General features: G+C 41.9%; 2 protein-coding genes across 3 annotated transcripts; both read right to left on the minus strand.

Annotated features, from left to right (window-relative positions):
• Window positions 1-5,680: 5,680 nt before the first annotated feature.
• Window positions 5,681-49,825, minus strand: LOC149441582 (uncharacterized). Its single transcript, XM_089657149.1, has 7 exons — window positions 49,725-49,825; window positions 36,425-36,646; window positions 32,796-32,909; window positions 22,150-22,206; window positions 17,044-17,274; window positions 11,454-11,570; window positions 5,681-7,480 (listed from the first exon to the last, which is right to left on the minus strand). Exons 2-7 carry the CDS (start codon window positions 36,638-36,640, stop codon window positions 7,415-7,417), a joined length of 801 nt encoding a protein of 266 aa, XP_089513275.1. The 5' UTR covers window positions 36,641-36,646; window positions 49,725-49,825; the 3' UTR covers window positions 5,681-7,414.
• A 48,127-nt stretch (window positions 49,826-97,952) lies between these two features.
• On the minus strand, window positions 97,953-139,183 carry LOC149441583 (membrane-spanning 4-domains subfamily A member 15-like). 2 transcript variants are annotated; one of them, XM_089657144.1, is made up of 8 exons: window positions 139,102-139,183; window positions 137,434-137,497; window positions 119,514-119,716; window positions 115,555-115,665; window positions 112,476-112,532; window positions 109,329-109,454; window positions 101,062-101,184; window positions 97,953-98,514 (listed from the first exon to the last, which is right to left on the minus strand). In XM_089657144.1, exons 3-8 carry the CDS (start codon window positions 119,706-119,708, stop codon window positions 98,437-98,439), a joined length of 690 nt encoding a protein of 229 aa, XP_089513270.1. In that variant the 5' UTR covers window positions 119,709-119,716; window positions 137,434-137,497; window positions 139,102-139,183; the 3' UTR covers window positions 97,953-98,436. The 2 variants fall into 2 exon arrangements, with proteins under 2 accessions (XP_089513270.1, XP_089513269.1); XM_089657143.1 differs by having other exon boundaries at window positions 139,021-139,148.
• Window positions 139,184-144,179: the final 4,996 nt, after the last annotated feature.

The raw sequence follows: 144,179 nt of genomic DNA on the forward strand, positions 1-144,179 counted from the left end.
AGAAGAGGATGAGGATGAAGAAGAAGAAGAAGAAGAAGAAGAGGATGAGGAAGAAGAAGAGAATGAGGATGAAGAAGAAGAAGAGGAAGAGGATGAGGATGAAGAAGAAGAAGAGGATGAGGATGAAGAAGAAGAAGAGGATGAGGATGAAGAAGAGGAAGAAGATGAGGATGAAGAAGAAGAGGAAGAAGATGAGGATGAAGAAGAAGAAGAAGAGGATGAGGATGAAGAAGAAGAAGAAGAAGAAGAAGAAGAAGAAGAGGATGAGGAAGAAGAAGAAGAAGAGGATGAGGATGAAGAAGAAGAAGATGAGGATGATGAAGAAGAAGAAGAAGAGGATGAGGATGAGGATGAAGAAGAAGAAGAAGAGGATGAAGAAGAAGAAGAAGAGGAAGAGGATGAGGATGAAGAAGAAGAAGAAGAAGAAGAAGAAGAAGAAGAGGATGAAGAAGAAGAAGAAGAGGAAGAGGATGAGGATGAAGAAGAAGAGGAAGAGGATGAGGATGAAGAAGAAGATGAGGATGAGGATGATGATGAAGAAGAAGAGGATGAGGATGATGAAGAAGAAGAAGAAGAGGATGAGGATGAAGAAGAAGAGGAAGAAGATGAGAGAAGAAGAAGAAGAGGAGGAAGATGAGGATGAAGAAGAAGAAGAAGAAGAAGAGATGAGGATGATGAAGAAGAAGAAGAAGAAGAAGAAGAAGAGGATGAGGAAGAAGAAGAGGATGAGAATGATGAAGAAGAAGATGAGGATGATGAAGAAGAAGAAGAAGAGAATGAGGATGAAGAAGAAGAAGAGGATGAAGAAGAAGAAGAAGAAGAAGAAGAGGATGAGGATGAAGAAGAAGAAGAAGAAGAAGAAGAAGATGAGGAAGAAGAAGAGGATGAGGATGAAGAAGAAGAAGAAGAAGTAGAAGAAGTAGAGGAAGAGGGTGAGGATGAAGAAGAAGAAGAAGAGGAGAGGATGAAGAAGAAGAAGAAGAAGAAGAGGATGAGGATGAAGAAGAAGAGGAAGAGAAGATGATGAAGAAGAAGAAGAGGAAGAAGATGAGGATGAAGAAGAAGAAGAAGAAGAAGAAGAAGAAGAGGATGAGGATGAAGAAGAAGAAGAGGATGAGGAAGAAGAAGAGGATGAGGATGAAGAAGAAGAAGATGAGGATGATGAAGAAGTAGAAGAAGAAGAAGAAGAAGAAGATGAGGATGAGGATGAAGAAGAAGAGGATGAAGAAGAAGAAGAAGAAGAAGAAGAAGAGGAAGAGGATGAGGATGAAGAAGAAGAAGAGGAAGAGGATGAGGATGAAGAAGAAGAAGAAGAAGAGGATGAGGATGAAGAAGAAGAAGAAGAAGAAGAAGAAGATGAGGATGAAGAAGAAGAGGATGAGGATGAAGAAGAAGAAGAGGATGAGGATGAAGAAGAAGAAGAAGAAGAGATAGAAGATGAGGATGAAGAAGAAGAGGATGAGGATGATGATGAAGAAGAAGAGGATGAGGAAGAAGAAGAGGATGAGGATGAAGAAGAAGAAGAAGAAGAAGAGGATGAGGATGATGAAGAAGAAGAGGATGAGGATGAAGAAGAAGAAGAAGAAGAGGATGAGGATGAGGGTGAAGAAGAAGAAGAAGAGGATGAGGATGAAGAAGATGAGGATGAGGATGAGGAAGAAGAAGAAGAGGATGAGGAAGAAGAAGAAGAAGAGGAAGAAGAAGAAGAAGAGGATGAGGATGAAGAAGAAGAAGATGAGGATGAAGAAGAAGAAGAAGAAGAAGAGGATGAGGATGAAGAAGAAGAAGAAGAAGAAGAAGAAGAAAAAGAGGATGAGGATGAGGAAGGAAGAAGAGGATGAGGATGATGAAGAAGAAGAAGAAGAGGATGAAGAAGAGGATGAGGAAGAAGAAGAGGATGAGGATGAGGATGATGATGAAGAAGAAAAGGACGAGGATGAGGAAGAAGAAGAGGATGAGGATGAGGAAGAAGAGGATTAGGATGAGGATGATGAAGAAGAAGAGGATGAGGATGAAGAAGAAGAAGAAGATGAAGAAGAAGAAGATGAGGATGAATAAGAAGAAGAGGATGAGGATGAAGAAGAAGAAGAAGAGGAGGATGAGGATGAGGAAGAAGAAGAAGAAGAAGAGGATGAGGATGATGATGAAGAAGAAGATGAGGATGAAGAAGAAGAAGATGAGGATGATGAAGAAGAAGAAGAGGATGATGAAGAAGAAGAGGATGAGGATGATGAAGAAGAAGAAGAAGAAGAGGATGAGGAAGAAGAAGAAGAAGTTGAGGATGATGATGATGAAGAAGAAGAAGATGAGGATGAAGAAGAAGAAGAAGAAGAGGATGAGGATGAAGAAGAAGAAGAAGAGGATGAGGATGAGGAAGAAGAAAAAGAAGGAGAAGAGGATGAGGATGAAGAAGAAGAAGATGAGGATGATGAAGAAGAAGAAGAAGAAGAAGAAGAAGAAGAAGAGGATGAGGATGAAGAAGAAGAAGAAGAAGAAGAAGAAGAGGATGAGGATGAGGAAGAAGAAGAGGATGAGGATGAAGAAGAAGAGGATGAGGATGAATAAGAGGATGAGGATGAAGAAGAAGAAGAGGATGATGGTGAGGAAGAAGAAGAAGAAGAGGATGAGGATGATGATGAAGAAGAAGAAGAAGAAGAAGAGGAAGAAGAGGGGGATGAGGATGAAGAAGAAGAAGAAGAAGAGGATGAGGATGAAGAAGAAGAAGGAAGAAGATGAGGATGAAGAAGAAGAAGAAGAAGAAGAAGAAGAAGAAGAAGAGGATGAGGATGAGGAAGAAGAAGAGGATGAGGATGAAGAAGAAGAGAATGAGGATGAAGAAGAGGATGAGGAAGAAGAAGAAGAAGAAGAGGATGAGGATGAAGAAGAAGAAGAAGAGGATGAGGATGAAGAAGAAGAAGAAGAAGAAGAAGAGGATGAGGATGAGGATGAAGAAGAAGAAGAAGAAGTAGGATGAAAATAAGAAGAATTCCATTCCAGCAAAATGTGTATCTGCAGATAGCTCCGCTATTTCTGACAGTTCTCTGACAGTTCCTTCACATTTACAGCGGTTGAAACATTGTATCTATTTGTTTCCGAATAAAAACATCTGTATCCTAAATGGAAACAAATAGATACAATGTTTCAACCGCTGTAAATGTGAAGGAACTGTCAGAGAACTGTCAGAAATAGCGGAGCTCTCTGCAGGGACACTTTTTGCCGGCTGTAGAAGGGATGAAAATCGGCCGATCGGGGAAAATTCGATTCGTGCATCCGAAGTATGCTAATTTTCGGATTCGGCGCGAATCGAATTTTTCCTAATATTCGAAACGAATTCCACTTCGCCAAGTTCGATTCGCTCATCTCTAATTCGGATGTCTGGGGTGACTCGCTATATATGAAATTTATATGTATGAGGAACAAGTGACGTAAACTGAATTTCCAGCACCAGAAAACCAGTGCGGATCTATTCTTTTGCTCATGCACATGTGCATTCACACATTTCCAAGCAAAGGAGCAATGTTAGATGCACTGTTCCAGTTCGTCACGGGCATGCTCATATAACGTGAGCACTTGGCACCTGGTGGACTACTTAAACTGGTCTGTTACTATGAGCAGTTGCTGAATGGTCTTCAGCTTATTCCTGTGTTCCTGAGACCTGGTCCTCTACACCTGCCTACCTATGTATGACCCAGCTTGCCTTTGGACTTCGCTTCCTGCCTCCAGCTCTGTCCATCTGATTACTCTGACCTCGGCCTGTTTACTGGATTTGCTTGCTGATTCTGTACTGCTTCGCCTTGTTAATGCTGCCATTTGCTCCACCTGCCGATTTGGTGCTTTGCTGCCCAGTTGTTGCTGACCACTGCCTGTCTCCTGGTCCTGCTTTTAATGATATTAGAAAAATACTTGATTTTATTTAATGCATTATGAAGTGGTACCTTTAATCTCCCTAGTGGTCTGATTACGGCAGTATTTCTGTGCTTAAAGCGCTACATTTTTTTGCATGGAATTATGTAGTTTTTTTTTGGTAGGCCTGTAATTTTTAGGAATAACTCACTGAAATCTGTCCGAACAAGAGTCTAGTAAACATTCCGGGTAAGATAAAACTTGAAACACGAAATCATAAATTATAATTTAATAAATAATCATAAAAAATAATAATCTAATAATAATACATTTAATTCAATAATATAATCAAACCAAAAACACTGAAATTTGAAATATAGCGCCAAGTTTGCACATCACTGATCAAAGTCGCAAAATCGTTTTCAGTGTCTGATGACGAATTTCCCCCCCGAATCATTATCACTCAATTCTGCAAGTAGTTCTAATTTACTATTGCTGTTCTCTAGCTGGTCTAAAACCGCTTTTGACCTAAAGGGACGCTTTTTGGACGCCATGGACGTTTCTCAGTTTCCAGGCAGAAAGAACAGTAAAAATGCAGGCAGGGCACAGGACAAAGCACTCGGGACAAAATGTATATAAAATGCATTGATACAGTAATGTTTTACTATGTGATTTTAGTGTATTTATTGAATGTCACTTTTTGACATTTTTTAAATTTCCTGTCATACGTCCTGACGTCGCAGGGGACGGAACCCAGATGACAGATGCTGGCATCCGCCGGATTACATTGCCGGGGACACTGCAGGAGGGACACCGCGGGAGCACAGGACAAGGTAAAGAAGAACAGATCCCGGAGCAACGCTGCAGTGTATTCCCGAGTGTAGCTCGGGGTTATCGCTTGTGGTGCTGAAACTTTACCCCAAGCTACACTCGGGAATACCACCAGGGAGGATAAAGTCTTTTATTTTATTTTTGTTAGGGTTTTCTCATATCTGCTTTCAGGGCCACTTTTAATGCGAGACAAAAGGGCCCAGTCATTGTTGTGGGGTCCAATGCACCTGCCTCACAACTAGCCCACACTGCCTCACAACTAGTTTTCCCGGCCAGGGGCGGATTGATTATTCTGGCACTCAGGCCCTGGGTCAGTAGGTGGACTCATGTCCTTACCCCACCCCCTGTACCCCAATGACAGCATCATACTACCCCACACCCTGTCATCATCACCCCCCCATGTACCCCACTGCCAGCTTCCTAACATTGCACCCCCTGTTATCATAATCCCCCTTATACCCCACTGCCAGCTTCCTACCACCCCACCCCCTGTACCCCACTGTCAGAATTATACCACCCTACCCCCAACATCATCATCCCCCTGTACCCCACTGCCAACTTCCTACAACCCCACACACTATCATCATCCCTCTGTACCCCACTGCCAGCTTCCTTCCACCTTAACAACGATCATCATCCCCCCTGTACCCCACTGCCAGCTTCCTACCATCCCACCCACTGTTATCATCCTCATCTTCATCCCTCCTGGTACTCCAAAGCCAGCTTCCTACCACCACGCCCTCTGTTATCATCCTCAATTTATCCATCCTGTACACCACTGTCTGCTTCCTATCACCTCACCCTTTCTATATGTTTACATTATTAAAGTTTTTTTGGGCTACATCTTTGTGAATGTTTGTTTGTTATTGGAGATGTTAGGGTGAAGAGCAAAATTGTTTGGGGGGGGGGTCTTGAAGAAAAGACATTTTATTTAAAGTACAGTACTTTGCAAAAGTCTTAGAAAGGTGTGAAAGAATACTGTAAATTAAGAATGCTTAAAGCAATATAGAAGTGTTAATAGTTTATTTTTATCAATTAGCAAAACAGAATGTAAATGAACAGAAGAGGAATCCAAATCAAATCAATATTTGATGTGACCACTCTTTGCCTTCAGAACAGCATTAATTCTTCTAGGTAGACTTACACACAGTTTTTGAAAGAACTCGGCAGGTAAATTATTCCAAACATCTTGGAGAACTAAGCACAGGTCTTCTGTGGATGTAGGCTGCCTAATCTCTTTCTGTCTCTTTATGTAATCCCAGACCGACTCCATGATGTTGAGATCAGGGCTCCGTGGGGGCCAAACCATCATTTCCAGGTTCTTGTTTACACTGAAGATAGTTCTTAATGGCAATGGCTGTGTCTGTGGGGTCATTGTCCTGCTGAAGAATAAATGTGGGGCCAATCACACATCTACCTGCTGGTATGGCATGATGGATAGGTATCTGCATGTATTTCTCAGCATTGAGGACATCATTGTCCCTGACCAAATCTCCAACTCCATTTGTAGAGACGCATCCCCAAACCTGGAAGGAACGTCCACCATGCTTCACTGTTGCCTGCAGACACCCATTATCTCTGCAGTCCAGAGCACCTGCTGCCATTTTTCTATACCCCAGTTCCTATGTTTTCATGCATAGGACATGGAAACAGGGCTAAGTGATTCAACTATGCACAAAAACATAGAAACTGGGGTGCAGCAAAATGGCAGCAAAAGGGGAAAACAATGGGGGAGATTTACTAAGACTGTAGTGCTCAGAATTTGGTGCAGCTGTTCATGGTAGCCAATTATCTTCTAACTTCAGCTTGTTCAATTAAGCTTTGACAATAAAACCTGGCAACTGATTGGTTTCTATGCAGAGTTGTACCAGACGTTTCACTCTCCAGTTTTTGGTACATAACCCCCAGTCTGTCTGCATCCCGGACCAATCATCTGTCCCTAAGCACTGCTACTCGCTGGATGTCCAATTACATCTGAACACCCAGGGACAGCTGAGGCCACTGTCAGCCTATCATTGTTTCCTGTAAGTTATTAATGCCGCTATTCGCATCTGTTACTCTGGCCACAGGTCTCTTCTTTTTTTTTTTGTCATTTGAATTTGCACTATAACCCATATTTGCACCTTTTGAATGGGACCTAACAAGATAATGTCATCATATTAAACAGCAGAGTAGTTTTCTTCTACAACTGATCCACCTTCCCAAACTTTCTGTCACTATTAACCATTCAAGCACATGTGTGATCAATGATACGCCCTTGACAAAACTGGAATAAAAATTTCTCACAAAGGGATGGACACTGGCTATCAATCTTCTTTTTTTTCAATTCTATAATTGAAAAGTAATATAGACTTCTGCAACGCTGACACACAAAGTACAAACAATAAAATTAAAAAGTGATTGTACAATTACACCACCAACATGTTACTGATTATGTAGTTCCACTGGCAATCAGCAAGATCATTTATATTTACAGTTAAAATCCACACATTATTACCTACTTGGATATAATGGAAGGCATTTCGGCATCTTCACCTTGTCTAATTGTTATAGCTGGATCAGATTGGATGTGACCACACAAATCTTTTGTACAGTTTGGTAGAATGTACAACCTGGTTGTTACAGGTAAACGGTGCCAAGTAGAACACCAGGCACATTTTTTGTTTGTTCATTTTTGCTAGCATGGAGAATGATTACAGGTTTGATTTGAATTGAATGGTAGAGAGGGGAAATTCTCCACTTAAATAGCAATGTATTGGGTGGGATTTGGTGACAGAAGAGGGTCATCTTCATTTTCTTCAGCTTGCTGTCAGACACAAAAAAAAAAGGTTAAACATATATACTGTGTGTGTGTATTTCTAAATATATATATATATATATATATACATACACGTATATATACATACACACACTCACTAGCCACTTTATTAGGTACACCTTGCTAGGTTGGACCTGCTTTTGCCTTCAGAACTGCCTTAGTTCTTTGTGACATAGATTCAACTAGATGTTGGAAACATTCATCAGAGATTTTGGCCCATGCTGACATCATGCAGTTGCTGCAGATTTGTCGGCTGGATGTGAATCTCCCTTTCCACCAAATCCCAAAGATGCTCTATTGGATTAAGATCTGCTAACTGTGGAGGCCATTGGGCTACAGTGACCTCATTGTCATGTTCAAGAAACCAGTTTGAGATGATTTGAGCTTTGTGGCATGGTGCATTATCCTGCTGGAAGGAGCCATCAGAAGATAGGGACACTGTAGTCATAAAGGGATGGACATGGTCAGCAACAATACTCAGGTAGACCATGGCGTGTAAGCGATGGTCAGTTGATACTAAGGGGCCCAAGAACATATCCCCCACGCCATTACACCACCACCACCAGCTTGAACCATTGATACAAGGTAGAATGGATCCATGGTTTCATGTTTACACCAAATTCTGACCCCCACCATCTAGATGTCGTGGCTGAAATCAAGACTCATCAGACGAGGCAATGTTTTTTTCCAATCTTCTGTTGTCCAATTTTGGTGAGCCTGTGCGAATTGTAGCTTGCATTTCCTGTTCTTAGCCGACAGTAGTGACACCTGGTGTGATCTTCTGCAGCTGTAGCCCATGTGCTCCAAGGTTCGATGTACTGTGAGTTCAGAGATTCTGCATATCTTGGTTGTTACGAGTGGCTATTTGAGTTACTGTTGCCTTTCTATCATCTCAAACCAGTCTGCCCATTCTCCTCTGACATCAACAAGGCATTTTCATCCACACAACTGTATGTATGTGTGTGTATGTATATATACACACCAGCCATACCTTTATGACCACCCACCCAATATTGAGTAGGTCTCCCTTTGATAGCCAAAAAGCCCCTTTTGCCCCAAAACAGCCCTGACCCATCCCAACTAGACCTCTGAAGTCATGCTGTGATATCTGTTCTCCAGCTGTGGGCAGTCCTCATTGGTCCAGGCAATGGCAATAAAATGATGATGTCAGTGTCACTCTACACCATTATAAGATGAATATAGGGTGCCATGGATATGCCTTCTTGGGGGCAGGTCCATGATGCCCTACATTCACAGTAAGTCCTCAGAAGTGATGCTGGGCTATTTTAACATAATTTAACCCAGGAAACATCTTTTGGTAAAAATGAAGTGCTGCAGGGTCAGCTCATGATTGAAGGTGAGTATTTCAGCTTTCCAACAGTTTTTAAGCTGCTAGAGGACCTTTTTGTTACTCAAAATATTAGCCTGAAATTACCTTTATACTGTAATTAAACGGACTTTGCACCTCCATGACAAGGTTTGCTTATTTAAGGTACTACTTTGCAACTACCTCAAAAGATGAATGAAAGAGCAAAAAATGTATATAATATACTTTAAATTCTCCAGCTTTCTCATGTGGAACATAGGCAAGAGTGAAATTATCCTTCTTGCCACAGCTTAGAGACCTTGGTTAGTCCAAATCTTGTAAGAAGATGATCTTGAATTCCCAGGGAACTATTTAGCAGAAGGACAATTTCACACCCTGAACCAACCAAGTCCACAGTGGCAGAGTTACCAGGGTGGCAAAGGTCGCACTTGCCTCCAGGCCCTGGAGTTCCACCACCGTGGGGGAGCCTCAAGAATGGCTTCAGTGCACAAGTGAGTCATTTTGCTTGTGCACTGAAGCTGGTACCTGTCTGGGTCAGAGGCTCCCCCCCCCCCTCAACTATAGTTGAATTGCTGGTCAGAGGGAGATTTTTCGGGCACCACGGAGCTGCTGATCACCTCCTTCCCTCCTCCACTGCAACATGAACTGCTGCCTGGACAGCGGCTGGCGATTCTGAGCACTACAGAACTGCCGATCAATGTGCAGCATGAGGCGAGTGGCCATGGGTGAGCTGGGTACTGAAAATACACTGTTATGTGTGTTGGGAAGGGAGAGTACATGCTATGGGTTAAAGGTGTGCTTGGGGGGGGGGGGTGAGTTGGAAATGCAGAGGTGTGCAAGTTGAAACAGAGATATGTAACGGGGTGTGTGGGGGGGGAGGTGCAAAGATGTGTGGTGGAGTACTTAGGTGTGCTGGGGGGGGGGGGGAAGTGTGCTGGAGGGATACAAAGGATTCAGGGAGTTGCAGAGGTGTGTGTGGGGGGTACGGAGGTGTGGGAGGTGCAGAGGTGCATGGCTGAATACATAGATATGTTGGGGGGTGTTAAGGTGTGCTGGGGGGTGTAGAGTCATGTTGGGGGTTACGAAGACATGTTGGGGACATGGAGGTGCACTAGTGAATACAGAGGATGCTGTGAGTTGCAAAGGTGTGTGTGTGTATGTGTGTGTGTGTGTGTGGGGGGGGGGGTGCAGAGGTGTACTGGGGGTTAAAAAGACTTGCTGGATGTATGAAGTGGTGCATGGAGGCATATTGGGGAATAAAGAGGATAAGAGGATTCTAGGAGGGGGGATGCAGTGATGTGCTGGGGGGGTACAGAGGATTCTGGGAGGTACAGGGATGTGCAAGGGGGTACAGAGATGTGTGGGGGGTATGGAGGCATTCCGGGGGGGGTGTAGAGATGTGCAAAGGGGTATGGCATTAGGTGGCTCTTGTAGAACCATGCCCATTTTAAATGCCCCACCCCTAATTAAGATATATTCTCCACCTACAATGGCTAGCAAAACACAGCAAAAAAAGGTGTCGATGAACATTTTTTGGAAAGGTTTGCAGCTATGCAGGAAGGGAGCCTACTGCGGGACCATAATAAAAGGCTCTTGAATCAATGAGAAGGGCTCCAGATCCAGTGGCAAGGGCCCCAGGACTTATGGAATATGCCCAGGGATGAGGTCAGGGGGGCCCTAAATTGTTTCCTGCACCGGGGGCCCGGAAGTTCTAGTTAAGCCTCTGAATGTCCGGGTAGGGTGAGTATATTATCCCCCACAGGATTTTTGCACTTTTATGTAGGGTTTAAGGAACGGAAGGGGACCTTATTGAATAAGCACTTAGAGGTGGCATCAAAACACAGAAATACAGAAAGGAACATCAGAACAGAACTGGATGAAAGAGTCAAAGATCATTTTAATTACAAATATCTTGGACTCTTTTATGCAGTTTTGTTCTGGAATTCTATTCTGTAGTTCGATGGTTTGAGCTACTGTGAGGTGCCTAATGAGGGGCCTTGCTTTGTCAGAGCAACCTTGCTAGAGCTATTGAGCTTATTTGATGTTTTTCTTCATCTGTCTACACATGCAAGTTTGTAAGTTTGCAGCGTCTTTTTGGTTATGTTGTTTTAAAGTGGCATTGCTACTACTTTGATGAAAGGGACCCTCTATGGCCCTGAGGCCAAAACAATAAAAACCTGGCATATACCTTTTAATATCATTATAGTGGGGACAGAGAAAGAAGTGAAAATACATTTTGAAAAATACTCTCTTCTATTTAAAAATGTTTCTATGGTTCTGTGTGTTCCCATTGTAGAGATTTCCCAAATTTATTGTCCATGCTAGTACCAGTCATCTAGACTATAAGCGAAGACAAGTCTCTCCGCTGGGGCACATACAACAATAAAAACCTTTTCTCATAAGCCTTAAAACAAGTGTTGGCCTGACTTCTTGAAAAATTAGCGCCCCATTCTGCTAATCAATCAGAAGCAAATAGGATATTTCAATTGGTTGTTGTGATCAATCATATCTATTGTTTAAATTTCCAACCTTCATTAAGAAAATAGCAGCAGATGACACTTCTTCTTCCTCCAGTTTTTAAATCAAATGTTAAATAAAGTGTAAGATGTCATTAATTAAAAGGCTGTGACTTACTTCATATATGCAGGAGTAGGGAATCATCTGCAGGCTGTGGTACAGGGCTATAATGATGATGGAAAGGCCAGAGGCTATTATAATGGAGGACATAACCACCAAGCCAAAGAGCAAGTTCTGTGTATAAAAGAGGAAAACCATAATTAAATAAAAACTTTCTGCAATAGATTCCTAAGCTCTGTATGCAATTACATTTAGGTGTGTTGAGCTTGCAGCAAGCTAGCAATGTTCCTACAACTTGACAGTCTGGTCTTCTTCCTGGCTGTAAAGTTAGGCCCGGAATGAAAGAAGAAGAAGCCTAGATGCAGGGCTGACATGACTGGGTTAAAAGGGGTTTGGCATAGTAGGATGAGTTTGTGGATCAAATGAACAGGATTCATGAGTATTCAACAGATTGGTGGATAGAGCTGTAGTAGGTGGGGCTTCAGGGATTTGGGATGTAGGAGGCAGTCTTTATTCAGAAGAAAGCTTGGTTGGGACAACTTCCCACCCTCCCTCCCTTGTTATTTTGCTTGTGTTGGTTTTTTGAAAAGTCACAGGTGTTGTGTATTTTACGTCATGGCAGCTGGTGGGGTACAAGGTCCTTGGATGTGTTTTTATTATTGACAAAAAGGTACAGTTAAAGGGACCCATCTGGGATACAGCTCCCATTATGCTGGTTGGTGGTACTTGTGATTATTGGATTGTCTCTGAGTGTTTCTGCGGCTGGAGGCCTAATTCTGGTGTACACAGGTACTTGAAGAAATTGCCCACAAGGACTTTGGGGACCCCTTTAATACTGTACTGAATGTTAATATGTTGAGTTATTTATATTAGGTTAATAAAAGGCTGCTATGGCCAAAAAATTCCAATTGGTGTCATGTGTGTCTGTTTAGACCCTTGAAATTTCACCAAATTCTAAAAAATAATAAAAAAATAAATTGTTAAAAAAAATTTAATTAAAGGCACATGGTTTCTCTGGCCCATATAGTGTGAAGGAGCAGTTTGCTTGTGCAACTGGAGTCACCCGTTACTCCATAGGGATGCAGTGGCTGTATAAACACAGCCCAAGGTCCTAATTATAACAGGCGTGCAGGTGTGAGTGAGTGACCCGAAATGCACACTGTCTGTGTTTGGGCACATACACCTGTGGTGTGTGACCTGGGATGTATTTGTACAGCTGCTGTGTCCCCATAGTGAAACATAGGCTGCCTGCAAGAATGGCATCAATCATCTCTATGGTCTAAGTAACTGGAGGCTATGAGCCTTTCATCATTTTGATTTTTCCAGATATAAACAGCCCCATTTTAAAATTGGGAAGACAACTGATCACACCAATCTTGGTGTGATCAGATGCTTTAAGGGCAGGGGAGAGATTTAGAGTCTAATTATTATTATTATTATACAGAATTTATATAGTGCCAACAGTTTGCTCAGCGCTTTACAATATAACGGGAGACAATACCGCAACAATAGAGTTCAATATAGGAGGGATTTGAGGGCCCTGCTCCTTGGAGCTTACAATCTAGGATGGAGGGGCTAATGGTACAAAAGGTAGTAACTGTGGGGGATGGACTGGTTGGAAGAGTAGTAGATTCCAGTATTAACTGAGGGCAGGATAGGCTTCCGAAGGGAGAGGTTTTCAGAGATCGCCTAAAAGTGCCAGCAAACACAAATGTTCCTGCGCTTGGGGATGGACTCGATGCAGGCTACAACCACATTAAGAATGTCCTGGAACATGCACACCTTGCTGCCTTCAAATAGACCGGGGGAATCCAAATATACTGAATGAGGAAAGAACAAACAAAGGGCGCACAGGCCTAGTGCATTACCATAAAAAATGTTTAATAAAAAATAAAATAGGTGTTGTACTCACAAACAACAATATAGTCAAGGCACATCATAAGGGTGGGTCAAAAACATCATAAACAGCTGGGTCAACACCGCGCTGAGTAACAGTAAGCAATAGGGAGTGTAGACAGAAGAAAGCTTGGTTGGGTCCACACCCCCTATTGCGGACTGTTACTCAGCGCGGTGTTGACCCAGCTGTTCTTTATGGTGTGCTGTGACCATATTATTTATTATTTTTTTATTAAACATTTTTTATGGTAATGCACTAGGCCTGTGCGCCCTCTGTTTGTTCTTTCCTCATCGCCTAAAAGTGAGCAGAGTAGGTGATAATCTGATAAATTGGGGTAGAGAGTTCCAGAGGATGGGGGAAGCTCTGGAGAAGTCCTGGAGACGAGCATGGGAGGAGGAGACAAGGGAACTAGAGAGTAGGAGGTCTTGCGAGGAGCGGAGAGTACGGTTTGGGTGATATTTAGAGACAAGATCGGTGATGTAATTTGGGGCAGAGTTATAAATGGCTTTATACATTATTGTTAGTGTTTTAAATTTTATCCATTGGGCAACGGAAAGCCAATGGAGGGATTGGCAGAGAGTGGTGGCAGATACAGAACGGTTAGTAAGGTGGATGAGTCTGGCAGCAGCATTCATGATAGACTGAAGAGGGGATAGCCTGAGATTAGGTAGGCCAATGAGGAGGGAGTTACAATAGTCAAGGGGAGATATAACAACGGAGTGAATAAGTTGCTTAGTGGTTTCCGAGGTTAGAAACGGGCGTATCTTGGAGATGTTGCGGAGGTGAAGTCTACAAGATTTGGACAGTGATTGGATTTGGGGCTGAAAGGACAGATGCGAGTCTAGGATTACACCTAGTACCCTGGCATGAGGGGAGGAACTGATGATTGTGTTATTGATCTTGATGGAGAAGTCGGGGGAGGGGGCGCGGGCTGGGCGGAATACTAAGAGCTCAGTTTTGGAAAGATTGAGTTTGAGGAAGTGGAGTGACATCCATGCCGATATGTCACTTAGTAGGTTAGTAATGCGAAAGGAGACTGAAGGGGTGAGGAAAGGGGTAGAAAGATAGATGTGTGTGTCATCAGCATAGAGATGGTACTTAAAGCCATGGGAGTTTATCAAGTGACCAAGGGAGGAGGTGTAGATGGAGAAGAGAAGGGGTCCAAGGACAGAACCTTGAGGGACCCCTACAGAAAGAGGGAGTGAAGAGGAGGAGGCAGCGTTATAGGTAACACTGAAGGAGCGCTGTGATAGATAGGAGGAGAACCAGGAGAGAGCAGGGTCTCTGAGGCCAAGAGAGTGGAGTTTTTTGAGGAGGAGGGGATGGTCAACCGTATCAAAGTCAAGTAGTAAGAGTACGGAGTAGTAGCCATTGGTTTTAGCAGTTAGTAGTTCATTAGTGAGTTTTAGTAGGGCAGTTTCAGTGGAGTGTAGTGAGTGAAAGCCAGACTGTAAAGGGTCAAGAAGGTTGTTGTTGGTGAGGTGGGAGCTCAGGCGATTGTAGACTAAGCGTTCTAGGAGTTTAGAGGTAAATGGGAACAGGGAGATGGGTCTTAAGTTGTTCAGGTTGGTGGGGTCCAGGGAGGGCTTTTTAAGTATGGGAGTGATGTGTGCATGCTTTAGAGGGGAGGCGAAGGCACCAGTAGAGAGGGAAAGATTGAAGATGTGAGTGTGGGAGCATAGGATGGAAGAAGAGGGAGACCGTAGAGGTTGTGAGGGGACAAGATCCAGGGGGCAGTTAGTTAGACGGGCTTCTGAGAAAACCTTAGTGACCTCTTCGGTAGTAGCAAGGTCAAAAGAGGAAAGTGTTGAGGGAGGTTTAGTATAAGGCATGCTAAGTGGGATGAATGTCTGTGCAGTGGCGATGCCCCTACGAATTGCGTCAATCTTGTTTTTGAAATGATTTGCTATCTCGTGAGCAGTGAGTGAGGTACTGGGTGGAGGTGGAGAAAGTAGAGAGTTAAAAGTAGAGAAGAGACGACGAGGATTGGATGACAAGGTATTAATAAGAGTGACAAAGTCTATAATAGTCTAATAGACCCCAGATTTCTCAGAAAAGAGTTCCTGTCACTGCCTATTGCTATCACAGGTGATATTTACATTCGCTGTCATAACAATAAAATAAAAAAAAAGGACAGTGTAAAGATATAAAAACACAAAATACATATTTTTTTAAAAAATCACCCCGAACCCCTGTGCTCATGTGCAAAGGAAAATGCAAGCATTGGTCGCATGTCGGTATGCAAACAATCCAAAGTGGTAACCTGTAAAGGCTTTTAAAATGTTGCCTATAGATATAAAAAAAATTCAACACCCACCATTTTATTCTATAGTTTTTCTAGCAAATAACATTTTTTTCATAAATAAAAAGTGTCAGAAAAGGCTTGGTCTTCAAGTGGTTAGAAGAGTGGGTGATATCTGGCAAAAGCTTCTAATGCTGGCCCTGAAATGTCAGGATAGTAGAAGCACCCCCCAAATTACCCCTTTTTGGAAAGTAGACACTCCAAGATATTTGCTAAGGGCCATGATGAGTAATTTGCAGATCTCCTTTGTTGCCTCAAGTTTTTGGAAAATGAAGAAAGAAAATTAAAATGTATTTTTCTTCCCTTTTTTTGTTTTCCAAAACTCTGTGACAAAAATGGCATCTGCAAAATACTCACCATATCTCTTATCAAATTCCTAGCGGTGGCTACTTCCAAAAAAGGGGTCATTTGGGGTGGTGTTTGTACTATCCTGGCATTTCAGGGCCTCCGAAACGGTGATAGGTAATGAGGAAGTGACATGAGGAAATATGTCCTTTGAAAGCTTGAAGGTGGTCAATAAATTTTGAGGTCCTGTATGTGGATAGGCTGCCAAAAAGTCTCTCGCATGTGATATCCCCATACTTGGGAGAAGTAGCAGAATGTTTTTTGGGGGAAGTAATTCCACATATATCTATGGCATGTGTGAGCAATATATAATTTATGTGACAACTTTGTGTCGTCAAAATGTTTTTGTCATTTTCCAAAAATTTGTGGCAAAAAAGTAGAATCTTTCATGGACTCAACATGCCTCTCAGCAGATTCCTTGGGGTGTCAACTTTCCAAAAAAGGGGTCATTTGGGTCACCTCAAGAAATGTAATAGGCAGTCAGAAAGTAAAAGCTGCATAAATTCCAAAATACATACTGTACCATACCTTGTAGATGCTGTAACTTTCACACAAAACAATTAATACACATGTATTGGGATTTTTTTTTTTTTTACCAAAGACATGTAGTAAAATTTATGACTAAATTTGAGTTCATTGGATATTTTTTATAACAGAAATTAGAAAATACTGGGTTTTTTTCAAAAATGTATGTCTTTTTTTGTTTATATTACAAAAAATAAAAAACCTAGTGGTGATCAAATACCACCAAAAGAAAGCTCTATTTGTGGGAAAAAAGGACGTACATTTTGTTTGGTGTACAGCATTTCATGACCATGCAATTACCAGTTGAAATAGTGCAGTGCCCAATTGCAAATAATGGCCTGGTCAGGAAGGGGGGAAAACCTTCCGGGGCTGAAGTGGTTAACCTAACCCTCCCTATAAACCTAACACTAACCCTACCTGTAATTATAACCTAACTCTTCATATAAACCTAACCCTACCTGTAACATTGCCAATAACCCTCCATGTAAACCAAAGCTGTGAGTCTTTTGCCTGTTGATTACAACTCTGTCGTTAAAAATTAATTCCTATATATAACATAAGCAAACAGATGGTCACACCTGGTATTGCCGAAATCCACTTTTACAGTGCTCCAAATTCCAATCTGCTTCATTTCTGTTGTCGTTATTCACATAATCTATTCTGAGGTAAGGATAGCTTTGATGGACCTCATCATACATTGGGGCCATGTCATTCCTCCACCAAATGGAAGTTAAATCTCTATGTAGAAAGACCAAGCCAGCGCTAGTTACGAACAGGCAGCACAACAAGGAAAGGAAGACATCGATTTCCTATATAAAAGAAAAAAAATACTAAATGAGCATGTCTTTTCTTTGCTCCTGAAAGCTAAAGTCCAGGCTAAACATACACCATATTGCCAAAAGTATTGGGCCAGCCCTCCAAATCATTGGATTCAGGTGTTCCAATCGCCTCCATGGTCACAGGTGTATAAAATCAAGCACCTAGGCATTCAGACTGCTTCTACAAACATTTGTAAAAGAATGGGTAGCTCTCAGCAGCTCAGTGACTCCAAGCGTGGTACCATGATAGGTTGCCACCTGTGCAATAAATCCATCTGTGAAATTTCCTTGCTACTAAATATTCCACGGTATTATAACAAAGTGGAAGCAACTGGGAACAACAGCAACTCAGCCACCAAGTGGTAGGTCACGTAAAATGACAGAGCAGGGTCAGCGCATGCTGAAGAGCAGAGTTCTCATTAGTCGCCAACTGCCTGCAGAGTCAATAGCTAAATACCTCCAAAATTCATGTGGCCATCAGATTAGCACAACAGTGTGTTGAGAGCTTCATGGAATGGGTTTCCATTGCCGAGCAGCTGCATCCAAGCCTTACATCACCAAGTGCAGTGCAAATCGTCGGATGCAGTGGTGTAAAGCACGCCACCACTGGACTCTAGAGCAGTGGCAATGTGTTCTCTGGAGTGACCAATCACACTTCTCTGTCTGGCAGTCTGATGGAGGTGTCTGGGCTTGGCAGTTGCCAGGAGAACAGTACTTGCCTGATTGCATTGTGCCAAGTGTAAGGTTTGGTGGAGAGGGGATTGTGGTGTGGAGTTGTTTTTCAGGAGTAGGGCTTGGCCTCTTAGTTCCAATGAAGGGAAGTCTTAAGGCATCATCATACCAAGACATTTTGGATAATTTCATGCTTCCAACTTTGTGGGAACAGTTTGGGGATGGCCCCTTCCTGTTCCAACATGACTGCGCACCAGTGCACAAAGCAAGGTCCATAAAGACATGGATGATCGAGTTTGGTGTGGAGGAACTTGACTGGCTTGCACCACAACCCGATAAAACACCTTGGAGATGAATAGAGTGGAGACTGTGAGCCAGGCCTTCTCATCCGACATCAGTGCCTGACCTCATTCCACTCACTCACTCTGAAAGAATGGTCAAACCTTCCCATAGATATACTTCTAAACCTTATGGATGGCCTTCCCAGAAGAGTTGAAGCTGTTATAGCTGCAAAGGGTGGGCCAACTCAATATTGAACCCTACGGACTGGGATGCCATTAAAATTCATGTGTGTGTGTAAAGGCAGGCGTCCCAATACTTTTGGCAATAAAGTGTATATAGTTTAACCTCCTTAGTGGTATTCCCGAGTGTAGCTCGGGGTAAAATTTGAGTACCAAGAGCGGTAACCCCGAGCTACACTCGGGCTTACCATGCGGCGTTGCATAGGGAGTCCCTGCAGCACTTACCTTGTCCTTTGCTCCCACGATGTGTCCCATGCAGCGTCCCCGGCCATCTCCTCCGGCCGATGCCGGCATCCGGCTTCCGTGTTCCTGTCCCTGTGACGTCGGGACACACGGACGCCGGAACCGGCAGCAAATTTGAAATTTTTTAAAAATGTCATTTTTTAAAAAATGATTATTACATAGTAAAACATTGCTGTTTCAATGCATTTCACATTCATTTTGTCCCTACTGCTTTGTCCTGTGCCCTGCCTGCATTTTTACTGTTCTTTCTGCCTGGAAACTTAGAAAAGTCCATGGCGTCCAAAAAGCGTCCCTTTACGTCAAAAGCGGTTTTAGACCAGCTAGAGAACAGTGATAGTAAATCAGAACCACTTGCAGAAATGAGTGATAATAGTTTGTGGGGAAATTCATCAGACACTGAAAACGATTTTGCGACTTTGCCCAGCGATGTGCAAATTTGCTTCTGCATTTCAAATTTCAGTGTTTTTGGTTTGATTATATTATTGAATTAAATTTATTATTATATTATTATTTTTTATGATTATTTATTAAATTATAATTTATGATTACTGTGATAAAGTATTTTCCCCTTTCCTGTTTTCCTTTTTTGCATATTTTTTCACACCTTCATGGTTCAGATCATCAAACAACTTTTATTATTACACAAAAATTACCCGAGTAAATACAAAATGCAGTTTTAAATGACAATTTTATTTATTAAGGGAAAAAGCTGTCCAAGCCTGCCTGGCCCTATGTGAAATAAATCTAATAACTGGTTGTGCCACCTTTGGCGGCAACAACTGCCATCAAGAGTTTGTGATAACTGACAGTGAGTCTTTCACAACGCTGTGGAAGACTTTTGTCCCACTCTTCCTTGCAGAATTGTTTAAATTCAGAACATTGGAGGGTTTTCAATTATTAACAGCCTGTTTAAGGTCAAGCCACAGCATTTCAATCAGATTTAAGACCAGACTTTGACTAGCAAAGACTAACAAAAACTTTTTTTTTTTTCTGAGCCATTCAGAGGTGGACTTGATGGTGAGTTTTGGATCATTGTCCTGCAGCCTAATCCAAGTCCACTTGAGGTCATGAACTGATGGCCGGGCATTCCCCTACAGGATTTTCTGGTGGAGCACAGAATTCATGGTTCCATCAATTATGGCAAGTCACCCAGGTCCTGAAGCTGCAAAGCAGCCTCAGACCATCACTCTACCATCACAATGTTTGACTGTTGGCCTCATGTTCTTTTTATAATATGCTGTGTTAGTTTTACTTCAGATGTAATGGGATGCCACCTTCCAAAAACGTTTTGTCTCAGCAGTCCACAGAATATTTGCCCAAAAGGCTTGGGGACAATTAATTTTTTTTTTTTTTTTGGCCAAGGTGAGACAAGCTTTTGTGTTCATTTTGGTCAGCAGTGAGTTTTGCCTTGGAACTCTCCCATGGATACCATTTTTGCCCAGTGTATTTTTTATTGTTAAATTATGAACACTAGTGAGGCCTGCAGTTCTTTAGATGTTGTTCTGGGTTATTTTATGACCTCCTGGATAAGTTGTTGTTGTGCTCTTTTGGTAGGACGGCCACTCTTGGGAAGCTTCACCACTGTTCTAGGTTTTCTCCTTTTGTGGATAATGACTCTCACCATGGTTCACTGGAGTCCCAAAGCTGTAGAAATGGTTTTGTAACCCTTTCCAGACTGAAAAATGTAAATCACTTTGTTTCTCATCTGTTCTTGAATTTCTTTAGATCGTAGCATGTGTTGCTTTTTTAGATCTTTTAGAGTGTCACATAAAAGTCTGAACTGATGAGGTTGGCCTCTCTTGTATCTCCAGCCCAGGCCTCACTGAAGGTGGAACAGATGTGTTCCTCCTGTCCCGTGGCACCAAGTGCCTGTAGATGTTGATTGCACAACGTATGTCTGGAGGTGTAAACTTGGTATATCAGGCAGGGCATTCAGTCAGGAACAGGAGATGCAGGAATGACAAGCCAAGGGTAAGGGATCACTCCACCAGAACTGCAAGATCTGGGTGCGTGGCTTACCAGAACCTCTAACAAGTGTGATTCTGGATTATACCATGAAATCTGGAGCTGATATGATTGACAGCCAGGGCAAGCACTCAGAGTGTCTGTAGAGCCGAACTGGAGCCAGAAGCATAGTCAGGGGGGTAGCCAAGGTGGCAGGCAATGAGGCACCAAAACATCAGACAGGAACGTGGTCAGGAGTAAGCCAGGATCAGAAACTGATGAGGAGAAGCATAAACAGGATCCAAGTGCAGGTTAATGGAAAGTCGGGTCAGTAACTGATACACACAGGATACAAGTAGGACACAAGGAAACAGCTGAAGACCAGTCAGCACTGACATAGAGTAAGAACCTTCCTTAAACAGCCCGTCTAGCGCCAGAAACTTTGGGCACGCTCCCTCTGCCTACATTCTTGCGGTCATGCATGAGCCTATGCTCATTTTTATTAGCAATGCACCTTTGTTTATTTCTATGCATGATGCTGTGCGCATATCTATTCGCCAGTATCCGTATAGGAATTCCCTTATAGCCCATTTCAGTTTGTCAAACCACTTCAGTTTAGTGATTTCTTGATTCAATAGGTCTGGCAGTAATCAAGCCTGGGTATGGCAAGTGAAACTTAACTCGGCCTTCCAAAAAATATAGTCACAATTCATTCATGGTTTTGCAAGGGGATGGGGGCAATTACTTTTTCACATAGGGCCAGGCAGGTTTGGACAGCTTTTTTCCCTTAATAAATGAAATCCTCATTTAAAAAACACATTTTGTATTTACTCGGGTTATCTTTGTGTAATATTAAAATTTGTTTGATGATCCGAATCATTTAAGTGTGACGAGTATGAGGACACTGTTTAAAAAGAAAAAAAGGTGTGTTTTTTTCCTCACAATCCATACCTAGTATTTCAGGTCTGGTATGAATTTTAAGAGGAACCCAATGTAAAATAAAATGGCGTGAGGTCCCCCCTAACTTCCATACTTGACGCTTATCTGAGCATGCAGCCTGGCAAGCCAGAAAAAGGGAGGGGGGACGAGCATGTGATCCCTCCTGAACCATACCAGGCCACATGCCCTTAACATGGAGGAGTACCTTGCCCATGTTGATGAGGGCAAGGACCTGGATAAAGAAGGAAACATGGCTCTAATCCTAGCAGGCAAGGGTAGCTCCATAGCATGCTGCAAGAGGAAGGAGTCACCCTGACACAGGAAACCTGGGTAAACATTCATAGCACCATCTTAATCTGGAGCAAGGATTAAAAGATAATGAAGCTGCATACCTAGTAAGTGACAAAAAAAAACAAACAAAAAAAACAAAGGGTTTGATATCACTTTAAGATTACCATGTATAGGTGAGAAACCTAGGTGACCCAGTTCACAATCCTGCCAGTAAATATTTAAAATTAGCTGAAAAGACATGTAATAAACCACTTACCCACTTAGCCTTGGGGTTTTTATAGGCCACAATGTTCAAGATTCCAGATATAATAAACTGTTGGGAGACAAACATAACCAGTCAGTATACATGGGGAGTTTCCAAGACAGGTGGAGAGAGAGAAATAGATGGGACATCAGAAAGAGAGAGAAAAACACAAAAGACTTCATAGACCTTACTGGCAGTGGTCAACGGGAATTCTAATTGGACAGTTAAATAGAAGGTGGTCACGAAAGTCAGTATTAAGAAAGTAAACTAAATCAGATTATTAAGGCCAAAAAATTATGAAACAATCATTTTTTAGCATTTGCTCCTAGGCTGGACTTCTATTTTCTAAAAGTTAAAAAGAAAAAATAAAACAGGTTTGTAACAGAACCGACCCCACACTGCGTTTGGGTACTTCCGTTAGACTACCGCTTCCCTGTCCGAACACCGACAACAGACACCACAGCCGACCATACAAGACTAGTTTATTTGAACACAGATACAAGATATATACACTCAAGGGGACAATCCCCCCTCCCTGCATAATGACACAGGGCAGGGCAATCTACATTTAGTAACAAGAGACACACTAACAGACAGTTCCATCAGGAGGGAGAGCTGCTTTAGACACCCCTCACCAAGCCAATACACATAAACACATACATCACACAACTGATGTTACGTGGTTGCATCCCATTGTTCTAACAATCATCAACCCCCCGCCCCAATATTATGACAGATCACCCTGTACCCCTAAGAGGCACAGGGTGACTTACACATAATAGGGATATGGGGAGCTGAGACAGGGGTCTCCCCACCTCTCCAAATTGAGCTGGGTTCCATGGGCCCCCCACCCAAAGTGACTCCCGTCACAAGGTTCAACAACATATACATTTTAACCTTGTGTTAAACCCTTGAACCTAACATTGAACCATAATATGAATCTGTTTCTTGTACTGGAACCTTGAGGCTTGTATCTTTTAGGCACAGGAAGAGTTGGCCTTCAGTAGTCCAAGTGAGCATGAAAATGAGGATTAAGCTTACATTAAAGGGAGGCCCTGAGTAAAAGAAGAAAACACATGAACTAAGGGCTGTTATGGCAGGGGTTAATGGGGTTGGGAGCTGAGAGTCCTATTAGTTTGTTGGAAAATTTGATGGGGGGTCCTAAGTGATGTTTTAAGGTGGGAGTTGGTGGAGTCACAGGGGGTGGTCAGACTGGGTGTGGCAGGGGGGGCTTCATTCTGGAGGAAGATTAGCCAGGGAAAACTTCCCGCCCACCCGTTGTTTACTGGCTTGTAATGGTTATGGTTGTGATGGTTGGTGCTGACGGGCAGCCAACAGGGTGCAAGGTCCTCGTATGTTACTGTGGGCACAAAAAAGGTACTTTGTAGGGTCCCATCTGAGGTACGGCTTCCCGTTGTTCTGATGGTGGTATCTGCATTGGTTGTCTCCGAATCGGCGGTGTTGCGGCTGGAGGCCTATTTTTAGTAGGACACAGGTATTTTCTTTTCTTGATGCCTACTAGGACCTTGAAGCTCCAGTTATATTGTGTTTACATTATTTTCAAATGTTATTTATTGATTGTTGTAATAAAAGGCTGTTTTGGCCATTAACTCCAGCTTGTTGTCTGAGTGGTTACTTACTGGAAAAGGGGGGGAGGTAATGATCAGAGGGGACCAGGGACAAGCTATCTTTAGTCCCTGGTCAAGAGGATTCGTGTTGCAGGGATGGCTAGTGTGATGTTAAAGTTAGGATCATTGGTGGTGCTTATATAGTGGGGGTTAATGTTATGGTTGCATCGACAGCGAAGAGTAAAGTTAGAGTTTCAGGAGGATTAGCGTTAGGATTGTAGATACAGTATGTATAATGAAACAAATATCCTCGCTGATTTTAAAAGTGTAAGGCAGCTGACGCTAATAGGGAGTACACTAACCCTAAGTAAATGTGCATAAAAAATAAAAGTGTAGCGCCAATCATAAAATAGTGTCACTAATAAAACATAAAATAAAAAAAAGTAGCAAAAACCAAAATATGTTAAACCATAAAATAAAAAATTCAGTGAAAAAAACGTAATAATGTTTATCCACCACCATAAAGTGCTCTTGCTTGCAGCAAAATGATTCAGTATTGTAGGTATGTTTAGTGTCAAGGGCAGGGCTGTGGATAAGGGGCTACCACAGGTCCTCCTGTATGGGGCCCAGGCCAGCAGGGGGGCCCTGGGTGAATTGGATGTGGGCAGGGAAGGTAATTGGCACAGCGGAGGGAGGGGCAATTACTGGAACCGATCCCCTGTATGGCTCTCTCTGCAGCAGCTGAAAACTGGCTTCTTCTCCTCTCCCTCCTGCTGGATATTAGCTGCTGCAGAGAGACATACAGGGTATCGATTCCAGTAATCCCCCCCACCGCACCCTCCCTGTGCATCATACATTTCCCTCTACTGCCCAGGCCCCTCTTTGTACCCTCCTTACCCCACTGCAGTGCTGCAGGATTTCCTCATCTCCTTCCCACCTGCAGCTGCAAGCACACAATATGATCCTTCAGAATGGAGAGTGGGAGAATGGTTCGGGAAATACGTCACATTTACCAGCCCCTTCCTTTCATCAATGAATACAATTAGTGATCAGTACCGATCACTCGCTGTGTTCATTCATAACTGAAGCATAGTGTTTATTAGAGGGGGCCCTGTCAGGTTGGCTATATGGGCCCCCGTGGTTTCTAACAGCAGCCCTGGTCAATGGTGCAAGGAGTATTAGTGTTAGGAAGAAGGAAGCTTGAAGAAAGGGTTATTGTTAGGTTTATAGGTAGGGTTATTGTAAGCAGAGGGATAGTGGGGACAATTCACTAAGCAGTATCTCACCACACCTCAATATTTTTTTTTAAAAAGTCGGCATTCTCTAAAAACGCAACTAAAATACAGCATGAGTTATTTTACGAAGTCATGCGGTATTTTAGTAGTGAAAACATGTTCTGTTTCTTCTGTCAGTGGGATTCCCCCTGACAGCTGAATGTAAAAACATGAATTGCCGGCAATTAAAAACTTAGCAAAAAAAGGCATGGGGTCCCCACACCATTTTGTTTTTAATTTTGGGATGGGAGTTTCCCTCAAAATCCATACCAGACCCGAAGGGCTTGGCATGGATGGGGGGGTCCCCACTCTGTTTTTTTTTTGCAACATTTTTATTTGCTGGTAATTCTTTTTTATTTTTTAATTCAGCGCTGACAGCTGATGACTCATAGGTTGTTAAGGATGTGGCGGCTACCTGATCCTTTACAACCCATGGCAGTTACTGACAGATACCAGTACATACCCCATGCCTGGATGACTACTTAATTACAGCATGCATTTAATTAATTATTTCCTTTTGTGAATTGACTTAAGGTCTTTTCATGCAGGGTTTACCAAACGTTTTTGTTATTTTTGGTAAATACAGCACACTACAATCGTGAATTGACATTTTCAGTATCGCATGCAATATGTGGCCACGTGACCAGCATAACGCATGCCATAACCTTTAGTGAATTGTGCCCACAGTTACAGGAAGTATTAGTGTTTGGGTTAAATGGAAGGTTAATGTGAGGATTACAAGGAGTGCTTTTGTGAATGTTAGGGTTGAATTGAAGATTAGTGTTAGGGTTAACCACTTTCCCTCCAGAGGATTTACCCCTCTTCCTGACCAGGCCATTTTTTGCGATACGGTGCTGAAATATTTTAACTGACAATTGCGCAGTCATGCAACGCTGCACCAAAATGAAATTTACGTCCTTTTTTCCTCACAAATGGAGCTTTCTTTTGGTGGTACTTGATCACCTCTGCAGTATTTTTTTTTTTGCGCTATAAACAAAAAAATGCCAACTATTTAAAAAACAAAATAACAATGTTTTTGACTGTTTGCTATTAAACATGTTCAGAAAAAAAAAAAAAAAAACTAATTTCCTCATACATTTCGGACAAAATGTATTTTGCTCCATGTCTTTGCTAAAAAAAAATCCCAATACATGTCATTTAATTGGTTTACATGAAAGTTATAGCTTCTACAAATGGCAATATATACTGGAAGTTTTTTTTTTACTAGTAATGGCGGCGATCAGCGACTTTTAGCAGGACTGTGGCGGGCATTCTGACACTGGGGGGATCTGACTAACTGCCACTGACATCCCCAGTGACACCAATACAGTGATCAGTGTTTTTAATTATATTTAATTAATATATTGTGTAGGGTAAAGTCTACAAGCTTGGAAAAATCTGTATGTAAATGGAAAACTGACTGAAAGATCGTATTCAGAGTGGTTAATGATTCATACTCTGCATGGTCTAGGGGTGTCAGTGGTGTACCCCAAGGTTCAGTGTTGGGACAATTACTTTTTAATATATTTATAAATGATATAGGGTCTAAGATTATAAATCCCATTTCAGTCTTTGCAGATGACACCAAGCTGTGCAGTGGAATAATGTCCTTACAGGATGTCTCCAACTTACAAGCCGACCTCAATGCACTGTTTAACCACCTCCCGTCCGGCTGTTGTATATAAACGGCCGGATGGTGGCAGTGCAGGGGCAGGTGGCTGTTTATAAACGGCCTCCCCGCTCAATGCTTGTGCATGCTCTCTGGGAGCGCCCAGCACCGCGATCCGGTGCCCGCTGTGTCCAGAGTACACAGCGGAACACCGATCGTTGTATGGGGCCTCTGTGCGAGGTCCCAATCATGTGATCACTGATTGGCCAATCAGTGATCACATGAAGAGTAGTTAGCAAGATGTCACTTCCTGGCATCATTGCTTACCACGTGTGAAATCTGTGAATGATCACAGAGGTCACATGGTACAAGGCTATTCACAAGAGCCTTGTACCATGTGATAAGCTGTGACCAATCACAGCTCACACAGTATTTCTCAATGGCTGCAAGAATGCAGCCAGAGAGAAGGAGAAATGATTGCCTTTACAGCCTTTCTAGGTGTAATAGCAATCAGTGTAAAAAAAAAAAAAATCTTCATAACCCCCCACAAGTAGTACAGAGTCACCATGGTGACACTGTACTGCTAGGGTGACAGTATGTAAAAAAAAACATAAATAATAATAAAAAAAATAAAATAAAAATGTAAAAAAAAAATTGTTAAATTATAATTTTTTGGTTATAAACTAATATGGGTTATTTTTTTTTACTAAAAATATAACTGAATACGTTTTGGCCAAGATTTCTGAAGAAAGATTATTTATTTGCAATATTTTATAAGAAAAACACTTAGGCTATTTCTGACAGTTCTGGGACACTCACTCCATACAGCGGTTGAAACATTGTATCTATTTGTTTCCATAAATGGATCCATTTATGGAAACAAATAGATACAATGTTTCAACCGCTGTATGGAGTGAATGTCCCAGAACTGTCAGAAATAGCGGAGCTCTGCAGATACACTTAGAGGAGCTCTGCAGATACACTTTTTGCCGGCTTGGAATTATTCTTATTTTCATCCTTCTTCTTCTTCTTCATCCTCATCCTCTTCTTCTTCTTCTGAGGATGAGGATGAGGATGAAGAAGAAGAAGAAGTAGGATGAAAATAAGAATAATTCCAAGCCGGCAAAAAGTGTATCTGCAGAGCTCCTCTAAGTGTATCTGCAGAGCTCCTCTAAGTGTATCTGCAGAATAGAGGAGCTCTGCAGATACACTTTTTGCCGGCTTGGAATTATTCTTATTTTCATCCTACTTCTTCTTCTTCTTCTTCATCCTCATCCTCATCCTCTTCTTCTTCTTCTGAGGATGAGGATGAGGATGAAGAAGAAGAAGAAGTAGGATGAAAATAAGATTAATTCCAAGCCGGCAAAAAGTGTATCTGCAGAGCTCCTCTAAGTGTATCTGCAGAGCTCCTCTAAGTGTATCTGCAGAATAGAGGAGCTCTGCAGATACACTTTTTGCCGGCTTGGAATTATTCTTATTTTCATCCTACTTCTTCTTCTTCTTCATCATCCTCATCCTCTTCTTCTTCTTCTTCTGAGGATGAGGATGAAGAAGAAGAAGAAGAAGAAGAAGTAGGATGAAAATAAGATTAATTCCAAGCCGGCAAAAAGTGTATCTGCAGAGCTCCTCTAAGTGTATCTGCAGAGCTCCTCTAAGTGTATCTGCAGAATAGAGGAGCTCTGCAGATACACTTTTTGCCGGCTTGGAATTATTCTTATTTTCATCCTACTTCTTCTTCTTCTTCTTCATCCTCATCCTCTTCTTCTTCTTCTGAGGATGAGGATGAGGATGAAGAAGAAGAAGAAGTAGGATGAAAATAAGATTAATTCCAAGCCGGCAAAAAGTGTATCTGCAGAGCTCCTCTAAGTGTATCTGCAGAGCTCCTCTAAGTGTATCTGCAGAATAGAGGAGCTCTGCAGATACACTTTTTGCCGGCTTGGAATTATTCTTATTTTCATCCTACTTCTTCTTCTTCTTCATCCTCATCCTCATCCTCTTCTTCTTCTTCTTCTGAGGATGAGGATGAAGAAGAAGAAGAAGAAGAAGAAGAAGTAGGATGAAAATAAGATTAATTCCAAGCCGGCAAAAAGTGTATCTGCAGAGCTCCTCTAAGTGTATCTGCAGAGCTCCTCTAAGTGTATCTGCAGAATAGAGGAGCTCTGCAGATACACTTTTTGCCGGCTTGGAATTATTCTTATTTTCATCCTACTTCTTCTTCTTCTTCTTCATCCTCATCCTCATCCTCTTCTTCTTCTTCTGAGGATGAGGATGAAGAAGAAGAAGAAGAAGAAGAAGTAGGATGAAAATAAGAATTCCAAACCGGCAAAAAGTGTATGTGCAGAGTTCCTCTATTTCTGACAGTTCTCTGACAGCTTCTTCACATGTACAGCAGTTGAAACATCTGTATCCTAAATGGAAACTAATAGATACAATGTTTCAACCGCTGTACATGTGAAGGAACTGTCAGAGAAATGTCAGAAATAGCGGAGCTCTCTGCAGGGACACTTTTGCCGGCTGATCGGGAAAAATCCGATTCGCGCACCCGAAGTAGGCAAATATTCGGAATCGAATTTTTCCTGAAATTCGTATCGAATTCCGGTTCGCCTGGTTCGATTCGCTCATCTCTAGTGGAGAAGGATCTGGGGGATCTGGGAGATCACAAGCTTAATAATGGCATGCAATGCCAAGCTGCAGATTCTAAAGTGAGCAAAATCCTCTCTTGTATTAAAAGAGGTTTAGACTCCAGAGAGAGAGATATCATATTACCCCAGTACAAATAATTAGTAAGACCTCATCTGGAATATGCAGTTCAGTTTTGGGCACCAATTCATAAAAAGAACATTGGGGAACTGGAGAAAGTACAGAGAAGGACAACCAAACTGATAAGAGGCATGGAGGAGCTCAGCTATGAGGAAAGATTAGAGGAACTGAATGTATTCTCTCTTGAGAAGAGGAGATTAAGGGGGGATATGATCAACATTAGAGATGAGCGAATTATTCAAAAATTTGATTCGGCTGATTCGCCGAATTTGCGGAATAAATTTGATTCAATGCGAATTTATTCGCTGCGAATTTAACTTATTAAAAGGGTTTCTAGGCTTCAGAGAGCCTTTATATTAGTGCAGAACACTGTACCTTTAATTTAAATGCCCTTGGAGTCTGCTGGGGAAGAGAAATAATACTGTCAGTCAGTATGACATGCAGATGAGTGCCGTCGATCTTAGAATCACCGCACACTTCACTCATTTGGGCAGTCACGGGGCACGATGAAGAAGATGAAGAAGAAGATGAAGAAGAAGAAGATGAAGAAGAAGAAGAAGATGAAGAAGAAGAAGAAGATGAAGAAGATGAAGAAGAAGAAGAAGATGAAGAAGAAGAAGAAGATGAAGAAGAAGATGATGAAGAAGATGATGATGAAGAAGAAGATGATGAAGAAGAAGAAGAAGATGATGAAGAAGAAGAAGAAGAAGATGAAGAAGAAGATGATGAAAAAGATGATGATGAAGAAGAAGATGATGAAGAAGAAGAAGAAGAAGAAGAAGAAGAAAAAGAAGAAGATGAGGATGAAGAAGAAGAAGAAGAAGAAGAAGATGAGGATGAAGAAGAAAAGAAGAAGAAGAGAATGAGGATGAAGAAGAGGATGAGGATGAAGAAGAAGAAGAGGAAGAGGATGAGGATGAAGAAGAAGATGAAGAAGAAGAAGATGATGAAGAAGAAGAAGATGAAGAAGATGAAGAAGAAGACGAAGATGATGAGGAAGAAGAAGAAAAGGATGAGGATGAAGAAGAAGAAGAAGATGAGGATGAAGAAGAAGAAGAAGATGAGGATGAAGAAGAAGTAGAAGAAGAAGATGAAGAAGAAGAAGAAGAAGACGAAGAAGAAGAAGAAGAAGAAGAAGAAGAAGAAGAAGATGAAGAAGAAGAAGAAGAAGAAGAAGAAGAAGAAGAAGAAGAGGATGAGGAAGAAGAAGATGAAGAAGAAGAAGAAGAAGAAGAAGAAGAGGATGAGGAAGAAGAAGAAGAGGATGAGGAAGAAGAAGAAGATGAGGATGAAGAAGAAGATGAAGAAGAAGATGATGAAGAAGATGATGATGAAGAAGATGATGAAGAAGAAGATGATGAAGAAGAAGATGATGAAAAAGAAGAAGATGAAGAAGAAGAAGATGAAGAAGAAGAAGAAGAAGAAGAAGAAGAAGAAGAAGATGAAGAAGAAGATGATGAAGAAGAAGAAGAAGATGAAGAAGAAGATGAAGAAGAAGAAGAAGATGAAGAAGAAGAAGAAGAAAAAGAAGAAGAAGAAGAAGATGAGGATGAAGAAGAAGAAGAAGATGAGGATGATGAAGAAGAAGTAGAAGAAGAAGAAGAAGAGAATGAGGATGAAGAAGAGGATGAGGATGAAGAAGAAGAAGAAGAAGAGGAAGAGGATGATGATGAAGAAGAAGAAGAAGAGGATGAGGATGAAGAAGAAGAAGAAGAAGAGGATGAGGATGAAGAAGAAGAAGAAGAAGAAGTAGGATGAAAATAAGAAGAATTCCAGTACAGCAAAAAGTGTATCTGCAGAGAGCTCTGCTATTTCTGACAGTTCTCTGACAGTTCCTTCACATTTACAGCGGTTGAAACATTGTATCTATTTGTTTCTGAATAAAAACATCTGTATCCTAAATGGAAACAAATAGATACAATGTTTCAACCGCTGTAAATGTGAAGGAACTGTCAGAGAACTGTCAGAAATAGCGGAGCTCTCTGCAGGGACACTTTTTGCCGGCTGTAGAAGGGATGAAAATCGGCCGATCAGGAAAAATTAGATTCGTGCATCCGAAGTTTGCAAATTTTTGGATTCGGTGCGAATCGAATTTTTCCTAATATTCGAAACAAATTCCACTTCGCCAAGTTCGATTCGCTCATCTCTAATCAACATGTATAATACATAAGGGGGGATATGATCTCCATGTATAATACATAAGGGGGGTATGATCTCCATGTATAATACATAAGGGTGGATATGATCTCAATGTATAATACATAAGGGGGGATATGATCTCCATGTATAATACATAAGATGGGATATGATCTCCATGTATAATACATAAGGAGGGGATATGGTCACCATGTATAATACATAAGGGGGGATATGATCCCCATGTATAATACATAAGGGGGGATATAATCTCCATGTATAATACATAAGGGGATATGATCTCTATGTATAAATACATCAGTGGTTCATATAGTGAACTCGGTGTAGAGTTATTCACCCTGAGGTCATCACAGAGGACAAGGGGACACTCTTTACATCTGGAGGAAAAGAAATTTAATCTCCAAAAACGGAAAGGTTTCTTCCCAGTAAGAGCTGTGAAAATGTGGAATAGACTCCCTCAAGAGTTTGTTCTGGCCAGCTCAGTGGATTGCTTTAAAAAAGTCCTGGATTGTTTCTTGGATACACAGAATATAACTGGATACTAACATTTATAGATAAAGTTGATCCAGGGAATATCCAATTGCCTCTCGGGGGATCAGGAAGGAATTTTTTCCCCTACAGGAGCAAATTGAATCATGTTTTGCTGGTTTTTTTGCCTTCCTCTGAATCAACTGTGTGTATAGGATTATAACTTTTTTTTTTTTTAATGGTTGAACTGGATGGACTTTTGTCTTTTTCAGCCAGACTATTTATGTAACTATGTAATATTACACGGTGTGTTGGTATCAGGGTTCCATGGAGGGTTATTAGTTTTCTTGTGCAAAGTGTTTGAGTTTCTGTAGACACAATACAAAGGCCGAAAGACATATGAGTTAAAAAAATAAAACCCGGCCTTCAACTAGAAAAGTTAGATTGCTAACAACAAACAACCCATGTGATCACAGCTTAATAGGAAAGCGATCATTCTTGTTTGACTTAGATGGTCATTCAGTTATTAATTTTAATACAGAATCAAACAAAACCTGCCCAAGAATGAGGTGGTATGAGCATTAGCAACTGAAGTACTGTAAGTGGGCGGTTAGCCACAAGCAAATAAGTGTCAAAATATTAAGTGAGTAAGGTGGTAACCTGTACCGCCTTCAGATAATCAAAGGAGAGGATTATTATTAGCTAGTATTAAAAGAAGAGCTAGTTCAGGGGTTACAGGGGGGATTACTGTGTCTATTTATTATCAATATATATAGTGTTGCACTCGCATTTAACTGTTTTTCTTCTGTACATGATACTTACCGGAAATCCTACCCAAAAATGTACCCCAAAATCATAGATGTCCAGGCTTGGGTGGACAAAGGCAATCACGACACCCAGCATCACATTGAAACAACCCAAACAGATAAAACAAACCTACGGCAAAGAATGAAAATATAGTTAGTTTAATAGTCATATTGATCTTAAACAATTGTAAAATGTTACAAGTTTGCAGGAAATTGCAGGATGTAACCCGTGAGTCTCTGGTGAGTCATTTTTACATATGTGTACTTCTGTTGTATAAATATGTAGGCAAACCTGCCAGGGATACTCCGCTCACCTCTTCTGAGAGATCCTCCCTTTGCCTCTTCTCCTTCCTCTATCTATAATCTACTTCAATGTTTCCTACAATCTACCACATGTCTTCTCATGTCTTTTTGTATACCGAAGCCTCTGCACATCCCCTACTTGACCTTCCTTCTGGCAGGCCTTAACCCTGCTGTTGTCTACTCTTCTAGTTCTTCTTGTCTAGGGAATCCCAAGGGAATCCTTTCCGATATCCTACAGACAGACTTCAGGATCTTTATGTCACTTGATAGCCGCGTTTATAGTCATTATAGTAGTTCACTCTATGGCATGGGCTCTTATTGTCTAACCCAGCCTTTCTCAACCTTTTCAACGCAGAGGAACCCTTGACGTGACTTTCCAGTCTCAGGGAACCCCTGCTAAAAATGGCTTTATCTACAATTCATGATATATTAGTGTGATAGTCAGAGGTAAGAATGCTCCTTACATTTGTGGTCATTGGGAAGAATAACCCCCTTACAGATAGCTAAAATGATCAATGGTGTCAGTGGGAACTTACCTGAGAAGCAAAAAGTTCTCATTGCTCAAGGAATCCCTGGCAACCTCTGAAGGAACCCTGGTTGAGAAATCCTGGTCTAACCAGTTGAAGTGATATTGTCTCTGCCATGGTCCTCTTTTTACATTTCACTTTTGATATGGTTGCTCCCAATCTCATTTCTTTTATGATTGGTTGTACTCTATTATATATGATACTTTGTCTTGAATGTGACATGTTTTCTGTCTCCTTGATTTGCTTTTTTTCTCAAAGTATTTGAACAAGAGAGGCAAACATATTACGGTCTATAGTTTTCATTGTTTTTGGACCAGATCAACTCACCTCACAATTAGCGTGAGGCCATAATCTCACCACAAGTCCCATGTTTTATGAACTTTATTAGTGAAGTTTCGTCTTCCGTACATAACCTTCTCAAATGATATGATCTGATTGATTAATATTTTCCACGCTAGGGTGGTAGGATTAATTCATTTGAAAGCAATGGCTTTATGTACCATGAACAATGCTTCCCTAAAAATAAATATTTTTGTATAACATGGCCAACATTCTCTGTCATGTATACCAAATAGGCAGATTTCAGATGTACAGGGAAGATGTTGTTGAAGTAAATTAGCAATAAAGGTAAGTTTCTGTTTTCAAAAGTCAGTAATGATTGAACAATGCTGGAGGAGATTTGCCCAGTATGATATGTAGTAAATAGGAATATAAAATATAAAGTAATACTTCAGGACCCTGCAATTTTTAAATGCCTATTAATGGGAATGTACAGTAGATAAAGGTATATCCTAGTTTTTTAAACCAAATCTCCAGAGTTGTAAGGCTCTATATAAAAAGTTATGTGACAATATGTAGCTATCTTGTAAATGTGTAAAGTGGATCGTGATGTCACGGCCCCGCATCTCCACTTCTGTCAATCAGAGAATGTCCTGCATTCATTAAAATAACACAAAGCTTGTTGTAAAAGTAAGTGTGGCAAAGCAAGCGACCCCCTGTAGTCACTATGCAGAAAGGAAACCGCTTGGCACAGAACCCAAAACACTGATCCATGTAGTAGCGATAATTACTACAGTGATTTCAAGCAACAGTAGTCAGTCATGTATGAGATATCCATACTTACATTGGTCCAAGCTGGACCAATGTAACTAGGCAAAAATATCATAGACTTCAGCTAGTTAGACTTCAGCTTTTAAATAGATAGAAACCAGATATATAAAAATTGAACAAACATGGCATTCTGGGCCGGACTGACAACTCATGGGGCCCCCGGGCAATAGTGGATCATGGGGCCCCTGTGTCCTTGCCCACACCCAAACAAGCCTATGAAAAAGCTAATGAAAGGTACCAGGGGCATCTCATGGGGCCCCCTATTGACCCCGGGCCCTCGGGCAGTGCCCGAGTGCTCGAATGGTCAGTCTGCCCCTGATGGCATTACCTACATATACAGGTAGATATCTCGTATATGTATGTAATATACATACGCTATATTGCCAAAAGTATTGGGACGCCAGCCTTTCCACAAACATGAACTTTAATGGCCTCCTAGTCTTAGTAGTATTGAGTTGCACCACCCTTTGCAGCTATAACATCTTCAACTCTTCTGGGAAGGCTGTCCACAAGGTTTAGGAGTGTGTCTATGGGAAGGTTTGACCATTCTTCCAGAAGCGCATTTGTGAGGTCAGGAACTGATGTTGGACGAAAAGGCCTGGCTCACTGTCTCTGCTCTAACTCATCCCAAGGGTGTTCTGTGGGGTTGAGGTCAGGACTCTGTGCAGGTCAGTCAAGTTCCTCCACCCCAAACTCGCTCTTCCATGTCTTTATGGACCTTTCTTTGTGCACTGGTGCGCAGTCATGTTGGAACAGGAAGGGGCCGTCTCCAAACTGTTCCCACAAAGTTGGGAGTATGACATTTCCAAAATGTCTTGGTATGCTGACGCCTTAAGAGTTCCCTTCACTGGAACTAAGGGGCTAAACCCAACCCCTAAAAAGCAACCCAAACCCTTAACCCCCCCTCCACCAAACTTTACACTTGGCACAAAGCAGTCAGACAAGTATTGTTCTCCTGGGAGCTGCCAAACCCAGACACATCCATTGGATTGCCAGACAGGGGAGCATGATTCATTATTCCAGTGAAAAGTCTTGTGACCTCTATCAGTGTCCAGCAAAGCACTGGTTAAAGCTTGTAGGAGGAGTTTTGCTCTAGGAGGATGCAGAACCCCTGACCTCTGGACAGTGCTGATTGCCCTGTGCTGATCACATACATTCTCCCAAGACAAAAAACAAATTTCTAGCAATACACACCAAACTGCAGCTTGCCCCAAGGCTCTGTTCTATCAACAGATGGATTTGGGACAGTAGAAGGGGAGGATAAGAGAAGACAGGATCAAACAGCCTTTTTACACAATGCGGAGGATTAACCCCTTAAGTTCCACAGTGAGTATAACAAGCATGCTTTACTGCACATACAGACTGATTTTATTGTTGTGGGTTCAGTAACACTTTTTCCTGCGTGGAGGCAGGGTTTTCTTCCACTTGTGTAAATGGAAGGTTGCGTGTCTCCACTCCTCAGCAGCTGTAAGTTAAATTTTTTTTCTTTTTTTTGTTCTCTCTACTGATGAACTTTCAGAACTAACTATCTCTTTTTAACCAACCTACTACACTATAAGGCCTCTTCTACCTCCCTCTTTTCTTTGCCAATGGACACCCCCTGGAGGTGCCCCAGAGACTGCTGGCCAGGCCTTTGGGATTGAACCTTTCAGATCTCTGTGTGACTACCACAATCTAAACCTTATATCTAATAAAAAGCTCTCACCCCAACTACCAGAGGTTCTTTGGCATAGGTCTCATTTGTTGGTGTGTCGTGTCGTCCAACTTTCTTCATCTTTCTCACTCTGACAGTCTTGATGTTGTCCAGCAGGCCATCCAACAGGTTAAGGATGACATTTATCATGGTCCTCTCTTCAGGTCCTTCAGGAGCCTCATAGGAGACCTTCCCACCTTCAGTCTTCACCGTGTTGGCCGCCACCATCTTGTGCTGAGAAAAGTTAGTACAAAGCATGGCTAAATTATGTTGAAAATTTTAAATTTGCAGTCATTCTTAATTTTCTATATTTCCTTGCGACTTCTGCACATGTGCGAAGAGCACTACACTTTGTGACTGGTCCCACAGTCTTCTAGGACCTGTGAAGTGTTCCAGAAGGCTGCGGGGGAAGAGGGGGTCTGAACTTCTGGCTCAGATCGCCGTGGCACATCTGACTGGAAGTGGGGGTGGGTATCTGTCAAAACCAGGTACCTCCTCCCTCCGAAATAATTGCCAAATGTAAAGTGGAAGGGGGGGTTATAAACAAGCAGAACTATATTTTTTGGTAATTCCCAAATGAATACCTCTTTCTTTAGCAGAGGGCATGGCATGGCTGGAGGATTCGTTGTCATCTGAAATGGGTGGGGGGGGGAGAGCGCTACACCCTCATAGAAATATACTGTACGTACAGTGAGACTTAATATTAAAAAATATTGTGCTGCACCAGATATTACGTAACCTCTTCCCGTTCGCCCATTGTACATAGATGGCGGACAGGAAGCTTTACTTATGTGGGCTAACATACCTGTACTGAATGTCACACAGACACAGCAGTAATGTGACCAATCACAGCACTCACATAATAAACAATGGAAAGTGAAAGTAAAGATCGCTTCTCTCTGCTCTCTGTGTGAGAGAAGAGAGAAGCGATCCTGAAGCCTGTGAATGTACAGCAGCCTGTCAGGCTGCTTATACACTCACAGACTGTTGTTCCAGCCACTCCAGTGTCCAGCCAACCCGTCACCTGTCCCAGTGTGCATAAAAACTTCCCCATACACCATACCAATGTCCTGAACACCTCCATATCCCAAACGCCCATATCACTGCCATACCAGCATCCTGATCACTACCATATGCCATACCAGTGCCCTGATCACCTCCATATCTCAAACCAACGCCCATATCACTGCCATACCAGTGCCCTGATGACCACCATACCCCATACAAGTGCCCTGATCACCACCATACCCCATACAAGTGCCCTGATCACCACCATACCTCATACAAGTGCCCTGATCACCACCATACCCCATACAAGTGCCCTGATCACCACCATACCCCATACAAGTACCCTGATTACTGCCATACGCCATACCAGTGCCCTGATCACTGCCATATGCCATACCACTGCCCTGATCACCGCCATATGCCATACCAGTGCCCTAATCACCGCCATACCCCATACCAGCATCTTGATCACCCCATATGCCCAATACCAGCATTCTGATCATCACCATACCCCATACCAGTGCCCTGACCGCCTCCATATACCATACCAGAATCCTGATCACTGCCATACCTAATATCATGTACGTGATCCGACGCAGCGGGGCTGCTCTGATGCAGTAAATCTGCAGTAGGTGGTCCGCAAGTAAAGTATTACTAAACCCTGGACCCTGCCTTCACTATATCTGGTCTCCCACAGTACACAGAAAATGGAAATGCAATTATTTTAGTAAATATAAACTGCTAAATACCTTTTCTCATCAGCTGTATATAACAGTCTTGTGACTTGTATCAGTTTTCAGCTGAGCACTGGTTAAAGCTTGTAGGTGGAGTTTTGTTTCTGCTCTAGGAGGATGCAAAACCCCTGATCTCTGTCTGGGCAGCGCTATTGGCCCTGTGCTGATCCCAAGAAGAAAAAAAACCTCTCTAGCAATACACACTAAAATGAGCATGTACAGAGTGTCTCCACACAATATGTCTTATCAGGAAATAAGAGGGGGGCCCTGGAAGAAGGGGAGGATCAGAGAAGACAGGACCAAACAGCCTTTTTACACAATGCAGAGGATTAACCCCTTAGGTTCCACAGTGAGTATAACAAGCATACTTTACTGCATATAAAGACTGATTGTACTGTTGTGGGTTTAGTAACACTTTAAGGTATACAGCATGAGTTGATATGTCCACTCACAGGTGGGGAAGCTAAACATTCAGATTACAGTGAAACATGGTAATAATATTTGTATAGGTAATAGCAACAGGTCGCCAAACTGGTTCATGAGGATTATGCTCTGTAAGAACATGCCTAGGTATTGATAAACAGAGGGGAAAACTCTAAAAGATGAGGATTTTTTCACATTAAAGCAGTGTGTTTTTTTTTCCCCTATATTTCCTTGCGACTTCACAGCCGGCTTCATACTGCACATGTGCGAAGCGCGCTCTACTTTGTGAATGGTCCCACAGTCGTCTAGGACCTGTGAATTATCGCAGAAGGCTGCGGGGGAAGGAGGGGGTCCGAACTTTCGGCTCAGACCACCATCTGTCCGGACGTGGGAGTGGGTACCTGTCAAAACCAGGTACCTCCTCCCCCCAAAAAGATCTCAGAACAATACACAGAGCTGTGTAATGCCCACTACACACGATAATAAAATAGTACGAAACATTTTGCGGAACCACTGCTCGAATGATTTTCTCTTCGTTGATGAGCAGGATGTTTTAACTGATAACGATATTGTGAACGAAAAAATCCGGTTGAACAACAGTGAAAAATGTTGTTTCACATATGAACGACCGATTTTCTATGCGGTGGTATGACGGTCGTACGAAAAAAATCTATCAAGCGCTATCACGCATGAGCAGAAACAGAAGATGACCCGGATGTTTATGTCCAAGGAATCCTCGTAAACACAAACGAAAAATCCAAATGGTAAAAGTAGATCGGCCTAATGAGATAATGAAAGCAGAATTCTGCATATTATATTTTATGTATCACTATTTATGTACATAGGTAATGTAATAAACGATATTATACTCATTGCTGGTAATTGTTGTGTATATCGCTCGTTCTGGCTGGAAGGGCGCGGCTACAAGGTCACACGCACACTGCATCACTTGCACTTGTACGGAAGATGTCAACATTACGTATTGGCCGACGAACAGTTTTTTTAGATTGGTTAATGCGGGCTACGATTTCGATCAGCAAACGAACGCCTCTTGGTCATCGGATGACCGATCGGTCGATTTTATAATCGTGTATTCCCACCTTAAGTCTCAAGCTGAACAAGCTCTCATGAGCAAAATTAATGATTTTGCTGTCCGAGACATTTAGCTGAGTCTCCAATTCACTCGTTGAGTTGCTTTAGCCAAATTTGCGTGAAAATAAAAATCCTTTTTTTTGAACTTCCGGATCCGGCGCCGCATGTGAGGACGGCGAGACCCGCGGCTCCGGCTCTTCCTTTCTATAAAGCCGGCATACCACAGCAGGGGACACTTTAAAGCGGCACAAAAGTGCCCCCCGATCCCCCCCTCACTTACCAGGCATGGATCGCTTCCTGCTCCCGGTCCCAAACGGCCCTGGATCGGCAGGGGAGACAGAGAGATGCAGCTCTCCCCCTTCTGCAGCCAAGATGGCTGCCGATCACAGCAGCAGCAGCAGCAACAGCATGGACACAGGACAAGGTATGGCAGAATCACACACACAAGCCATTACCACACTGAGGCAAGCTGACACCTGTAGTCCCACGGACCAATATGACAAAATAGCACAAGCTGTTGCTTCACTACTGTTACCCACTATTACTAATGCAGTGGACAGAGCAGTGGCACAGGGCATAGAACAGCTTAGGCGTGACATGGGTGAAAGCGCTAAACGCATAACTGAGGTGGAACAGCGCCTATCAGACCTAGAGGATGACCTTCAAGCCATTCAGGCAAAAAACGCACACTCCTCACGTACCCAGATATCTATCTTGGAAAAAATTGATGACCTGGAAAACCGGTCACGTAGGAACAATTTACGTGTCATAGGCCTTCCAGAATCATTTAATCTAGGCACCCTAACGGATATATGTTCCACGCGTATTCCCGCTGCATTGGGCATACCCACGCCATGCCAAGTCGAAAGGGCACATCGCCTAGGGGCTCCCTCAAATGACCGACGCACTCCACGCTCCATAATAGTTAAATATCTTAACTATGCAGACCGCGTGGCTATCCTCAACTCGTTCCGCAACTCCCGCTCACTTCAGCTGGAAGGTCACAAACTACTTCTATTTGCGGACTATTCACAGGAAGTCTCTCGAAAGCGCAAGTCCTTTCAGCAGATCTGCGCAAACTTACATCAAAAAGGGATTAAGTTCACCCTAGCGTACCCAGCCATTTTACGTTTCACTTCGCCCACGGGAGAATCTAAATCCTTCACCCACCCGGAAGAGGCCATACAATATATCCAGACCAACATGACGAACATCCGAGACCCTTCATCTCCACACTCTTCAATCCGAGACCCAGGCCCAAGAGATCAGCGCAGCCCACGCAAAGATCCACCAAAACGGCAGCGAATTAACACTTCTTCGGCCAAAACAAAACTACCCTGACAAGTCTGGTCCTCCTTAGGGCTACGATGATGCCCGTCTGGGCTCCAATTTCAAATTCTAAGACACACTTACTAACCTGTGAATTTTATTCCACATGTCTAGTTACACCTCTAGTTGGGGTACTATCTGTCTTCTTTTGAGTATTTTTTACGCTGAAGTGGGGTACCTGTTATTGTTATTGTTATTGTATTCCTTAATTTTTACTGTTATGGCTCTGACCTTGATTACCTGGGGGGTCGCCGGGATCGATGACCATGTGCCCCAGGTACGTGTCTCTGTCTTGGCCTCCCTTCAAACAAGCTTTGACCAACGCAACATTGCCGATCTCGGGGAATTGACATGTTCTCCTCCATGCCAAAAAATTACCTTCCCATTAGGGGACTCTTTCTTGATTACTACATGCTTTAAGAGGCTAGCTCCCCGGCTGCAGGTTCTCCTCAGCTCAGCTCCGGTTACGCTGGTCAAAGATTAGTGGCAACATGCGGAAAAAAGTGAAGTTCAGTTTGCTACTAAGGTTTTCAGAATTTTATGTTTGTTCAAACGGCCCATGTTGGGCTTTGCCTTGGTTCATTCTCCAATCTATCTCTTTCTTTTTTCTTTCTTTTTTTTCTCCCTTTCTTCCCGGAGAACCCCTATATCGCATGACCCATTCACTCCCACAGCCCACTAAGGAAGAGAGCTTCGATCATACTAAACGTTCAACACTCTCAGCGGATGTAACCCCTGCGTGTATCATCCAATTATCCCCAACACTATGATACGCTTAATCTCCTGGAATGTCAAAGGCCTGAGATCACCCCACAAGCGCATGGCTGTTTTACGCCATCTACAGCGGCTGAAAACAGACATAGCGCTACTCCAAGAAACACATCTGTCCCAAAATGATTTTATACGTATGAAAAAGCTATGGGTAGGCCAGGTATTGGGCTCCCCCTCACCCCACCACAAAGCAGGAGTGCTAATACTCATTCACAAACGACTCTCCCCTGACATCCTCTCTATGGAAGCAGATGCAGTCGGGCGCTTTGTTTCAGCTCATATCAAGTTGGGCGATTCCTCTCTGACTCTTACCAATATTTATGCTCCAAACTCTCCCTCCAAATTATTCTTCCAAGACATTGCACACAAATTATCGAAGTATATGCATCTTCCACTTATAATAGGGGGTGATTTCAACTCTTGCATGGACCTACAAGAAGATAAATCAAGACCGACAGACCACACCAGACAATTCTCCCCCACCCCTACTCAAGCGCACACAGTGCTTAGCAACTTTGCTGACGCTCTCCAACTTATTGACGTCTGGCGCTTGGCACATCCTGACGGTAGAGACTTCACCTTCTTCTCCCCGGTCCATAAATCTTTATCCAGGATCGATTACTTTTTCACTAATCCCAACATGTTACGTCATATTTCTGACACAACTATTCATGACATAGCTGTCTCCGATCATGCTCCCATCTCTTTAACTATTCAACATCAAACACCTAGTTCTCAGGCCCGATCATGGCGATTTCCCGCATACCTTGCTAATAATCAGGATCTGCTTCGGGTGTTGCGTGACACCTGGAAAGAGTTCTGTGACACAAACGCGGCCCACATGTCTAATCCAAATCTGTTCTGGGATACGGGCAAGGCAGTGCTACGTGGTAGAATCATTGCATTCGCCTCGACATATAAGAAAAATCTCATCCATAAATACACCACAGCTAGCCAACGTTTACGTCAGGCTCAAAGGAATCTGGCGGATCTTAACTCGCGCCAAAACAGACAGGATTGGACCGAGGCCAAACACCAATTTGACACCTGGGCAGAGGCCCAGGAATCTATACACAAATCCTATCTAGATCTTCAATATCACAGATTCGGAAACAAATCAGGCAAACTTCTAGCACGTCTATGTAGGAAACCCTTTGTTCCCACCCATTTTACCGCTTTAAAAGACCCCCAGGGCACTCAAAAGACTTCCTCAGAGGAAATAATTTCCATATTGGAGAAGTTTTTTGCAAATCTCTATGATACAGATCCCATCGACGCCGAACGAGCCACTGCCTTTTTAGAGAAAATTAATCTCCCACAAATTGACCCCTCCTCACTATACTCCCTGAATGCTCCTATAACTCAATTAGATATCAGTCGCACTATCCAATCTCTAGCAAATGGAAAAGCCCCCGGACCTGATGGTTATACCGCAGAGTTCTATAAACTTATGACCGACACTCTCTCACCTACTCTGCAGACGGTGTTCCAATCGATTCAAGAGGGAGGCGAATACCTGCCATCTGGTTTACAGGCATATATTAAGCTTATAGCTAAAAAAGACAAAGACCCTACTAATCCAGGCTCTTACCGCCCAATTTCTCTTTTGAACCTCGATGCCAAATTGCTCTCTAAAATTATTGCAAACAGACTGGCTTTAATCCTACCTTCATTAATTCACCCCGCCCAAGCAGGTTTCGTCCAGGGTCGTTCAGCCGCTTCAAATATACGCAAGGTTTTAGCAGTCCTCAATCATGCCAAACATAATCCTCTACAGGACACAGCGATTATATCCTTAGACGCCGAAAAGGCGTTTGACAACGTTAATTTTACTTGGCTGTTTCTTACGCTACAGAGATTTGGTTTTACAGGCCCTTTCTTCCATGTGATTCAGGCGATGTACTCAGCGCCGACAGCCCAGATATTTGCAGCAGGCCACATTTCTAATCCCATAAAACTCCATAAGGGAACTCGACAGGGATGCCCTCTTTCCCCGCTTCTCTTTAATCTCGCCCTGGAACCACTAGCCCGATATTTACTATTCCACTCAGATCTCCATGGGATCCCGATAGGCCAACAAGAATTACGACTCTCGTTATTTGCAGACGACATATTAATTTTTACCTCCAATCCTTCTGCTGATTTGCCATATATCCGAGATACCTTTACCGAATTCCGACATTATTCAGGATTACGCATAAATTTTTCCAAAAGTGAAGTCCTGCCGCTGTTCCATGCCCGCCCCCCGCAGTGGACCCTGAACGCACAGTTCACCTTGGCTCACAGCTACATCACATACCTAGGCATAAAAATAGGAAAGCTAGCCTCTTCGCTTTACACGCTTAACCTCACGCCAATGATCAACAAAATTACAAGAGAATTAGAGATGTGGAGACAGCTACCTCTATCTCTTCTGGGACGGTCACACCTTTTCAAGATGGCGAGTTTCCCAAAAATCCTATACCCCATGCAGACTATTCCCCTTCTCCTCAGACATAGTGATTGTATGCAACTAAACCAGGCAATTTCCAAATTTCTTTGGAGAGGCAAACGCCCTCGTATTGCATTACATAAACTGTACCTTCCAAGGGGTGAGGGCGGGTCCGGACTCCCCAATATTCGCGTATACAATCTATCTTGCCTACTACGTGTATGTCTAGACTGGCTTACTCAAACATCTAAATACTCCAATTTCCAACTCGAATCCGAGATGGTTCACCCATTTAGTCTCACGGCCCTCTTGCATTCCAATGTAAATACTCTCCCGCCCCATCTAAAACACAATCCTCTGGTCCGTGACACTCTAATTACATGGAGGGAAGTTAGACGCAAAATGGGAGTATCTCCGTGGATCTCGCGCTTCCTACCTATTCATAACAACCCCTCTTTTCCCCTTTCCCACCAATATGCAGCTTATGGCACCTGGGTAGCTCATGACCTTACTCTGGTACAGCAATTATTTGATACTTCAAACGGCTCACCGCAACCTTTGGATCACATTCAACAAAGATTCCAATTACCCTCTCATCATTTCTTCTATGTATTACAAGTACGGAACTATGTGAACTCTGTAGCGCCGGTTAAGTCCACCAGATTCTCTGTTACCATATTAGACGACCTGGCTCAACACCGAAAATATAAAATATCCAACATCTATAAACCACTTAATCGTCTGTACACGAAACCACTGGAAACCTCAAACGCAATCCACTCCTGGACTAGAGACTTTGACAAGGCATTTACAGCAGATCAAATACTCTCCGGCTATAACACCACCTGTGCCTTCAATATTAATGAATTTTGGCGCGAACAACAGTTCAAGATCATGCACCGAGCCCACATGCCCTGTCTCTACCTGAAAGACAATCCTGAAGTGTCTAAATGCCCGCTTTGCAACAGTCCTAAACCCTCCTTACAACACAGATTCTGGCTCTGTCCCTCCATATCCGTCTTTTGGACACAAGTAATCACTTTCATATCGTTTGTCACCACCATCCAATTGACAAGGGATCCCTTAATCCTTCTCTTCGGTAACATGGACAATCTAATTACAGGTCCTCGACCCTCTCAACTACAGGAGCTGAAAGGATACAAACCATGGATATCAACCTGTCTCTTGACAGCAAGAAGGGCCATCTTAAAAAAATGGGTCTCCAACGTCCCTCCAACGTTATCGGACCTAAAACAAGACCTCAACTTTCTCTTACGTATGGACAAACTTCATTTAATCTCCTCACGTCCAAAACATGGAGTGGACCTATATCTCCGAAAATGGAGCTCTTACGTGACTGCTACACTCCCTTTGAAAGAGCAAAGGTTTTTCCTTCAGGATGACAACTTATCGGTGCCTTGACATGTAACCTTGCCTACTCACAATCTCTCCATCTTTATTATCTGTTTGTATAACATTGGTTAGGTGGATCTGTGCATGTATGCCTGCTGTATCTGCTTTCTGCTTCTATGGCTGCCGTTTGGGATTGTCAGTGATCTGGGCTACAGCAAAAGCTAGACCACATGACTCGTCCTGCTACTAATCATAACATAGACATCTACATTCGAATCACCCTTTATACTCTATTACATGGGAAAAGAGGATCTCCCCTCATTTGTCTCTCACCTTTCTCCCCCTAGGACAAAGCGAGAACTAAGGTTACATCTTTAATCTGTAATCTACCTAATCAATAATGTCATTCCTCATGTCACAAACCAGATCTAGATCACACTGCTCTACCTAAGCTCATCTTCTTCCCCTATCGCATCTCTCAGCAAACATAGAGGTCTCAGGGTTCCACTGGTCCTTTCTTCTTTCCCCCCCTCCTTTTTTTTTTTTTTTTTTCCTTCCCTTCTCTCCTTATTCTTTTGGGTAAGTTATTTTGTTAGCAGCATCACAGTTGCTTCCACCCTCTATCTTACTTTCTTTCTCTCTTCTCTAATTCTTTTTTTTTTTCCACTTCATACTCTCTCCCCTCTCTGATAACCATTACACATACACATCCAGCTTCTTTTAACTTTCCTTTCTACTCTTCTCACTGAAGTCATAGACTGGTGTTAGACCTCTGCCAATACACCTAAACCTTCATTCATGTCCAGAACCAAAGAATCACACTTTATCACCCTGCTAACTCTTGCACCTATACATCGTTCTAACAAATATCCAAAACTCTCCAGTATATAGAGACAATTCACCCCTCCCCCCTTCCACAGCACAGTTGAAACTAATTTGACTGCTACTCATTCCATTTTTACATACTGTCAGCATAATGTATGATTCATCTTATGGTTCTGTACTGTAACATGTGTTTTCTCTATGTGTTTATTTTTTTTTTTTTTCTTATTGCTTATTGCTTATTGCTTTGGTCAATTACCGTGTATGACTCCACAAAAACCCAATAAAATTTTTCTAAAAAAAAAAAAAAAAAAATCCTTTTTTTTTTTTTGAAGGGCATGAAGTTTATTATAAGAAGGTATATTTAGGGTAGTATAACTTATACATTTTAAGGCTCATTTACATTTTAGCGGCATGGTAACACATGTTATGTTGTGCATTAATCTGTGTTTTGTCAATGCAGACCATTGTGAAAATAATGGACTACCAATCCACCCAACACATGCCAAAAATTTACCATTTTTTTTCTAACACAATGCAAACTACATTTAGTGCATTGCGGGGCTATTCAAAATGAAAAGGATATTAATGCAGTATGGAATGGACCATCAGTTCCCATGCGTACATTGACGCAAATCAATAGTGTACTTTGTTGCTCAATGTTCTTTGCTTTTGTTTTTTTTTTAAGTTTTTTTTTTGCATTATGTGTGTGTATTTGATTATTTTTTTTAATGTACCATCACTTTATATTGTGTTTAGCTGTCTGTACCTATTTTTGATGCAAGAAGTCTGGTGTAGTTGAAAGGAAATTTTATAGCTATCAGAAGCTAAAGTTATTATTAATATTATACAGGATTTATATGGCGGCAACAGTTTGCTAGGCGCTTTACAATATAACGGGAGACAATACAGCAACAATACAGTTCAATACAAGAGGGTTAGGAGGTCCCTGATCCTGGGAGCTTACAATCTAGGAGGGAGGGGCTAGTGGTACAAAAGATAGTAACTGTGGGGGATGGACTGGTAGGAGGAATAGAAGATTCCATTATTAGCTGAGGGCAGGATAGGCTTCCCTGAAGAGATAGATTTTCAGAGATCGCCTAAAAGTGAGCAGAGTAGGCGATAGTCTGATAAATTGGGGCAGAGAGTTCCAGAAGATGGGGGATGCTCTGGAGAAGTGATGACAAGGGAGACAAGGGAGCTAGAGAGCAGGAGTTCGTGCGAGGAGTGGAGAGCGCGGTTTGGGTGATATTTGGAGACAAGATTGGTGATGTAATTTGGGGCAGAGTTATAAATGTCTTTATATGTTATTGTTAATGTATTGAATTTTATCTGTTGGGAAATGGGAAGCCAGTGGAGGAATTGGCAGAAAGGGATGGAGAATACTGAGTGAAGGCCAGTGGAGGGATTGGCAGAGAGGGATGGAGGACACAAGAGGAGGCCAGTGGTGGAATTGGCAGAGAGGGATGGAGGACACCGAGTGGAGGCCAGTGGAGGGATTGGCAGAGAGGGATGGAGGACACCGAGTGGAGGCCAGTGGAGGGATTGGCAGAGAGGGATGGAGGACACCGAGTGGAGGCCAGTGGAGGGATTGGCAGAGAGGGATGGAGGACACCGAGTGGAGGCCAGTGGAGGGATTGGCAGAGAGGGATGGAGGACACAGAGTGGAGGCCAGTGGAGGGATTGGCAGAGAGGGATGGAGGACACCGAGTGGAGGCCAGTGGAGGGATTGGCAGAGAGGGATGGAGGACACCGAGTGGAGGCCAGTGGAGGGATTGGCAGAGAGGGATGGAGGACACCGAGTGGAGGCCAGTGGAGGGATTGACAGAGAGGGATGGAGGACACCGAGTGGAGGCCAGTGGAGGGATTGGCAGAGAGGGATGGAGGACACCGAGTGGAGGCCAGTGGAGGGATTGGCAGAGAGGGATGGAGGACACAGAGTGGAGGCCAGTGGAGGGATTGGCAGAGAGGGATGGAGGACACAGAGTGGAGGCCAGTGGAGCGATTGGCAGGGAGGGATGGCAGATACAGAACGGTTAGTAAGGTGGATGAGTCTGGCAGCAGCATTCATGATAGACTGAAGAGGAGATAGCCTGCGATGAAGTCGGCCAATGAGGAGGGAATTACAATAGTAAAAAGTTAATTGTGCTCTTACAAATTACGATTAACATCTACATTTTGTCTTCCCTACTGACTCCAATGCATTTCATAAAAATAGACAAATTTTATGAAATTTCCCAATGTATAGAGCAATTTTATGGAAATGACACAAATACAATTTCTGTAGCAGCTAACATACTGTATAATATACATTATATATTCTCTTGAAGTCCCACATTTTCTAAGGTCAAATGTCGTGGCAGGGTTGTTTGGGCTCTGGGACCTATAAGAGTTTGTATTGCATTGTTCTCTTTTTTTTTAAACATTTTTGAGGGAAAAAAAAAGCTGCAGGTCAGTGCGATTTCAGATGCAATTTGCCTGACATCTGTGCAACTTCATGCCCAGATGTCTATGCATGGCACACCTGAAATCGCAAAAAAATAGTGCAGGAACCTTCTTTTTCAAATCAGTGCAGCACCGCAAAGTCGGAGTCGCACCATTTTGAACAGTTCGATTGCTGACAATATGGTGCGACTTGTCATACGATTTGGAACTTGTCGCTATTTATTTTTTGGTTTATTTCTGTAAAGTTTCTTACTTTGAGATCCAGCAACAGGCTGCCTGTTGACAACGCTGCAATTCTGAAGCAGCAGTTTAGCGCTAACAGCTTGAATCCATTAATTCCAGAATCTTCAAATTAAAAACTTGGCAACAAAGTCAAGAAGTCAAAAAAAATTATTCAATAAAACTGTATACAGTGATGCAGGAATCTGAAAAATAGATTGAGGTTTACTTACACTCTGGAGTCTCTGGGGGAGAATCATTAGGCTCCATGCACACAGGGTGTTTTGATAACTCTGGTAATGTTAGCTATGTAAAGTCAAGTTAAAAACGTGCATTTTTCAGCTTTTTTAGCGTTTTTGCGTTTAACGGCGTTTTGTTGCATTTAGCAGTGTTTTCTCACGTTTGCATTTTTTACCGTTGTTTTACAAAAAAATAAAAAAAACTCAAAAGCCAAAAACATCCGCTGTAAAAATGTTCAGTGTGCATGAGGACTCAAAAAACATGCAGTTGGATAACTCTCCATCATAGAATTTTGGTGAAAATCGCATTCTCTGATTTATAAATAGACCCCATGCTTAAAATTGAATGGAGTGGTTGCTCATTTCCAATAATATTATGTACAATATTGCATTCGTTGACTTGTGAAATAATGTTTTAGCAGATAACAGGAAAAATGTGTACTTACTTGATGTCTAGCTCCCCCGTGTAGTTTTTCGGTCTGTTTCCTTTTTTTCAGGTCTAATGTCACAGCCCGTATAAAAAGTGCAAGCCTGGATGAGACGGAAGCTGCTGGAAGTGAAAGATAACAAACTAGGCTGCATTTCATTCTTTATTTACTTATGGCAGACATAGGCAACCCTATAGAGGTGGAGAACTAGATCAAAGATCACCAGGGTGCAGCCTGCCTTTTTTTTTTCTAAGGAAATAACCTAGGAAGCTTCATTAAAAAGTCAAGAAAACTTAAAAATATAATAATGCAAATGTCACTGTAAGGCCTTATGTACATGGGCAGTTTGGCCCATCAGCATCCCAGCATTTTCAGGCACCAGGGAGGTACAGGTGCAATGTTCAGTCCTGCTGCCAGCAGCTTGTCAAAATCTATGACAAGCTGAAATTTGTGATGGTTGGATGTTACCAAGGCTGCTGTTAGAAAACCACAGGGCCCCATACAGATAACCTGACAGGACCCCCTTCCCCCCTCCAAAAAACACAGTTTACTAGGCTTCAGTTATGAATGAACACAGTGAATGATCGGTACCAATCACTCATTGTGTGCATTCAGGAAAGGAAGGGGCTGGTAAATGTAACATTTTTAGAATCAACCCCTCACATGGCCACAATCGACAGGTAGATCATGACCAACCAGTTTTTTACCCTCACCCTACATTCTGGTATTATCTCATAAAAGTGCAATTGTTGCAGGTTATATATTTACATCTTAAATAAAAAATAAATGTACAAGATGCCTATTGTTGCTTGATTAAAGAGGATGCACATGGAGGTCTCAGAGGCATGAAACAGTTCACTAAAGTACAAGTTAAAGGGTCAGTCTATCCACAACTGATAATAAAGGCTATAGATGGAACCTGGTAGGTTAAGGCAAGCACTGGCATCTTATGTCCTGAATAGACCAACAGTGGATTCTCCTCCCATAAGTCTCAGCTTAGCTTGTAAAATACAAAGATGTTAGAAATATGTGTGTCTTTTATGGTACTACTAGTTCTGATAGGTGTAGATCACCACTAGGGTGGAAGATCATGTGACCACAGTTCAGGGTAATCATATATGAGTGTTAGCACCTTCAAAAAAAATATAAAAATTAAAGATTGCTTTGCTTAAGAGTGGAAACCATTGTGTTTTCATTTTATGTGCCCTTAGTTCAGCCTAAACAAATATTACCCCACTATACTGTAACTTGAAGATAAGAACAGTTCTTTTCAAAAGAACAGTGTCTAAATTCATATAAAGGTAATATATTATTATACAGGATTTATATTGCGCCAACAGTTTGCGCAGCGCTTTACAATATAAGGGAGACAGTACAATTACAATACATTTCAGTACAGGAGGAATAGGAGGGCCCTGCTCGTGGAGCTTACAATCTAAAGGAAGGGGGAGGTGATACAAAAGGTGATACTGCGGGGGATGATCTGGCGGAGGTGATTCAAGTACAGTTCTTAGATGGAGGGCTGACCGGACATGCTGTGGTAGGGAGTTCCAGAGGATAGGAGAGGCTCTGGAGAAGTCCTGGAGGCGAGCGTGGGAGGAGGTGATGAGGGAGATAGAGAGGAGGATATCATGGGAGGAGGGGAGTGGGCAATTTGGGTGGTATCTGTGGATGAGGTTGGTGATGTAGCTAGGGGCAGTGTTGTGGATGGCTTTGTAAGCTGTGGTTAGTATTTTGAATTTTATACGTTGTGTTAGTGGAAACCAGTGGAGGGATTGGCAGAGAGGGGCAGCAGTTGTTGATCGGTTGGTAAGGTGTATGAGTCTAGCAGCAGCATTCATAATAGACTGAAGGGGGGATAGCCTGTGTAACGGTAGACCAGTGAGGAGGGAGTTGCAGTAATGGATGCGGGATATAACCAAGGCGTGGATAAGTTGTTTTGTGGTGTCATTGGTCAGGAAGGGGTGGATTTTGGAAATGTTCCGGAGGTTGAGGCAGCAGGATTTAGCCAGCGAGTGGATATGGGGTCCAAAGGAGAGGTCAAAGTCTAGGATTACGCCTAGCACCCTAGCATGAGGGGAAGGACCAATGGTTGTGCTGTTGATCTTAATGGTAAAGTCGGGAGTGGGGGATCGGGGAGGAGGAAATATTACAAGCTCAGTTTTTGAAAGACTGAGTTAAAGGTAGTGATGTGACATCCATGCTGATATGTCGCTTAGTAGATTTGTGATACGTGAGGAGATTGAGGGGGTGAGCTGGGGAGTGGAGAGTTAGATCTGGGTGTCATCAGCATAGAGATGGTATTGGAAGCCATGGGAGGTTATCAGTTGGCCCAGGGAGGAGGTATAAAGAGAGAAAAGGAGGGGCCCAAGAACAGAACCTTGGGGTACACCAACAGAAAGACGAAGCAAAGCGGAGGAGGAGAAGTTGTATGTGACACTGAAAGTGCGCTGAGAAAGATAAGAGGAGAACCAGGAGAGAGCAGAGTCACGGAGGCTGATGGAGTGGAGTTTACTGAGGAGGAGCGGGTGGTCGACTGTGTCAAAGGCAGCGGAAAGGTCAAGGAGTATGAGTATGGAGTAATGGCCGTTGGTTTTAGCAGTTAGTAGGTCATTAGTGAGTTTTAGTAGGGCAGTTTCTGTGGAATGTTGTGGGCGGAAGCCAGACTGTCGGGGATCAAGAAGGTTGTTGTCGATGAGGTGTTAAGAACTGCCTCAAGGCCATTGGCTGGGAAATTTGGCTCCTACCAATGTCTAATGTATCCTTGTACTCTTTCCATATAAATATAAAATAGTATTGGGGCTCTAAGGATTCATTTTAAATCAGGACAATGTATCCAGGGACAGGCATAACGTTTGTACAATCCATGTAGTTGCATTAAGGATCCCCTGGAACTGAGGGGCCGTTATACTATATTTGGGTTAAAGTGGCACAGGGACCCCCATCGGCTGTTAAATAGACAGTTCACTTCTAAAGAATCCGAGAAGTAGGAGGCATTCTTCATAATTACAAAGCAGGCTTCCTTCATTTTGTGCCTGACCAGCATACATACATAGCATATTATGAATTATGAGAAAGTTTAGTGTTATGGAAAAGTATATCTGTCTGTCTGTCTGTCTGTCTGTCTGTCTGTCTGTCTGTCTGTCTGTCTATCTATCTATCTATCTATCTATCTATCTATCTATCTATCTATCTATCCATCTATCTATCTGTCTATCTATGTGTATACACTTGGGAAGTAGTCAAGTGTTTTTGCCCAGGGGCCATTCGGTCAGTTGGTCCACCACTGGTTGTCTCTTATTAAAATGTCACATTACCCATCAGGACTTGGACACAAAACATTCAAGATCATCCCAAGAAAACCAAAGTATTCTCTTTCTCTGTCCCTAGACAAAATGAACATTAAAGTGACTCTAAAGGGGCGCATGCGTAGCAGGCTCCCAAGATGGCCGCTTAGCACAGAGGTGCCGAGGCCATCGCCATAGTAACCAGACTTCCCACACTGACAGACGGGACACTGGCACACTGGCTCGGGGGATATAAACCCCCTCACCCTCAGGAAGCATGCCTCAGCGCTGTACGTCTCTGGCATAGTCGTAGAGACTTATGGACGTTTACCCTGCCCGTGACACAAGGATCCAAGATGGCACCGGCACCATCACATGCGGGAGACCGGTCCCTGCTGAAGAACAAGCAGGCTATACACCGGATCTCAGGCTAGCAGTTCCACTCTACAATGGAGACCCAGGTGAGGCTTCTCCTTCTCTCTCACCCACAACCCATAGCCTAGCAAAATCGAGGTCCAGGATTGAGGGCCCTGTCAATTTTACCTCAATATTTCCAGATGTCAACTTATACTTCTACACTACTATTACAGTCCACCATTGAGGAATTCCCTGCTTCTGACCAACCGGTTGCTGAAGTGGCCATGAAAAATATGCTTCTTTCACTCAGGAAGACTTTCCATAGTGATATTACAAATGTAATCACCCCACTATCAAACACTATTTTTGACCATTCCAAACGCATGCAACATATAGAGTGCAAAACGGCTGGCATGTTTATGGCAAATAACACCATGGTAGACGCTCATGCGGATCATGAGAACGAAATTCTACAACTAAAAAACAAAATCGTGGACCTAGAAGATCGTTCTAGCAGAAATAACATACAATTTCGAGGCATTCCTGAATCAATCACTCCTGACACACTAATATATTATCTACAACAATTAATGTCATTCCCTCACTGGGTCCACTAGAGGCAGTGCTTGATAGAGCTCACAGAATTCCTAAATCTAACTTTCTAGAAGCCTCTACCCCTAGAGATGTTCTTGTCAGAGTCCATTTTTACCATATAAAAGAAAAGCTAATGATGGCGGTAAGAAACCCGTCAGCCTTTCCTGCCTCCCATGCAGGGGTCAAATTATATGACACTTCTCAAAAGAAAGAAGCTACTATCTATCATGAAAGCCTTACGGAACCGTGATATAGCGTACCAATGGGGCTTCCCCACCAAAATCTTCATACAAATTCAGGGCAAATCCTACATAGTCCGGAATCTGGAGCAAGGCATAGATCTCCTAAAAGAGTGGAATATTCTACCTGCTTACTGACTTAGACCGACTTCACGACAACCCCACCAAATGGAGGGTGACTGGACCTAAGTAACATATTTCAACAGATGGTCCCCTGACCAACCCTACACCATACATGCTGTTATAAAGCCTTGGTCCACTTTAGATGTATCCTACTCTATCTCGGCTGATACATGACAACAATCTATTGTCGCCATGTTTGCTACGAAGCCCCTGGATGGCAGTAGCCATGATGGCTACCCATGTTCCTTGCATTTTTTGCAAGTTTTTTTTACAAACGTTTCTCCCTGAAGTATTCATGCCTTTCTTCTAGTCAACCAAACTCCATACCATTAACCTACACTTTTGCCAAGTTCACCAACAGTACCTGCCTATGAATAACCTTCCATTCTATGATGCTCTCCACCGAAATGCCTGATGCAACCTATTACCGATACAATCCTATCAATCATTCCATCTCACAAGCTGGACAAAACGTATGCTACCAATTCAACTGACCACCCTGAGCCACTTCTGCACCATCATATACTCACAATATGTTTAAAGTAATTTCTCTCAATATCAGGGGACTAAATTCACCCTAAAAGAGATCTTCTCTGACAAAAGCAATCCATGCTCAACATGCGGATATCATTTTCATTCAAGAGACTCATTTTGCCTCTACTAAAACACCTATCTACCCAATCAAGAATTTTTCCACAAAATATCTGGTGTTACACCACAAAAAAAACAGCTTAGTCCTGACGGCTATTAAAAACTTGATTAACTTCCACTTTACCTCTGAATACAAAGAACCTCAAGGTCACTTCCTCATCCTGGTATGCCTTATCAACAACGTTCCCTATACACTTGTCAACTTATATGGTCTGAACTCTAACCTGATCTAATTTTTGCAAACATCTGATCACCAAAATCGATTCTATCAAGAAAGGCCGCCTGATTATAGGTGGAGACTTCAACATAGTAAGTAACATACAAATGGATTCATCTTCCGGCAAGAGACCCCTGAACCACAGCCTAAACCAATTTCTTCATATCAACGACTTTATGACATCTGCAGATGTCAGCACAGCTCAGAAAGGGATTACTCTTGCTTCTCTCCATCACGACGCTCATACTCAAGAATAGACTTCTTCCTCACGGACAAATGGACACTAAAATGCATCTCTTCCTCAACAATAGGGACTATTACGTGCTCCAACCATGCACCAGTTTCTATCTCTGTGGGCCCGCCTAATAGTTCAACAACTCCCAAACCATGGAGACTGAAGTCTTCCATACTATATGATCCAGCCCACAAGAAAGTCACAATGGAAGCACATGATCTTTTCTTTGAGACCAATAACACCCCAGACGTGTCGATACAAACCATATGGGATACTTATAAAGCTTTCATGAGAGGGATTCTTATTAAATGCCCAAATAACCACCCATAGGAGGCACCAGGTAGAAGAGATACTATCCTCTATCAAAATGAAAGAGGTTCTAAACAAATCCAACCTGACTGAGTCCAACTCTTCCTCATTACTAGCTGACAGAGAGAAATTTTCTAGCAAAATCAATCAAACAACAACGCCTTAAAACCAAAATCCAAACAATTCGATCTCCAAAATCCAATTCCCCTGTCTCAAACCCATAGCTAACTCTTTTGCGGATTTCTATCTATCCCTCTATAACCTAAAAGAAGACAAGGAGACCCCACAACCATCTCCGGAAGTCATACAAGCTTTCTTACATTCGATTAAACTTCCAGTCCTGTCTCCTACTCAGTTACAAAATACACCAAAGAACTCCAAAATTCTTCTCTCCAAATATTTCCCTTTCATTTGGGCGGAACACTCTATTCCCTATTTAGGGATCAATATCTCCGCCTCAACATCACACCTCTATGATCTAAATCACAAAGTATTTTTACACTCTCTCCCCCAAGAACTCCAATCCTTTCGAACATTTGGATTATCTAAATTGGGGCGTATACACCAATAACCTACTAATCTGCCCCTATCACAGAGGAGGAGCCAACCTCCCGCACTTATACACTTACTATCTAGCGGCGCTCCTTGATCAGACCTACTATTGGTACCACCCAACCAGGGCAAAAAACATGGACCAGCATAGAACTTACATTGTTTCACCCTTTCACTCCACAGACTCTTCTGCTTTTACGTTCTATTACCACCAGACACTTCTCACACATGCATCCCTGCATCAAGGCCTCCTTAGAAGCCTGGTCAACCCTTGTATCATACACATTCCCAACTTCCAAATCCATATCCACTCCCCTTAATGTTCTTCACTTTCTTTTTTTTTTTTTTTTTAAATATAAATAGACATTTATAACATTTCTACATTTCCCCTTCTAAAAACTCTTTTCTTTCCCATCCCACCCCCACCCTTCCCGCCCCTCCTCCCCCCCTCCCCCTCTGCAGACTCTAGCCCATTCTAATCTCTCGAGGCTTATTAATTTTTATCTAACTTCCTAGTTCATAGTTTCCTATAATTCTCTTTCAATCCTGCTTTTTCCCACTTTTCCCATCTCTTATAATAAACTCCCATCCTATCTTCCTGCATATGGTATGATCTTTCCATTCTACCTATCTGGTTTACTCTATTAATCCAGTCTTCCTCCTTCGGTATCTCAGATTTCTGCCAGAACTTAGGTATCAAGGCACACACTTATAATTAATCTCAACCTCTCTCATACTAACATTCTCGTGTATCAATCTGAACATCTTTCTCTGTTTGTCCTCGTCAAACCTTACTTCCATATCCCTTTCCCATTTTGTTATAAAAATACCGTGCCTCCCATCCCTTCGTGTATCTAACAGCCTTTCAAACATATTCCACTCCTGTTTTAATCTCAGGGGTTTCGGGAGATTTCCAATAAAACATTTCAATTGATGATATTTCCACTCATCTATTCTAGTAAAGATATCTCCCTTCTTCTCTATTAAATCTTTAAGTGATCTCAATTCCCCCTCCACCAGAACATCTCTCAGTTGGGTATCCTCCTTTCTAAACCATCTCCCTGATATCTTATCCTTTCCCGGGGGAAAGTACTCAGTATTTGTGAGAGGCATTAGTATAGAATTAAATTCCCATTTCATGTTTTTGTGTAAGTTGTCCCAAACCCTTAAAACATTTAAAGTGTAAACACTTGTGCTTTCTTTAATTCCTCTAAACTGTGCTGGAACCCATATCATCTGACTCAATCTAATTCCACTAAGATCATTTTCAATTGTTACCCAACTTTTCCCCTTATGGTTAAATGTCCAGTCATATATTCTTGCTAAGACCACTGCTTTATAATATCTCTTGACATCTGGCAGGCCCAATCCCCCTTTCTCTTTAGTCCTACTCAATGTTTCATATGCTATTCTAGGTTTTTTATTCTTCCATATGTATCTTGTTAACATTTTTTTTATTATCTTAAAGAAGGGCTCTGGAATTTTAATTGGTACCATTTGAAATCTATACAATATTTTAGGCATAATTACCATTTTGACTAGGTTTATACGTCCTATCCAGGATGGGTTTCCTCCTTCTAGTGTTTTTAAATCTTCCCTGATCTCGTTTATCAAACAAATATAGTTTAATCTATACAAATGCTTAGATGAGGCAGTGAGTTTTATTCCTAGGTATTTTATCTCTTTTTCTCTCCATATAAAGGGAAATTCTTTTTGTAGTTTTTCTTTTTCATTCTTTGATATATTAATATTCAAGATCTCTGTTTTCGTTGGATTAATTTTTAGATTTGATAGTTCACCGTACTTCTTCAGAATCTTCATTATATTTGGGAGAGTTATTCGGGGATTCCCCACATAGAACAATAAGTCGTCTGCAAAGGCCGCTACTCTATGTTCTATAGTTTCTATCTGAATTCCCTTTACCGCTCCACTGTTCCTTATTGTTGACAACAGAGGTTTGAGTGACAATACATATAGTAAAGGGGACAGTGGGCAGCCCTGTCTTGTTCCATTAGACATTCCAATGGGTTCTGATCTCTCCCCATTTACCGTGATGATTGCAGTAGGCTCCTTATATAATTTACTTATCCACTCACGCATTCTATCACCTATCCCCAGCGCTTTTAAATTATCCATCATAAAGCCCCAGTCCACTCTATCAAATGCCTTCTCTGCATCAATTGACAAGAGCACCACCGGGTCTTTCCCTTTTCTACTTTTCTGAATAAGCATCAGAGTTCTCAAGCTGTTATCTCTTCCCTCTCTCCCTGGTACGAAGCCCACCTGATCTCCATGGATCCATTCAGGCATTAGATCTTTCAACCTGTTTGCTAAAACCTTTGCGTACAGTTTGGTATCTGTGTTCAATAATGAAATAGGTCTATAGCTGGAGCACTGAGATGGGTCTTTTCCCTCCTTGTGAATAAGTACTACATGGGCCTGTAAGGATTCTCTCCTCACCTCCATCCCACCTCCCAGAGCATTCATATACTTCTCCAGCTTGGGTAACAGCACTTCACTAAATTTCTTATAGTACTTAACTGTATAGCCATCCGGGCCTGGGCTTTCCCCCCCCCCTGTGCTTCTTAATGCTGTTTTAATTTCTTCCTGGGTAATTTCCACGTCCAAGGAGTTCAACTGTGCTTCACTTAGTTTTGGTAATCCCGCGTTTTTTAAATATATCATCTTTTTTTCATTGATTCCCTCTTGAGCTTCTTTTAGAGGACCTTGGTGACTAATATTATATAGCTTTCTGTAATACTCCGTAAACACTTTAATAATCTCTTTAGTTGAGTGAGTCAACTCCCCCTTAGGACTTTTTATCTTTTCTATATAGTTCCTATTTTTCTTTTTATTCAAAGCTCTCATTAGATATTTTCCTGGTCTATCTCCCCATCTATATCTCTCATTTAAAACCCTGTTGTATACTCTTCTCTTCTCCTCATCCATCAACCTCTCTAGCTCATCTTTTTTATCCATCAACTTCTGTCTTGTATCTTTTGTTATTTTCTTTTTATGGATCTGCTCCAGGTCCAGTATTTCTTTTAGAAGCCCACTGACCCTCTCTCTTCGTTCTTTTTTCTTCCTTGCTCCTGCCGCAATCAAGATTCCTCTTATAAATACCTTGTGACTTTCCCAGACTGTAGCTATCGATACTTCCTCTGTTTCGTTCTCCTTTCGTCCCTCCACCCCAACTCCCATCCCCCCCTCCCCCCATCCCTCATTCTTTTTTTTCCCCCTACCCATTTTTAGGCTTGAATACTTGAATAAATCATTTGTGGATCTATTTCCACCACTGATTTAATGCTTTGGGCGTAAGCTCCACCCATGGCCGGCTAGCCTCTTCTACGACCTCCCCAGATCCCCTCTCTCTATCCACAGGAGAATATAAAAATCTTTACTTCCCTTCTCAACCGAAGCTCCCGAGGGATTACCATTTCAACAAAGGTGGGACCTGGGGGGTCGAGAGAGATAGAAGAGAGAAAAAAAAAAAAACATAATAAATATATTTTTCTCAATTTTCCCTCCCCTCTCTCCCCACCCCCGGGCCTCCCCTCCCCCCGACCCGCTGCCAGTCCTCTTTTCTTGTATCTTCTGTTTCCCTTCTTTCTTTTTCTTCTTCTTCCCACCCCACTATCGCCATTCTTTGCAGTTTCAGTCTGTCACAAAAATCCCTCAGTTCCTCCGGGAATCTCAAATATGCTGTTACGCCATTTTTCCAGCCAATTAAACAAGCTGGGGTACCCCATCTATACTGGACGTTCTGTTTTCTCATTTGTTCCAACAAGGGTCTCAGGGTTCTCCTTCTCCATAGGGTCTCTGGTGTTAGGTCCGCATAAATTTGGATATTTAAGTCTCCATACTTAATTAATAATCTTCCTCCATATCTCATTTTTGACCCCAAATTTTTGGAACTGGACCACTGTATCTCTTGATCTTTCCTTCTCCGCAACTTGATTAAACTTTCCTATTCTAAACACTCCATCCAGTTTAATCCCGTCTGTTTCAGGTCTGTCTCTTATGGAGTTTAGAATTTTTACCACTAGGTCATATAGTGATTCCCCTTTTACTTGCTCTGGAATTCCTCGAACTCTAAGGTTACATCTTCTTTCTTTATTTTCTTGAACTTCCATCCTATAGAGCAATTTTTTCTGGGTATTCTCCAAGTAAGTTATTTTTTTCTCTAGATTATCTATGGTTTGGGCCTGGTTTTTAACTTTTTCCTCTGTTTCTTCCACTCTCGATAGCAGGTGTCCTGAATCATTCCACACAACTGTCATTTCATGTTTTATCATTTTTTCCAAGTTTTGAAACATTTCTATCATCTCCTTTTTGTTTGGTGCTTGTAGTTCACCGTCTAATTCTTTTTTTTCCAAGCCCTCTGTTGTTAGGTGGCTACAGCTACTATTCATACCCATTGATAATCTAGGACTATTTCCCCGAGAAATGTCCATTTCCCCTTTTGCGCTTGCACCTTGGGCCCTATCTGGCGTAATATTTCCTTGCGATGTAAATTTCTTTATCGTACCTGTTTGAGACCCTTTGAGCCCTGTTCCCTTAGGGCCTTTGTTCTTCATGTCCTCTAAATCTCTGATTTCTTCTCTTATTCTCAAGATGAAATTACATCAGTCCTTTAATTTGTACACCAGACAAAGCCTGCTGTTTTCCCTTATATTTTTACTCTCCTAGGACACCTGGAGCTCTTCTCAACTTCTCTTTCTTAGCCCAGGGAATCCTCCCCTCTTCTCCTTCACCCCTAGATCTCCTATATCACTCGGGGTTCCCCCATACGATACGCCCCCAACAGCTCTCACTCACCCTTCTTCTTCTCCAAGCAGTGGCTCCGAGCTTAAGATGTAAGGCTTTCGCAGCAACTCAGTCCTAGGGGGGATTCCTCTGGGTTTCACTCCTCTCCTCCTGCCCTTTGTCCAAGATCTTTCACACGAAAGCGGGGTATCTCTCTTCACTCTGTTGGGTCACTCAGACCCTGGATCGATCAGCTGGCCGGGGGGTTTGATCATATGTAATATCGGGACGCCGGCCGGTTTCTTCCTTCTCCCAGAGATGCTCCGGGGCTGGTCACGTGCTCCCACCACGTCACCTCGCCCCTCAGCCTCCTGGATCTCTCCCCCGTTCGGCGCCGGGCAGACCAGCGCGTCACTGCCACCTCCGCCCTGGTCTCATCTCTGGCTCTCTCTCCTCTCCTCCGCCGTCCGACAGACTCCGGTGAGTCAGATTTCCGAGTCCTGCTCTCGATGGTCACTAGGGAGGTCGAGTAGCGGCGCTTAGCAGGGAGCTATTGCCGCACGCTCCCCACAGCCGCCATGTTCAGGCTGAATGTTCTTCACTTTCTAATCTCCGACATTAACTTAACTAATTGGGAAAAAGCAGGTATCCATTCCTTATCTGACCTATATAGAGAACAAGGCTTGGCTCCCTTCCATCTTCCCCAAAACAAATTCTCATTACCCGCCAGTGAGAGATTTAACTACATCAGAATCACACACTGCCTAAATAGTGAAAAAATCCATTGCAACTGTTTCTCTTCCTTGACAAAACCAAACATCAAGGCAACGGGATATCATTATTTTACTCTCTCCTGATAGATTTATTACCCCACTCCAAAACATCATCTCTAAAAAATTGGAAATTTCACCTGCCTCAACCCATCTCAGACCAGATGTGGTATAAGGCCTTTAAAATGACTTACAAAGCTTCCCATTGTGCCTCTCACTGGGAATTGTATCTTACATTATTGCACCAGTGGTATTTGGCCCCAGTTCGTCTATCCAAACTGTATTCTACCTGCTCGTCACTGTGCTGGAGGCAATGCGGAGAGATAGGTTCTCTCTTCCACATAATATGGTCCTGTAAATCAATAACATAATTTTGGAACAGTGTCTTCAAAGTGATTTCTGAAATAATAGGAAATGTAATAAAACCAGACCCAGCATTAGCCTTGTTCCATATTGGTCTGGACAAGTTCCCTCCGGAAGTACGTATAGTTATCATTCACATTCTATATGCAGCAAAGACCAATATAATCAGATTATGAAAATCGATAGTAATACCATTCCTTTCTAGGGTGATCCAAGATCTGAATACTCAACAGGGACAGACTGACAATTCATGGGGCCCCTGGGCAATAGGAAATCATGGGGCCTCTGTGTCCTTACCCACACTCAAACCACACCCAAAAAAGCCTACGAAAGGTACCAGGGACATCTCATGGGGCCCCCTACTGACCCCAGGCCCTTGGGCAGTGCCCGGGTGCCCGAATAGTCAGTCTTCCCCTGATACCCAATGTGACATGGATAAAAGATTTTCACTGTCTCAGCTCTCCAATCCCAAATTCCGTAACTCTTGGGCTTCATGGTTATGCAATCCTTGATGTAAAGTACAAGATTGATAGTTTCATAAGTTGGAGTAAAATTTGAAATTACATTGACTGGTCTAGTTTGTTTGTTAAATCTCTGCCCTTTTTGTTTCCTTCTCCTCCCCCACCCTGCCCCTTCCCTCCCCCACTTTCCTTATGGTTCCTAGTGTACATGACTTTAGTAATTCCACCTTTATCTTCTACTGATCCTTTTATTGGACCAAGATTGTACAGATTGTATAATGACTATTGCCTTACATACCTGTATAGCTGTGAACCTGTGTCTCTTGTTATGTAACTTGTAAAATTCAATAAAAGTTGAATATAAAGTGACTGTAAGGGCTCAAGGTCAAGCTCGCTCTGGGGTCACTTGGCTGGGGGGGCGGGGCACTGGTGGTTCACCCAAGAAGAGGAGGATCAGAGATGCTCTGTGCAAAACCACGCACGTAAGTGTAAAATGTTTATTATTTTTAAACAAAACTTTAAAACAATTGTCTTTAATTTCACTTTTACCTTTTTGCTGCCAGGCCCTGCTCTCTATTTTGCACCTCGGGTGACCTGACCTGATGTGATATTTGCAATTTTCACATTTTTAATCATTTTTAAAAAGAACAAATAACCAAAACTGCAAAATAAAATGTGGTGTTTACTTTTCAGCAGATACAGACAGTTACCCTCCCGCTGGCAGTGCACAATCATGTCACCTTTAGTCACCACTTGGATTGCAATAGCTTAGTAAGGAACCATGAACCAGGCAGAGACAGAAAGTGCAGTTACTGTAAAATCACACCTTTAATGAACTAGCAAAAATAATACACTTCAGGAATGCAGTTAAAACAGAAGTCAGGGTCTGGATGCCATAGCTGGTAATCAGATGAGCCAGGATCAGGAAACTAGAAGTCAGTGTAGTCAGAAACCAAAAATCAGGAACAGAAAGCAGAAGAGAAGTCAGTCAGACCAAGTTGTAGGCAAGAACACACTGAAGCACAGAGCACACAAAGGCAAGGAGGAAATCAGCTAAGTTGCTAAAATAGCAAAAATGGTTGGCTATAGACTTGACAACTAATGAGACAGGTAATGGTATCCAGGTGAATCACTGTGAAAATGAGTGGCTGGTAATTATCTCACAGCTGAGCAGCCATTTTTTCTTCTGCTTCAGATTCAAGGACTGCCGCCATTTTTTAAAATTCTGTTGACCACAGGCACTGGCCATATTTTCCTACTGATGACCAGCAGTAAAGAGACACATTCTATGACACATTCTGCAAACTGATTCACCTTGTAAATTGTGTTCTACAAAAGAAAGTGTCTACTGCAGTACATTGCATACTCCTGACCAAAGTGTTTATTGTCTCAACAGTTGCTGGTTGCTTAGGTAGTTTCTGGCTATTTTTATGAGGTTTTTTTTTGAAGGTAGATTCTTTGCCATATTCCGTTTTATTTAGATTTGGTCCTTTAGGTTGTAAGTGTCTATGAAACCCTCATGCGTGGTACACTAGCTAAGAGGTACAGTATTTTGTGGACACAAAGAACATGGAATATACCGATCAGCCATAACTTTGTGACAACTGACATGTAAAGTGAATAACATTGATTACAGTATTTCATTACAATGACATCTGAAGGTCAGTAGGATATATTAGGAAGCAAGTAAACATATTGTCCCTGAAGTTGACATGCTGAAAGCAGAAAAAATGGGCTTTGCAGTTTGTTGCGTATGGAGCTGCGTAGCCGCAGACCAGTTAGGGTGCCTATGCTGACCTGTGTTCACAGCCAAAAGTGGCTCTTGAGCATCAGAACTGGACCACGGAGCAAAGGAAGAAGGTGGCCTGGTCTGATAAATTCAAGAATGGCTTGAGGGACACAACACAACAACGAGTTACAAGTATTGGCTTGGCCTCCAAATTCTCCAAATCTCAACCCAATTGAGGATCTGTGGAATGTATTAAAAATACAAGTCCAATCCATGAAGGTCCCATCTCACAACTTACAGTACTTAAAGTGTCTGCTATTGACTGCTTGTTGCAAGATATCACAGCATACCTTCAGAGGTCTAGTGGCATCCATTCCTCGATGGTCCAGGGCTGTTTTCGTGACAAAAGGGGCACCTATTCAATATTAGGTAGGTGGTCATAATCGGGTATGTGTGCAGCACATACTGTAAATAGGCTTAAACTATATTTAACCATGGTTCTTTAGACCACACTCAGTATCCAATACAATTTGGCCACACCCATTTTTCTCATTAGCTACACCCACTTTCTTTTCACAGCATGTTTTTTTCTTTACAGATTGTCTCTCTTTCTCAACTTCTGATCTTATGATGTATTGCACAGTGGTGGACAGATGGGGCCTGCGAAAAACTGGAAGGAGACTCCACATACACTATATTGCCAAAAGTATTGGCACGCACATGTACTTTAGTGGCATCCCAGTCTTAGTCCGTAGGGTTCAATATTGAGTTTGCCCACTCTTTGCAGCTATAACAGCTTCAACTCTTCTGGGAAAGCTGTCCACAAGGTTTAGGAGTGTGTCTATGGGAATGTTTCACCATTCTCCCAGAAGCGCATTTGTGAAGTCAGGCACTGATGTCGGACGAGAAGGCCTGGCTCACAGTCTCCGCTCTAATTCATCCAAAAAGGTGTTCTATGGGGTTAAGGTCAGGACTGTGTGCAGGCCAATCAAGTTCCTCCACCCCAAACTCGTTCATCCATGTCTTTATGGATCTTGCTCTGTGCACTAGTTCGCAGTCATGTTGGAACAGGAAGGAGCCATCCCCAAACTGTTCCCACAAAGATGGGAGCATGAAATTGTCCAAAATGTTTTGGTATGCTGATGCCTTAAGAGTTCCCGTCACTGTAACTAAGGGGCCAAGCCCAACCCCTGAAATACAACCCCAGACCGTAATCCCCCCTCCACCAAACTGTACACTGGGTACAATGCAATCAGGCAAGTACCGTTCTCCTGGCAACCCCTTAATCCAGACACTTCCAGCAGATTTCCAGACAGAGAAGCATGATTCATAATTCCAGAGAACACTTCACTGCTCTAGAGTCCAGTGGCAGTGTGTTTTACACCACTGCATCCGACGCTTTGCATTGCACTTGGTGATATAAGGCTTGGATGCAGCTGCTCGGCCATGGAAACCCATTACATGAAGGTCTCTATGCACTGTTGTTGTGCTAATCTGAAGACCACATGAAGTTTGGAGGTCTTTAGCTATTGACTCTGCAGACAGCTGGCGACTTCTGTGCACTGTGCACTTCAGCATGCGCTGATCCCGCTCTGTCATGTTACGTGACCTACCACTTGATTGCTGAGTTGCTGTTGTTCCCAGTTGCTTCCACTTTGTTATAATCCTACTAACAGTTGAGCATGGAATATTTAGTAGCAAGGAGATGTCATGGATGGACTCATTGCACAGGTGGCAACCTATCACAGTACCATACTTAAATTCACTGAGCTCCTGAAAGCGACCCATTCTTTCACAGATGTTTGTAGAAGCAGTCTGCATGCCTGGGTGCTTGGTTTTATACACCTGTGGCCAAGGAGGTGATCGGAACACCTGAACCCATTGATGTGGAAGGGGGTCTCAATACTTTTGGCAATATAGTGTATGTAAAATCCAAATATGGCTGCCACTTTATAAATATATTATTACAAAGCATAACTGGAAAATTAAAACTGAACTGCATAGTGGTGGGCAATAGCACAGTGAATGGGTTGGTGATACAAAAAGCAGAAACAGGCACTATATATATAAACAGAGATCCTCCTGCGCAAAAGGGAAATAGCCCTACTGTAAGCTGCCAACACTTAATCTGTTACCCAAACAGTGAAAATATCAAAATTACATAAATAGTGCAGCGCTCAAAACTAACTTATATACACAAATAACTGTGCTCACATACAATGGTGATACACATATAGTGAAATGACCTCAATTATAAGTGCCACTTAATGATGATCTAAGGTGCCCACATAATCACACAAATATATGTAAAACGCATATAAACAACGTATGAAAACGCATATAAAAAAGTCCTCACTGGAAAATAATTTTAAATAATTTAAAAAGTGCTCCAAGTGTGGTGATGTAACCACACTTAATTAGATTTATCCTCAAAAAATCAAACACAAACAAAATTGTCCATAAATACTAGTGGCAAACACATGCAAAGTGCATAAAAGTGCAAAAAATGCAAAAAAATTTGTGCAAAACAAATGTGTCCTTATTCCACAGCAGTGCAACTCTTCCCCTCCTACGGCTAGATTGCCTCCTCACCTCCTTACATTGACCCCTAAGGGCCACACAGCATTCAGGATCTCTCTGGATCCTTATCCCCTGGAGATCAGCACTTCTCCTGCCGTCCTGGATCACTTTGAGGGTATTTCGATTACCCCCACTCAGAAGCTTCTATAGGATGATTACTCACCATCCAGTGAGCAAGAAAGAAAGAGATCCTCTAAGTGCAGTATTTTAGAGCCAAAAAACACTTTAATGACAGTGTTTAAAAGACATATAGCCACTCACATATTTTCATATTCCTCTTGACTCGACATGTGGGTGTGCTGCATGTAATCAGAAGGACTTCCTGGGTATACCAAGATGGCGGTTGGCGCCGGAAGTGCGTCACCGCGTACCGGAAGTTTTGGCGTGCTAGCGTGGCACGCTAGCACGCCAAAACTTCCGGTACGCGGTGACGCACTTCCGGCGCCAACCGCCATCTTGGTATACCCAGGAAGTCCTTCTGATTACATGCAGCACACCCACATGTCGAGTCAAGAGGAATATGAAAATATGTGAGTGGCTATATGTCTTTTAAACACTGTCATTAAAGTGTTTTTTGGCTCTAAAATACTGCACTTAGAGGATCTCTTTCTTTCTTGCTCACTGGATGGTGAGTAATCATCCTATAGAAGCTTCTGAGTGGGGGTAATCGAAATACCCTCAAAGTGATCCAGGACGGCAGGAGAAGTGCTGATCTCCAGGGGATAAGGATCCAGAGAGATCCTGAATGCTGTGTGGCCCTTAGGGATCAATGTAAGGAGGTGAGGAGGCAATCTAGCCGTAGGAGGGGAAGAGTTGCACTGCTGTGGAATAAGGACACATTTGTTTTGCACAAATTTTTTTGCATTTTTTGCACTTTTATGCACTTTGCATGTGTTTGCCACTAGTATTTATGGACAATTTTGTTTGTGTTTGATTTTTTGAGGATAAATCTAATTAAGTGTGGTTACATCACCACACTTGGAGCACTTTTTAAATTATTTAAAATTATTTTCCAGTGAGGACTTTTTTATATGCGTTTTCATACGTTGTTTATATGCGTTTTACATATATTTGTGTGATTATGTGGGCACCTTAGATCATCATTAAGTGGCACTTATAATTGAGGTCATTTCACTATATGTGTATCACCATTGTATGTGAGCACAGTTATTTGTGTATATAAGTTAGTTTTGAGCGCTGCACTATTTATGTAATTTTAGGCACTATATATAGTATCTAATGTCTGAATATGGCTGCCCCCGCATTCATATATTATAAAAGAGTACATATATAATAAAAAGTACTCATAAAAATTGTTTTTACAAAGTTGGAACACACTGGCTCACTAACACTATTGACATTAATTTTATCTAATTTACATTTCTAAAAAACATATATATATAATTTCCCTTTAAAAATATCACTTTAGGAAGCAAATGTATTAAAAAAATAAAATATTTTACGGTAGACTGTCTCAGGCACAGAGACAAGGGCAATGATGAATATGTCAGATATGTCTGATGTTCTAGACAAGAAGCAACAATAGGAAAAAGCTTGTGGTTGTAGGTAACAGGAAATGGTCATATTTGAGTAGAAGACTTTCTGTTACCACCTTGTTTTCCAGTTTTATTCTCTTTCTTTTGTATGCCTACTTTCTCTTTTTTTTTCCATAATACATTTTTATTTGGTTTTACAAATATAGTTACCAGAAAAAAAAAACAGTGAAAAGCTACACAATATCACAGTATAGATGCTGCGGTAAAGTTTAACAAAGAGAAAAAAGGAAATATTGAATAATTGCTAACAATCCTACTACGACCACGAAATAATCATTTTAGAGTATCCAAGAAAAGGTTAAACGTAATAATATCTTGGGTTACAGTTCTGAACCAGTTGGACCGGGGTTTCCAAGCTTTGTTAAATTTTGGTAATTCTATGGTTTAGGTAAGCTACAGATTTCTCATAGATGAAGTGGGTCTGGACTAGCTCAATGACTTCTTTTAGAGAAGGGGCTAAGTCTTTTTTCCAGCGTCTAGTAATGGTAAGTCTTGATGATAGAAGAACGTGTCACTAAGAGTCGATAATTATAAATATAGATACATATCCAATCCATTATAATGGATTGGATATGTATCTATATTTATATTCAGAATGGTTAGGGTAGGATCAAGTTGTTTTAATATCCCAGTAATTTCGAATATCATGTGGAAAACTTTATACCAATAGCGTCTAATTTTTTTACATGTCCATAATATATGTAACAGAGTACCAATCTGACCACAGTTTCTCCAGCATTGAGGACTATGTTGTTCTGAGGATTTGGCCATTTGGTAAGGAGTTAGATACCATCTTGTGGACATTTTGTGCGTTAGCTCACAAAGATTAACACATCTAGTAGCTGAAAACACATTCTCACTGCTCATTAGAGATTTCAGTCTCTAAGTCTTTTTCCCACTTGATCAAGGGAGTAGTCTTGTTAAATTCTGATTTACATTGTAGAAGGTTATAAAATAGGGTTATACCACCTGATTTAGGATTAGCGGAGCTATAGAACTGTAAAGATACTTTAGGTATATACTGTATATTGTTTTTATTGGATGTTTTGATAGGCAATGACTGATGTGTGCATAGGTTGATTTTTCAGAAGGGAGGAGGTTAAATTATTTCATAAGGAATTCAAAATTTTTATGTAGTTTTTAACACAAATATCTTGTATTGTGCGTATGCCATTATGTTTCCAATTCGAGATATCTATGCTAGGCATTATGACTTCTAAGGCTGTTATATGTATAGGAAGAGGACTTATTCGGAGAGGATATAGGCATGGAGCTTAAGGATTTCTAGGCTTCAATTGAGGCTGGTACAGTTGGTGTAGTTTTACTAGTGGAAATCCTTTGCCACGAGCCCGCTAGTAGTATGGCGTTTAAATCTGTAGCAGAGACTAGAGTTTTTTCAATGTCACCCCATTTTGTATCATCTTCCACTATAAAAAGTTGGTCTAATAATGATGCTTTGTGATAGTCCCTAATGTCAACAAATCCCATTCCTCCTTTTTTTTGGTGTTTGATTAATATATTATGTGAGCATCTAGGTCTCATATATCACCAGACGTATTTAGTAAGCATAGATTGTAGTTTTGTTAGATATGAAGATTTAATTGGGATTGGAATTGATCTAAATAGATGTAACGGAACTGACCCAGACTGCACTTGAGTGCTTCCGTTAGAATACCGCTTCCCCGTCCGAACACAGACAACAGACACCACAGCCGACCATACAACACTAGACAACACCAGTCTGTCTGAACATGGAACTCTTTATTGTAAACTCAAACTGGCTTTTTATACAATACACACTGAGACTGATCACATGATCATATGCAAACGCAGCTCTATACAGAAACAGACTTAACACTCTAAACAGTAAGTTAATTAGGTTAGCTAGCTGGGTGACCTAAACAAAAGGTGAATGGGAATTCACACCTAGACAATGGGTTGATGAATTAGGATCTTACTACAGAGCAGATGGTCCAGCTCCTACACTGGAGTAGAGGAGAGGCCAGGTCTCCCAACCTCTGCAAAGTAAGCTGGATTCCATGAGCCCCCCCACCCAAAATGACTCCCGTCACAATAGATATAAAATATGTGGCAGGGGGCGTGTCCAAGATGGCGACCGGACAAGTCGCATGACCTGGAGCTCCGGCGGCTCGCTCTGTAATCCACTGGCATCCAGGTCGTATAAGAGGGTAGGGTCGAGCGGGTTACTCACCCGTCCCTGCTACATTGCGGCCGGGCAGCCGGAGGCACTTTTGGAGCCGTCCTGGGGTGGCGATCTGGTGCGGCCTGTTGCGGCCGAGTGGAGCCGCGGAGCCCTCTGGCGCATGACGGGCCGGTCAGCGGTGGTGTGACGGTGGGTGCAGGATCTGGAAGGGGGAGGACTGATAACCCCTCTTCCCGCTCGTTCTGTGGTCTGTGGTCTGCTGCCTGTCATCCCTCCGAGCCGTTCTGGGGTGGCGATCTGGTGCGGCCTGTTGCGGCCGAGTGGAGCTGCGGAGCCCTCTGGCGCGCGACGGGCCGGTCAGCGGTGGTGTGACGGTGGGTGCAGGATCAGGAAGGGGGAGGACTGATAACCCCCCCTCCCGCCCGTTCTGTGGTCTGCTGCCAGTCATCCCTCCGTGCCTGTCAGGACGTCCTGGAGGAGCATCCTGATCACCTTCCCTCCCCCCCATATGGGATACAGGGGTGGCGAGGATTAGTGCGGCCTAGTGGGCCCAGGACCTTTCCCACCCTACACAGGCTGGCTGCAATCACACCCAAAGGAGGATCACTTGCCAAGCTCACATACCTCATCCCTCAGACAACTACCAGCATTCCAGGGTCCATCGAGACATCCCCCACACAAACCCAGGGAACACAGGCTTATTGCGGAGACCTTGCTACAGCCCATAAAGAAGGAAGCTGTGCTGAGATTAGGCCTACGGTTGTTACATCACCCACAGATTCATATACAGGGAAGGCAGCAATAGTCACTGCATTTCCACGGCAAAATAAGTGTCTTCCTTGTCTCGCCTTTAATCTCAAGCACGCGGAGACGTACAGTACAACTTAGGGCTTGTTTTCCACTATCTATCCCTATTTTCACTTTCCAGTTTTGGGGGACACAGTCTGACCCCAGAGAAAATGGTAATATAATTCCTTGAGCCTTGACACACGTAGGTGGGGCTACGCAATCAGAATCAAGACTCGCCGCCGACATGGGGAAAGCAGATAAGAAGGCTGTCACTCCTCGCTCCAGATCCCCTCGCCGTACAGGTGGTCCGGCTAATCGCAGCATTCCGGAATTATTTCGATCTCACACTCCGGATCACGCAGATTCATCCGCCCTTGCCTCCCCATTGCATTCGCCTGCAAAGGAGTCCTCTTCTCAGCCTTTGAGCTTGGCGGCAGCTGCCGCAGCGGGTCGTTCTGAACCTGCTCACCTCACCATAGGGGACTTGAAAGCAGTTGCGTCGGATATCAAAGAGTCTCTTTCCGTGGCAATAGCTGAGCTACACATTGACTTACAGGCAGTAGCCTATAGGCTGGACTTGGTAGAAGATAAAGTTAATTTGCAAGGCCTTGCTATCCATGATATGCGTAAGCAGGTTGACACACACACCATGCACCTAAGAGAACTCGATCGTCACATCGAAGATTTGGATAATAGGGGAAGAAGACACAATTTAAGGGTGCGCGGTGTACCAGAAGCAATTGAGCCTAGCCACCTTACCCAAGCTCTTCTCTCCATCTTTAATGATCTATTAGAAAGACCACATGAATCTCCAATTGAGTTTGAACGCCTCCACAGGGCTTTGCGTCCTAAAGGCAGAGATTCTGACCCACCGAGAGATATAATTTGCTGTCTAGTCGACTTCCGACTTAAAGAGGACATATTACGCAGAGCTCGAGATAAACAACGCTTGTTGTATCAGGATTCCGAAATTAAACTATTCCAAGATCTTTCCCATCTTACCCTACAACGCAGGAAAGACCTACGCCCTTTACTAGATCTACTTCGCTCTAAAGGTATCGCCTACCGTTGGAAGTTCCCGTTTGGTCTCTCTGCAACACATTTGGGGAGATCAGCTCTCATGAGGTTTCCGGAGGATCTTGCACCATTCTGTGAAATCTTGAGTATCCCATTACCTGATATTCCAAATTGGTCCACTGAACCTTTTCTACAATCGCAGCCAGATGAAGGCCCTATGGAAGCACAATCTACTGGCCCCTCGAGCGGAGACAGACGACGCAAGTTAACACATCAAGCCTCAACTTCCCCGGTTCGTAGGAGGCTTATTACTGGAGACAGTCTACCAGCATCACCTGCACACCGCAAGGCGCGCCATGAATAACTTCTCCCCGTTACCATTTACTAAGGCGAAGGGGGATAAGCAACCCTGCACTTCGAGACTACTCCCCTAGTGGATCGAGTCTGCGCTTCTCTTTGTATTCTAGGTTCTGTTATATGTCCTATCTAACTTCTCTGGTATACCTGAAGTCTGGACTTAAGCGTATGTGTATCGCATCACGTTGTTAAAACTTTTACGTATATTATTTCTCAGTGATATATATTTGTCTTGCTGGCATATAATTGTTGTTGTACCCTCGGTTGTGATATTGCTGAGCTAGGTCAGGACAACCCTACTGATATTCTTGTGAATATCCCTACCAGTACTACAATTTACTAACGTGGTAAGTAAAGGCCCAACATAACACATGATGAACCCTGTCGGATATAGGAGCGAAAACGCGGTTGGGATCCAGAGACGCGGGCTAAGCCCTTGTTTGGGCTGCGGCCTGCCTCTCTGGATCCCACTATATTGATAACATGTTACAGGTGGTTGGAGAGTCTTTCTGTTCCTACTATTTGCATCTTAATATTATGGTCTTTGAAAGTTCTCTGTCATGTCTATCTCTCTATAAACTGATTTGCCTTGGGCCTAGCCTCTACACATATAGTTACTGTATTGACAAAGGATAGCAGCCCATATGGCTTAATATTGCACGGAGAAGCGTATTTCGCTCCTACTGTATACTAAGACATGATGCTGTGATCTGGATTCCCGGGACTCCGGACCACCTTCATGTACCGTTATACATAAATTTCTCTGACCCTTATCTTTTAGTTTGATCATTGTAAACAATATTTTAATAGTATTCTCGCACGTCCCCATCGCTCTCCTTAAATGGTTTGCGTACTGCATAGCAATTGGAAATGCCTCAATATGCATTTTGGGCCCTGGCTTATTACATACCTTCTACTTAGATATGATTAGGGTGGTATCTCAGCTATGGGAGTTGGGACCGTCATATTTGATATTTACGTTAACAGTCTATTCCGTGGTCAGGTCTAGTTTGGCCCCAAAAATTTCGCTGCTCTGATCAGTAAAGGGATCATTTTGGGCCACGGATTTTTGGACACATCCCCCCCACCATCCTGTATCTGTTCGGTAAGCAACGGGGTGTTCAGCGATATATTACATCCCCGGATTAGGTCTCATATTTCTATTGTCTCTAGCATACGGTTTAAATAGAGGTTTGATCTGAAGCCTACACGCAAGTTTACTCATAAGTGATATTGTTGCTACTGTCATGTAATGTTTCATGTGAAGTAGATATCTTTATTCGCAATTGAGATGGCTTATGGAAATCTCTCATTAGTTGACTTGATTGTTTTTTTTGGCTTGGTTTACAACATCTTCACGGAAAAGACAGATTATAGATTGCATTATGTTTTACCTGTGATAACATAACATATTTACAGTTAATTTAAGCTATGCGCATGTGATTTGTACTTTCTCAGTATCTGTCCAAATTCACAGGTAGTACACTCATAACTTATGGTTTTTTTTTTTTTTCTCTGGTACACATTCAATTCCACTCCTATAGTTACACTTCACTGTTCTTGAGCTTTGATATGGTCCAAGTGGATGCATACACCATTTTGCTCAATATGCTTTGGCATATAATATTCTAGCCTTTATCCACCCCCTGCTACACATTATTTATCTCTCGTCTTCAAAGAGCCATTTCCCACCTACGTTTATGTGTCAAGGATACCTCATGTTAGATTACTTCCCCTCTACACCTTTTACTCAGGAGAGTTAGGCCTCTTTCAGATTATTCTGTATTTTATCAAAATCGGCCGTCTCTGGGTTTGAATACCCTCCGACTCTAATTTCAGACTCCCAGATAACATTTTGCAAATAACCAATTCTTGGGAGCTGTACTATGAGATAGAGTAGCTGGTCTATTCTACCTCTGGAATATAATCTTTAAAGGAAGTGGAAGGGAAATAGCCTCATACATACATTTGGGTTTATGGGGCATACACCTAACACTCCCTTTCTTCTTCTTCAAATCTCTTGAATCTTTCCTGTATGATTCCGTCTCTATTTTAACTTTTCTGTTACTTCATATTAGTCTCTTTCCAGTCTTTATACTATTCTTTACTCCCCTTTTCATCACCCCTGCCCCCCTCTGCCCCCCCCCTTTTTTTTTTTTTTTTCTCTTCTTTCCCTACCCGCGTGATACTCTTCTGGTACACATATTGCCCTTAAGCAACCCTTTTTGGTAGATTACACAATGACGAACAACCACACATCGAATCGGTCAATTCGCACACTTTCCGTGGCCTCTCTTAACGCGAGGGGCCTAAACGTACCTGAAAAACGCTCGCAACTTCTTACCTACATGAAAAGCCTTCGTGCTGATGTGCTCTTTATCCAAGAAACTCATTTCCGAGCAGACCAAGTCCCTAGATTCTCCAATGTTCATTATCCCACGGCATACCATTCGGTTAATGCGGAGGTGAAAGCCAAGGGGGTATCCATTTTACTTTCCAAGACTCTTCCGTTTGAACTTTCTGAATCGCTCGAGGATCCTGAGGGAAGATTCCTTTTTCTTAAAGGCACCCTCTTTAATAAACCACTTACCTTAGTCAACATTTATAGTCCCAATACAGCACAAGTAGGATTTTTTCGTAACATAGCTAAGTTACTTGCTACATTTCAATCGGGTATTGTGATTCTAGGCGGCGACTTTAATGTAGCATTGAACCCATTGGAAGATACATCTTCGGGGGTCTCATCCACCCCGTTCCAAGCACTTAAGCAAATTAAAATTGAATTGAAAGACCTTCTCCTACATGATGCTTGGCGTACTTTGCACCCTTCGGACAAAGATTACACCTTTTACTCTGCGCCTCACAAACGCCATTCAAGAATTGATTATTTCTTTCTTTCGCAACAAGATTTATACGCCTTGAAGTCATCCTCGATCGAACCGAAGATCCTTTCAGACCATCACCCGATTATGATCACTTTGCAATTCCTGGATACACCAAGTACTTCCAAAATATGGAGACTGGACCCATTTCTCCTAACGGACGCATCAGTTATTCCTCAGATCCGTAGTTCTTTGACGAACTACTTTCAAGAAAATGCATCCTCAGACACATCCCCTCTCGTACGGTGGGAGGCGCACAAATGTGTGATACGTGGAATTCTAATATCTATCTCGTCTGAGCGAAAACGTATGGCGCAAGCATCATTCAATGCATTATTGCACAAAGTCCGCACACTTGAGTGCTCCCATAAACGATCTATGGCATTAAGATCTTTTAATGAGCTGGAGCAAGCACGTAAACAACTCAGCGAGGTAGTGGAAAAGAAATCTAAACGTAATTTTATTCTTCAACAAAAACTTTTCTACGAACATGGAAATAAGAGTGGCAAATTTCTTGCTCGGGCTTTACAATCCAAAAAGGCTGCTCGGCACGTATATCAGCTCCATTCCAAAAATAGACGCATACTGAAAACACCGTCGGATATTGCGGCGGAATTTGAGGAGTATTACTTTAATTTATATAATTTATCCCTACCGTCCAAACCAGCAGCGGATACTAGGCCACGTGAGGTCATTATACAGTCATTCCTCACACAATATCTTCCTAAACCGATCTCTAGATCGCAAGCAAAAGAATTAGAGAGTGCTCTGACGTTAGCGGAACTACAACAAGCTATTACGCAGTTGAAACCTGGTAAAAGTCCAGGACCTGACGGTTTTATTAATTCTTATTACAAATCTTTTCTTGACGTATTAGCACTCCCATTTCTCCAGGCTTTCAATTCATTAAACACTCCGGGGCAGTCCATGCGCAATCTTTCCAAGGCTCACATTACAGTTATACCCAAAGAGAATAAGGATCACACGTCCCCAGCGAACTACCGACCTATTTCCCTATTGAATGTTGACCTGAAGATCTTTGCCAAGATTCTGGCTAATCGTCTACTACATGTTATAGACTCCATCGTATCTCCGGATCAGGTGGGTTTTGTTCCGGGAAGAGAAGCCAGAGATAACACAATAAGGGCCATAAATATACATCATTGGTTAACCCAAAATCAACAGTCCGGATTCTTTCTCTCTTTAGATGCCGAGAAGGCATTTGACAGACTAGCTTGGGATTACCTAGAGGCAGTTTTGATTGGCATTGGACTGCCTTTGCGCTTTTTGACCTATATTATGTCTCTATATAAAGCCCCCACAGCGCGAGTGCGAGTGAACGGACACCTATCAGACTCTTTTCTGATCAGCAACGGGACCAGACAGGGATGCCCACTGTCACCTCTCTTATTCATTCTTACACTGGAACCCTTATTGAATTGCATTAAAGATAATGCCAACATTAAAGGGATTGTGATCAATGGCAAAACGCATAAAGTGGCAGCCTTTGCTGACGACATACTGCTTTTCCTGACAGATCCTCATATCACGATACCTAATTTGTTACAGGATTTCAAATTATTTCAGTATTTGGCTAACTTCAAAATTAACTTTTCTAAATCCCAAGCGCTTAATGTATCATTAAAACCGGAGGTGGTTAAACAAGCGACATCAAATTTTCCCTTTACCTGGCAACGAGAAACTATCACTTATTTAGGTATCCAACTACCCTCCCATCTTACTGAACTATATGCAACAAATTTTCTACCCCTCTTGCGTAACATTTCCAAAGACCTTCAGACGTGGAATAAACCTTGGTTCTCTTGGTTTGGTAGAGCAGCCATACTTAAGATGAACGTGCTCCCCAGAATATTATATTTACTACAAACAATACCCATTCAATTACCAAATTCATTCTTTCAATCATATAAAACGCTCTGCTCCTCTTTTCTTTGGTATAATAAACGCCCAAGAATCAGCTTCACCCAACTCACTATGCCCAAGAAGAATGGAGGGATTGGATTACCGGATATTTCTCGTTACTACAGGTCTTGCCACCTAGCCAGATTAGTAGACAGGACCACGAATCACATTCGTAAGATCTGGGTCGGTTTGGAGGCTGATTTTTCAAAGATACCACTTTCCACCTCCCCATGGCTGAAAACCGCCCATGTCCCTTCTGAATTTCGGATGCACCCACTTATAGGTCCCACTTTACGATGTAGCGCGCAAGTGTTTCAGGAAAAAGTACTTTCTTCCTCTCCGAGCCCTTTCACTCCGATCAAATTGAACCCGGACTTTATTCCAGGGATGTCTACGACCTTTCTCGCTGGGTATACACGGGAAGATAACCTAACAGTACGTCAATTTCTCAAAGATTCTAAGCTCCGATCTAGAGAAGACATTACAAAGGCGTGGCCAGCCCTTACCTTAACGCCTTGGATGTATAGACAAATCCACCATTTTCTATGTAACTCCCCACATCTAAAGGATTATTCAAGACCACTTACAGCTTTCGAAAAACTCTGCTTTACAGATCTCCCACAGAGGCATGTAATATCCAAATTATATTCCCTATTGGAAAGTTCCAATACTTCTCACTCACTGAAGGCCTGTGCAGCCTGGCAGCATGATCTAGATATTTCAATCTCACCTGAGGAATGGAACCACATTTACGATCACATGCATAAAGGTTCCATATGTGTTTCTACACAAGAAAGCAACTACAAAGTTTTTTCCAGATGGTACAGAGTTCCATCTGTGATTCATAAATTTGATCCTAAAGTGCCAGATTTATGCTGGCGATGCTCCCAGGCAAAAGGTACTCTTCTCCATATATGGTGGGAATGCCCGCTGCTACAGCCCTTCTGGAGAAAAGTTTTGGACACCATTAGACAAGTAACCACTTACACCCTAGACTTTACACCAGCACAATGTCTACTCCATCACTCCTCCCTTCCGGTGAGGATTTACCGTAAGTCCCTTGCATTACACATGTTAAATGCGGCAAAGCAGTGTATCCCTGTTCATTGGCGATCAGCCTATATTCCCACCGTACGAGAGTGGATTCTTAGGATCCAGAGGATTGCTGAAATGGAGGAACTGATCTCAGTGGCAAAAGATCACCCCGAGCGATTCAGGAAGACTTGGGCTTGTTGGACCCATTTCCAATCTACTGATACTTACCTTGGCTTGCTGAAGGATTGAACGAGAAAGACTTGGAGACACAGAAGGCCTCTAGAACTTTCACCTCGGCAATAACTCCATTAACGGTCATTCACTGAATTATATCGCTAATCAAAAAGATGGAATTAGATACAGCCAGGCTGTTACTAATAGATGTAACTGGTTTGGTTATGCTTATTTAAATATGAACCTCATCATCCAACCACTTCCCCCCCCCCCCCCCGTTTTTTTTTTTTTTTCCCTCTTCTCTCCCTCTCTCTCTCCCCATTCCCCCCTTCTATTTTTTTTCATGTGGGTCTCCTCCCACCTCATTTTGATATCTCATCTCATATTCTTCCTCCATCCTCACGCTCCTCTCTTTTTTTTCTTTTCCTTCTCACATTTACACCCGCTTTTCTCATAATCTAATTAGCTATTATTCTCATTCGGTACGGAACACTCATAGCTATACAGATGTAACAATATTCTACAACAGTAGCCCACACTTTTTAGAGATGTAAATATATGTCATAGATGCCTTGAGAGGATACTTTTGTCGATCACTTCAGAATCCGCTTATGTGTACTCTCCTTACATAGAGCCTAGTGTATAACATAATTATCTAAAGTACATGCTACTGTCAGTATTGCTATGGTTACGTCTATCACTTTTGCCTTACTGTGGAACTCCATCCTCTGATGTTCTACAAATTAATATGTTGTCTTGATCCCGTCTGCGTTACGGGAGAACGTACAAGAAATTTTGCAGATACTGCGATCCGTATCTGTCTATCATTTGTTTACCTTTCATACTTCAATAAAACGTTTTTTTGGAAAAAAATAAAAATAAAAAAATAAAATATGTGGCAATATGAACATTTTAAATGCGGCCGGTCTGCGAGACCAGGATAGTTCATGTTTAGCCATTTGATTAAGGTGGGTATGAATTTAGAATAATTGAGAGTTCCTAGGTCAGAGGTTTTGTTTGTCAGCAAAATAAAACACAGAATATAACTGGATACTAACATTTATAGGTAAAGTTGATCCAGGGAATATCCAATTGCCTCTCGGGGGATCAGAAAGGAATTTTTTTCCCTGCAGGAGCAAATTGGATCATGCTTTGCTGTGTTTTTTGGCCTTCCTGTGGCTCAACTGTGGGTGTAGGATTATAACTTTTTTTTTTTAATGGTTGAATTGGATGGACTTTTGTTTTTTTTCAGCCAGACTAACTATGTAACTATGTAACAATATTCCAAGATAAAGAATGGCTTCATTTTCCCAGATGCAGGGAAATTTGTTTTGGAGTTGCATTTTTAGAATGTGATCTACACTCAGATTTAAGATGTTAGATTTCGATGCATTTATTTTATAATATGAAATATAACTGAATTGTATGACAGTTTGTTGAATTGCTGCTAAAGAAGTAGAGGGATACGTTTGCATTAAAATTATGTCATCCACAAAGAGCGTTATTTTGTGGTGGTTTTTACCTATATGGAAGCCATGTATATCTGGATTGTTTCAGCAAGAGCTTCAATTGATAGGTTAAAGATTGGTGGCGACAATGGGCATCCTTGTCTGGTACCATTTGTAATTAAGAATGGTTTGGATAGCCTGTTAGATACATAAAGAACACAGTAAGGACCTCCTGCGCTACTAAATAACACAAATACTAATTAAGAGGAGGGGCCTGCTAACACCCAACCATTTAACAAATGGATATTATGCAGATTATAAAATATTATGGTCCAGCGCTACCCTAAATATTGCCATACTTATACACTAGCTTAACCCAAAGTACCAGATGCAATAATAAGAATAGCACAAAATGGTATTAAAACCCAATATAACTCATAACAAACATATCTTATGTGTGACTAATCATTATCCTCAGTGCATTCGGTGGATAAATATGCCACTCTTTCACCAATCATGAAGTGAACTGATCCACTAAGGGATCCATAGTGAGACGGAAAAGTGAATAAATATTGAAAATAAAAAGAAACGCCAGTGAAAGAGATAAAAAAAAAGTCCTGATTGGACTGCAATATTGTGAAAGATATTGACAAATATATTAAAAATAAAAAATGGTGAATCCCTAAATTTGGGATCCATTATCACTCTGACAATAATAGTGACCACAGAGGCTAGAAATTTGCCAAATAAAAGTGAAAAATAAGTGTAAAAAACTCAGTGAATCCCTAAATATGGGATTGAAGATCACACAGTAGTGACAAGTGCGGTGATTGAACGACAAAAATATGATAAAAAATAATTATACATTATAAAAATGATATCACAAGAAATGATTTACAAAAAAAATTATTTTAAATGTCGCATGAAATAAGTCAAAAGAAAAAAGTTCAAAGGTGCGTAAATACCAAATATATCAACGATTTCAGAAAGTGCATTTGGTAAAGTGAATATGCATAACAACCAATAGGAAATAATCCATAAATGGATGAATTGCTCCCTCACCTCCTTGAAGCAACCCAAAAAGGGCCAAAACGCCTGTTAAAAGACAAAAGTGACCTTCCACGGTTTGGTCTCCCCTTCGAAGGATGATATCCGTCCACAGCAGTGATATCCCCTTCACAGGTTAATGGAAGAAGCGGCAGGGTCCCCTCCAGGGATGATTTAGTAAGATACAGCCAGCTCACATTAGGGTCAGGATAAAGACAGAAAAAAAATCTCCCATAGTGTAAATCTGTTTAATATAGCTTTAAAAACATGTATAGCCATATGTCCACTCACTTTTGTACAGAATAAAACAAGCTGTAAAACCTCATGCTATGGGTGTACTTGCATGGGCTTTTTGGGTGTAGCAAGATGGCGTCCGCTCCGGAAATAGGTCACCACATTCCATAAGCTAGTGTATAAGTACGGCAATATTTAGGGTAGCGCTGCACCATAATATTTTATATTATGTTATAAACATAAACTTGGGCAGAAGAATTTGAGTAAAGTGCTGAAATAGCATTAATAATTGTTCCTGAAAACCCAAGTATGCAGTACTTGGAACATGTATGTCCAGTGTATCCTATCAAAAGCCTTCTCGGCGTCCAGAGCAAGTAATAAGGAGGGAATTTGTTGTGAGTCTGCATAATGAATTATGTTGATTAGTCTCTGTGTTGATCAAATCTGGGAGTAAATTGGCCAGTCTGCACGCTATATTTTTAAGGTAAATCTTAATATCAGTATTTAATAAAGAAATAGGCCTGACATTTTGTGGGTTGTCTGGATGTTACCTGATTAGGGGATTGTTACAATTAATGCTTGTAGCATTATGACAGGTGGTGAGGTGGAAGAAAATGCATCAGTGTATAGTTGGTTTAGATGAGGACTGAGGGTATTTTTGAAAATTTTATAGTATTCGCTGGAAAATCCATCTGGTCCCGGACTTTTGCTATTGGGTAGTTTTTCTATTGTTCTATTTATTTCATTTATTGTTATAGGGGAGTTTAAGATACTTAGTTGTGATTCCGAAAGAGCAGGTAAGTGAATTTGTGATACAAATGCTTGTATGTTCTCTATAGAAGGTTGGAGAGTGGATTAGTCTTGATTTAGTTTATAAAGCGAATCATAGTAACTAGCAAAAGAATTTGCTTTATCTTGCGGATTAGTGATTTTAGTTTTATCTTTTGGATTGATAAAATACAGTATTTTAGTTCTAGTATGCAGGGATTTCATTTTATTTGCTAAGTATTTCCCTGCTTTTTTTCCATTAGAGTAGTAGTTGAGTTTTAATCTCTGCGTACTTCTATCAAATTGGTACATTAGTAAGGAACGTAATTCGTTCCTTAGTCTAGAGAGTGTATTTGAGGTGGTTTGATCGATTTGAGCTTTATTTTGCGTTTCTAGTTTGTGAATATCCTGTAGTAAGTCATTAAGCTGTTTATTTCTTTGCTTTTTAGCTTTAGTACACATTTGTAAAATTATACCACGTATATATGCATTGTAAGCGCACCAAAGGGTGCCAGAGTTTGATACAGATTGCGAATTTATATGGAAGAACTCCTCAAGATGTTTTTCAAGTATCAAGTTATTGCTGGGGATTTTTATAATGGATGAATTTATGCTCCAAAGGTTGTGTGGTTTCAATAAGTGGTTATCCGAAATAGTAACTGAAACCAGAGCATGGTCTAACCACGTTATATTAACTATGGTTGATGTGGTAACATTTTGCAGTAGCCATTTATCTACTAATATAAGGTCAATTCTCGAATAAGATTGGTGTCTAGCCAAAAAAAAAGGTGTAATCTCTTTCATCTGCAAGGCTAGTGTTGGGTCACGTTTAATTGTGTTGCCAGTTATTTTGGAGATTACTTTGAATATGCTGTTCCTAAATGAGGTTAGTGATTTACAGGTCCATATTGTGTGAAAAAGGGAGCCTGTTTCACCGCATTGTCACCAGCACTGTGACGAACAGAATACATTTTAGATAGACGGGCTGGGGTCAAATATCATTAGTGCAGTAATTTGAGGTATGATTCCCAGTGGATGGCACAATGGGAAGCTCTGTATATCATTTTAAAGGCTTTGCACCAAATTTGGTCTGTGATAGGTTGAAGGAAGTGAATTTCCCAGTTTTTCTGAGATGATATTTTAGATTGGGGTACTGCATCTATCAAGAGGGAATAAAATAGTGATATTCCTTTGCCTTGGTGTTTGGACTTTTCAAGGAAGTGGAGTAGTTGTAATGGTGCTGTTACAATACAGGGGATATTCTCTTTATTTAAGCAGTGCATAATTCTAATATAGTTAAATTTCTCACCTGAGGGTAATGAGAATTTGGTTTGAAGTGTATGGTAGGGAGTCAAGTTTTGTTCTGTATATGTCAGATAAGGAATGGATACCTGCTTTTTTCTAGTTAGTTAAGTTGATGTCGGGTATTAAAGAGTGAAGAACATTAAGTGAGATACGTATTGATTTAGCTGTTGGAAATGTGTGTGAGAAGAGAGCTGACCAGGCTTCTAGGGAGGCTTTGATACAGGGATGTGTATGCTGACGTCTGGTGGTGGTAGAGTGAAAAAGGAGAGTTTAGTGAAATTTCCATGTTCGTCCATGTTTTTTCCCTGGTCGGATGCCATCAGTAGTAAAACTGGTCGAGAAGTGTGGCCAAATAGTGAGTATGTAAGTGTGGGAGGTTAGCACCTCCTCTGTGATAAGGTCGGATTAATAATTTGTTGGTGCATTTGGGGTTTTTTTATTCCCAAATGAATCACAAGAATTGTTTTTATGTTGAATGAAAAAATTGCATAGGGACAGTTATGGGAAGAGTTCTGAATATATACAGTAGTTTTGGTAAATCAAATATTTTTAGAGTAGCTATGCACCCTAGGTTGGATAGTCCAAATGTTCGAAAGGATTGGAGGAAGAGAATGTAGGAATATTTTGTGGTTTATTGATTCCTAGGTATGGGATAGAGTGTTTGGCCCAAAGGAAGGGGAATTGTTTGGAAAGAAGAGTTTGGAAGCTTTTTGGTGTATGTAAGTTTAGGATTAAAGATTTATTCTTGTTAAGTTTATAGTACGAGACTTTAGTGTATGAGTTTAGTATTTCTCTAATCCTGTGTAAGGATCTGGTGGGGTTAGTAATCATTAGGATAATATCGTCAGTGAAGAGACTAATTTTGTGTTCCGTGTCGTGATATTTGATACCTGAGCAGAGTGGGTCTTCTCTAATTTTTTGTAGCCAGGGGTTCAATAAGTAAGACAAATATTATTGCGGACGATGGGCAACCTTGTCGGGTACCATTCGTGATGTCGAATGGTCTTGAGAGTATACCGTCTGTGAGTACTCTGGCTGATAGGGATGAGTATAATGTCATAATGGCCATTTGTAGCCATCACACAATACCCAGTTTTTGTAGAACTTTGTGCATAAATCCCCAATGAATGCGGTCAAGCGCCTTCTCTGCATCCAGAGATAGGAGCAGAGAAGGTGTTCAATAATTCTGTAAGTTGTGGATTAGGGAGATCAAGCATCTGGTGGTGTCAGGGGCCTGGCGACCCGGCACAAACCCCACTTGATCTGGGTGTATTAGGGATGGAATGAAAGGGAGTAACCTGCAAGCCAGTATTTTTGCATATAGTTTTACATCAGCATTTATGAGAGAGATAAGCCTATAGTTTTGTACTAGCTGTGGGTCTTTACCTGGTTTTTGAATAGTCGTGATAGCAGATTGTAACATTTCTTAAAGCATGTGACTCATGGAGGCAGCAGAATTGAAGAGGTCAGCTAAATGTGGAGCAAGAACATTGGCAAATTATTTGTAGTATTCATTTGTGTAGCCATCACTGCCTGGGGATTTGTTAAGGGGTAAGGTACGGATAACCGATTCAATTTCTGATGTATGAAAGGGTTCTGAGATACTTTGTAGTTGGGTGAGAGAAAGGGTTGGGAGGTTGATTGATTGTAGGAAAGCTTGTATAGCTGCGTTAGATGGTTGTGGGGTTGTCTTGTCATCTTTGAGGTTATACAGGGACTGGTAAAAGTCTGAAAAGGTGTTGGCTATGTCAAGTGGATTAGAAACAGGGTAGTTAGATTTTTGAGATCTACTTGTTTGAATTTTGGTTTTAAGGAGTTGTTGTTTAGCTGATCTAGCTAGTAGAGAACTCGCCTTGTTACTTAAAGAGTAAAATTTGGCTTTAATTTTTTTTAAGTTAAGGTCGTATTGGTATAGTAAGAGATTTAAGTTTCTCTCTGTCAGCTAGTAGTGAAGATGAATTGGATTCAGTCGGGTTAGATTTATCAGGATCTTTTTTTATTTTGATAGAGGTTAATACCTGTTCTATCTGATGCCTCCTGTGGTTATTTAATTGAGCATTTAATTTAATAAGCATCCCTCTTATAAACACTTTATATGTTGCCCATACTATTTGTATGGACATTCCCGAGGTTTCAAAGAAGAGATCATTTGCTTCTTTGATGATCTTCTTATGGGCAGGATCTGATAAAATGGAGCAGTTCAGTCTCCACGGTTTGGAAGTTGGTGATCTGTTGGATGAACCCACTGAGATGGTGATTGGAGCATGGTCTGACCATGTAATAGTTCCGATTGTTGAGGAGAAGATATTTTGTAGTGTCCATTTGTCGGTAAAGAAGAAGTCTATTCTTGAATATGATCGTTGTGACGGAGAGAAGTAAGAGTAGTCCCTTTCGGAGCCATGGTGACATCTCCAGATGTCATAGAGGTCATTCGAGTGTAGAAATTTATTTAGGTTCTGGTTCAGGGGTCTTTTACCAGACAATGAATCTAGTTGTGTGTTGCCTACTATATTGAAGTCTCCACCTATTATTAGGTGACCTTTTCTGAGGTCACTGATTTTGGTGATCAGGCGTTTGAAAAAGGCGATCTGGCTAGAATTCGGCCCATAGATGTTTACGAGTGTGTAGGGAACTTCATTAATGAGGTATGTTAGAATAAGGAATCGACCTTGAGGGTCTGCATATTCAGATGTGAGGTGAAAGTTAATCGAGTCTCTAATAGCTGTCAGGACTTTTTTATGGTGTGACGCCAGATATTTTGTGGAAAAATGTTTGATTGAGAAAGTAGGAGTTTTATTAGAGGCAAAGTGAGTCTCTTAAATTATAATAAAGTGTACTTGTGAGCTACTATAGTGGTATGTGCAAAATTTATAAATAGCTAACTCCTAAAATAATGATGGTGCCTCAACACAAATACACATACTCATAATACTGTGTGAAAATAAACTAATAAATTATTGATTGTGTAGCGCTCCACCTACTAAAATTAAGATGTTTGGAATATTTTAACCGTGCATATCATGCACTACTGTGCTAAATAATAAATAATGTGAATATAATGTGAATAATGTGAATAATGTGAACAATATATTATTCCATAATAATATAAAATAAATTAAAATAAAAAACCTCTGTGCTACAATTAATTACTGAACAATATTAATAAATATATTATAAAAATGAGATCAATAATGTAAAAAACTTGAATAAATATAATTGAATTCCATATCGGTGATATTAAATAAATAAACAAGAAACCACCATTTAAAGTGACATATATGTGCAAAACACAGTGTGTATGTGCAAAATACAAAATACATCAAAAAATTTATAATAGTGATAAATGATGAATAATGAATAATATAAAATAAAAAATGAATGTGAAATATAAAAAATATTAATAATAAATAATAAAAAACCTCTATATAATCTTACTGTGCAAGTGATATTATATATTCACCTCACTTATACAGCCCAAAATTCTAAATGGAGCTATATATTTATTGTCCTTAGCTAGACACAATGTGAATGTCCCAATTTTGATCTTTATATATTGTAAAAGATATATATATTGCTGTTGAGATGGACTGTAATATTACTCTCCTTCCACTAGGTGGCCTCCCAGATTCTTCTGAGCTGTAAGGGCTAGGTGGATGGATACGGATATCCCCCTCGTCCTGGGGGGGTCAATCTCCTATCTCCTCTTCTCCCCTTTTGCTCCTCCAGTTTAGACCATGTAAAAGAAGAATTCCCACATAGTGCTTTATCTTTCAAGAAAGACTTTAATTTGTCTCCGGTAAAATGCGCACTTACATTTCTCAAGACAATACAGAGCGTGTTTCAATGTGTGCCCATGCACAATAACAGTACTCGCCATTCTGCTGACAGGTGGCGTCGTGACGTCAGAGCCCCTCCCCTACGCGTTACGCCACAGGGTCACGTGGCTTCCTCAGGGGGATTCAATAGGACGCCATAACGCTGCTATCTTTATATAGGCCGTTCCAGCGCCATTTTCTCGAAGTCCGCATGGAAGCGGCCATCTCAATGGGGCCAGATATTACTTATACATATGCAATGTGTTCACATGTTAAACACATTGCTTATATTATTTGCATAGGGCTTATTGGAGAGCACCCTTACATTACTCTGACTTAACACCATTAGTACTGTAACTGAGCTAGGCACCATCGAATTCAATTTTTAAGTACACAAAGCCTCCATTAAAACACATTAATAATACTTGTTATCCTTTAATTAGCAATATGAGAATCTTTAAGCAAATGCATTAAACTCAAATAAAATGTAAAAAATATATGTTAAAATGGAAATGCTAAAATAAAATAAACTAAACCAAAACAGAAATAAAAATACAAATAAATATAAAAATAAAATAAAAATAAATATGAAAAAATAAAAATAAATATAAAAATAAGAATAAAAATAAATATAAAAAATATATTAGATAAATAAAAAATAAAAAAAAAGTGCATGATATGCACGGTCAAAGTGAGTCTCTTGAATAAAGATGATATCTGCGTGGAGAGCGTGGATTTCTTTCGTGAGGGAGGATCATTTATAGGGTGAGTTTAATCCTCTGACATTGAGAGAGATTATTTTAAACATGTTGTAGGTATGAGGATTTGTAGAGGTAGGTCTGAGTGGTGGTATCTTATTTTTTGTTATAGTTATGATACGTAGTGATTGTGTTGGTTAGCGCTGTGGTGGTCTGCAGCTGGTAACTTGGTAGAGATCATTATAGAATTTTTGGTTCTTTATCGTCATATGATGTTTGGTGAATTGCCAAGGGTATTTTTTAATAATGTAGAGTATGGTTGACTGGCAAAAAAAGGTGAAAACTTTGGGGAAAACTTTTTGTAAAAAGGTCTTGCAGAAAATGCAAGGAACATGGTTAGTCATTATGACTACTGACATCCGTGGGTGTTGTGGCAAACATGGCGACAATATGTTGTTGTCATGTATCATCTAGACTGAACTACATCACAGCAAGAGCGACCAAGGCCTAATATTAGCATATGTGAGATAAGGATGGTCAGGGAACCATCGTTTGAGATTGTTTCTTATGTCCAGTCATCCTCCATTTGGTGGGGATGTTGCGAGGACGGTCTGTGGTCATCAGTAGGTAGAATATTCCACTCTTTTAGGAGGTCTATGCCTTCATCCAAGTTTTGGATCATGAAGGATTTGCCCTTGTTTATAACGAGAAGTTTGGTTAGGAAGCCCCATTGGTATCTTATATCATGGTTTTGTAAGGCCTTAGTGATAGAAAGTAATTTCTTCCTATTTAGAAGTGTTGCTTTGGATAGATTTGCGTATAATTTGACACCTGCATGGGAGGCTGGAAAGGTGGATGTGTTTCTTGGTACCATCATTCATTTTAATTTGATGTGATAAAAATGTACTCTTACAAGCACATCTCTAGGTATAGAAGCTGGTAAAAAAGTAGGTCTAGGTATTCTGTGTGCTCTGTCAAGCGCTGCCTCTAGTGGGCTCAGTGAGAGGATGAGATGTTTCGTTAGTTGTTGTAGATATGGAATCAGTGCGTCAGGAGAGATTGATTCCGGGATGCCGCGGAATTTCATATTATTTTTTCTAGGACGATCTAGGTCAGCAATTTTGGTTTTTAATTATATGATTTCATTTTCGTGATTGGTATGGGCATCTACCATGGTATTATGCTCTGTAAACATGTCAGCCATTTTGTGCTCTATATGTTGTAGGCGGTTGTTATGGTCAGTGATAGTATTTGATAATGGTGTAATCACACTTGTAATATCGCTGTAAGGTCTGTCTGAGAGACAGAAGCATATTTCTCATGTCCAATTCAGAAACTGGTTGGTCAGAAGCAGGGAATTCCTCAATGGCGGTCTGTAGTAGTAGTGTAGAAGTATACTGTGCCTCAGAGGGTAATGAGGTAGTATTGACAGAGCTCTCAATACTAGGTCTCGATTTTGATAGGCTACGTGTGGTCGGTGATAAAGGATGAGAAGCCTCACCTGGGTCTCCAACATAGAGTGGAACTGACAGCCTTGGGTCCAGTGTGTAACCTGTCTGTTCTGCAGGAGGGACGTGTCTCCCGCATGTAATGCTGTCAGTGCCATCTTGGATCCTCGTATCACAGGCTGGATAGAAGTCTGTGAGTCTCTGCGGCTGTGCCAGAGACTTGCTGTGATGAGACATGATGTCGGAGGGTGAGGGGGTTTATTTCCCCTGGGAGAGAATGTCGGTGTTCCACTAGTTGGTGTGTGAGGTCGCTGTGTCACGGAACTGACCTCGGAGTGACTATCTTCAGCAGCCATCTTGGGAGCTGGCTGCGCATGCGCCCCCTGTAATCTGTATTATCTAAAGTACATATAAGAATCAGGTACCGACCTTCAGGGTCTGAGATATTTTTATGAAGAACAAAGTTTAGTGTATCTCTAATAGCAATGAATACTCTTTTTTTCAGAGGCATTGGCAGTATGTACATGTGGAAACTTTTTGTGTGCGCATTTAGGAGGGTCCGAATCTACAAAATGAGCCTCTTGAACACAGAGTATAACACATTTATCTTTAAATGCCTGTTTCCACATGTTTGTACGTTTGGCCGGATGATTCAAGACATTGACATTAATAGAGATAATTTTTATACCCATTGAATAGATATATTTACCGGTATTAATCAGGGCTTAACCAAGGGGCCCCTAAAGCAGTAATACATTTTTATACACATGTCAGTTAACCCATTTAGACTATCAGGAATTACATGATAGCAGAAAAAAAAGGAAAAAAATAAACAAATACAGATTACTGAACAGATAAGAAATCAGTAAAAATAGGATCTTAGCCAAGATCTGAATGAAATAAAAATTGCTTAGTACTTTTGACGCAAAAACAAAACAAATGATCTTGCCATTGGCAGGCATACTTACAGGTAATGTGTCCAGTAAGGGTAGTACCCTCAGTGCCTTGCTTAAATATGTCAAATTACATCTAAGCGGGGACCATGAGATAAGATTGCAAATATACGATGAATGTTTAGTTTGGTATTTGTGAGTGACCAAATTCCACTCTGGAAATGCTCTGGTGGCGGTAGAATGTTGTGGGTCACTTTCTGGGAGAATGCCCCACTCTCCAAGACATTGCAGACCTTCCTCTAGGCTGTTGATTGTGGTGAATGAGTCATTTCTGGTGACGATCAATTTTTCCTGAGTTGCATGGTGTGCTTAGTTAAATCTTGAAAAAGCTGTAAAGAGGAGAATTGCGCAGGCAAATTTTGGGGTTTGTGCGCAACTTCCATGATTTTTTCTTTGACATGAAAAAATGAATTCTCATTAAGACATCTTGAGGTATTTTATCTGGCAGATAGGAGGGTTTGGAAGGTGATGTATTCTACCAATGGTCAGATCAGTGTTTGTAGCATCAGGTAGGGGGGCACGAAAGAGCTCTTGGGTATATGCTCTCAATTGATCAGCTTGTATCGATTCTGGAATGCCTCTTATTAATGTTATGTCGTGATCTATCCTCCAGATCTGCGACTTTATTTTTGAGCCATTCAATTTCTTCATCCCTTTCGTTGTGGGCGTCTACTAGGGTGTTAAAGGAAGTGGCGTATTCTCCCATTTTTGTTTCAACATGGTCAACTCTGTCGCCAAAATCATCAATCTCTGATTTGATTTGTTAGGTTAATGATATCTGACTGTATGGATGATCTTAATGAAAGGAGCATCTCTTTCATTAATGTATCAGAAACAGGCTGACTAGCAGTAGGAAAGTTAGCCATTGGATCTGAGAAATTACCTGCAGAATGTGAAGTATTAGTGTGAGAATCTGATACAGCATGCTGTGGGTTAATAGCTGATATTCTAGGTTTAGATTTTGCTGGGCTTTCAATAAAGGAAGTAGAGAAAGCAGGGGAGACAGTATGCAGTAAGATAGAGCTGTTTTTGTGCTTAACAGAAGCTGCAGAGACTTGCCTGTGTGCTGAGTGAGAGGAGGAGGATCCTGAGCTGCTGCTGCTGCTGCCGCCTTGTTGGGGATTGCTGTGATCCAGCCGAGGGGGAAACTCTGTTAGTTTCAGGAGTTTTCTATCAGCTTTCCTCATCTCCCTGAGGGTCACCGGGCTGTTGCCTCAACTCTGGTTGCTTTAATAGTGTTAGGTCCGCTGCGGCTGTGTGCTGGTACTGTGTGTACAACAGAGCTGTGTGGTTATGCAGCCATTCAGATTCCGCTCCTGCCATGTCCCCGCCTACTTTCTCGTTAATGGAGGATGCAAGCCAAAACATTTTTGAAGTTTTTGCCAGGTTTATATTGCGATCACTGTCAGGGATATTCTGTTTTACTATCTGTACCATCACCAGAACACCAAGAAAGGGCAAAACAAAAATGATGCAGGTGCTGGTAGGAGGAGTAATGGAGAAATTCATGGGGAGACCTGTGACAGTTTCTTAAAAGTGGCACATCACCGTATTTTAGGGTGATTTTCCTTATAGGAACCAACACAAGTCAGCAGGAAAAACCTGAGGTTTTTTTCCATCCCCACTTCATCCAAAAATTAAACAAAAAACAAAATGTTGGAGTTGTACTTAAATTAGAGAAAACAGAAATATTTTAAAGTGTAACTAAGACCAACATTTTGCATTCATGCTCCCTTGCACTCAAGCAGGTGACCCTCAATCTGTTAATAGCCGCAGGCCTGAGATCTAGGCACCTGGCTGAAGATATTTGAGTTATATGTGCTAAGGCTTTGCATTGTCCATCTTGTACAGCCATTCTAGTGGTGGTATGTACAGGTAACAGCTTTTGCAACATAAATAGGTTTTACTTTTTGTTACCAATATGATCCCACCACAAATCCTGAATAATGTGATTATCAATGGTATTAAGACAAAGTAAGGGTTGCAATGGTGTCATAACTGGCCCAAACTGGTCCATAGTATTTGAACTTGCTCTTCAGAACAGTGTTCCAAGCCAGAATTCAGTTAAAAAAAACTAAAGGCAAACCTTTTTTTTTTTTTTTTGGATAGAGTAGAAATGGATTAAGAAACCAATTATGTTTTATGGCCATCTGCACTATGGTTAGGGAGCTTCACCTTTTCTATTTGTCCTGTTTACCATTATCATCTACCGTCATCGTCATCTCAGCACAAGGTTTTCAGTGTTACTTTGTGTAGAGCTACCCACTTGAAAGCCACTGGTTTTGGGTCCCCCTTTTTTCCTGCAATGCCAGGCAACACACATCTTCCAACTTGTATTCCGACACAAAGAAATAGTCCATAGGCTTGTTTTTTTTGTATTTTTTAGGAATTTCATCTTGGATAGGGTAGAGGGGTTATGAGATGCCCAATTTGATTGAACAATAACAAAATGAGGACAGTTTCATTCTCTAGCATACTGCGAAAATAACAGATATTTGACTGTGTTGCAGCAGGAATAGCAATAGTCTTTAGAAAAGTAATCTCCTTTAAGGGAACTTGGTGTCCTCTGAATAGATTTTCAGCAAAGCCTCAAACTGTAGAAGCTCTTAGTCCCCTTAGTGAACAAAATACCAGTTTACCTGGCTACAGTATCTGACCCCAGGACAAAGGGTTGGGTAAGCATTAGCCTGTCCCTTAAGACTTTCCAGGAACTTACTTCTAGTAGACTTCTCCCTTATAGGCCCTGAGGGTGTAGAGGTACTCACAATATCCTTGTTCTGCTGCTATGGATATACCTGCTTTCTTGCCTTCCGTTGGGATTTTTTTCTTACAGGCTATGAAGGGTGTCCTTCCCCAGAGGATTGAAAGGGCAGTGGAGCTCCCTTCTTCAGCCTTCCTTCTTCCTCCAACCTCCTGCCTGGAGATGGAGCCCCTTTCACAGGGCCCCCCTCCCAGGCTACACAGCAGCACTTCAATTCTCCATCTTCCACCTGGCCAGGTTCTGTCATATTTATGGGCTGGTCTGCCACACTGCCAGGCCTCCTGCCTCGGATTATCAGACTCCCATAAATATGCAGATCAGCTCCTCCTCACCTCTGGTCAAACACAGTGTCCCCCGTCATTTCTTGGTGGCAGCACTGAGGGTCTAAAACTCTTTGGGATTAAATCTATACATAAGTCTCTTCCAGAGGGAGACTTTTTGGAATTTTACCCTCAGTACCATGTCTTTTGAGGAACTTAATGAAGAATTAGAAATAAATACATTAATATATCACCACTATTAATTAAGTGTTTTTCATGTTGCCCTTATTGGCATATTCAAGTATAGTAGGATTCAGTATGACTAGACCTATCAGCCAAGGTCTGGTTAAATGCGTTACTACTACCATTATTATTCCTAATCATATGCAGCAATTTGGGATACACATACTATATCAGTAGAAGCTATACTAATTTATAACAAATAATAAATAATATATAATACACAATATAGAACACAATTCTTTGTTGGGAAAATACCTTAGATGCTATCCTTTAAATTACGATTTACATAGGGATAGTGCAAGTGCAAATGGATTTCTCTCTCTCTATACTATTTTGCTAAACGTATTGGGATGCCTGCCTTTACATGCACATGAATTTTAATGGCATCCCAGTCTTAGTACGTAGGGTTCAATATTGAGTTGGTCCACCCTTTGCAGCTATAACAGCTTCAACTCTTCTGGGAAGGCTGTCCACAAGGTTTAGGAGGGTGTCTATGGGAAGGTGGTTTTACCATTCTCCCAGAATCAGATATGTGAGGTCAGGCACTGATGTCAGACAAGAAAACCTGGCTCGCAGTCTCCACTCTAATTCACCCTAAAGGTGTTAAGGTAAGGACTCTGTTCAGGCCAGCCAAGTTCCTCCACCCCAAATTCACTCATCCATGTCTTTATGGACCTTGCTTTTTGCACTGGTGCGTAGTCATGTTGGAACAGGAAGGGGTCATCCCCAAACTGTTCCTACAAAGTTGGGATCATGAAATTGTCCAAAATGTCTTGGTATGCTGATGACCTAAGAGTTTCCTTCACTGAAACTAAGGGGCCAAGCCCAACCCCTGAAAAACAACCCCACACCATAATCCCCCCTCCACCAATCTTTACACTTGGCACAATGCAGTCAGGCAAGTATTAATCTCCTGGTAACCGCCAAACCCAGACACCTCCATCGGATTTCCAGACAGAAAAGCGTGATTGGTCACTCCAGAGAACACGTCTCCACTGCTCTAGAGTCCAGTGGCAGTCTGCGTTACACCACTGCATCCAACACTTTGTATTGTGCTTGGTGATATAAGGCCTGGATGCAGCTACTCGGCAATAGAAACCCATTCCATGAAGCTCTCTATGCACTGTTGTTGTGCTAATCTGAAGGCCACACAAAGTTTGGAGGTGTTTAGCTATTGACTCTGCAGACAGTTGGCGACTTCTGCACACTGTGTGCTTCAGCGTGCTCTGACCCTGCTCTTTCATTTTATGTGGCCTACCACTTGGTGGCTGAGTTGCTGTTGTTCCCAGTTGCTTCCACTTTATTATAATACCACTAACAGTTGAGCGTGGAATATTTAGTAGCATGGAAATGTCACGGATGGACTTATTACACAGGTGGCAACCTATCAGGGTACCATGCCTGCATTCACTGAGCCCCTGAGAGCGACCCATTCTTTCACAAATGTTTGTAGAAGCAGTCTGCATGCCTAGGTGCTTTATTTTATACACCTGTGGCCATGGAGGTGAATGGAACACCTGAATCCAATGATTTGAAGGGGTATTCCAATACTTTTCGCAACATAGTATATATAGACCATAAACCAAATCAATTAATCAATGGTTCAAATAAAGTGCCATATAAAGTGCAAGTGCCATAAACGTGACAAAACTTGTAATATAAATCTGCTTAAATTGTAAACAATCTACCACTCCACTGCAAAGCCTTTTCACTCTGTGTATAGTGTCCGTGTCCTTCTGGGACCGAACTCAACAAATGGTGTTGACCACCCAAACTTACACTGAGATAGGTCAAAAGGGCTGGATCACAGCTCCACTGTATGTGGCGGTTTCCCAGGATCAGTATGCATACATTATCTTGTACCCATACAGGGGAGGAATCAGACAGAAAAAATCCTAATAGCATAATACTGTTTAACCACTAGCCTACAGGGCACTTATACCCCCTTCCTGCCCAGGCCAATTTCCAGCTTTCAGCACTGTTGCACTTTGAATGACAATTGTGCGGTCATGCAACACTGTACCCATATGACATTTTTATCATTTTTTGTGACAGATAGAGCTTTATTTTGGTGGTATTTAATCACCTCTGGGTTTTTTATTTTTTTTTAAACCAAAAACCACTGAAAATTTTGAAAAAAAAAACGTTTTTTCTTAGTTTTTGTTATAAAATTTTGTAAATAAGTGATTTTTCTCCTTCGCTGATGTGCGCTAATGAGGCTGCACTGATGGACACTGATAGGTGGCACTGATGGGCATTGACAGGCATCACTGATGGGCACTGAAAGGCAGCACTCATAAATGGCACTGATAGGCTGCACTGACTGGCACTGATAGGCGGCACTGACTGGCACTGTTAGGTGGCACTGATAGGCGGCACTGCCGGGCACTGATAGGCGGCACTGATGCACACTGATAGGCGGCACTGACTGGCACTGATTGGCAGCACTGATAGGTGGCACTGATGGGTGACACTGAAAGGCAGCTCAGATGGGCACTGATATGTGGCACTGATGGGCACTGGCAGGTGGCATGGATGAGCACTGAGAGCTGGCACTGATGAACACTGACAGGTGGCGCTGTTGGGGCTACACAGATCATCAGGGCACACTGATCATCGGTGCTCTGATGATCTGTGTACATGTCCCCTCCAAGGAATGCTGATTACCAGCTCTCCTCTCCTCACGAGCTGTCAGCGTGACAGCTCGTAAGGAGAGAAATGCCAATAACTGGCATTTCCCTGTTTACATGTGATCAGCTGTGATTGGACACAGCGCACCACCGATCACCACGCTGCGCACAGGGTGGGACAGAAGGGCCCAGAAGCAGAGTTGGTGATGGTGGGGGCTTCTGCTGCACCGCCGCTCGCCGCGCTCGTGTGGTTAGAATGGGAGGACGTCATATGACGTCCTCCCAGAACGAGAGAATTGCCTTGAGTCCGTCATATTACTATATGGCGGGCGGGAGGCGGTTAATTAAAACCACCATAAAAACAAACAAGATTCCACTCACAATATTTAATGCCGAACCTGTCATCCTGGAATCATCTGCCAAAAGCTCTGTGGTTGATTGCCACCACGCCGACCAGCATGGGAGCCAGCGTGCTTTCCACAAGGTGGAAGTGGTGTGTGAACCAGAAGTTCCTGCTCCAATGTGTTTCATCACATCATCAAGTATTCGACCAGAATGCCTACCAGAGTGTAGGTGTGGTATTCCAAAATCAATGATATTTACCGTATGGAAGAACTGACAGCCACTCTTCACAACTCTGAAGAACAGTTTAGAGATAAGGGGAGTCCCTGGAGATACTTCATTTTCATGACTGCCTACCTGCAGGATGTCGCCCATTCTGAGCCTACCCCAAGCTGAGTCACTTTGCAATCCAGATCCGACTCCCAGGCCTTCATTGGCAGCACCACTTTGGAGAGTGACGCGCATGTTGTTCTATTTTTATCTAATTATTTGTTAGTTCTCCTGATCCCTCCTTCCCCTTTATCATCCATCCCTTCTCTTTTGAACCATGACAATTGGTCAACTTCTCACTAACGCTCAAGTCACATTTCCTTTTTCAGTCTTGTGGAACATAAGGGTTGGTTCTGTCAACTTACCTGTTTTTGATTTATGTAAAATCACTGTTTGATTAGTTCTGACCTCATTGACAGATTTTGGTTTTATTTCTTGTGGACCCCTTATCCTGTATCAATAATCTATGCAAACCTGCCAATATGAAGTTGTCAATCTTACCGGCCTTGCTTCTTACAGGGTATTTCTATACCTCCAGTATGTGATAATTTATTGCATTTTTACTGGACTGGAAGGTTTTTTGTGATAGCTTGACAAGTTGTACGTGATGGTATCAAAAAATTTTGAGACTAGTTTTTGTACCACAATTCACGATTTCACATTTGCTCTTTGTTCTAACTTGATGTACATGATGAAATAGCAGAAGTGATAACATACGTGGTCTGAATAGCACCAGTTGCACAGCTCCCGATGTGCACAGGACAATGTCTTTTGGCATACTAACTTATGAAGGTTGGTGCTCCCTGTGACTGTTTGTGCAGCCTTATGCTGCCATCTGTTGGTGTGTTACAAAACTAGTCTTGAAACTTTTAGATAACACCTCATATTTGAGAAGCTTTGCCGCAATTAAAGAATTTTATAAAATCATCCAAGTATAGATTTATTTCAATAGACTTTGTCACAGCACTTTTCGGGATCCAGAACCTGTTCCCTTCATTAGGGCTTTAGCACACAACAAAGGAATACATATAAGAAATGTAAAAAATAGAAAAGTGTATCTGATATCTAATTTTCAACGATAGATTTAAAATGTTAAAAATAAACACCTTGTAATATTTATGAAGGGTGGGTGGAGATGGGAACTCAGATGCAGAAATCCTACAAATTAAAGACATTTAGGGAAAAGGTAGGTGATATAATCCGCAATAATGGCTGAAAACTGAAATGACATTTTTCAATATACAGACCATTCAACTCCTGAAAAATATATCACTCTACCAGATCCATTACTACTAGAAGGAACATGGCACCTAACTTTTCTGAACATGTTCTATTGAAATTGTTATCAATCAATGTACAAAATTATCAAACAGAAGCATATATTTCATGAACTGGCTATTATGGAGAGCCATTTATGCTGCCTTCTGAATTTGGCTCAGGCATTGCAATCACAACTTCATTCTGGATCAGAAACGTCTGTGAAAATGTACAAAAGAAAAAACGCATGTATTATTTGACATAAAAATCTGAATTAGACAACATACTTGAGAATATCACTCCATTTGGGAAGCCATTCAAATTTAATAAACCATCGCTTTAAAAGTCTATAGTGTGGAAGCAGTCCTGCATACCAAGGATAGGTGGTCTTTATGCACTGGTGTAGCTTGACAAACCTGGGCCCCAGTGCACTATATAAAGAGGAGCCCTTGGGCCTTGACCTTGCACCCTGTGTGCAAGGATCACAATAATAAAACTATAGCATAGGTAATATCAACCACTATTTTTTCTGTGTAAAGTATAACTAAAGGCAAAACAATTTTCTTAGTTTTGGATAGAGTGCAGGGGGATTAGAATGGTTGTCAGTTTTTATTGCCATCTGTGCCCCTGTTAGAGAGATTTACCCTCTCTATTTGTCCTGTTAACTATCATCGTTAAAAGTAAAAGAAAATCCCAAATGTTGGGTTGTCTCCAGATAAGTAATAGAGTCTTCCAATGGGGACACTAGTTCTGGTAATCTGGGGGTCCCCAAGAAATTCCCTTAGTTTGGCTATGGCACAGCAATTGAAGGGCAATCTCCGTAATGGGACACAGATGGTGAAAAAATAATCTGACAGGGGTTATACCTCTACCTTGCTTTATCCAAATGAAAAAAAAAGCTGCCTATAGGTCTACTTTAACCAATAGTTTGTGTTTTTTGTGATTAACCAACCCAGTTGGTATTTTTTGTAACTTATTTTATTACCCTTTTGTGTCTAATAAAAGTTATTATATTGCTTACTCTGATGGTAATCTGGACATTATCTCTTCAGCTATTTTTATGATTATTTTATAGACGTATAGCCAAATCTCCCTTTCAGAGTCTCTCTTTATTTTTTATTTTTTTTTTAAGTATTCCTTATGGGAGGGAATACACCCCTGTGCCTGCTTGATTCATATACTTATGATAGTTGTGACAGTATGAATGGCAAAGTGATGGATGGACGATATGTGTCACCTCGCATGAGGTCATACTGTGAGGTGTAAGGTGGAGTCCACTCCGGGTTTTCGGGGCCACAATGGCAGAGGTGGTTCCGGACCAGAGTTTGGACTCCACTGATGACCACCAACAGGTGATATAAAAAGGGCAGGGCTGGAGCAAGGAGTTGCTCCTGGCCTGGGACTCAGAGAGGTATTCTGAGAGAGCTGTGTGTGTGCTATACCTACAAGAAAAGGTTTGCTGTTATTTTGTTTTGATGACAGGGAGAAGCCCGTCACCTCTGAGAGAGGAAACATCTTCTGTTTAGTTAGTGCCTGGATGGCAAGGGTTTATTTTGGTGTTTTGTTTATTTTGATATTTTCTGCAAACCTTTTAAATAAAGCTGACAACCAGTCAGATTTTGACGAAAGCCTGCTGTGCGGTCTACCTTTTTCCCAGGGAAGGAGATCCCCCACCTGAGCTAACCCCACATAGTGTATATGTATAATTCTATATACTGTATATATATATATGGCTTCTGTGTTTACAGGTGACAGCTCCCACAGATCTGATCTCCTGAGTGGCTCCCACTGAGTGCAGGAAGGGAGATGCAGGTGCCCAGAGTGTAGTGTGGATGTTGACACCCAAATTGGATGATCCCCCTACAAGTGAGAGAGGCAAAGCCACCTACAGTGTGCAGGGAGGTAATAGAGATGGCTGGGTGCTTCAGCTTAATACAGCAACAGAAAGACATGTAAAAGAAGGTGGAGTTTTTAAGGAAGGGGGGTTGCATGAAAAGGTCAGAGCTGAAGAGGGGTGAAAGTGAGATGTGGATGGAGGATGTAGAGGTAAGCAGCAGTGGAAGAACGCTAAACTCTGTGTGTAGTGCACCCCCAAACTCTGCACTCAGTATGCAGCGCATCCTTGAACTCTGCACTTTGTACATAGCGTGCCCCTGAACTCTGCACTCTGTGTGTTGGTATTTAATGTCCCTTTTGGACCTCTCGCTGTTAAGAAAACTTGACCGCACCCACAATTTGATGTGGTTTGGAGGGTGTGTGTGTTGAGGGGGGGGGGGGGGGTTGTGGTGGGTCTTGGGTTCCGTGGTTGAGTTTCTTGAACATGACAATGAGTTCACTGTACTCCAATGGCCTCCACAGTCACCAGATCTCAATCCAATAGAGGTGGTGGAATGGGAGATTCCCATCATGGATGTGCAGCTGAGAGATCTGCAGCAACTGTGTGATGCTATCATGTCAGTATGGACCATTCTAAGGAATGTTTCCAACACCTTGTTGAATCTATGCCATGAAGAATTAAGGCAGTTCTGCAGGCAAAAGGGGGTCCAACCTGGTACTAGCAAGGTGTACCTAACAAAGTGACAAGTGAGTGTATGCTAGCAATAGGTGAGAGTTGGTCAAGCATGGCTGGTTTTCCCCTTGGTGTCAAAAGTTTCAAACTTTGGTATCCCAAAAGTAACCTTCCACTGTTCAAACCGCAGCAAGACTCACCGTAACGTCCCTACGAGAGCTAAGTACAGATGTAGAAGATACTCAACAGTGCCTCACCTGGGGAGCATTATGAGGTGCAAGAACCATTGCCTGGCATGCAAACAGAGACAGGAAAATGGATACTGAGAAGAGCAAGAGATTGCTTAACAGGAGTATTACAAGAACAACGTATCCGCCAGCCTGTAGAAACAAAAAGGAAACATTAGTACTGTCACATGCTAGCATTACTGGCAGCTGAGATAAATATATAGACTGTCTTTGCTGATGTATAGAAAACAGCTTTAGTCTGTAACCCTATAATTCACCAAAAATGACCCATAGTGGTTAGAAACCTCAATAAACCCCATATCTCCATAGTTCTATGAACTGTAGCAGATATACGAGGGGCTTTCAAGTCAAACCGGGACTTTTAATTTTAGAGGTATACAAAAGGATGCTAGCGTGGTGGTACTAGATGCAGTAGTAAGTGTGTATTACTGAAAGGCGGCTCACGTGTCGTGGGCCAGTTCACAGACCATTAACCAAGATGGAAGACAACAGTGTCAGTGCGTGCATGGAACAGCGTGTGGTGATGAAGTTTATGTGAACAAAGACGTAAAACCCATGGATCTCTACAGAAGACTTCAAGCACAGTATGGTGATGAGATGCTCAGCTGCAGTAAGACATTTGAATGGTGTAAACGTTTCAAAGATGTACGTCCATCAGTGATGATCCCGGTCGTGGTGGTTCCCAACCCACATCAGTCATTCCTGTGAACATTCAGCACGTGGAACACCTGATCCTGGATAACTGACACACAACCTGTCATGGAATTGGACAAGAGACCAATGTTTCTATGGGAACGGTGAACACAATGATGATGAGGTAAAGCTGGCTGTCCTAAGATGGTTCAGGCGTACTGACAAATCTTTCTATGCCGAAGATTTCCAGGCATTAGTTAAACACTGGGATAAGTCTATAAATGGAGCAGGGGAGTATTCCAAAAAAATAAATGCAGTTTCCACTCCTTGAAATTCGCTTCTTTATTATATAAACTCAAAAGTCCCAGTTGGACTTAAACGCCCCTCATAAAAAAAAATAAAAATACTAAAATAAATTACATTTACTTTCTTTTTACATACAGCTATCATAAGTACTGGAACCTGTCTAAAACCTCTCTTCTAGACATATTTTTTCCATTTACACTGCAAATTAAATGTATTTTATCAATTTCACATAATACTCCCTTCCCCAAGAAAAAAAAGTAGTACTAGAGTTTGTACATCAAATTGTGATTAAAACACCAAATTAACACCAAAATTATTTTGAGGTACAAATATAACTAGGGGACACTTCTTGCTTTTACATAAATCCCGCCATAATTGGACCCGCCTTGTTTCTCCGTTTGAATCCTTATGCTCTAAATCCGAACCATGGACGCATATAGGTGTCCGTTTATGAACCAGCGGTAATAGATCGCTGCTCAGTTCTCCGGCATTCTCGGAGAACACAGTTCTCCTGTGAATGCAGTTTATGAAGCAGTTCTCCAAACGAAGGGAGAACGGTCTCCAAACGCTGGAGAATGGTCTACAAACTCTGGAAAACGGCTCATTTTACTATAATCTCGCGAGATTACAGTAAAAGATCAGTTTACTAAACAGAGGTAAATTATCTCTGCTTAGTTTTCGGTCCCTCCGATTCTCCAGCTCTGGGCTGGAGAATCTGGAGGGAGAACACAGATCTCCAGTGAAGGGCTGACATGATCTCCTGAGTGTCATAAACTGTGAATGACCAGAGAATAGCTGAGATCTGTTGAATCGCAGCTATTCTCTGTGTCATAAAAGGACACCTTGATCTTTGAAATCTACCCTCTCCTGGGGGACAGCAGGACTTACAATTCTTTCCCCTCTTGCCGTGCATGGGACAGAGACCTAGAGATGGATTTATCGGATTCAGACTGGGACCGCATATTTATGTACTCTCACACTTGCTCGAGTAATGTTTCAACGCAGGAAAACGGCTACAAATTGGCCTCTAGATGGTATCGTACTCCCTCCAGACATCGTTTTAACTCCTCTGTCCCTGACGTGTGCTGGAGATGTGGGACACCGGATGGCTCACTCTTCCATACCTGGTGGTCCTGTCCACTTATTCAACCATTCTGGCAGGAGGTCCACCGGTTGGTGATTTCAGTGACCACTCTGCCCATAGTTTTCTCTCCTGCTCAGCTATTGCTTCATCATACCCGCATTCCTAAGAGTCAATATTTCAAGTCCCTAGCTATGCATATGATCAACGCAGCTAGACTTTGTCTTCCTGTTCTATGGGGCTCCACCCACCCCCCAACTATACGCAATTGGCTCACTCGAAAGGGCAAAGTGGCGGAAATGGAGGAACTGATTACGACTGCACTTGATATGCCAACCAAATACTCTCATGTATATATATATATATATATATATATATATATATATAAATATATTTTGAATTATTTTTTGAAATATATTGAATATTGACAAAATTGTAGTATTTCAAATATATGTCCATATATTTGGGAAGAATATTTTTCAAATATATTTTTCTTCAATGGGTAAGGTTTAATCCCACTTAGCTCCAATTGACTTCAATGCAAAAATGCCCCCTTGTGACTGCAATGCAAAATCACATACCATAGACATCAATGAAAAATTGTGTCCCATAGACTTCAGAGCAAAAATGACCCCTAGTGACTTCAATGCAAAATTGCGTCCCATAGACCTCGATGTAAAATTGTGTCCCATAGACTTCAGTTCAAAAACGACCCCTAGTCACTTCAATGCAAAATTGCGTCCCATAGACTTCAATGCAAATTCGGATCCCATAGACTTCAATGCAAAAACTCACCCTAGTGACTTCAATGTAAAAACACCCCCTAGTGACTACAATGCAAAATCATGTCCCATAGACTTCAATGCTAAATCATGCCGTATTGACTTCAGTGCAAAATCACATCCCATAGACTTCAATGCAACATTGCGTCCCATATACCTCATTGCACAATCGTGTCCCATAGTGTGTTCCATAGACTTCAGTTCAAAACTGACCCCTAGTCACTTCAATGCAAAAGTGAGTTCCATAGACTTCAATGCAACATCGGATCTTGTAGGCTACAATGCAAGATCGTGTCCCATTGACTTCAATGCAAAAACGCCCCTTAGCGACTTCAATTTAAAAACACCCCCTAGTGACTTCAATGCAAAATCACGTTCCATAGACTTCAATGCTAAATCGTGTCCTATTGACTTCAGGGCAAAATCACATCCCATTGACTTCAATGACAAAACACCTCCTAGTGACTTGAATTAAAAAAACAACTGTCCGTTTTGGTATTCGGCCAATGCTTCCTGAATTTTCAGTTTTGGTATTGGAATTTTAATTTCAGAGCACCACTAACATTAACAACAAGTGGGAATTGTAATCCCTGTGCTCTGGGGTACAAATACATAGACAATGAAATAAATACACAAAGTATAATTTATTATTAAAAGAAGTGTTGTACATACAGAATTATCACATATAACACACTAAAAATGTTTGGTGCATAGAACAAGACATCCCTTACATGTTGTTTTTCATCCTGCTCATAATACAATTAGCAGCACATAGAATATATTTTATTTTATTGTATTTTCTATTTTGTTTTTAATTTCATTTTATTTTTTATTTTATTTTGATCAGCCATGTCGACATGCGTGAAATTATAATATGCTGCTAATTGTATTATCAGCGAAGTGAAAAACAGCATTAAAGCGTAACTCCACTTTTGCTGAGAAAAAAACCTCTCCCCTCTGGGTGATCTATGTACATTGCAGGGATTTTAACAAACTTTCTTGCAGATTCCTACCTTTTGTTATTCAGAAGAAATAGCTGTTTGCTGGTCTGTGTCCATGTGCAGAAGGAATCTGTATGGGAGTGGTTTTATCATTATCAATCAACTGCTGCAAATGCAGGGCTCTAATGAGGAAAATGGCAGGGTCTGCATCCCTTTAGATGTGTATCTCACCAACAATGACATTTTGTTGCAGGGGATGCCTGAAATCAGACTTTTATCCTCTGGGAAAATCAGTGAGCCAATCACACGAGCAGCAAATTACATTTTCATGGGCCATTCCCTACACACTCCGTGTGCAGAACACCTACAGGTAGTCATATTGCATTGCATTTTACAGAAAATCACAGAGCTGCACACTGAAAAGGAAAGGTCATTTTCAATAATATCCAATTACATTATGACTTGAGTTGCAATTGTATGCGCTATATTATTTTTGTTTTTATCTGCTATTTTTTTCCCACGAAAGTGGAGTTACACTTTCAATATTTCTAATTGTACATTTAAAATGGTAAATTTCTAATCGTGAACATCATTTTAATTAATTTCCAATTCTAATTGTAAACATTTTTTTAGCATTAATAGATTACACTTTATGAATATTTCTGTCTATGTATTTCCATCCCAGAGAAGTGTGATTAAAAAAAGAAAAAAAAATTTTTTTGTTAATTTTTTTTATTTTTTGTGGGGTTATTTTGCACCAAATTACTTTCAATGATATATTTAACAGACCAGAAGGGAGCAAATTAGTGAAATTAATATTAGGGGTCTAGGCATGACACATTCATTGCGTTTAATTTCAAAGGTTTTCATGCAAGCTAAAGTAAGGCCGGCCATACGTGACTCGATTTTTGAACGATTTTTCGTTCTTAGAATAATCTGATGTTTTCTCTCTGTTTGTGGGTCAATGGTACTGGCAGATTTTCGTGGTTCCTTCCCATTTCGTTTATCGGGCATCCTGGAAAATTTGGGAAAAACCACCGATTTTCAAAATCATTGGTGGCACCATCGGATTACAGAAAGAACGACGTATTTGATAAAAAAAATCTTTTAGAATTCAACCCATGTATGGCCTGCTGGAATGTCACCATATTTTTTTCTAAATGATTCATTCCTGTATCACTTGCTCCATCTAGTGATCAAAATGTGGTATAGTTTTCTCTCTGAGGTATTTCACTAACCATACAGCATTGTGGCCTCCATATGGAGCTGACTATACAGGAGTTATATACATGCCCTTTTTACAGTGATTTCATTAGGACAAATAAAAAGGGGAAACACCCTGTATAAATCTAACAGCCAATAAATTCATCAGAAATCAAAAATAAGATTGTGTATTAAACATTTCAAAATTTGGGCGCCACCACATATTAAAGCAATGCTTTGGCAAAAAAAAAAAGAAAAAGAAAACTATCCAGTTTGTAAAAGTAGAGCAAATTCATTATTATGTTTAATTATTTAATTATTAAATAATACATGAATTATTTAGAAAAAGTGAATATAATTTATTTTGTAATATAATACCATGTAAAGAAATAGTTCAATTATTAATGTATTTTTATTATTTAATCAATTATTAATTAATACATTATTAAATTAAATAGTTATCATAGTTATTGTAATGAAAGAATGAATACATACCAGGGCATTGCTGTTCTAAAGGCTGGCCACTATGTCAATAGAACACCGTAGGGACACTGTAGCAATGTATTGGCTGACTTATTTATTTTTTTTTAGCAACAAAGTCCCTGTAAAACACCTAAGGGCTCGTTCACACCACACGTGTATTAAACTGATGGTACAACCACGCAGACATGAGTTTCCATCAGATTTCTGTGAGCGTCTTTTATTTGCACAGACTGACCTCACATCCTGTGTCATCACCCCCTCATTAGTGTTCCCCATCATCAGTCCCCCCCTCTATTAGTGCCCCCTTATCTGTCCCTAACCATTAGTGTCCACTTATCTGTTCCGCATCATCCATGTCCCCTTATCTGTCCCCCATCATCAGCCCCCCCCCCTCTATTAGTGCCCCCTTATCTGTCCTCAACCTTTAGTGTCCACTTATCTGTTCCCCATCATCCATGTCCCCTTATCTGTCCCCCATCATCAGTGCCCCCTTATCTGTCCCCCATCATCAGTGCCCCCAGCATCAGTGCCCCTTTATCTGTCCCCGTCATCAGTGCCCCTTTATTTGCCCCACCATTTGTGCCCCCTTATTTGTCCCCCACTATCAGTGTCCCCATCACCAGTGTCCCCTTATCTGTCCCCTACCATCAGTGTCCAACCCCATCAGTGTAACTTTATCTGCACCCATAAATGTCCCCTACCATCAGTGCCCCCTTATCTGTCCTCCATCATCAGTGTCCCCCACCATCAGTGCCCTCTTATCCGTCCCCATCATTCGTGCCCCCTTATTTGTCCCCCACTATCAGTGTCCCCATCATCAGCGTCCCCTTATCTGTCCCACACCATCAGTGTCCCCTTATCTGTCCCCCACAATCAGTGTCCCCCCCCATCAGGCTCCCTTTATTTGTCCCCCATAAGTGTCCCCCACCATTAGTGCCCCCTTATCTGTCTTCCATCATCAGTGTCCCCTTATATGTCCCACCACCATTAGTGCCCCTTTATCTGTACCCCATCAGTGTCCCCTTATCTGTTCCCCACCATTAGTATCCCCTACCATCAGGGCCCTCTTATCTGTCCCCCATTATCAGTGTCCTTTCATCTGTCAGCCCCATCAGTGTCAGCAACATCCCCCCTTCCACCATCACAGACCCAGTGGCAGCATGATCCCAGCCAGCATCTGACAGGAGAGAAGGTAGGCAGGAAGCACAGATGCCAAGCACCGCCCTGTGTACCCTCCCACTTCCTGTCATACGGGGTGAATACAGAGCAGTGCTGTCCATTTTGCCTGCATTCCGGTACGGAGCTGTGAGGAAAACTGCAGACATGCTGTTCAATCCTGCACAGCTCCGCACTGGACATCAAACCATTGCTTCATGGGTGTCTCTGCAGATGGTGAGAGCCCTTACAGTTCATAACAATCATAGCCGGGGAATGTGCCCCCCCCCATAAGAAACAGAGAACCAGATCAACAATAAACTGTATCTGTTTCTAGTCAAATAAACACATCCTGGGAAATATACTTTCTGGCTAAAGATGAGAATTCTATTTATTTACAATTTTTCAAAAATGACTGACTGAAAAAGGAAACATATGAACATAGTAAATATACACTATATTGCCACATGTATTGGGTCGCTGGCCTTTCCACACACGTGAACTTTAATGGCTCCCCCCAGTCTTAGTCTGTAGGGTTCAATATTGAGTTGGCCCGCCCTTTGCAGCTATAACAGCTTCAACTCATCTGGGAAGGCTGTCCACAAGGTTTAGGAGTGTGTCTATGGGACGGTTTGACTATTCACCCAGAAGTGCATTCGTGAGGTCAGGCACTGATGTCAGACTCTGTGCAGGCCAGTCAAGTTCCTCCACCCCAAACTCGCTCATCCATGTCTTTATGGAACTTGCTTTGTGCACTGGTGTGCAGTCATGTTGGAACAGGAAGGGGCCATCCCCAAACTCTTCCCACAAAGTTGGGAGCATGAAATTGTCCAAAGTGTCTTGGTATGCTGACGCCTTAAGAGTTCCCTTCACTGGAAATAAGGGGCCAAGCCCAACCCCTGAAAAACAACCCCATACCAAAATTCCCCCTCAACCAAACATTACACTTGGCACAATGCAGTCAGGCCAGTACCGTTCTCCTGGCAACCACCAAACCGAGACACGTCCATCAGATTGCCAGATGGAGAAGCATGATTGGTCACTCCAGAGAACACGTCTCCACTGCTCTAGAGTCCAGTGGCAGCGTGCTTTACACCACGGCATCTGACGCTTTGAATTGCACTTGGTGATGGAAGGCTTGGATGCAGCTTCTCGACCATGGAAACCCATTCCATGAAGCTCTCTACGCACTGTTGTTGTGCTGATCTGAAGGCCACACCAAGTTTGGAAGTCTTTAGCTATTGACTCCGCAGACAGTTGGTGTCTTCTGCACACTGTGCGCTTCAGCATACACTGACCCCGCTCTGTCATGTTACGTGACCTACCACTTGGTGGCTGAGTTGCTGTTGTTCCCAATTGCTTCCACTTTGTTATAATCCCACTAACAGTTGAGTGTGCAATATTTAGTAGCCAGGAAATGTCACGGATGGACTTACTGCACAGGTGGCAACCTATCACGGGACCACGCTTGGAGTCACTGAGCTCCTGAGAGTGACCCATTGTTTCACAAATGTTTGGAGAAGCAGTCTGCATGCCTAGGTGCTTGATTTAATACACTTGTGACCATGGGGGTGATTGGAACACCTGAATCACATGATTTGGAGGGCTGGACCAATACTTTTGGCAATATAATGTATATATACTGAATATCTATATATACAATATCATTATGGATTTTTTATAAGTACTTACAATTGATCCTTTCATGTAGTGATGGTAATTGTCATGACTTATTACGATCAGATCCACACAGACCATAACTAGTGCAAGAAAACTGATGAAGGTGGAAGCAAAATGTAAGCCAAAAGAGATTTTTATCTGGAAAAATACCAGAAACATTTAGTGGGACTCCATTCAAACTGGAACATTGTATAAAGCCCTTACAGCAGTCTAATTTTGAACCCTTTCGCTGCCATTTTTTCATTATTTTTTTTTGCATACAGAAAACAATAATTTTAGGCCTGAAAAATACACAAAATCCTTAAACAAAAAATACACACAATAAATTACCCACATTTTTGTAAAATATAAAAGACGAGGTTGCGCCAATAGATACCCAACATGTCAAACCTTAAATGTCTCTGCGCTCGTGTAATGGCAACAAGCTTCAGTACCCTTTATTTCTATAGGTGATGCTTCAAAAGCCCCTACAGGCCATCAGGTTAGTGTTATGGAGGAAGTCTTGTGTTAGAATTATTGCTCTCACTCTGGAGCACATGGCATTATGTAACAATCAACTTTTTTTTTTACGCGTAGGCGCTCCAACACATGCGTTTAAGTTGGTATATGTGTGTGTGTGTGTGGGGGGGGCTCTTTTTTGAAGGGGATGTTATGTGCTTAGGTGTAAATTAAATTTTTTCTTAACTTTTTTTACATCACATGGGGACAAAAAGTCCCGATGTGATGATTTTTAGGTGACAGGTTCTCTTTAATGAGACATGCAGGGTCTAAACAGGATGACCCAGAATTGACATCATACATGTTGCTTTCTGGAGCACAGCACGAAAGGGAGGACATGTGTCCGGTCTCCTTTCTTCCCTGCAAATGAGCAAGCAGAGCCCAGAACACATGGTAGGGGCATGTGAGCGCATGCACGAGAGGGGTGCTGCTACCGTGGGTGTGTGGAAGTAATCGAGCAGCAACGCAGCCACCCGACTGCTTCCACCTGACAGGCTGAGTCTGCTTCTCAGTTTTATACCCAGTCCTGGTGGGCTGCAGCCACTGGATTGTGTGTAACCCCTCCCCCCCTGCACTCTGTCACTACCGTACGATGCATGGACCCGCACTGCATGGTTTACTTCTTCAATTTGTCTAGGGGGTGCACAGAAAGGCTATACTTACCTGATCCTTCGACCCTCCAGAAAACCACTCTCCCCCACATCCAGAGATGGACTGTTCCTACCGTTCTCACATCCAAAGCCAGTCTATGGGCATGATGACGTCAGGAACATTCCATTCACAAGACTGCTAGCGTGCGGGGGGGCAGAAGTTGCAGTGATCATTCTTGCGCTTGGAGGATCGGCAGATTAGGTAAGTACAGTATATCTCCACTCTGCAATCTCTCAGGTGAGCAGTTAAAATAAGAACGTTTGCCCTTCTTTTAAGTGTACCCAAGCAGTTTTTTTCATAAATTTTAGGTGGGGAAGGATTAGCACCCTGTCACCTCTGTCTAACCCTGCTATCTGTGTCCCCACCAAGGAGATTTATCATCTCTATCTGTCACTGGATCTGAAATGTAAAAAATGTGTAATCTTTACTAAAGTAGGACTAGAGGGGAACGGGGAAAGGCTATCAAGGCAGAAAGCTCTCCCACTTTGGAGAAATCCCTTTTCATATACTGCAGTGCTTCTAGATAGGAAGTATGGGCTCTTTCACAACCGTGGTGCCCTCTGAAGAGTGATCAATGTTCAGATTGCTTTTCAGAGGACATTTGGCAGGCAACAAGGAGATGTTATTTTGCCTCCTCCCTGCCTGATTTAACCCAGTAATGTTGCAGTACCATTCCACAATCACTTGCATTGCATGCGGTTGCAGTGTGGTCCCATTGAACTCCATGGGTGAGTTTGACAGGCAGTGCTTTAAAAAAAAAAAAGTTTTAATTGTTATTTAATTTTTTTTACATTTATTTATGTATTTTTTTAAATTTATATATATAATCTCCCTAGCAGTAGAGTGACACTACTTGTGGGGGTGATCAGTAGTGATGGGACAAACACCCCCCTGTTCGCGGTCAAACATCAAAACCTACAGAATGTTCGACCGTGAACTTTGAACACAAACCGAACAACTGAGCAGTATCTTACCGCATCTGAGTATGTGATAAGATACCGCACAGTTACTAAAATACCGCATGAGTTCTATGATGAAGTTATGCTGCATTTTAGTAGTGAAACATTCATTGATGTTTCAGCTGTTAGTGGGGTGTCTTACCATAGCAAAAAAAATAAATAAATACAGAGATAAAGAAACAGAACTGCTATATTAGCATGAGGAAGCATTGGCCAATGAAAGAGTTATGCAGGCCATAGACGGGTCGAAAACCGACCATTTTTTTTATAAAACCCCCCAAAAAATCAGTCATTCGATCGGCCGACGTTACCACCAACGGTAAAAAAAAAAATGGCCGATTTTCATCCCGTCTATGGCCAGCATTTACTTCTGTCCCTTGCAGAGAGCTCCGCTATTATATTTGACATGAAAAAGTATTGCGGTTGCAACAATGTATCTATTTGTAATCATTTTGGATACAGATGTTTTTATTCGGATACAAATAGATACATTGTTGCAACTGCAAGACTTTTCCTATAAAATATAATAGCGGACTGGAATTCTTCTTCTTTTTCTTCTTTTTCTTCTTGCAGGTCATGGCTCATGCGCAGATTTTTTTCGGTAAAACGATTGGCCGATTTGCCCATCATTGCCGGGAAAATCGGCAGATTGGCAAAATCGGCAGATTTGTTTCCCAGCTTTACTGATAAAAAAAATTTGCCAAAACCCCGAAAACGGCCAACCAATTAACCCACTAATGGTGTGAAAATCGGCCGATTGTTTTTTTTTTCGGCTGAAAAATCGGACGATTTTCGACCCGACTATGGCCTGCATTAACCTGTGGTGAGCAAGTGACAAGTACCTCCTCAGCAGAAGATGGTTAAAAGTGTTTAATGGAGTTGCATGGGTGGGCTCAGCGTAATGGCATTGACATATATTTCAGAGGGAATGCCAGAAAGTGAGACCTTACTATAGCAAATTACTGGTGAGGGTCCACTGGTGTAGATAAATAAATCCTGTATAATAATAATAATAATAATAATAATAAATGCTTATTCAGTAAAAACTCACCATGCAGATGTTAGGCTTAGCCTGAGCTCTAATGGTGAAAGCAGCAGCAATGATGTACTATAAAAACAAAACAAAGATTATGTAGTACAAACATTAATAGATGGTAAGACTAATCATTTATTTAATCATTAATTATTTTCGTACCACAGTGGAGCAGCCACATGCAAACTGAGTGTATGACATTTTTACAGACTATGCCCTGGTGGGAATCCCTCATAATGGGCACAACAGGTTTGCAGACCCTCAATCTCACAGTGCTGACCCATATGTTCTCTAAATGTTACAGTCCTGACTCATATGATCTCTCTCTTCCAAGTACTGACCCCTAGGTCCTCTCACTCTCACCCTATCAACCCATATGTTCTCTTCTTCTCCTAGTACTGACCCAAATCACTCCAAAGTACTGACCCATATGTTCTGTCAATCTCACAGTGCTGACCCATATGTTCTTTCAGTTACAGTACTGACTCATATGATCTTTCTCTTCCAAGTACTGACCCCTAGGTCCTCTCACTGTCACCCTACCAACCCATATGTTCTCTTATTCTTCTAGTAATGACCCAAATGTTCTTTCACTCCAAAGCACTGACCCATATGCAGGGGCAGACTGACCGTTCGAAAACTCAGGCACTGCCCGAGGGCCCGGGGTCAGTAGAGGGCCTCATGAAATGCCCCTGGTACCTTTTTATAGGCTTTTTTTGACTGTGGGCAAGGACACAGGGGCCCCATGATCCCCTATTGCCCAGGGGCTCCATGAGTTGTCAGTCCGCCCCTGCCCAAATGTTCTGTCAATCTCACAGTGCTGACCCATACGTTCTCTATATTTCACAGTACCTACTTGTATGTAATGTTGGGCTTGACTTGAACATCGACCGTTCACGTGTTCGGCTATTCGCCCGCCGTGCCCCACAATGCACTGCACTCTGACAGCGCATTGTGATTGGCCAAAGCAATGCACCTGATCACAGGTCAGGTGCAATGCTTTTGGCCAATCACAGCGCATGACATCACAAGGGGGCTGGGTCACTGACATCACTGGGTGGCCCTGCCCCTTAGATATTTAGGAACTCTCAGGCCTGTGCACCTGTCAGATGGCGGGAGCCAGCGTCAAGAGTGAAGTGTTTTTTTCTTTTTTTGGGTCAGTGGCGGGAATCACGATTGGCATTGGATCTATTTCAGGAAACATTTTTTATTTTTGTTTTTAATAAAGGACCTATCAAGGCTGTCTACTGTTTTTACACTACACTTTTTTTGTGAATGCATAGCGGTACCATGTACCCCATACTCATTCACATGGGGGGGCTTCAAGATTCTGATAAGCCCCCCCCACCCACAGACCCCCACAACCTTTCCCGATCATGTAACCGCTGTGACGGCACATCACGGCGGTCACGTGTCTCTAAACCCCACTCTGCCTCCCGGCATCTGGAACCCTTAAAGGGCCGGGAGGCTCCGGCGTGAAGGGGTTAATAAAGGACATGTCAAAGACTGTCTCTTTTACACTATACTAAAGGGGGCTTTCATCGGGGGGTGCAGCTGTCAGACTGCGGGGATCAGTTTCCTGAGCGCAGTGGGGTTTTTTTCCTTTTTTTGAGTAGCGGCAGCGGGGGCATCGTGATTGGCATTGGATCTACTTCAAGGGACATTTTTAAAATTTTTATTTTTAACCTCTTCACGCCGGCCACACACAAATATGCGGCCTCCCGGAGGCTGGGCCTAGACGCCGAGCGGCCGCACATTTGTGTTCTATTAAAAAAAGACATATGTGCCGAGGGCTCACGCCCTGCGCGCTCCCAGCACACATGTCCGGTACTCACGGAAAGGTCCTGATCTCCTCTTTCGATTCGGGACCTTTCCTGATCATGTGACTGCCGTGATGGCGCGTTACGGTGGTCACATGTCCCTTAACCCCACCCCCGCCTCCCGGCATCTGGAACCCTTAAAGGGCCAGGAGGTGCCGGTGTGAAGGGGTTAATAAAGGACATGTCAAAGACTGTCTCCTGTCTTTTTTTACACTACACTAAAGGGGCTTCCAGATTCCGATAAGCCCCCCGCCCACAGACCGCCACAACCACAGGCAACGGTTGTGGGAAAGAGGCCCTTGTCCCCATCAACATGGGGACAAGGGGCTTTGGGGGGAGCCCCCCTACTCCAAAGCATCCCCCCATGTTGAGGGCATGTGGCCTGGTGTGATTCAGGAGGGGGGAGTGCTCACTTGTCTCCCCCCTTTCCTGACCTGCTGGACTGCATGCTTGGATAAGGGTCTGGTATGGATTTTGGGAGGGACCCCCACACCATTTTGAAAAAATGTTGGTATGGGAGTTGCCCTCAAAATCCATACCAAACCCAAAGCACTGGGTATGGATGGGGGGGGCAACTCCGCACCATTTTCTTTCTTATTTTTTAATTTCCAGCTATTCTTTTTAGATTCAGCTGTCAGAGGGGAACCCCACTGACAGTTGAAACATTAAAGAATGTTTTCACTACTAAAATACTGCATGACTTAATAATATAATGGCATTTTAGTAGCTGCACGGTATGTTGTCGCCTACTCAGACGCAGTAAGATAGCGCTTATTGAATTGTTCTGGTTCAAAGTTTGCAGTCAAACTTTTGTTAGGTTCAAATGTTCAACTGCAAGCCGAACAGGGGTGTGTTCGGCCCATGACTATTTGTATGTTCCCTTATTTTCCTAGTATGGACTCATATGTTCTCTAAGTCTCACAACACTGACACATATTGCTCTGCAAAATTTGTATCAAGAGATTTAGTGATGTCACTACTATACTTCTCACTGTTCTCCTTGCTGAAGGCTCTGATATGAGAAAGCAAAGACCTGCCTCTTCCAAGATGGCACCTTGGCACAGTGTAGAGCATGGCATAGTAAGTCAGTCAAGGGAAAAGACTGGTTGCATCGAGAGCACAGGCAATACTGGTGACTAGTCATTTACCTTCTGCCTGTATTATCTGAGCACAGCTTAGCCAGAACAGATCTTGCTTAAAAAAAATCAGCAGAATTTTCAGATTTTCATTGCTCTTCACAGCACCACTAAAACAATAGCATTGGCATTTAAACTTACAAGCACTGGTCCCCAGAAATCAATTCCGCTGGTCAAGGAAATGGCAACTGTTGTAAATATTGATGCAATACCCAGAACTATCTGCAGGGTGGAAGTAGCAATCAACACAATCTAAAGGATAAATAAAACATTTATGACGAGGATGATTGCATTATTGGAATAAAAATATAATAAAAGATATGTAAACAAAAACAATAACCTTATGTACTCCCTATTGCTTTGTTAACCCCTTCACGCCAGCGCCTCCTGGCCCCTTAAGGGGTTTCTGACGCTGGGATGCGGGGCAGAGCGGGATTTAGGGTCATGTAACCACCATGACTGGCTGTCACGGTGGTCACGTGATTGAAAAGGTCCCGATTGCAAGGAGTGATCGGGACCTTTCCGTGGGATGCTGACACGTGCTGGGAGCAATCTTGGCACATGTTTGTTTACAAATGGCACACAAATATGAGGCCGCATGGCATCAAAACCCAGCTGCCGAGAGGCCGCATATTTGCGTAGGCTCGGTGTGAAGGGGTTAAACATACTGCGAAAAGTTTTTGGGTATATCTGTTAAAAAAAAAAAACCTATAGAAACTGTTGGGAATACAACAGCATGTACTATAATGTACTATATACAGTATTCTGTGGTAATATCACTTGACCAGTAGATGGCACTGTACGCTAAAGGTTACTAGTTGTGTATGTGTAAAACTTGCTGCTTCTTTCTTCTTCTCTATCATCTCTTCAGGAAGTAATGAGTCTGTAATATGTCTGCTGTGCAATGTGCTCTGTATGTTTGTAACTTAAGCCACACAAGTAAAGCCTGAATTCTGCTATCACTACCAGTGTCTTCTATAACACATAACCAACAGAAACCCTCCTCCCATGTAATGGAAATGAAAAGAGGAGAGGAGAAAAGAGGAGTTGTCACCCTAACACACTTCCTGTCCTAGGGTGACAACACTGCTCCTCCGTAGAAACATTAGAGTGAGTGAATGTTGTTATCTTCGCGGTGCTAACCAATCAAATGCCATCTAGCCTGTACTGTCATCCCTGCATGGAGAAGAGAGATAGCCAGGGGGATTTCAAAATCCAGACCTGTGAAGCGGCTTTTCCTTCTGTGCCATTATGGGATTGGTGCAGGGAGGTTTCCCGCACCACTCCTGTGTGAACTCAGGCTATGACAAGTCCGGGTTCACACAGGAGCAGTGGGGAAAGCAGATGCAGCTTGGACAGGAATTGCACCGCATTACTGTTCAAATTGCACGCTATTCTTTGTGGTACAATTTACATCCATACATTTTATATTGGATAGTAAAAACAGTAAGATGAGTGAGCGCTAAAAGATAAAATCAGCAGCTATGCACCGCAAGGTACCATATAAATCTTCAGAGTAATAGAGTAAAAAAAGGTGCAGCGCTAAATAATTTGTTATAGATCGAAAATGTTCTTAATTTGAACATCTAAAATCACCATAAACAATAAATATGTGACATAAGTGCAAAGTCAGATATCATTCAATAGTGACTAACAACGTGAAAGAGTGTTGTAAACTACAAAGTCCACACTAAGTGCACATAAGATCCCCAAAACGATTCTCAAAATCCAGTGGCTAGATCCATGCGTGAGGTGATAGGTGTGTAAAGATTGCGCACTCACCAGATACACAATCTAAATGTGCATATAATAGGTAACCACAGGGCATCAAGGATCCTAATGCGTCTGGTCAGATCAGGTCAGATATCCCTCCACTGTATGTAAATGCTTGTCCAATAGCTTCCGTCAACACCACACCGGAACTTCCGGCTGACACTTCCGCTTCAGTTAGTGATGAACGTACTCACATGGAGTAAACAACGTCACCTCACCGACGGATCTAGCCACTGGATTTTGAGGACTTCTACCTTATGTGCACTTAGTGTGGACTTTGTAGTTTACAACACTCTTTCACATTGTTAGTGCTGCTGATTCTGTGTAATTGAATCACTAATTAAAAGGGGCATGTTCAAAATAATAGCAGTGTGGAGTTCTATTAGTGAGGTCATTCATTCTTTGAAAAACAGGTGGCAATTATTGCCCTTATTTAAGGAAGGAAGGCAGCAAATGTTGTACATGCTGGTTACAGTGCATTTCTCTCTGAAATTGAGGAAAATGGGTCGTTCCAGACATTGTTCAGAAGAACAGCGTACCTTGATTAAAAAGTTGATTGGAGAGGGGAAAACATAAGAAGAAGTGCAGAAAATTATAGGCTGCTCAGCTAAAATGATCGCAATTGCTTTAAAATGTCAACCAACACCTGAAAGACGTGGAAGAAAGTGAAAAACTACCATTCGAATGGATAGAAGAACAGCCAAAATGGCAAGGACTCATCCAACAATCAGCTCCAGGAAGATCAAAGAAGGTCTAAAGTTACCTGTGAGTACTGTTACAATTAGAAGACGCCTATGTGAAGACAAACTATCTGCAAGAAGCCCCCGCAAAGTCCGACTGTTGAAAAAAAGACGTGCTGAAGAGGTTACAATTTGCCAAAGAGCACCTTGACTGGCCTAAAGAGAAATGGCGCAACATTTTGTAGACTGATGAAAGTAAGATTGTTCTTTTTGGGTCTAGTGGCCGGAGACAGTTTGTCAGACGACCCCCAAACACTGAATTCAAGCCACAGTACACTGTGAAGACAGTGAAGCATGGTTGCGCAAGCATCATGATATGGGGATGTTTCTCATACTATGTTGTTGGGCCAATTTATCGCATACCAGGGATCATGGATCAGTTTGAATACATCAGAATACTTGAAGAGGTCATGCTGCCTTATGCTGAAGAGGAAATGCCTTTGAAATGGGTGTTCCAACAAGACAACGACCCCAAACACACCAGTAAACGTGCAACATCTTGGTTCCAGACCAACAAGATTGAAGTTATAGAGTGGCCAGCTCAATACCCGGATCTTAATCCAATAGAAAACTTGTGGGGTGACATCAAAAATGCAGTTTCTGAGGCAAAACCAAAAAATAGAGAAGAACTGTGGAATGTAGTCCAATCATCCTGGGCTGGAATACCTGTTCACAGGTGCCAGAAGTTGGTTGACTCCATGCAACACAGATGTACAGCAGTTCTCAGAAACAGTGGTTATACAACTAAATATGAATTAAGTGATTCGAAGGAAAGCAAAATCTTCAAACATTTTTCAGTTTATATAGTGAATGTTTGAGTTTGTAAAGAAGAATACAAACACTGCTATTTGATCTTCAATTTTTTTAGAGGAACAACACAAATTTGATATATTTTTCTTCATGTTTTGATTTGGAATAGAATGTGTAGTGTTCCCAATGCATTTGTGTGTATGGAAATAAAAGCTATTAGAAGGATTTTGAGCTTTATTCACTTTTTTCAACACACTGCTATTATTTTGAACACAACTGTACATTCAAGGGAACAACCTCCCTTCTACCTGCATAATGGCACAGGACGGGGCAATCTACCTTTTAGTAATAAGAGACACACCAACAGACAGTCCCATCAGGAGGGAGGGGGCTGCTGGAAACACCCCCCACCAAGCCAATACACATACATCCCATAATAGTTTGCTCTCAAGCAAGACACACAATAGAACAATGGGATGCAACTACATGGCATTAAACAATCAACAACACCACACCCCAATATTAGGAGAGATCACCCTGTACCCCTAACAAACACAGGGTGACTTACACATAATAGGGATATGGGAAGCTGAGACCGGGGTCTCCTCACCTCTCCAAAGTGAGCTGTGTTCCATGGGCCCCCCACCCAAAGTGACTCCCGCCACAGCTATCGTCCTGTAGAAAAATCAGGTAGAACCAGAGGTATGTAATTTGTGCAACTGATGATTTTGTGCCCTCCTATTAATATGAAATTCATCCAAATCGTTGGTCACAACATTGTGCTATATTGCTTCTGTTTTAACCCCAAAGCTTGACAATCAAATAATTCACACTTACCCCTAGAAGTTTAGGTTTTCCCTTCATGAATGTTTGTTGATATAATGTTGAGTGATTGAACTGTGGTCTAACAGCTGGAATCTGGTAGGGTTCAACAGAAGGAAGGCCTTCAGAGGCAGAATTCTTGTTTGAACCAACTGGAGTTACTTTGCATTGCACAAAGCCTGGGCTCTGTGCATCTGATGGAGTAGTCATGGTGCAGCCTTGGTAAAAGGAAAACAAATTCAGTAACAAAATTAAAAAATAAATAAAATAAAACATTAAATAAAAACATAAGAAAGGGTTCAGGGTTGAGTTGGTGGAGTCCTCAGAAAACACTCCAGCGCTCAGTCCAAGGTGTTTCAGAATACGTTATGGTATGCAATACTTCCTCGGGTGCAGCCCTCCACAGATTAGGGAGACTCCAGGCAACTATAAAAACACATGCAAGAGGCCCCAAACTCCTCATGTACTATCTCCAGAGCTCTGAGGAAGCGGGCTTGACTCCTGAAACGCGTTACTTTTCTGACCAGACAGTTCCAAGACGCATCATCCAAAGTTGAAACAGTCATCTTATTTGCCTACAGTTTTTATTTGTTTGTGAGCATCCATTTGTCTTTAAGGTTTGATAAATATTATAGAGGTAATGCACGAGGAGTTTGTGCCCTTTTGTGTGCGTTTATACAGTTGAGTTAGTAGAGCCTGGTATAAAAACTACAAGGAAACTTGGAGAGGTGTTCATCGGTGGAACAGTGGTGATAATCAATCTTGAGAGAAGTTCAAAGGCATGCTCTTGGTAAAACAAATGATTGTACCTTTAGATGTACAACCACTGCAGAGCTCTCTTTCAGTTTGAGATTTGAATTTTTTGCTTTACCTAAGAATTGCCAGGACTTCACCTTTTCAGAAGTCTATGGGTGTCCCCTACCAGCAATAAATATGACCATCAAAATAAAAGATCTGCATGGAGACAAAAATGTTCTCCACAAGCTTCAGATCTGGTTACCATCTTCCATGGGACACAAGCAATATTTTTTATGTGAGTTTTGTGTTCACTCCTTTAAAGGTTTCATTCCCTTTTTTTTGTTGGGGAATTGTATTGTTGTTTCAGTATTAGATCACACTGGCATTGATTGACTGGTTTATGGTGAACAGTAAGATTACAGCTTATGAGGAGTCATACAATCACCTCCCCTTAGTAGAAGCTCGGTAGTAGCCACACCGTTTTCTCTTCTTGAGTGTTCACCTTCCATCAGCCATCCTCTATGCATCTCTTATATATATATCTCATATCTCAGTCATTAAAGGGTCAGTACACCCAAGGCCAATCTTCCATCTGCAGGCCTTGGCTACAACTGGTGGATTTGCTGTATCTGTGGGATTTACTGGGGATACCAAACCTTTTTATAGACTAAACAGGCTACCTATCTAGTGCTTCTGTTTTATATCCAGTTAGAACTGTAGTGCAAAAGGGTATCCAACCATCTTTTAGAACTTTGTTGCCAACAGTCTATGAATACCATGTTCCATGTTGCCATATATGTGAAAGTACTGCAATAACTTCACCCCTACCCCACCTGCCTTATTCTCTGGACCCCCTTTTTTAACCCTGTTATGTTTTTGTTTTTCTTATTACCAACCATCTCTCCACCTACAAACAGTTTTCAGCTCATTACATTTGTTTTGATCCCCAGTGCCATTCTTACTCTCCTCTATGCCCCCTTTAAGGCAGCTTAGATCTCCGGTGTATGTTAGAAGGTAGTGCAGTCATCAGAATGGAAAATGCGGAAGCTTAGAAAATGGGTGTTTCACTGTTTAGGCTTAAAGAAGATCTAAACTCTAAATGGATGACATTTACTTTGATAAAGAACTGTGAATCATAAACAACTGTCCAGGGGCGGACTGACAACTCATGGGGCCCCCGGGCAATAGGGGATCATGGGGCCCCTGTGTCCTTGCCCACACTCAAAGCACACCCAAAAAAGCCTATAAAAGGTACCAGTGGCATTTCATGGGGCCCCCTACTGACCCCGGGCCCTCGGGCAATGCTCGAATGGTCAGTCCGCCCCTGCAACTGTCATGTTTTTTCCTTATTTTGTGTCTCAATGCTGTTGAACGCCTCCAGTCTTTTTAAGGCACTTGGTATACATATGCACTTGCTATAGTATTGGCTGCATTGCATTGCTCTTCGTTTGGACCTACAGTCTCCTCATGGGTCACCTTTGTTAGTTTGATGCAGTAGAACAAATGGGGATGGTTGCCTCCCCTTAACAGGAAATACCTAAAAAAAGAACTGTCATTGTAGGAGTACTGGGTATTATTTTTATAAAACCCAGAATTAAAAAGGCTGAAACAGCTTTTGAAATTATAGTTGCTAAAACATAGGACCATGGGGTACATGAAGAGAACCAAGGGCTGGTTGCACAGGAAAACAGAAAGAAAAGTCAAAGTAACTGTCCTAAATTTCTGAACTTTTTTTATTGTAAGGGCCATGTCATCCAAAAGGTTTGTAGCTGCTATGGTAACAATTTAGAGCAATTTTTTAATTCCTGAATCTTCAGGGTTGTTTGTTCAAACAAGCATCCTTGCTGCACCAATGTTACAAATTACTTATTGATTCCTAGTTATACAGTACAAAGTTTAGGAAGTCACTATTGCCAGTAATAGCACTGCAAGGGCAAAGAGTCTGCTGTGTTTAGTGATACATCACTTGTAACTAATCAACCCAAAAAGTAACTATCATTTTGTTATTGCATCATAGTACAAACCCTCCATAGGAAGTGCACAGGACACCAAGGATGGGTCCTGGACTGGTGCTTTGTGGCACTAATATTTGGGTTGTGATCCTTTAAAGGAAATGTTTTGGGTACTCAAGGGTCTCACTTGTGATGGGTGAGGAATTCCCGCTTGTAAGTAAAGGAGAGGACTAACTCACAGTCCTCTCGGCATTAGTAGTAGCTTATTTGGGACCCAGAATTTTGGAGGTCCAGAGTGTCATTCAGGTGGGAAAAGAACCTCCACTCCTGACTACGAGGAATCCAGTGCCAACAGTGTTAAGGAGCCTCCAGGAAGCAGCACGTAAGGCAGGAAGTTTCTGGTGCTTGTGGGTGGAGTAGGAGTTGAAAGGGGACCTGACTGTGTGCAGAGCACTGACAAACATCTGAAGCCGAACGCTGCTAACTCTGGGGTAAAGCCCCAGAACTTTACATGTCTGATATTTTGGTTTGTGCTGAAGATGTGGATTTTCGCGTTGTGTTTTCTGAAGTTTTGCTGCTGGAAACTATATTCTGTTTGCCTTAAAGCCATACTAAAGATTAATTTTTGTAACATAATAACCATGTTTATACTTATGGTTTTACACAGAGAAGCCTTCATCCTTCTCTTCTCTGGTCCCTCATAGGCTCTCCTGGCTCCTCCCTCCTTTTGGGTGCCCCATAGCAAGCAGCTTGTTATGGGGACACCCACTATTCCATGTGTCCATTCACACAAGGAGCCGCAGCTTGTCCCTGCCCCCTCTCTTTCCCCTCATTGGCTGACTGGCTGTGATTGACAGCAGTGGGAGCCAATGGCTTTGCTTGCTGTCTCAGCTAATAAGGAGGCAGAGACTTGGGGCAGCCAAGGCTGTCATGCACATCACTGGATCTCGATTGTTCTCAGGTAAGTAGTGAGGGGGCTGGGGGCACTCATGCACAAAAAAGGTTTTTTACCTTCATGCATATAATGCACGAAGGTGAAAAACCTTGAGCCTTTACAACTGCTTTAAAGAAATATAAAGACTTATATGTTTGAAATAAATGGCTGTTGCATGTGATCCCCGAGGTGCTATACCCCCTGAATGTTACAGAAGGAATAGAGATTATGGTGCACATGCAAGATTGTGAAAAGGAGCTATGTGATACCAAGGACCCCTTGATTTCAGTAGATCAGGGATGGGTGAATACAACATTTGGGGAGTGGGGAGCATTTCAACAAATAGGTAACTTCCCTGAAAGTTCAGTTACACTTTAAATAGAAGCTATAATATTGCTCCTAATATAGCGGACATTGACTGCCGCCTTCATCATGATCACAGATCTCTAGGTCCTAAACCACCTGCTGGAGTGAGACCTAGCGACATCATTGTCTGGTTTCACTATTACTATAGCAAAGAAGCTCCATGAAACTATAGGCCCCGTGAAACTAGAGTGAGAAAGAGTAGTGAACATATATGGCCAACTCAATCCCTGCAAATTAAGAGAATTACTTGGGGACCCCTCAGCTTACCACAACGAGTGTCCCCATCGGAAGATTTCCCCTTTTATTACTTTTCTGGGGTCAACCCAAAATTCAAGATTTTCTTTTACTTTCACTTTCAATGATAATGGTAAACAGGACTAATAAAGAGGGTGAAGCTAAAGTTTTGCCTTTAGGTATACTTTAAAGGCTAACTCCAGATAATGATTTTTAAGCAGTTAACCTCTTCCCACTGATGGTATGCATATATATGCAGCCTCTGGGCAGGCAGGCTTTAACGCTGAAAGGCCGCATATATGCGACCCTATTTAAATGCTTTTCTGTGCTGAGAGCGTGTGCCCTGTGCACCACTGGGGATTGGAAAGCTCACAATGCATACATGTGATTTGGAGCTTTCTGATCATGTGACCGAAACATGATATCCCAGAGGAGTTCTATGGGATTTAGGTCAGGCGAGCATGCGGGTTAAATAAAAATTATAAACTTTTCTCTTTATCTAACAATCAAACATCACAATCAAAAATTGAACCAACAAATGTCCAAAACAAATCAATCCCACAGGTGTACAATTGTCCAAAATCGTCTATTTTTCTTTCTTTTCTTTCCAACAACAAGTCTTTTTCTTAATACAAGCAAGTCCTGATGAAAATATACCTCAAAAAACAAAAACTTAACATAGTGTTATACCTTAAATAATAAATACACACGTGCCACTCAATGTGCAACATGCAAAAAAAAAAAAAAAAAATTATATATATATATATGTGTTCACTCTGTGTACTAATCTCTACACACAAACAAATATTCCTTTGTGTACCAAAAATATATAAGTAAAAACACTCACACAACGTGTCTATTGAACAAACTGTGAAAAACAACATATAGTAATGCAGGAGTGTATCACCACACTCTATATTCCTCAGTGAACACCTTTAAACCCAAACCAACACTCTCCAACTCGTGTATAGATGGATAATTACCCTATAAAAAAAAGACAGAGCATAACACAAATCCTGGTTCACTTCTTGTCATTAGGGTCACATCCAGTCTCAGGGTTTATCTTCCATTTTCCTCATAAGAAAATCAGCCATTACAATAGTGAATCCAAAAATAACATCCTTTATTATAGCAACTTACATATACATTTGGATGAAGCAGCTCCTCCTCACAGGAATACAAGTGTAGGCAAGTTAGGGAACACTGGCCACATGTTCCCACTTCCAAGATGGCCGCGATCGCACTTCCGGTTAACGTCGATGCGTCTGACGTCACGTGTTTCTGACGCGTTTCGTCACTTCCTATGACTTTTTCAGAAGGGTAAGGACGTCTGTGCATCGACTCCTTATATACCGCCCTTCCTACACCAAAGGCACTTCAGAACCGCCATCTTGGAAGCTGTAAAACGCCGCCCATACCTGTCCACATTGCACCTTACTTCATCTCATAGCCGTTTATCGATCTCATCCAAATCCTGTACCTCTGTATTATCATCCACAATACAAAGATTAATATACAATGTCCCATATATAAAATAGAATAAACTTTAAAATATCAGCATACAAATAACTCTATCTTAACATACTATACATATATATACTCCTTACTCATATATTTTCCCTACCTTCCAGTCAAGAACATTTTTATAAATATCATTAAAATTCAGTGTATATATCTCCCTATGTGTATATACATATCCATATATAACATCCCCTAACGAATACACCATACTCCCTCTACTGGTCAATAAATAGAACCACCCCTATACTGATTAAATTATCTTACATCTCTCATATTTTCTATCAAATCCCAATGTAATTATACTACCAATACTACCAAAATTTGAATACATACATCAAAAAGTATATACCTCTACCATCTTTGCCCATACATCCAGACACATATCTTAACACATAATAATTTATTTTTAAATCCATAATAATACTCTAAAATAAATATGCAATCAATTCCATCATTACATTACCATTATAATTAAAAATATTTTTTTTTTAAAAATTATTTATTATATATATATATATATTTTTTTTTTGCATGTTGCACATTGAGTGGCACGTGTGTATTTATTATTTAAGGTATAACACTATGTTAAGTTTTTGTTTTTTGAGGTATATTTTCATCAGGACTTGCGGGTATTAAGAAAAAGACTTGTTGTTGGAAAGAAAAGAAAGAAAAATAGACGATTTTGGACAATTGTACACCTGTGGGATTGATTTGTTTTGGACATTTGTTGGTTCAATTTTTGATTGTGATGTTTGATTGTTAGATAAAGAGAAAAGTTTATAATTTTTATTTGTTTAACCTTCAAGGATGGAGGTGGATCACTTTTCTGGGATATTACATGTGATTTTGTGCTGTGTATTTTAATATATGAGCATGCGGGTTATTCAATGGTATCAATTCCTTCATCCTCCAGGAACTGCCTGCATACTCTCGCCACATGAGGCCAGGCATTGTCGTGCACCAGGAGGAACCCTGGACCCACTGCACCACCGTAGGGTCTGACAATGGGTCCAAGGATTTCATCCTGATACCTAATGGCAATCAAGGTGCCGTTGTCTAGCCTGTAGAGGTCTGTGTGTCCCTCCATGGATATGCCTTCCCAGACCATCACTGACCCACCACCAAAACTGTCATGCTGAATGATGTTACAGGCAGCATAACATTCTCCACGGCTTCTCCAGACCCTTTCACATCTGTCACATGTGCTCAGGGTGAACCTGCTATCATCTGCAAAAAGCAAAGGGCGCCAGTGGCAGACCTGCCAATTCTGGTGTTCAATGACAAATGCCAATCGAGCTCTATGGTGCCGGGCAGTGAGCACACTAGAGGACGTTGGGCCCTCAGGAACTCTGAGTGTTTGGTCAGAGACATTCACACTAGTGGCCTGCTGGAAGTCATTTTATAGGGCTCTGGCAGTGCTCATCCTGTTCTTCCTTGCACAAAGGAGCAGATACCGGCTTGCTGATGGGTTAAGGACCTTCTACGGCCCTGTCCAGCTCTCCTAGAGTAACTGCCTGTCTCCTGGAATCTCCTCCGTGCTCTTGAGAATGTGCTGGGAGACACAGCAAACCTTCTGGCAATGGCATGTATAGATGTGCGATCCTGGAGGAGGTGGACTGCCTGTACAACCTCTGTAGGGTCCAGGTATCACCTCATGCTACCAGTAGTGACACTGATTCTAGCCAAAGGCAAAACTAGTGAAAAACAGTCAGAAAAGATGAGTAGGGAAAAAAATGTCAGTGGCCTCCACCTGTAAAACTATTCCTGTTTTGGGGGTCGTCTCATTATTGCCCATCTACTGCACCTGTTGTTAATTTCATTAACACCAAAGCAGCTAAAATTGATTAACAGCCACCTCTGCTACTTAACTGACCAGATCAATATCCCAGGAGTTTCATTGATTTGATGCTAGACTCTGATTACAAAGTGTTCCTTTATTTTTTTTGAGCAGTGTACTTACCCCTGTAAGTATAACAGTATAATAATTTGTCTTGCTTGTGAGTATAATACAGCTGTCACAGTCGCTGGACTGTTTGGTCTGCGTGCGGGGGGGGGGGGGGGGGGAATTATAAGGTATACAAAATAAAAGAAATTAATATACTGAATATTTTCTGCTATAGTAGTCCTTTAACTCTTTTAAATGGCCCTATAGAAATAAAAGTTAAATAATGACAGAATTTGTGCCATAAACAAACCAGGAAAGAAATATATTGCTCCAACTCAAGTTATGTATTAATGGTATTTATGTAGGACTTGCAACTGCCAGTGAAACAAATTGTTACAAAAGAACAACTGAAAAGCTACCAAAATAGTCGTGAGAATTATTTGGCTGTAGAACTGAGCCTAATATCATTGAACTGAAAAAAGCTTGTAAAAAAATGAATGGGCGCTTGAAGAGAAACACACGCCTTTTATTATATTTCAAATCTGTGTGTCATACAGTTGTGCTCAACAGTTTGCATACACTGGCAGAAAATGTGAAATTTTGTCATTTATGATGAAAATATGACTGATTGTGCCAAAAAACTGTCTATTGTTTAATTATAATGATTATACATAGCTATTTATTATCACATAGTTGTTTGGGTAATTTCTGTTATCATTATGAATTAACACCTTCCTGCCCGGTCTATAGCAGATTGACAGCCAGGCGGGACACTCGTGACTGGGCGTCATATGAGCCATATGTCAAAACAAGCTGCGCAGCGGCGTGATCTGTCACCGGCTGTGTCCACGGGGCACAGCTGGTGACATATCACTACACCGGCCTGTTGCTAGTGTTGTGTGACTGCTGTGACCAATCACAGCAGATCACATGGTATTTGTATACAATGGATGGCTTCCTGTCATGCCATCCATTGTATACAATTATGTTGTTAGCTGTGACTGGTCAAGGCAGTTACATGATACAGACAGGGCCAATCACAGCCCATCTGTATCATGTGATGAGCTTTGCCTAATCACAGCTAATCACAACCAAAAACTGAATGAAAGTTTCATTCAGTAACAATGAAATACATCGGTATTAGCAATCATAATGTGTTAAAAAAATAAATCCTGATCACTTGTCCAGAGTCCAGAGTAGTTCAATGGTTCTACCGTGTTTCCCCAAAATAAGACACTGTCTTATATTTTTTTTGGCTCAAAATAACACACTAGATCTTATTTTCGGGGTAGGTCTTATTTTTTAATGTCCAGGTGTGGACAGAGGTGAGCTGCAGGCAGTTGTGGATGAGGGTTACTATGGAGAGGGCCGGCTGATGACAGTTGTGAGCTGCAGTCAGGTGTTGCAGAGGTGACTTGACAGGTGAGTTTCAGACAGTGCAGATATGAGCCACAGACAGGGTGCAGGGGTGAGTTGCAGATAGGGGATGCAGAAGTGAGCTGTGGCTGGGGGGGTGCTGAGCTGAGCTGTGGCTGGGGGGGTGCTGAGCTGAGCTGAGGCTGGGGGGGGTGCTGAGCTGTGGCTGGGGGGGTGCTGAGCAGAGATGAGCTGAGCTGTGGCTGGGGGGTGCTGAGCTGTGACTGGGGGGGTGCTGAGCTGAGCTGTGGCTGGGGGGGTGCAGAGCTGAGGCTGGAGGGTGCAGAGGTGGGTTGCAACTCAACTGACCTCTGCATCCCCCAGCTGCAGCTCACCTATGCACCCTGACTGCAGCTCACCTTTGCACATCCCCCCCCTCCACTGGCCTCATATGGTTAGCTATAGTAACTCCCGTTTCGGGTCCTATCTTCCCATCAGTGCACTTACCCACCACTCCGCCTCTTCCCCACTGGCCAACGATCACCCCTGGGGCATCGGCTTCCATGGATTAGGCTGCAGGATGAGATGCCCCACCCCTAAACACATTGCGCCCACAGATATCTGTTCCTTCCCTGTCCCACAGTGAGTAAAGAAGTAGGGAGGTTCTGTGGGAGCGGATGGTGCTGTCACTTGCAAACACAAAAGGTGCGCTTCTGTGTTTATAGGAGACAGTAGATATTGGTGTACACAGGGCCAGTGCTGGAGGTGGTGGAACGGGTTCCGCCATGCTGCGGATGAAAAAAAACCCTGATCACAACTACTGTAGGTCTTATTTTCAGGGTAGGTCTTATACTTCAGCAATTCCCAAAAATTGTACTAGGTCTTATTTTCAGGGAAACAGGGTATGGTAACATTGGATTGCTTTGGTCACAGTGTGCTGAAAATTAAAATAGTAAAAAAAAGAAAAAATGTAATAAAGAAAAGAAATAGAAACATTTTAAAAAAAATAAATATTCAATTATTATTATTATTTTCACCAAAGAAATGTAGCAGAATACATTTTGACCTAAATGTATGAAGAAATGTTATTTATTTGCAAAATTTTATAACAGAAGCTAAGAAACGTGCATTTTGTTTTCAAAAGTTTCAGGTGTTTTTTGTTGTATTTAGCAAAATATAGAAAACTCCAGTGGTGATTAAATACCATCAAGAGAAAGCTCTATTTGTGTGAAAAAAATTATAAAAATTTCATATGGGTACAGTGTTGCATGACTGCACAATTGTCATTCAAACTGCGACAGCGCTGAAAGCTAAAAATTGGCCTGGGCAGGAAGGGGGTATAAGTGCCCAGTATTGAAGTATTTAAAAAGGAGCTAAATGGCCCTGATCAAACGTTTCCATCCCTTAGGATGTTTGAACTTGGTACAAACACACCAGGTGACACACAGAAGTTAAAGGGCAATTAAAGTTTAGTTTCCCTGTAGCCTTTTGAGTTTTGTTGCTCTCACGTGGATGCACTGAGCAGGCTAGATACTGAGCCATAGGGAGCAGAAAAGAACTGTCAAAAGACCTGTGTAATAAGGTAATGAACTTTATGAAGATGGAAAAGAATATAAAAAAATATCTAAAGTCTTGAATGTGTCAGTCAGTACTCTTCAATCACTTATCAAGAAATGGAAAGTTTGGGGATCTCTTGACACCAAGCCAAGGTCAGGTAGACCAAGAAAGATTGCAGCCACAACTGATCAGGACCATTTGGGTGATTTCTGTTACCATTATGATTTAAAAAGAAGCCATACAACTATGTGATAATAAATGATATAATCACTATCCTTAAATAGTTATCAGTTGCATTTTCAATATAGTTTCTAAAATTTCACATTTTCTGCCAGGGTATGCAAACTTTTGAGCACAACTGTATGTAAAGCCTAACTGAATGAAATTGAGTTTGCTTAGATCCTGTGAATTAAATAATTGCCATTAAAAAATACACAATACTAGTGTTTAATGTTCATCCTTTGTGGAATCTCAGATGCAGCTTCTTTACAGCCACTTTTTGCCTACATACACTTTGGCTATGGCTGCATGGCATTTCTCAGGGAGGATTCCCCAGTCTTGACAACAGTGAATCATGTCTGTGTGATGTGATTTGAATCCACTTACACTCCCCACTGGAAGCACATGTGACAATCCGGAGAGTGTTGTCACCCTATGACAGGAAATGTCTGAACGAGGATCTTCATGGAAGGATATTAACCATCCTGTTGTGTTCAAAATAATAGCAGTGTGTTGAAAAAAGTGAATAAAGCTCAAAATCCTTCTAATAGCTTTTAGTTCCATACACATAAATGCATTGGGAACACTACACATTCTATTCCAAATCAAAACATGAAGAAAAATATATCAAATGTGTGTTGTTCCTCTAAAAAAATTGAAGAAAAGTGAATATTAGACTGTTCAAAAAAATAGCAGTGTTTGTATTCTTCTTTACAAACTCAAACATTCACTATATAAACTGAAAAATGTTTGAAGATTTTACTTTCCTTTGAATCACTTAATTAATATTTAGTTGTATAAGCACTGTTTCTGAGAACTGCTGTACATCTGTGTTGCATGGAGTCAACCAACTTCTAGCACCTGTGAACAGGTATTCCAGCCCAGGATGATTGGACTACATTCCACAGTTCTTCTCTATTTCTTGGTTTTGCCTCAGAAACTGCATTTTTGATGTCACCCCACAAGTTTTCTATTGGATTAAGATCCAGGGATTGGGCTGACCACTCCATAACATCAATCTTGTTGGTCTGGAACCAAGATGTTGCATGTTTACTGGTGTGTTTGGGGTCATTGTCTTGTTGGAACACCCATTTCAAGGGCATTTCCTCTTCAGCATAAGGCAGCATGACCTTTTCAAGTATTCTGTATTCAAACTGGTCCATGATCCCTGGTATGCGATAAATAGGCCCAACACCGTAGTATGAGAAACATCCCCATATCATGATGCTTGCGCAACCATGCTTCACTGTCTTCACAGTGTACTGTGGCTTGAATTCAGTGTTTGGGGGTCGTCTGACAAACTGTCTCCGGCCACTAGACCCAAAAAGAACAATCTTACTTTCATCAGTCCACAAAATGTTGCGCCATTTCTCTTTAGGCCAGTCAATATGCTCTTTGGCAAATTGTAACCTCTTCAGCACGTCTTTTTTTCAACAGCGGGACTTTGCGGGGGCTTCTTGCAGATAGCTTGGCTTCACATAGGCGTCTTCTAATTGTAACAGTACTCACAGGTAACTTTAGACCTTCTTTGATCTTCCTGGAGCTGATTGTTGGCTGAGTCCTTGCCATTTTGGCTATTCTTCTATCTATTCGAATGGTAGTTTTTCCCTTTCTTCCACGTCTTTCAGGTTTTGGTTGCCATTTTAAAGCTGAGCAGCCTATCATTTTCTGCACTTCTTTATATGTTTTCCCCTCTCCAATCAACTTTTTAATCAAGGTACGCTGTTCTTTTGAACAATGTCTGGAACGACCCATTTCCTCAGCATTTCAGAGAGAAATGCACTGTAACCATTATGTACAACATTTGCTGCCTTCCTTCCTTAAATAAGGGCAATAATTGCCACTGTTTTTCAAAGAATGAATGACCTCACTAATAGAACTCCGCACTGCCATTATTTTGAACATGCCCCTTTCAATTAGTGATCCAATTACACCAAATCAGCAGCATGCATGTCATGACTGTTGGGTCTGCTGGATTTCTATTACTCTACTACACCTGCTAGTAAATTATTTGCCATGTAGAAATATCATTTTTACCAAAAACAGTGATTGATCAGGTTAGTGATGTCTGGCTGCTATTATTTTGAACACAACTGTATGTATAACTACGTCTTCAGGAAGTGGTGTTGATATTAGGATGATGGCTTTGGCCATCATTCTTTGGCTCCAGTGATTCCCTTTTTGGTAAAAGTGATCCAAGTGGTTTACCAAAAGCTCTATCACTTTTACAAGCAGCAGAAGCCCCCACCACCACCAATTCCTCTTCTAGGCCCTTCTGTCCCACCTGGTGCCCGGGGCCACTGCTGATGGTTGCGCTGGCTGGCCATAGAGATGAAGGAGGAATTTCCATTCCCCAATCATCTCTTTGATGTTTTCGTTGTTAATTCCAGTTACTGGTTGCTTTGGAGGGCAGAGGAGAGATATGAGGTCCCAAAGACCCCAGATCTCTTCACAAAGAAGACCTGTCATGACCTATGCTTTCACAAGAGATGTTGTTCATCCCTTGTGATAGCAATAAAGCTCAATAAAAACATTTAAAGAGACAGTGCAAAAATGTAAATAAATAATAAAATAAAAATTTGCCCCCTCCCCGTGCTTACAGGCACATAGGTCCCAGACTCATATGTAAATTGTGGTCACACCACATACATGCGGTATCGCCATGAATATCAAAGCATGAGCAATAATTCTAGTACCAGACCTTCTAATTAACTCTAAACTGGTAACGACTTTCAAAGCATAGCCTGTGGATAATTGAATATTCCGGAGCTTGTTGCCATTCCACAGGTGCACAACATTTTACAGTGTGCCATGTCTGGTATGTATTTACTCCGACATAACAACATATTTTATATTTTACAAAAAAATGGGTATTGTATTGTATTTGATTGCACTAAAATTCATTAAAATTTATTTTATTCCTAAACATTAGCATTTTTAAAAAATTGCTGAGTAAATATAGTGTAGCTTAAATATTCAACAACCAACATTTTATTCTCCAGGGCCTCTGCTTAAAAAAATATATCATATTTGGTTCTAAGTAATTTTCTAGCAAAAAAAAAAAAATTGTACATGTACTGTATGTAAGAAAAGACAGAACTAGCCCAGTTTTGAAGGATAAAAGAAAGTTGCAGATTTTCAAATATTAAAAATTTGTTTTGAAATTAAAATAAACTGTTATATCTTATATGATGTTTTAATGATTGGCAGTTTTTCTGCAAGATTGCTATGTATTCGATATATTATTGTACCAGACGGATTCAAATGGAAGGATTCAATAATTTAGGATGCTAGTTCAACTCACCAAGAGAAATGGCATGAGCTGAATGGTCAATACTGACTGGCGTGATGTGCATTCAAATTAACAAATGGAACATAATTGGGATTAATACATCATCCAAATTATCAAACAAATTTGAAAACTGAATTAATTTCCATATGGCCTTTAACTACTATTGAGTTATGTAACATCATTCGAATTAAACAAATGCATTCGTTAATTTCTTTATTTTTATTCGGATTCGTCGCCATTCATTTCTGTGTCTATTTGGAGATTTCTATACATCCAAATCTCAAAAAATGTAATTTTTGTTTGAAAAACAAATCAAAACAAAACAAATCGCCCAGGCCTGGTGCTTGGTCTTGAATATATTTTAACTTCTTTTGGTTGGGCCTCAGTTATGTGGCAGCTCCACACCTTACCCCATCTGACCATCCTGAAGTTTCAGTTCCCTTGTGATAATGGGCCCAGGAAGCTGGAAACATACAACCCTGATCAGTGTGCCCTGATGATCAGTGTAGCTCCATCAGTGCCACCTGTCAGTACCCATCAATGCCACCTTCCAGTGCCCATCAGTGCCACATCAATGCCAGATATCAGTGTCTACCAGTGCACATCAATGCCACATATCAGTGCCCATCTCAGCTGCCTGAAACAGAAACTAAGAAAAAACTTTTTTTTTTTAAATTTCAATTGTTTTTGGTTTGTTTAGCAAAAAAAAAACCCAGAGGTGATTAAATACCACCAAAAGAAAGCTCTATCTGTCTCAAAAAAAGAATAAAAAGTTCATACGGGTACAGTGTTGCATGACCGCACAATTATCATTCAAAGTGCAACAGCTCTGAAAGCTGAAAATTGGCCTGGGCAGGAAGGGGGTATAAGTGCCCTGTAGGCAAGTGGTTAATGGATAGACCATGGGCAGGTGGACCTGTAGGAGTCCACCCCTTCTTAAAGGTATAGGAGCGCACTGGACACCCAGCATGTTACACAATGGCAGCTAAGGTTTCCATTGTCCCCCTTCGACTAACAATTCAACAGTACAAAAAATGGCCATTGCCCCAGTCTATAACTGGTCTCCACAACAAGGAGCACATGGAAGGGCAACACATGTCAAACAACAAAAAAGAAACATACAACCAACTGAATGCATAGGAAGTTTTACTGAACAATTATTTATTTTGATCAGAAATGTACCAGACTATCGGACATGGGGGTTACAAAGTCAATATTGTCCTTTAACAGTCACTTTTCCTATACGGGTCCTATCGGGCTTCTGGGGAAGTGTCATCTGGTTTTGTGCTCCCCCTGAAACAGGTAATGCTGCCACAACACTTTTGTCTCTCCTACCTACCATGTATATTTTCTTGCCATCCATTTGAAAAATGCCACAAGGGTCCCTGGCTGCTCTCCTTTTGATTGGTGGTAAGTGGATTCTTCTAATCCAAAACAGAATTCTATGCCAAACAAATACAGAGGCAGTTCCCATAGAGCAGTGTTTCTCAAGTAATGGGTCGTGATCAGGGGAGGAATGGACCGCAGGGCAAGTGCCCGCCAGGCCTCTCTAATGCTCTAATAAAACGTCCGGTGCCCTGACAACATAGCTTAGTAAAAAACCACCGGCCGCACTAATGTAAATGTAAAGACGACCAGGACTGCCGGCCTTATTTTGTATTATTGAAGCCAGCCCCGTTTATGTGGTGTGCACAGTACTTACAAAGTTGTCCCACGCGCTCATTTCTCTTTCCTTCGTGGCAATGCTGGGAAGAAGTGACATAGAACTATACTTCCTTCCAGCCAGCCAGCCATGCAGGAGGGAAGAAAAGCACAACTGGATGCCAGGGAATGACTCCACTAGGTTGTCATTGGGTTGTGACAACCTAGGTTGTGGCTGAGTGATGGAGAGCGCATTTTGAAAGGAGTAAAAGAATGCAGGAAAGTGATGGTGGGGGAGGGACTGAAAGTGTTCATACAAGGGGAGGACTGAAGGAAGCAATGAAAGGGGAGGGCATAATAAAGGGGGTCAAGGTGGGTTTTAAAGGAGAGTTTGCAAGGGGGTTAAGGAAAGAGCATAAAAGGGAAAAGGAAGGGAGACATGGAAGGGGGGCTTGAAGGAGTGCATGAAATGGGGGGGGGGACACTGAAAACCCTAACACAAGCATTGCACAAACTATATTGTTTAACTCCTTGCCTACAGGGCACTTATACCCCCTTTGTGCCCAGGCCAATTTTCAGCTTTCAGCGCTGTCGCATTTTGAATGACAATTCTGCGGCCATGCAACATTGTACCCATATGACATTTTTGTAATTTTTTTCACACAAATAGAGCTTTCTTATATATATACTCGCTGCTGGGTGTTTTATTTTTTGTGCTATAAACAAAAAAGAGCAAACATTTAAAAAAAAATGTCTTTCTTTGTTTCTATTATAAAATTTTGCAAACAGGTCATTTTTCTCCTTCACGGATAGGCAGCACTGATAGGCAGCACTGATATGCAACAATGATGGGCACTGAAGGGTGGCGCTGACTGACGGCACGTGAGGAAAGTGCAGCCGATAACTGCATTTACCGGAGATCTGATGTGTCATTGGACACGGCTGATCACGTGGTAAAAGGCTGCTGTGATTGACCTTTTACAACAGCTGATCACGTGATGTGGTAAAAGGCACAGCGATCAAGGAGATCGCCAGGTGCGCACCCCCAGGGGCGTTCGGGAGGGTGCGTTCTGGGAGGACGTCATTTGATGCCCTCCCAGAACTGGCTGGCCACAGTGAAGCTTTCATTCGGCTATCAACGGTGGACAAGTGGTTAAAAAGCCACTGAAGATATCAATACTGCACAAGTTGTTTGGTGGAATAAATTATAATGTTAAGGAAATCAAATTATTTTTGGGTCGCGGCTTAATGACCAAGGAAAAATGTGTGTCCTGAGGTTCCACAAGTTGAGAACCACTGCCTTAGAGCCAAATCAGGTAATGCATGGTAAAATGAATGGTTTATTGTGCATTTTTGCAATGCATGATACCACATGATCCATGTTGGGATGCTATTAATTGAGAATGGTATCCCAACGCACAACTATATTTAACAGCAAATATATGCTGCAGTGTGCCACATCATACAGTACATAAGAAGTCATGTCTGTTGGAATGTGCAAGACAATGTATTGTGCTAAGGCACATGCTTTAACCTCCCTGGCGGTATTCCCGAGTGTAGCTTGGGGTAAAGTTTCAGTACCACAAGCGGTAACCCTGAGCTACACTCGGGCATACCATGGGGCGCTGCTCTGGGATCTGTTCTTCTCTTACCATGTCCTGCGCTCCCGCGATGTCCCTCCTGCAGTGTCCCCTGTAATGTCCTCCGGCGGATGCCGGCATCTGTCTTCTGGGTTCCGTCCCCTGTGACGTCGGGACGTACAGGGACGGAACAGTGGGAAATTTGAAAATGACAAAAAGTGACATTCACTAAATTCACTAAAATAACATAGTAAAACATTACTGTATCAAAGCATCACATACATTTTGTCCCGAGTGCTTTGTCCCGTGCCCTGCCTGCATTTTTACTGTACTTTCTGCCTGGAAGCTGAGAAACGTCCATGGCATCAAAAAAGCGTCCCTTTAGATCAAAAGCGGTTTTAGACCGGCTAGAGAACAGCGATAGTAAATTAGAACCACTTGCAGAATTGAGTGATAATGATTCGAGTGGAAATTCGTCATCAGACACTGAAAACGATTCTGCGACTTTGCTCAGTGATATGCAAACTTGGCGCTCTTTCAAATGTCAGTGTTTTTGGTTTGATTATATTATTTAATTACATTTATTATTATTATATTATTATTTTTATGATTATTTATTAAATTATAATTTATGATTTTGTGTTTCAAATTTTAACATACCCGGGATGTTTACTAGACTCTTGTTCGGACAGATTTCAGTGAGTCATTCCTTAGAATTACAGGCCTACAATAAAAAAATACATATTTCCATGAAAAAAAATGTACCGCTTTGAGCACAGAAATATGCACATAATCAGACCGCTAGGGAGGTTAATGCATCACATAGCAGTTGATTTACTGAAGCTGGAGAGTGCAAATTCTGGTGAAGTTCTGCACGGTAGCCAATCAGCTTGATTTGTCTCTATTCAGAGCTGCACCAGATTTTGCACTCTCCAGTTTTAGTAAATCAACCCATAAGGTAGTCAATCAGCTTCTAACATTAGCTTTTTCAATGAAGCTTTGACAATAAAAACTGGAAGCTCATTGGCTTCTATGCACAACTGCACTAGATTTTATACTCTCCAGTTTTAGTAAACCAACCCCGTAGTATAACTGGGCCCTTAAAGACCCTTACTTAAAACTTGTTAATGTAAATTCTTTACTGTCCCCGTCAGTGGTATTTAATATAGTCAACCAAAAGAAAAGAGGAGGGGGGAGGCCAATTGCAGACTTTAAAGGCACTGCAACAATAATTCATTAATATAAAATTACTTTTTTATTGTTAGAATATAAGCTATTACAGTACATGAAAAATATATCATTAAAGGGGGGGGGGGTAATGCATTCTATGCAGTTACAAAACTCGTAGATACATATAATAATTAAAATTGATACAGATGTACCGTGTCCCAGTAAGGGTATCAAGGAACATAAATCAGATGTCAGTGATTGTGGTTTCTCAACATACTTACCTGGACATGGTACATGTGTATCAATTTTAACTATTATATGTATCTACGAGTTTTCTAACTGCATAGAATGCATCGCAGCACATAGGAGCCCATTATATACCCCCACAGTTGTCACTCTGTGTTGGGTATCTATTTACATCTATATATGTGGTGTATTTAAGTTTTGTGCTGCCCTAGGCAACACAAAAATCGGAACACCCCCCCCCCCCCATGGAAAGAGAGCCTGACATTGACCAACAACACCCCTGCCCCCCTCCCCACCAGGAGAGAAAGTCACTCACCTTTACAACTCTGGACATCCCTGGGAACGAGAGTCGGGCTCTGCTTACACCATCAAGCAGTCCGCAGCCTCTCTCTGCTCCCACCTGGTCCCCATGCCACAAGTGTCATTTCTTCCACAGGGTAGTGCTGCCCCTCTGAAAAATGCCACCCTAGGCGACTGCCTTGTTTGCCTTGTGGTCAATACACCCCTGGTCCCCGTTCATGTCTAAAGTGTGGTCCCTGTAAAAAGTGATTTCAAAAACCCGTAATAATTTTGAGATTGAGGCTTTGCACAACTGCCTACATCTACCTATGCCTTTATGCACATGCTTCTGTTTCTATCCCCCCTCTTGAGCAGCCATGATATTAATAACCCATGCAGAAATAATCAAATCCTATATGTTATAAATGACAAAAGAACGTAATTGTAACAAAACAGCTCATGTTTTAAAAGTCTTATTTTTCAGAGTTTTCATGGGAGATCAATCCTCTCTATGTTTAAAAAAATGAGATGGTTCCTAATCAAACACCGTACCTTTTGGAGCTTCTGTCAGTGGTTGCTGAGTCTGAAGTTCGTTCAGCTTATGAATTTTTATTCTCGGCTATAACTATTTACCTGCATACTTATCTTTCATTTTCTGTAGTAGGAAGAATTATATCAGGTCAGTTCCTTTTCAAGTGACGTGCAAGGAAGTTAGATCCATAATAGTGGATAATTGAAGGTCCAAGGTACGGTTATTTCTCCTGATGATCACTACCCCGCCTCCCAATAAATTCCTGTGCCCTCTCAGCCTTCCAGGTTTCTATCTGCCAGAGCATTAGCTTTAGATCTTCAGGGAACGTCGGTAAGGGATGGTTGGAGATTGAAGTAAGCAATCACTCCTACTTTCTGCATTCACGCTCATTAACGGACCCTTCCCTAACCAGCTTTCTGTGAAATCACAAGGTTCCTTCAGAGGTTTTTTGGGGTTCTTTAACCACTTGCCCTCCAGAGGATTTACCTCCCTTGCTGACCAGGCCATTTTTTTGCAATATTGCGCTGCGCAATATTATACAGATATAATTGTGTTACTGACAATTGCGCGGTCATGCAACGTTGCACCCAAATGAAATTTATGTCCTTTTTTCCAACAAATGGAGCTTTCTTTTGATGGTATTTGATCACCTCTGCGTTTTTATTTTTTATAAACAAAAAAAGACCGATAATTTTGAGGAACAATATTTTTGACTTTTTGCTATTAAACATGTCCAGTAAAGAAACTGAAAAAATCTAATTTCGTCATAAATTTAGGCCAAAATGTATTCTGTACAAATATACGTCTTTGCCAAAAAAATCCTAATATGTGTAAATTATTTGGCTTACTTGAAAGCTATAGCGTTTACAAATGGCGGTATATATGCTGATTTTTTTTTACTAATAATGGAGGTGATCAGCCACTTATAGCGGGACTGCGGCAGGCGTTCTGACACTGGGGGGTGCAGACTAACTGTCACTGACATTCCCAGTGACACTAATACAGTGATGAGTGCTAATAAAAAGCACTGACACTATACTAATGACACTGGACAGGAAGGGGTTAACATCTGGGGCAATCATAGGGTTAGCTGTGTGTCTTTTACAGTGTAAGCGCATTGCTTTGTATTGCTCTTCTATGCAGAGCAATACAAAGCAGTGTGCTGGAGCTGACAGGGGAGAGATCTGTATTGTTTACATACAGACCTCTCCCCTGTAAGTGATTTTCAGCAATCACGGGTTGCCAGCGGGAAATCACCAGCCGGGACCCGGTGATCAACAGCTGACATAGGCAGGCAAACGATTAGCACAGTCTATAACTCCAGCCACGTACTGAGCAGCAGGAAGACATTTGTACAGGTCTGACATGGTTGCTACAGATGACAGCACAGACAATGGCAGGCTACACTTGCATACACCTATTATTTTAGGATTACCCTCATTGGAGTCTTCTATAGCTCCACCAGGTGAGGCTGTGTCATCCCGTGTTCACAAAGATCCTCACGACAAATTAGGATTTTTTCTGTTGGTTTATTGGAGCAATATGATTGCAGAGACATGCTTAGGTGCTATCTTTAACAAGCTAATTCTGGCCCTATTGGGCCTCCATACCCAATTATTCCTGAGACCCCTATTACTTTCCTTTTCTTTGATTCAGGTTTAGAGCCTCACAGTCTAGCCTTGAAGAGACTGTATTTAAGAAAATTAATTTATTTTTATTATTAAGGTGTTGTTTCTAACCTGTAAATCAGTATGTTCTTGCCTGCATGTGGAGTATCTGCCTGCCAGTGGCAGAACTACCAGGGATGCAAAGGTCGCACTTGCGACCGGGCCCTGGCATTTTGCCACTGTAGAGTAGGGCAAGACAGCTGCGTGTCTAGGGCAGTGTTAACAAGCATGTCTCCCCTATCTGTAAACAGAAGAAATATGCCTGTAAAAATGTCCTTGTCAATGGCTTTGAACTGAACATGTGCAGTCCTAGAGGCAGCTGATTAGTGCACTGCCAGGCTCAGCCTTTGGATCATGCAGTGGGGTATGTTTATAGTTACATGCCCTGCTGTACATGCATAGAAACAAGGACATTTTTAAGTGTTTTAATGCCAGCCTGGCATGCTTGTAAGTTGCAGGCCGCCCGACCATAAACAATTTCTGCAGTTCCTGAAAGATCACAAGGAAACTTGGAAAATGAGACTGCCAAGACTTTTGGCTAAATTACTTATACTGATAGCACAAATTCCAGATTCTCTTTTTGAGCTCTGATGGAGGATGTAAGGGGGCACTGTGGAAGAACTCTCTTAGTACCTCCAGAGCACTCCATTACATTCTATTTCAGAGTGCCCCCTTAGTACTACTACTATGGTAGCATACTGGAGGATGTGGGGAGCACTCTGTAGGCACCAAGGGGGCACTCTGGAGGAGGATGTAAGGGGGAACTATTTTAGTACCTCCTTCTACCCTCCAGTGTGCCCCTTTACCTCCTCCAAAATGCCCCCCTAGTAATGTGCGTCAGTGGAGGAACTATCAGGGTTGCAAAGATCGCACTTGCGATCAGACCTTGGTGTTCTGTGACTATGGTGGACCCTAAGATGGCAGGAAGGGCCTCGCTGTAAGATTGTGGTAAAGGGCCCCAGGACCAGTGGCAATGGTCCTGGGACCAGTAGCAAGGACCCAAGACCGATGGAAAGGGCCCAGGAAGGAGTCAGGGGGGCCTTTTATAACTTCTTGCACTGGGGCCCAGGACGTTCTAGTTACGCCTCTTCTGCCTGCTGTTCTAAGTCTAGGTATGTTTAGGTTCTTACATCTGCAAAGTTCTTCCCAAGACTTTCCCTATACACCCTGTATATGAAACATTCCTCTGTGGCAGGGGTGTCAAACTGGCGGCCCTCCAGCTGTTTCGAAACTACAAATCCCATCAGGTTGGCATGAATCTCAGTGGAACTCAAGCAGGTGAAAGCATACAGAGATTTGATGAAAAAACACTTATGTCATTTCTATTATAGAATGATATGAAGTTTATCGCTTTCCTGTTTCCTATCACTTATGACAATGGAAATAATATGTTAGGACCGAGTCCACCTGTTGGTAGCACTGTGGTGCTCTGGGTTCATTTGTGCATTTCCAGTGTCCACCAGCAGGCCCCAGTAATCAGTTTCAAATGGTCACAGCTGCTAGAAAGACATATAATGCTGCTCTTGCCTAGTACTCTGTTTGCCGTGTTGCTGCTATACTCTCTTGCCATTTACATTTGACTTTGCCCTTGCCCTCCACCCAGTATCCTGTTGCCTTGTTTCCTGTTGTTTCTTTCCCAGTTTTTTTTCCAGCTTCCCCTCTGCTCCTCGTGTTCTCCCAAGCCTTGCATGTACCACATTTGTATATATAGTAGGTTGCTGCAGTTTGTTATTCAGTTCTGATTTTCATGCATTCTCAAGGAAGGCCCAGAGTAAAAAAAGAAAAAAGACCTGAACGAAGGTCCGCCATGACAGGGGTTAAAGGGGGTTGTAAGAGGAGAGTCCCATTAGCAAAAGTGAGTCTAAATGGTTTTAAGGAAGGAGTGGGGGCAGCTACGAGGGGTGGTCTGACAGTTTGTGGCAGGGGATCTTCAGTCTGAAGAGTTTTCACAAGCCAAACTTCCCTCCCGCCTGTTGTTTTCTGTTTTTTTTGGTGGTGGTTGTGTCATGTTGGTGCTGGGGGACGACCGGCAGGGTGCAAGGTCCTCGTTGGTTAATGTGGGCACAAGAAAGGCACTTTGTAGGAACCTGTCTGAGGTACAACTTCCAGTTGTTCTGGTGGGAGTATCTGCGGTGGTGTCTCCGAGTCAGTGGTGTTGCGGCTGGAGGCCTAGTTAAGCAGGACGCAGGTATTCGTTTTCTTGATGCCTATTGGGACCTTGAAAAATGTATATTATACTGTGTTTGTTATTTAAATGTTCTTTATTAATGGTTGTAATAAAAGGCCGTTTTTGGGCCATTAACTCCATTTTGTTGTGAGTGTGGTTACTTAGGTTAAGGATGGGGGGTAGGTATTGGTTCAGGGGGACTGGATCAAGCCATCTTTAGTCCCCTTGTTATGTTTATTGCTTGCTGGTGTGTGATTATCTTTCATTCGTGGAAACAAATCTCACTTAAAAGATATAAATATGTATGGTCTGGTCCCAGCAGAGGTGTAGCTTGAAGCTTGCGGGCCCCTATGCAAAAGTTGACCGGGGGCCCCCTCCACTACCATCCGCTGCTTCCATCGCATGCCAAGATACTCACACCATGCATCAAGGTACTCCAAGTAATTATTTAGTTATTGAGAGGGTAATTCAAAAGAATTGGAAGTATGTCAAAATGTGGACCGTTTCTCCAAAATCTTTTGAATACCCTGGAGCAGGGGTAGATGGAGGTGGAGATCTACCTGAACAACAGGAAAAAGATCAAAGACCCCCAGGGGTTAGACGCCTCTTTTTAAAAAAAAAAAAAATTAACTAGCAAGGCCTAATTAAGTGGTAAGGAAAACTTTGAAAAACAATATAAAACAAATGTCATTGTAGATATAAACTTAGCCTAGTTTAAAACTTGTTGGAGCTGGTTGAACTTTCTATCCCTGTCCTTGTAGGATGTCCGGGCACCTGGAGTAGCTCTAGCTAGGGTGCATGTACCCCCGCCATGACTGAGGACAGTTGTGGGGGAGGGGGGTGCAGGATAAGATAAGGGGGAGGTAAAGAGAAATCCACTGGGACTGACATGGAGGCAGAGGTGAGGAGGCAAGGAGACAAGGGAGGCGAGACCCACTCACAGATGGGCAGGAAATGGGAGGACATGGGGCTGGGAGGTAGTAGAGAGAAGTAGGGATAATACAATCTGAGCATGTAGAAGGGAAGACAGTTCCCTCAGCGCTGCCCGTCCTGCCTGGCACCTGTGTATGGGGGGGGGGGGAGTGATCTGTCCTGTCACATACTGACCCCCGCTGCTTACATACAGGCATGCTGTGCTCTATGACACAATAACGTAAAATCCAATGTGGGGGGTGCACATGGCCCCCGTGGATCATGGGTAGGGTTGCAATTGTGACCCCTGATATTATGACAGTGGGTCCCAGTTTCTTGCTGCAGCTACATGTATTTGGCTCCTAGATTGTAAGCTCGAAAGCGCAGGGCCCTCGATCCTCTCATGTTTTGCATTGTATTGGTATTGTTCTGT

This window comes from Staurois parvus, unplaced genomic scaffold (genome assembly GCF_062004578.1).
Source record: "Staurois parvus isolate SC_StPar_1 unplaced genomic scaffold, SC_StPar_1.0 ptg000970l, whole genome shotgun sequence".
Lineage (NCBI taxonomy): Eukaryota > Metazoa > Chordata > Amphibia > Anura > Ranidae > Staurois > Staurois parvus.

Coding starts and splice junctions, on each gene's coding strand:
- LOC149441582 (XM_089657149.1), bottom strand. CDS start 36,640: ATGGTGGCGGCCAACACGGTGAAGACTGAAGGTGGGAAGGTCTCCTAT. Junction 32,910..36,424: donor AAGAACCTCTGGTAGTTGGG/GTGAGAGCTTTT, acceptor TCTTTGCCGTAG/GTTTGTTTTATCTGTTTGGG. Junction 7,481..11,453: donor CCTACTCCTGCATATATGAA/GTAAGTCACAGC, acceptor TGTGTCTGACAG/CAAGCTGAAGAAAATGAAGA.
- LOC149441583 (XM_089657144.1), bottom strand. CDS start 119,708: ATGACTACTCCATCAGATGCACAGAGCCCAGGCTTTGTGCAATGCAAA. Junction 112,533..115,554: donor ATTTCTGGGGACCAGTGCTT/GTAAGTTTAAAT, acceptor TTGTTTTTATAG/TACATCATTGCTGCTGCTTT. Junction 109,455..112,475: donor CTAAGCCTAACATCTGCATG/GTGAGTTTTTAC, acceptor GTATTTTTCCAG/ATAAAAATCTCTTTTGGCTT.